The 144,179-nt window shown below is 39.5% G+C and overlaps 2 protein-coding genes, 1 long non-coding RNA gene and 1 pseudogene across 7 annotated transcripts; all 4 read right to left on the bottom strand.

The window, feature by feature from the left end:
• Positions 1-35,517: 35,517 nt before the first annotated feature.
• LOC122742901 (zinc finger protein 184-like) lies at positions 35,518-46,677 on the bottom strand. 5 transcript variants are annotated; one of them, XM_043987478.1, is made up of 5 exons: positions 44,533-44,632; positions 40,978-41,068; positions 40,509-40,635; positions 37,398-37,511; positions 35,518-36,828 (listed from the first exon to the last, which is right to left on the bottom strand). In XM_043987478.1, exons 2-5 carry the CDS (start codon positions 41,005-41,007, stop codon positions 35,840-35,842), a joined length of 1,260 nt encoding a protein of 419 aa, XP_043843413.1. In that variant the 5' UTR covers positions 41,008-41,068; positions 44,533-44,632; the 3' UTR covers positions 35,518-35,839. The 5 variants fall into 5 exon arrangements, with proteins under 5 accessions (XP_043843413.1, XP_043843416.1, XP_043843414.1 ...); XM_043987481.1 differs by lacking the exon at positions 37,398-37,511; XM_043987479.1 differs by lacking the exon at positions 40,978-41,068 and having other exon boundaries at positions 44,533-44,622.
• An 8,286-nt stretch (positions 46,678-54,963) lies between these two features.
• Positions 54,964-60,332, bottom strand: LOC122742908. Its single transcript, XR_006354959.1, has 3 exons — positions 60,033-60,332; positions 58,118-58,208; positions 54,964-57,774 (listed from the first exon to the last, which is right to left on the bottom strand). It is a non-coding gene; the product is annotated as an uncharacterized LOC122742908 (long non-coding RNA).
• A 14,206-nt stretch (positions 60,333-74,538) lies between these two features.
• On the bottom strand, positions 74,539-118,595 carry MIS18BP1 (MIS18 binding protein 1). Its single transcript, XM_043987472.1, has 17 exons — positions 118,516-118,595; positions 115,366-116,083; positions 110,772-110,921; positions 109,959-110,431; positions 105,501-105,574; positions 104,656-104,786; positions 104,012-104,099; positions 99,965-100,137; positions 97,030-97,190; positions 95,836-95,938; positions 87,767-88,649; positions 86,826-86,998; positions 85,537-85,697; positions 80,600-80,742; positions 79,645-79,732; positions 78,943-78,997; positions 74,539-76,763 (listed from the first exon to the last, which is right to left on the bottom strand). Exons 2-17 carry the CDS (start codon positions 115,949-115,951, stop codon positions 76,660-76,662), a joined length of 3,546 nt encoding a protein of 1,181 aa, XP_043843407.1. The 5' UTR covers positions 115,952-116,083; positions 118,516-118,595; the 3' UTR covers positions 74,539-76,659.
• A 5,907-nt stretch (positions 118,596-124,502) lies between these two features.
• LOC122739283 lies at positions 124,503-141,380 on the bottom strand (annotated as a pseudogene).
• Positions 141,381-144,179: the final 2,799 nt, after the last annotated feature.

Raw genomic sequence — 144,179 nt, 5'->3', positions numbered from 1 at the left:
ACACTTACTAGCTGTGTGACCCTGGTCAAGTCACTTAACCCTCACTGCCCCACCCCCCCAAAAAGAGTCAAGACTGAATATCTTTTATGAAGGGGCAGATATGTAGTAATATTAAGAGTTTTAGAGGAGTGTAGTAATATTAAGTTTTTTAGAGAATGTTTCAATTTTTTGTTTTTATTATATGTTTCATGTGTAACAACTAAGATTCTGAATTTCCTTAGACATGTTTTTAAGAACTCTCATTGTTTGATTTGATTATTGGCAAAGCTATTTAAAGTTGTGTTAAGCTCAAATTTGTAGGAAAATTTCCCAGCTGATTACCAGCATCTGAAACACCTGAAAGACTTCCATTCCACAACTACACTCAGAGGACATCCCAAGAATCATTTGAGAAAAGACTTCCAAAGACACGAATGGACATTTTCCTGTTTTCCTTTTCCACATTGTATACATTGTTTATAATGTCCACTTACTAAAGGGGAGTGCCCCCTTTAGTTTTTCTGTTTGTAATGTCTACCTGCTAAAAGGGGATTGCCCCCTTTAGCCTTTGTTATTGCATCTCTCAATTTCCTTTTTCTCTCTTTTCACCCCTTTACTTTGTTAGACATAAGTATCTATAATGTTATTGCTTCATGTGAGGAAATGATGTTTCTTCGAATGAAGCATGGGGGGGAGTGTGAGAACTGAAATGACACCCCCTGCTGGGAAGGACATTGTGAGCTCTGGCCTGAAAAGAAAACATGTGACTTTGGCATCCCTGCCTATGGGTCCTGTCAATTAGTATTATCAGCCAATTAGCTTGGAGCTGTGTGCGCGTGGACGGCCCTGTTTCCTGTTTCACAGGGGACTTCTGAGAGAAGCCCTGGAGAAGCGAGGTCTTTTTGGTTTCTGGATTTCTGCTTGGCAGCAAGAGAGGCAGAATAGGGAGAGTAGACAAATCTCATTCTTTATCCACGTGTTTCTTTTTATTAACCCCTAATATACTTTAATAAATACTTAATGCCCAAAGATTGTTGCTATATGTTTCTAATTTAAGGCGAACACTCATTAAATTTTAGACATCACAGCTAGAATTTTAGACTTTGCAGATATGTGGAAACTGAGGCTCATCAAGGCTACGTGACTTAGCCATGGTGGCATAGCTATTATCCAGAAACAGAACTGTCCCAGAAGTCACCAGTGTCATTTTGACACAGACACACTCATAGACACTCATTAACTCTTTACAATATCTTGGTCTTTCTATATACTCCTGAATGCTGTGAAATACTTTTGTGCTTACTGAAGGGGCAGCAGCACTCTAGCACCAGCAGGCACCCAGACTGTCCCATTGAAAACATGCCCCATGCTTTCATAAACCTCTTTTTAAAAAGTGTTTTTGCAAGTCTTTCTTACCTTCTCTGCCCTCCCCCCTCTGCCTTCCCCAATTAACAACAAACAAAAATGTAAAACCATCTTCCCAAATATGCCTAGCCAGCCAAACAAGCTCTCACACTGGCCACGTCCAAAACTGTAGGCCTCATTCTCTCACAGGGTGGGGGTGTGTGTGTTGGGGGCAGGGATGGCACGCTTCCTCCTCTCCTCTGGACTGTGGATTGATTCATCACTACATTGATCAGAGTTCTCAAGTTTTTCAAAGTTATCTTTCTTTACAATGTTGTCATTGTAAAAACTGTTCTACTGTGCCTTTCTTTGCTTTGAAACAGTTCATAGAGGTATTCTGTGGCCTCTGAAACAGTCCATTTTATCATTTTTATAGCACAATATTTCAATACATTTAAATTTCTTAATTTGTTTGGCCATTTCTCAACAGGTAAGCAAATTGATTCTAGTTTTTTGCTTCTACAAAAAAGAGCTGCTTTAAATATTTTTGAACATCTATGTCCTTTGCCTCTTTCTTGGATTTTCTGAGGTATAAGCACAGTAGTGGTAGAGCTGGATCAAAGGTTCATAGTTTCATAACATTGGGGGCACAGGTGACAGCACCACCATCTCCTGGTCCCTAGACTTACAACCTAGGTATCATTCTTCTTTCTGCAGGACAATGAGGGTTAAGTGACTTGTCCAGGGTCACACAGCTAGTGTCAAGTGTCTGAGGCTGGATTTGAACTCAGATCCTCCTGAATCCAGGACTGGTGCTTTATTCACTGTGACACCTAGCTGCCCCTAGGTATCATTCTTTACACACACACCTCTCTCTCTCTCTCTCTCTCTCTCTCTCTCTCTCTCTCCCCCTGCCCCCCCCCCCTCTCTCTCTCTCTCTCTCTCTCTCTCTCTCTCTCTCTCTCTCTCTCTCTCTCTCTCTCTCTCTCTCTCTCTCTCTCTCTCTCTCTCATTTGCCTTCCCTCTTCTCCCCCACTCTATTATCCCATCTAGTATCAGGTCCTGTCAATTCTATGTTTGTGAACATCTTGGACATGCCTCTTCTCCTCTGACACTATCACCACCCTGGTAGATCTCTTTGTCACCTCCTGCCTAGACCACTATAGCAGCTTTCTGGTTGGTCTCCCAGCCTCAAGCCTCTCACTACTCCTGTCCTTCTACCAAATGGAGCTTTTCAAAAGGCAAGTCTGACCATGTCACCCCTCCCTTTTATTAGTAATTCAATTTTATCTCATTTCCAGTTCCAAATTCTCTCCCTCCCTTTCCCAACCACTGAGAAGGTAAGATAAAAACAAAAAACCAAACCCTATTACAAACATGGATAGTCATGCAAAACAAATGCCCTCATTAGCCATGGCTGAAAAGAAAAAAGAATCTTGTGCTTCAGTGTGCACCCTCAGTCCCTCAGCTCTCTCTCTCTCTGGAGGTAGACACCGGCTCTCACTGGAGGCCTTTGGAATTGGGCTGGGTCCTCACACTGATGGGAGCTCCTAAGTCTTTGCCTACAGGCTGATGACTCATCTTTCCAATATTGCTGGGTCTGTGTACACTGTTCTCTTGCTTCTGCTCCCTCATTTGCTACTGTCCACTGAAGCTCCCTTTCCTCCTATGGTTTTGTTCTTCATTCTGTCAGGTTCAGCTTCCAGGTACTTTGATACTGAGTACCTAAAAGATCCTGAGAGTACTGGCCCATAACTGACTCAGGGAGTTTTCCTCTCCTAGCAAGCTCCATAATATCACTGCTGGGCTTGTGCTTCTATTACTTCCTTCCTTTCCTTTGGTCTAGTCACCTCCTTGTCACCAGTCCTAAGTCACACAACCTTTCAGTAGCACCCTCTCCTCCAATACAGGTTTTAGAATAAACAATTTCTCTTCTATTTAGGGCACATATCCAAAATACTAAAAACCAAAACACACACATAGTGCAGCCATCTCTATCACCTCTATCCCTGCTCCTACCCGGGACTTAGCAAATCCCACTTTGTTCTCCTCTGTCCGTTGTCCCATATTCTGTAGCACTGGCCTAGTGGCTTCACTGTACACCTCAATGCCTACAAGATGTTCTGTTCTCCCATCACTCTGAGCTACTCCAAAGAGCTCTGCCCCATGCCCTTGTTTTCCCACCCTGCCAGTTACTGACTCAACATGTGATCCCTCACCCCCACCCTTCTCAATCTAAGAGCTTCTTGTACCCCCTCCCTCCTCCTCTAATTTTTCTTATTCTGGAGACACTCAGATCTCTTAGAAAGGTCTCTAGCATCCAGCTTTTCCCTGGTCCCTGGGCAAACAGCAAGACTTCATTGTCACCCTCAGCTAGATCCCAGCACAGCAAGGTTTCAAAGTAGCTTCTCTAAGGATCTTTTTTATGTGACCACACTTCAGACATAATCACAGTGAAATATAAATAGCTCCAGGCACATCTCTGTACTCCCTCCCATTTAGCAGAGGAATGTTTTCTTAAGATGGGGTAGAGGATAGATCCCAGGATGGAAGCCCCTCTTACCCAATGAGATGAGATTTCTATAGTTCTTCAGCATCACGTCCCTGTACAGGTCCCTCTGAGCAGGGTTCAGTTGTCCCCACTCCTCCTGGCTAAAGTTCATGGCCACATCCTTGAATGTCACTGATTCCTAAAATGCAAATTCATTCTTGCTCAGCCATATAACCCCAGAAGAAGGGGTCAAATTAGAAACATTTGGAGAGACTGAGGGGAGGGAGAGGAAGTGGTCCTGGCAATGTTAGGGGCTCTGGGTACTATGAAGTAAGGGAAAAGTGGAGGCATGTGACCTAAGGGAGAAGGGCACCTTGACTCTGTGCCACTGTGCCTAGCACTGGGCCCTACTGAGGAAGAGCCTCATTACTGAGAGATATTCTTCACACCCATCTGGGTAGAGAAGATCCATGAAGAATGGAGGAAGTTGCCATATTTTGGAAATTGTAACAACACTTCAAGAGGGAGAGAAAAACCCCATTCACCTGGTACCTGACCGCCAGGAACATTGGCATTATTCCCTCCTCTTCTGTCCTTTTTCCTCTTACAAAAAGGCAGAGTCCTGAGAACTGGGGGCTGGGGAAGAAAAGAAAGAGGCATTGAGGGAGACTGCTCTTGCTTTATGGTAATTCCATAAACTACTTATGAAAATCATTTTTCATTATTTCTAAGTAAAACACCTCATCCATTATACTCTATCTATGACACATCACTGCTGGTGAAGTCCTATAAGATAAGAGATGGAAAAGTAGGAAAAACAGTAACATGTGACGACCTTTTTGTTGTTGTTGAGGCAATGAGGGTTAAGTGACTTGTCTAGGGTCCCACAGCTAGCAAGTGTCAAGTGTCTGAGGCCAGATTTGAACTCAGGTCCTCCCGAATCAGGGCTAGTCCTTTATCCACCGTGCCACCTAGCTACCCCCTATGACTGCATATTTTAACAGGCTTTGTTTTTCTTGCTTTCTCAATAGGTAGAGAAAGGAAAGAATTTGGAACTTAAAAAAAAACATGGCACTTTACATTTTTAAATAGTATTAGAGGGTATAATAAATGAGGCAATCTGCTAGGGAAAAACAGGATGCAATGGGATCACTTGTACATGTAGAGGAGTTTGCCGTGGAAGGAAGGGTTATCTTTTCATGTAAGATGGGTGGAGGGGATGGAAAGTGGCAAAATGAATAAAAGATGCAAGAGAAGGACAAGGAGAGAAGTTGCTCTCAGTTAATGGACTCAATTTTTCAGTGAAACATGAGGCATGGTTCTTACTTGACAGGGTAGAAGAAGGGGGAATCCATGGGAGGTTTGACGAACAATAAAAAAGTTTTGGGGGCAACTAGATGGCACAGTGGCTAGACCACCAGCCCTGGATTCAGGAGGACCTGAGTTCAAATCCGGCCTCAGACATTTGACCCTTACTAGCTGTGTGACCCTGAGCAAGTCACTTAACCCTCATTGCCCCACCAAAAACCAAAACAGAACAGTTTGGAAAAGCCACTGTGATGAGTGGAATAGTGAATAAGTTAGGAAGATGTAAAAGGATTGCCTAGCAGCAGTGAGGGCCCAGTTGAGATTATATAACACAAATCTGTGGTAGACTTTGTCAGCAGAGTCTTGTGATTTTCTTCAGCTTTGTTCAGTAGCACAACATAGGAGTGAAGGTAACTAATGATGTAAATAATCGAAGGATGAAGCTTGGCAGGGAATAATCAGTGACAGGATAAGGAGGAAGAGACAAGAGGACAGAATAGTTGAAATGGTTCACCAAGGGGTCAAGATTGGGAAGAGAGTTGATGCAAGAATGATGGCTTGGAGAAAGCTGGGAAACAATTTTTGCAGCCAGTGTTTCTAATAAAGGCCTCATAGCTAAAATTTATAGAGAACTGCATCAAATATATAAGAATACAAGTCATTCCCCAGTTGAGAAATTGTCAAAGACTATGAACAGGCAGTTTTCAGATGAAGAAATTAAAGCTATCTACAGTCATGTGGGAAAATGTTCTCAATCACTACTGATTAGAGAAATGTAAATTAAAACTACTCTGAGGTACCACCTCACACCTATCCAATTTTCTAATATGACAGAAAAGGAAAATGATAAATGTTGGAGGAGATGTGGGAAAATTGGAACACTAATGCACTGTTGGTGGGCCTGTGAACTGATCCAACCATTCTGGAAAGCAATATGGAACCATGCCTAAAAGGCTATAAAACTATGCATATCCTTTGATCCAGTAATGCCACTACTAGATCTATACCCCAAAGAGATAATAAAAAAGGGAAAAGGACCCACATGGACAAAAATATTTACAGCTGCTCTTTTTGTGGTGGCAAAGAATTGGAAATGATGGGGATGATGCTCATCAACTGGGGAATGACTAAACAAGTTGCGGTATATGAATGTCATGGAATATTACTGTTCTGTAAGAAATGATAAGAAGATGGATTTCAGAAAAACCTGGAAAGACTTACATGAAATGATGCTGACTGAAATGAGCAGAAGCAAAAGAACAGTGTACACAGTATCAACAACATTGTGTGATGATCAGCTGTAATAGACTTAACTCTTCTAAGCAATACAATGATCCAAGACCATGCCAAAAGACTCATGATGGAAAAATGATCTCCACATTCAGAAAAAGAACTATGGAGTCTGAATGCAGATTGAAGCATACTATTTTCACTTTTATTGTTGCTTTGTTGTGGTTGTTGTTTATTCTTTCTTGCATTTTTTTCCTTTTGTTCTGATTCTTCTCTTGCAACATGACTAATGTGGAAATATGTTTAGCATGATTGTAATGTAAAACTTATATCATATTGCTTCCTGGCTTTGGGAGGGGGAGGTGAGGGGTTAATTATAAAATCGGGAAGATCTTCCTTGTTCATGAGAATATAGACTTGCTGTGACTCTTGTTTTTGGAATCAATCAGGATGATTGATAGGTTTGGTTTCTTCCTCGAAAGCTTGGCCTGCTTCCTTGGAACAAAACAGAACCTTTGCAGTTCAAAAACAGATAAATGTATTCCAGTCAAAGCAGGATGTTCTTCCTATCTCATGAGCTTGGCCAGCCCTTTGAGGAAGGAAGTAAACATCTCTGCTGGTCAAACTAGTAGTTGAATTAATGTCATCTTTGTTTAACACTGTATATAAATCTTCACTGGGAAAGTGGTCTTTGGAATCTCACCTGTGGGTGGAGAGGATGCTCTGCCTACAACCTTTCCCAGTCAGGACTCTGGAAGCCATGAACTGGGATTCTCCTGCTAGAAATCCAGATGTTGGTGCTTCCCTGATTTGGTGATGTGTCTTTTATTACCGTATTTGTGACTGGAATTGTTATTGTGCCTTTGTTTCTCTATGTATATGCTTCTGAAACGTATTATCTTTGTCTAACTTGCTATCCTATAATTAATAGAGTTCTTGTAACTCTAGAAATACGAGTGTGCTTATTATATGTCGAAAATCTCAAAAACTTTACAATACAGGAGGGAAGGGAGGATGGGAGAAAAGTTTGGAACTCAAAATCTTACAAAAATGAATTTGAGGGGCAGCTAGGTGGTACAGTGGATAGAGTACCAGCCCTGGATTCAGGAGGACCTGAGTTCAAATCCAGCCTCAGACACTTAACACTTACTAGCTGTGGGACCCTAGGCAAGTCACTTAACCCCAATTGCCTCACCAAAAAAAAAAAAAGAATGTTGAAAAATATCTTTACATGTAATTGGAAAAAATTTTTAAATACATTAAAAAAAGAATGATGGGGGCAGCTGGGTGGCACAGTAGATAAAGTACCAGCCCTGCATTCAGGAGTACCTGAGTTCAAATCTGGGATCAGACACTTGACACTTACTGGCTGTGTGACCCTGGGCAAGTCATTTAACCCCAATTGCCTCTCCAAAAAAAAAAAAAAGAATGATGGCTTGGGAAAAAACTAAAGGGTAGAGGAATTGGATGTCACAGTGAAAACAAAGGGCTTAGGGGTCACAAAGCAGAGGAAGAGGTGGAATGACAACAGATTATAATTAAGGAAATTTCAGAATGAGCAAAATCCTTATATGACTCTATGTAGCTGAGGTGGGGTGTAGGAATAGGTCATGGGAAATGAGTAAATTGAGGAACCAGGAGATTAGAGTGTTTGAGGGACTATCAATATGTATATTGAAGTCTTTTGGTATTGAGGCAGGAGCTGGGGAAAGACTATGCCCTCTGCACTGAACTCACTGAGGAGAGGAATGTCCTGGAGCTCAGTAGATAATGACTACCAAAATCTTACTTGGGTGATATAGACTTGAGTAAACATCAAAGCAAGAGAGGTTACTGAGTGATGGTGGGAGAGGGAGAGAGCCTGGGAGTAGCAGTGGAGAGCATGGAGTACAACTCTCCCACTGGAGCAGTGGGTTTGGGTTTGAAGAAAATAAAACCAGGGAAAAGGTAGCCAGGAAATTGGTATCATTAGTAGGGAGCCAGGTTTCAGGGAGTTCAAGATCAAAGAAGTGAGAAAGAAAAAAGATTTAAAAAGAAAGACAGCTTGTTAGCTATGCAAAAACCATTACAGAGAATATAGTGGGAGGGGTGGGTTGCTTTAGAGTAGGATGTTGAAGGGGTTGGGTTGAGGAAGATGGGTACAGTCAGCACTCATGGGTGATGGAGAACAGGGTTTGAACATGACAAGAGAGAATCACTGTGGTGAGAAAGTATGAGAGGGTACAAGTATGTTCATAATTGAAGAATGAAAGCAAGTAGGCCACTACCCTCAGGGTGACAGTTTCCTCCAGAGTTGGACAGCAGTAAGGTGTAGCTGGAAACTTGGAAGTGGGGGTTGATGGGAGGGAGGCACAGGGGAGGCAAGAGGGTTGGTGGCACTGTAGGAGGCAGGAGATGGTGCTACTTTAGGTATCCTATCATTACATTTTCCTTCCTCAGTTTCTCAGAATGCACAATACTTATCATGTTGGAACTTTTCCTTTGCTTATTCATTCCTTTAAACAACAATTTTTTAGGCTTCCTGGTAGCACTATTACTTTTTTGGTTTCTGTTGATGTTTTTAGGTAAATACTGAGACTGACTCTCTTCCAACCTATTATTCTTCTATTGGTAGAAGAAGTTTCTTACCAGGAGCTCTGCTCACCAGTGAAGTCACAGGTCCAATAATATAAAACAAAACCCATTTTAGTATGTGTATCTTATAGATTAGGCCTTCACAAGGACATCAGCTGTCCAGATTTTTGTGGGAGTGGGAACTTAAAGCCATATTTATATCTGGAGTGTCTAAAGCCAGATTCATAACAATGTATAAACCACCTACCCAATGAATTTGCCAGTAAAAAACAAAGTAATTTAAAAATAGAGGCGGCTAGGTGGCACAGTGAATAGAGCACTAGACCTGGAATGAAGAAGACCTGAGTTAAAATTCAATCTTAGGGGCAGCTAGGTGGTGCAGTGGATAGAGCACCGGCCCTGGAGTCAGGAGTACCTGAGTTCAAATCCAGCCTCAGACACTTGACATTTACTAGCTGTGTGACCCTGGGCAAGTCACTTAACCCCAACTGCCTCACTTAAAAAAAAAAATTTCAATCTTAACTAGCTGTGTAATTCTGGGCAAGTCACGTAACCTCTATCAACCTCAGTTCCTCATCTATAAAGTGGGGATAATAATAAAATCTATGTTCCAAAGTTGCTGTGAGCATAAAATGAGATGGTTGTAAAGTGTTTTGTAAACCTTAAACACTTAACCCCCATTACCCTGCAAAAAAACCCCAACAACTTTATTAGTTCTTTTCCCACCTTGATTCCTTTTTTCAAGCAATGAGGGTTAAGTAACTTGGCTAGGGTCATACAGCTAGTAAGTGTCAAGTATCTGAGGCCAGATTTGAACTCAGGTCCTCCTAAATCCAGGGCCAGTGCTTTATATCCCCACCTTGATTCTTAGGTATTTAACAAAATGAGAAATGTCAATGAAGTATTCTCTGAATTTATTATATTACCCAGAATAATGTCTGACAGAACATCGCTGATGTTGAATGAGAGATGACTTGCTACTGTAAACTCTCCCACATAAACTGCAAATAAAAGGTTTCTCTTCAGCATGAATTAACAGATGTCTAATAAGATTACGTTTCAGAGTGAAGGCTTTTCCACATTCATCACATTCATAGGGTTTCTCTCCAGTATGAGTTCTTTCATGTTCAATAAGGGATGATTGTTTAGACAATGCTTTTCCACATTCACTACATTTATAACGTTTCTCTCTATGAGTTCTCTGATGTTGAGTGAGGGCTGATCTGTCAAAGAAGGCTTTCCCACATTCATTACATTCATAAGCCTTCTCTCCAGTATGTATTAGCTTGTGTCGAGTAAGACAATATTTCCACTTGAAGACTTTTCCACATTCATAACATTTGTAGGGAGCTTCCCCATTATGAATTGTCTGATGTACTGTAGCAGAAGAACAATCAGAGACTTTTTGACAATTATAGGACTTTTCTGCAGTGTGAATTATCTGATGTTGAATAAGAGATGAGTCATCAATGAAGGTTTTTCCACATTCATTACATACACAGCCTCTTTCCTGAGTAGGATTTTGTTGGGAGATAATTGACACTTGTTTGAAATCTTTCTCAGGGGAAAGAGATTTCTCCCATGTCTCTTCTTCAGAGTTTTCCCTCTTCTCCAACTGATTATGAAGTACATGGACTACTTCAAATGTTGGAATTGATTCCTGAATTTCAAGCCTACTTTCCCAATCTGAAACAAAGAAAAAACACAAATGTAATCTATTCTACTGGATGGATGAAAATAACATACTAAAGTGGAAAGAGGATAATGCAATAGAAAATAAAGATGACTAGGCATTCATGGTACTGTCACTTCTCAAAAAGTCCCCTTGTGGGGCAGCTAGGTAGCGCAGTGGATGAAGCACTGGCCCTGGAGTCAGGAGTACCTGAGTTCAAATCCAGTCTCAGACACTTGACACTTACTAGCTGTGTGACCCTGGGCAAGTCACTTAACCCCAATTTTCTCACTAAAAAAAAAAAGTCCCCTTGTGCTCTGGGGAGAGATTAGGAAAGAGGAGAAGAGAAGTGATCAGCACATAGAAATAGAAGGAGGGAGGCTAGGTAACTAAACAAGGTGAACAGAGGATATGCCATCCAGAAGTGTAGTAACCAGAACAACAGATTAAGTGAAGAGATGGTGATGACCAAGAATATTAAGAAATGATTAAGAAAAAGGCAATGGAATTTGATGAAGAACTGTGAATGACTTAACTATTCTCAGTAATACAATGATCCAAGACAATCCCAAAGGACTAATGGTGAAGCATACTATCCACTTCCAAAGAAAGAACTGATATTGATTGAATATAGACTGAAGCATGCTATTATTATTTCATTTTTTCCTTTCATTCAATTTTTCTTATATAAAATGACTAATTTGGTAATGTTTTACATAAATGCACATGTATAACCCATATCTGATTGCTTACCACCTCAGGGAGGTGAGAGGGGAAGAAGGAAAGGAGGGATAAAACCTAGAACTCAAAACTTTAAATAAAGGAATATTTACTGGAAAAAAATATTAATTTGGAACCCAAAAATATTAAAAAATAATGTTAGGGGCGGCTAGATAGCACAGTGGATAGAGCACTGGCCCTGGATTCAGGAGTACCTGAGTTCAAATCTGGCCTCGGACACTTGACACTTACTAGCTGTGTGACCTTGGGCAAGTCACTTAACCCCCATTGCCCCGCAAAAAAAAAAAAAAAAAAAAGAATGTTAAAAATTGTTTTTACATGTAATTGGGGGAAAATAAAATACCAAATTAAAAAAAGAAAAGAAAAAGGCTAGGGCTTAGGAAAATTAACTTTCAGTGAATAACAAAGAGTGGCCCCTAGAAGGAGAGAAGAACTGCCAGTTGGTAAAAAAATATTCAATCAAGAAAAGGTAAGAAAAGGAATCACAGTTAAGGAAAAGGTGATGCTCCAACCAAGAAAACAGCAAAGATAGCTTTTCTCCATGAGTCCATGCCAATAACAATCTCAGTAGGTCATTGGGTCCACTGGGCTTTCTCACTAAACTGATAGGCTGTAACTTCCAACAGATTCCATATTTCCAGTTTTCTCTCTCTTACCTGGAGAAATAATTTTTGGCACACATTTCTCTCCAGTTCTCTGTAGCTTATGTATCCATGGCTCTTTCCCTTGCTCCAACAGGAAGATCACATGAGGTTTGGAAATGGAAAGACCTGTTTATGAAGAAGGAAATAACAGCTGAGCCTTATATAGTCTTTAAAGGTTTGCCAAGTGCTTTACATCCATGGTGCTATCTAATGCCCACAATCTATGAAGTAAGCATTATAACCATCATAATGCCCACTTTATAAATGACAGACTTGAGAGTTAGTAAAGTTAAGTGATTTTCTTATGGTCACAGAGCTAAAGGGACACAGAAATGATATGGATCCATTCATACCCACTCATTTGCTCTTGATCACTTGCCAGGCTTCCACATCACACCCAAAGTCCTGCACACCATTGTTACAGCCCAATTAGACTGGTGGGAGCATTGTTCATACCAGGGAGAAAAATTCCCCAGACCATTATATTGAAAATATGGGCAAGGGGGCAGCTAGGTGGCACAGTGGATAAAGCACTGGCCCTGGATTCAGGAGGACCTGAGTTCAAATTCGACCTCAGACACTTGACACTTACTAGCTGAGTGACTCTGGGCAAGTCACTTAACCCTCAATGCCCCACCCAAAACAAAAAAAAAGAAAGAAAGAAAGAATGAAACTGTGGGCAGTGAGTACACATTAGCTCATATCTAATCCCTCCTGGGATGGAAGCTTTCACAACCATTGATTTCCCTAGCCTTCCATCTCTGATGGCAAGGCAATTCCGCCATACCACCAAAACCACACTGAATTCCAACATGACTCTCCCTCCCTATGCCCATTAAGCTAGAACCTTGTCTTGTATTTTACAGAAGAAATTGAGACCATTCACCATGAGGTCTCTCTTTTCCTTTTGTCCTCATTTCCTATGCCTCAGGTGCCTTCTGTCAGTATCTGATTCACACTCGTCCTATATGATAAGGTGGCCTTACTTCTTTCCAAGGCTAACCCCTCTACCTGTTCAAATGGTCTTATTCCATCCAATCTCCTCTAACACCTTCTCTGCCATCCTCACTCTGTCACTTATTTTCAATCTCTCCCTGTTTACTGGCTCCTTCCTTACTAGCTTACAAACATACCCATGTCTCCTCCATCCTGAAAAAGTCCTCACTTGATCCTTCTATCCCCACCATCATCCTACATCTCTTCTGCCCTTTGTAGCTAAACTCATCCCAAAGGCCTTCTATAATAAGGCCTCCACTTTCTCTCCTAAACCTCTTATAATCTGACTTCTTACCTTATCATCCAACCAAAAGTGCCCTTTCCAAAGTTACCAATAATCCCTTAATAGTCAAATCCAAAAGCTTCTTTTTAAATTCTCCTCACTACAGCATTTGACTTTGTTGATCACCCTCTCCTCCTCTCTTCTCTCCAGGTTTTTAGGACACCTCTTTCTCCTGGTTCTCCTCCTACCTGTCTGGTCATTCCTTCTCCATCCTTTGCTGGATTTTTATGCATTTTAATGACAGCTGTCCCTCAGAGTTCTATCCTGGGTCCTCTTTGCTTCTCTCTCTATTTTTACTTGATGATCTCACCAGCTCCCATGGAATTAATTATAATCTCTATCTCAAATCTACTTATATGGACCCAACCTCTCTGCTGATCTCTAATCTCCATCTGCCTTTCAGACATCTCAAACAGGATGTTCAGTAAACATCTTCAACTCAATATGCCCCAAACTGAACTCATTTTCTTTCTCTCTAAATGTCTGCCCCTCCCCCCATTATTGTAGGGGGCAAGACCATCCTTCCAGGCCCTTAGGCTCACAACCTAAGAGTCATCCTGGACTTCACTCTCTCTCTCACTCTCCACTTCCAATCTGTTGCTGAGTCCTATATATTTCACCTTTGCAATGTCCCTTGAATATATCCCTTTCTCCCCACTAACATTGCCACCACTCTAGTACAGGCCCTCTCTGTGAGAAAAAATTCATTTGGACCCTCTTCCAATCAGTATCATTCAGTTTGATATTTTACATAAAGGATAGAGGGATAATTAGATAAGATAGTTTCTTATAGAATGCCCTTATAATAGTGCTCAAATTTTAATGTAACGTTCACTACTTGTTAACTAGTTATGAAGTTCACTTGCACAACCACAAGGATGCTGACAATGATATCTCCCTCCTGTTTTGCTCAAATTCCCTGTCTAAACCTAGCATGGATGGATAGGATGCAGTGATGCTTTACAAAGTCCAGCAATTTATTTTGGTACCTCCAAACCATTCTCTCTCATCCAATATGAGCAGGTGACCATCTTCTGACCACTTAGTCAGAAGAGATGCCCCATGCTTCACCCAACCCTAAACTCCCCTACTAATGTGTCGTTTTGGGTCCCTAAGAGCAAGGTCTATCAACCAATGAGATTCTGCATTTTACCATGCCTCTTCTGCAAATTTGGGTATGAAACTTTATAAAAAACAAGGACCTGGAAGAAGGGGCCATCTCAGATTGGGAGGAAGATCTGAGGTCCACTTCATTAGAGGGGACTGTGGACCCCTTAATAAAGTGCTATTGGCTCAGTGGTTTTTCTTGCAGACTGGGCAATTATAATCCCCGCATCATGCCTGGATTACTGCAGTAATCTGGTGGTCTGCCTGCCTGCTTCAAGTCACTCCCCACTCCAATCCAATCTCAATTGAGTTGTCAAAGCCCTTTTCCCTAAAGCGTAGGTCAATTATGTCACCCTCCTACTTAATGAACTCAAGTGGCCTCCTATCATCTCCAGGGTCACATACAAAATTCTGTCATTCAAAGCCCTTCATGACCTACTCCTGCCTTTGTCCTCCACCTTTCCAACCTTCTTACACATTACTCCCTGATGTGACACATACTCTTGGATCCCGTGACATTGGCCTCCTGGCATTTTCTCTGGCTCTCCCCCATGCTTAGAATGCTTTCCTTCCTCATCTCTGCCTACTGCCTTCCATGACTCCCTTTAAGTCTTAATTAAATCAGACAAAGCAAAAGCAAAAATAGAACTAATTAAAAGAGAAAATCAGGAAAACTCCATCTTGCTAAAAGTTATCATAGACAAAGAGTAATATCAACATTCAAGAAATATGCAACAAATAATACAGCATCCAAATCCTTAAAGGAAAAGTTAAATGAGTTACAGGAGGAAAAAGACAGTAAAATTATACTACCAGTGGGGGACATCAGTTTGCCCCTCTCAGAATTATATAATCTAACTATAAAATAAATCAGAAAGAAGTTAAGGAGAAGAATAGAATTTTAGAGAAATTGGATATCACATACTTAAGAGAAGTGAATGAAAATAAAAAGGCGTAAACCTTTTGCTCAGCTATACATGGTACCTTCACAAAAAATGGCTATGTATTAAAGCATAAAAAACTCACAAACAAATACAGAAAAACAGAAATATTAAATGTAACATTTTCTGACCATAGTGAAATAAATATTACATTCAATAAAGGGCCCTGGAAGCATAGATTAAAGATTAGTTGGAAACTAAATCTAATCCTAAAGAATGAATGGGAGAAAGAACAAATCATAGAAACAATAATTTCATTAAAGATAATAACAACAATAAGACAACCTATCAAAATTTTCCAGATGCAGACATAGCATAGACTTAGGGGAAAATGCATATCTCTAAATATGTATATCAATAAAAGAGAGAAAGAACAGATTAATTGGGCATACAGGAAGAAAAAAAGAAAAAAAATTTTTGATTCCCAAATAAATGACAAAATAGAAATCCTGAAAATCAACGGAGAGATTAATAAAATTCAAAGTAAAGAAAACTCACTCAACTAATCAATAAAACTAGGAGCCAGGTTTTAAAAACAAAAACAATAAAATAGACAAATCATTGCTTAATTTGATTTAAAAAAATAAATACAAAAATTAAATTTCCAATATAAAAAATTAAAAGAGTGAATGTACCACCAATTAGTGATGAAATTAAAACAATTATTAGGAACTATTTTGCACAATTATATGGTAACATAACTGACAATCTAAGGGAAGTAGATGAATATTTGCCAAAATAGAAATTGAATAGATTAATAGGACAGGAAATAAAACACTTAAATAATTCTATCTTGGAAAAAGAAATTGAACAAGTCATAAATGAGCTCCCTAAGAAAAAAAATCCCCAGAACCAGATGAATTCACAAGTGAATTCTACCAAGTACTTAAGGAACCATTAATTCAATACTATATAAACTATTTGGGGAAAAAATGGGTTAAAGAAGGGGTCCTACCAAATTTCTTTTTTGACACAAATATAGTGAAGATATATAAACCAGGAAGAACAAAAACAGAGGAATAGAAAACTATGGACCAATTTCCCTAATTAATATTGATGCAAAAATTTTAAATAAAATACTAACAAGGATATTACAGCAATATATCACAAAGATCAGACAGTATGACCAGGTGGCATTTATACCAGGAATGCAGAACTGGTTCAATATTGGGAAAAATATAAGCATAATTAACAAAACCAAAAGAAATCATATGATTATCTCTATACATGTAGAAAAAGTGTTTGACAAAATACAAAACCCATTCCTATTAAAAACACTAGAAAACACAGGCATAAATGGAGCCTTTCTTAAAATGAAAAGTAGTATCAATTTAAAACCAAAAGCAAATATTATCTGTAGTGGGTACAAACTAGACACCTTCTCAATAAGCTCAAGGGTGAAGCAATGATGTCCATTATTATTGCTACTACTGACTATTGTCCTATAAGTGCTGGCTATAGCAATGAGTTAAGAGAAAGAAATTGAAGGCATAAGAATGGGCAACAAGGAAACAAAACTATCACTTTTATCAGATACACAATATCTTATCAGATGATCAGTTGTTACACCTAGAGAACTAGCAAATCAACTAAAAAACTAATTGAAACTATTAACAACTTTAGCAAAGTTACAGGTTTATAAAATAACACCATATAAATCATCAGCCTTTCTATATATTAACAACAAAGTCCAGCAGGAAGAGACAGAGAGAGAAATGTCACTTTAAAAAATTTTAAACAGTATAAAATACTTGGGAGTCTACCTGCCAAGACACAACCAGGAACTACATGAACACAATTACAAAACACTTTTCACACAAATAGAGACAAATCTAAACAACTAGAGAAATGTTAATTACTTATGCATAGGCTGAGACAATATAATAAAAATGACAACACTTTCTAAATTAATTTACTTATCCAGTGCCATTCTAATCAAACTACCAAAGAGTTATTTAATAGAGCTAGAAAAATTAATAACAAAATTCAGGCACAATCACTCTAAAAAACTACAAATAATGCCATAAGACAATTCCTGGAGCAGCAGAACCCACAAAAGAATGGGTTGAGATCATTTTCCAGACAAAGAAGGCTTAGAAGGTCAGCAGGAGGGGGCTGCTGTGCTGGTGTAAGAGTAGAGTCCAACCCCATGGTCACCAACACAGATTCAGCCCCAGATAGGCCACACCAGAGAAATTTACCCCTGGAGCCTCTGAATTGGCTGCAGCACCCTCATCTTCTGGAACTAACCTCATGGTCTGGTGAGAGGGTCGAGTGGTTGGCAGGGGAGAGATTATAGGGGTCTCTGGTGCAGCTGAGGCAAAATTTGGCTGTTCTACCTGTGAGAACCAGGGCGCCACCCCCTGCCAGGAAAGACATGAGGTGACCTTCCTAAGGTCATCACAGCGCCCAGAAGTTATATCACAATTCATGAACCACCTTCAAGTCATGTCAATCAATGGACTTGAATGCTACCAGCATTAACCTGGAGCTGTGCGTGGGGACCACACCTCTTCCAGTTCCACAGTGGGCATCCGGGAGAACTAGCTGGGACTCTGTCTCCTTTTGGAAGCATGAGTTGCTAGGTGAAGGCTGGTTTTTCTCTCTATCTATCCTCCATAGATCTGAGCTAGTTTTTTCCATTCTTTCAGGGACCTGTGCTTACTCTCTCTCTTCACTAACTTCTAATATACTTTAATAAATGCTTAAAAGCCTAAACTGTTGCCAAATTTGTCAGTAAATCTTAGCTAGTCACCCCACACACACAGTGGGTGGGCAGGTAAGACAAATACACAAAAGATTTTTTTTTTAGTGAGGCAGTTGGGGTTAAGTGACTTGCCCAGGGTCACACAGCTAGTAAGTGTCAAGTGCCTGAGGCCAGACCTGAACTCAGGTCCTCCTAACTCCAGGGCCAGTGCTCACACATTAGATTTTAAACATCACATACCCCAGCTGGGAACCAGGAAGTAATCTTGAGTGGCAGCCCAGGTAGGGGAGAGGCACAGGCTCACCAGGGCTATGACCCACAGCAAACAAAATTTTGTTGCCTAGCTAAATAGCAAGTAGGCTTGGGGTTGTTTATAGACCAGACCACAGGACAGGTGAGTAAAGAACTTGCCCTTTCTTGGACTCCCTGAAGCTTGGGACAGTGCATACTGGAAGCAGTGTCCCACTTTAAGAAGGAGTTAAAAGTCAAGATGCAGGCAGGCAAAATAAGAAGACAGAGAAAGATGAGGACCATAAAAAGTTTCTTTAGTGACAAGGAAGATCAAGGTGCATCCTCAGAAGAGGATAGCAACATCAGGGCTCCTACATCCAAAGCTTCCAAGAAAAATATGAATTGGTCTCAGGCCATAGAAGCACTTAAAAAGGACTTTGAAGATAAAGTAAGAGAGGTAGAGGAAAAAATGAGAGTGGTGCAGGAAAGTCATGAAAAAAACGTCAACAGCTTGACAGGTCAAATGGAAAAGATCTCTGAAGAAAATAATTGCCTAAGAATTAGGATTGAACAAATGGAAGCTAGTGACTTTATGAGAAACCAAGACACAATAAAGCAAATTTAAATGAATAAAAAAATAGATGGCAATGTGAAATACCTTCTTGGAAAAACAGCTGACCTGGAAAACAGATCTAAGAGAGGTAATTTGAAAATTATTGAACTACCTAAAAACCATGATCAAAAAAACAACTTAGACATAATCTTCCAAGAGACTGTCAGGGAAAATTGCCCTGATATTCTAGAAGCAGAAAGTAAAATAGAAATGGAAAGAATCCACCTATCACCTCCTGAAAGAGATCTCAAAATGAAAACTTCTAGGAATATTATAGCCAAATTCCAGAGCTCCCAGGTCATGGAGAAAATATTGCAAGCAGCAAGAAAGAAACAATTAAAGTACTGTGGAGCCACGGTAAGGATAACACAGGATCTAGCAGCTTCTACATTAAAGGACCAGAGGGCATGGAATATGATATTCCAGAGGACAAAGGAATTGGGATTACAACCAAAAATCACCTACCCAGCAAAACTGCCTATAATCTTTTTGGGGAAAAAAATGGGAATTCAATGAAAAAGAGGGTTTCTAGGTATTTGTGATGAAAAGACCTGAAATGAATAGAAAATTTGATTTTGAAATACAAGACCCTAGAGAAGCATAAAAAGGTAAACAAGAAAACAATCAGGAGGGATGTTAAAAGGTTAAACTGTTTACATTCCTACATGGGATGATGATGCATCTAACTCATAAGAACTTTCTCAATATTAGAGCACATGATAGGAATAAATTTAGAGAGGGTTCAGGTGCTAATTGATTATGAAAGGATGATAAAGCATTTATTTTTTACAAGGTTTTTGTGGGGGGGGGGTCAGGGTTGGGTGGCATGCTTGGGGTTGCAAAGTTGGTGAGTACCTTGTGTCTGAGGCAGGATTTGGACTTGGGTCCTCCTGGGTCCAGGGTGGGTGCTTTGTCCACTGTGTCACCTACTGCCCCATGATGACATCTTTAGGGTAAAATTGAGGGAGGAGAGGATTGCACTGGGGGAGAGGGAAGGGGAGAGGTAGAATGGGATGAAATCTCACATGAAAGAAGCAAGAAAGGGCTTATGGAGTGGAGGGAGAGATAGGGGAGGAGTGGGGCAGTGAATGAGCCTTACACTCATCATAATTGGCTCAAAGACCCTAATCTTATCAGAGATGGCTTAAGGAGGGAATAACATAAACACTCATGGTTGAAGTAATCTATCTAACCCTACAGGAAAGTAGGAGGGGAGAGGGATGAGGAGGGAGGGGTGAAAGAAGGGAGGACAGACTTGGGGAGGAGACAGTCAGAAGCAAAACACTTTTGAGGAGGGATAAGGTGAAAGAAGATAGAAAATAGAGTAAATATCATGGGGAGGAAATAGGATGGAGAAAAAGAGTTAACAATAGGAACTGTGAAAAAAAATTTCAGCAGAGGCAAGAGTAATGTAAGATGATGATTGATATATTGATGATGACTAGATGAAGGCTAGGATTGATTGAGGATGAGGAGGACTGATTAAGGAGGAGGACTGATGAATGATGACTGATGATTATGACAAAAAGTATGGTACTTACTTTGCTGGGCTATTGTGAAGAAAATTCTTTGTCAGGTATAAGGTACTATAAGAATGTTATCTATTACTGTTGTTGCAATAATCAACCTCATGGGTTTATTGTAAGGAAATCTCTCTTTAAAGTACTATATAAATGTAGTTTACTATAAAAAAAAAAAAAAGAAGAGCAGGATGCTATCAGAAAAATCTGGACCTACATAAGCTGATGCAAAGTGAAATGTACTTTATACATAATAACAGCAATATTGTAAGATGATATGCTGTGAATGACTTGGTTATTTTTAGCAATGCAGTGATCCAAGACAACTGTGAAGGTCTTATGAAAAATGCAATCCATCTATACAGAGAGAACTAATGGTATCTGGATACAGACTGAAGCATAATTTCTTTGTTAGTTCCTTTATCTGAAGTTTTGATTGTGTCTGTTTTCTTTCACAACCTGGCTAATGTGGAAATGTTTTGCATGACTGCTCATGGCTAGCTTATATTGAATTCTTTGAGCTCTTTGGAGTGCAGGGGTGGGGAGGGAAGGAGGGAGAGAATTTGGAACACAAAGTTTTAAAAAACTGATGTCAAAATTTGTATTTTACATGTAATTTGGGAAAATAAAATTCTAAATATTAATTAAAAATTTTTTTCATCTGTTTATTTGGGTTTTGAGTTTCAAATTCTATCCCACTCTCATTCCCTCCCTCCCTACCCTTCCCCTCTCCCCAAGGTTGCATGCAATCAGTATAGGTTATACACGTGCAATTATGTAAAACATTACCATATTAGTAATTTTTCATAAAAAAAGAGAAAGCACAAAATAATATGCTTCAGTCTGTGTTCAATCAATATCAATTATTTCTCTGGAGGTAGATAGTATGCTTCAGCATTAGTCCTTTGGGATTGTCCTGGATCATTGTATTGCTGAGTCTTTAAGTCATTCACAATTGCTCATAGAGATAAAATACTGTCACTATTGTAAAGAATTAATTGTTATTTGAGGTTTTTATGCCTCGGTGCGCACTGGCCTGGGGCTCCGCAAACCGCACAGTGCACCACCCACTGGTTGTAGCCCTTGCCATGGAACTGGCACCTCATGTCATCACCACTCCCCGATGCCTACATGGGCCTGGCAAAATTATAATGATTGGAAGGCTAGTGAGGGCAGTCATGTGACTGTCAGAGTGGCCAGCCAATTGGTTGCGGGCTGCTGGGGTTTGCTGGGAGGGGGAGGAGAATTAGCCATTCTAGCCGGAAGCTGGAAGGCGACAGGAGCGGTGCTGTGTATTCTCAGCTGATTCCTGGGCAGTGGTATTTTTTCAGGTTGTATAATTTCCCTTTCCCCATTTTATTTCCTTTTCCTTGATCCTACTGATCCTGTTTGTGGTTTTTTTTTAAAGTTCATTCTTGTTAAAATAAATCCTGTTCTAAGGGAGGCTACCAGTCTCCTTCCTTGCCCCAATATTGCAGTGAGCTGCTTAGCTAACACTCCCCAATTAAAAATTGGTCCCCACAGTTTTTGGCGAACCAGGTAGGAGTTGAATGGTGAAGACATGAGGTGCCAGCACCATGGCAATGGCTACAACCAGTGGGTGGTGCACTGTGCGGTTTGCGGAGCCCCAGGCCAGTGCACACCAAGGCATAAAAACCTCAAATAACAATTAATTCTTTACATTATGCACAATGTTCTCCTCACTACAGATTAAAGAAATTCAAATTAAAACAACTCTGAGGTATCACGTCAGACCTGTCAGATTGGCTAACAAGGCAAAAAAAGAAAAATGATAAATGCTGGAGGGGAAGCAGAAAGATAGGTACACTAATGCACCATTGATGGAGTTGTGAATTGGTCCAACCATTAAGAAAACCAAACCGATCATGGAAAGGGGAAAGGGACCCACATGTACAAAAATATTTATAGCTGCTCTTTACGTGGTGGCAAGGAATTGGAAGTTGAGGGGGTGCCCATCAATTGGGGAATGGCTGGACAAGTTGTGGTATATGAATACAATGGAATACTATTGTGCTGTAAGAAATGATGAGCAGGAGGAGTTCAGAGAAACCTGGAGGGTCTTACATGAGCTGATGATGAGTGAGATGAGCAGAACCAGAAGAACATTGTACACAGTAACATCAACATTGAGTGTTGACCTACTGTGATGGACTATATTCTTCTCACCAATGCAATGGTACAGAAGAGTTCCAGGGAACTCATGATAGAAGAGGATCTCCAAATCCAAGGAAAAAAAAAAAAAGAACTGTGGAGTATAGATGCTGATTGAACCATACTATTTCTTTTGTTTTGGGTGCTGTTTTTTTTTTTTTCTATTTTGAGGTTTTGCATTACTGCCCTGATTTTTTCTCTTATAACAGGATTAATGCAGAAATAGGATTAATGTTATTATGGATATATATATGTGTGTGTATATATCTATATATGTATATAGATATATATCTATATATGTATATATATAGATATAACCTATATCAGATTACCTGCTGTCTAGGGGAGGGGGGAGGGAGGGGAGGGAGGGAGAAAAATCTGAAATTGTAAAGCTTGTATAAACAAAAGTTGAGAACTATCTTTACATGTAACGAAAAAAATAAAATACCTTATATGTAAAAAAAAAAAAAAGAAAAAAGAAAACCAAACTGTGCGTTCCCTTTGACTCAGCAATACCATTATTAGGTCTGTATCCCAAAGAGATCAAAGAAAAAGGAAAATAACCTATATGTATAAATGTATTTACAGCACTGCTTTTTGTGGTGGAAAAGAATTGGAAATAGAGATGTCTATCAATTTGGAATGACTGAACAAGTTGTGGTATATGATTGTGACGGAATACTGTTGTGTTATAAGAAATGATGGGGAGGATGGTGTCAGAAAAACCTGAGAAGACTTATAAGAACTAATGCAAAGTGAAATGAGCATAACCAAGAGAACACTGTACACAGTAACAGTAATATTGAAAGATGATCAACTGCAAAAGACTGTATATGGATACAATGATCCATAACAATTCCAAAAGACTGAATTCATGATGAAAAATGCTATCCACCTCCAGCAAGGGATTTGATGAACTCTGATTGCATATCCTTGTTCACTTTCTTAAGTTTTGCTTTTTTTCCTTTTCTTTCTTGCAACATGGCTAACATAGAAATGTTTTGCAAGACTTCACATGTACAATGGAGATGTACTGCTCGCCGTCTCAATGGGTTGGGGAGGGGCTGGAGGGAAGATAAGGAATTTGGAACTCAAAATAAAAAAAAAAAAGAATGTTAAGATCTCACCCTTTATAATGAAGCCTTTCCTAACCTCTACTTCTAGTACCTTCCTTCTCAATTGTTTCCTATTTATCTTGTATACAGCTTGTATATATTTGTTTGCATGTTGTCTCCTCCATTAGAGTTGTGAGCTCCTTAAAGGAAGAGACTATCTTTCCCCCTTTTTGTATTCCCAGAATTCAGCACAGTGCCTGACACATAACAAGCACTTAATAAATGTTTACTGACTAATATCTCGTCCTTCTTTTGTGCACTTTTTAAACTCTCCACTTTCCAATCTTAATATCACCAATACACTAATCTTCATTCTTGCCTTCCACAAATAATAAGTGCTGCAAATACTAACTCCACACAGTAAGCACTGCACCAGCCATCACTGCCAGAGAAAAATCTTACTGCCCTTTTGTGGGCAGAAGTGAGGAGCTAGTTAGCTACTGTGGACAGATAACTTTACGTTTCTCTTTCCCTGAGCACCTGATTGCCTGACACCAGAATTCACAACACTAACACTTTTGCTCTGTAGAGGCTCACATGATATTAGAGTTAGAATGACCTTAGAGATCACCCATCCTCTTTATTTGACAGGTGAAGAATGCAAGGTCCAGGCCATGGAGGTGATGTGACTTGCCCATCATCATATGGCTGAGAGGTGGAAGAGTTGAGATGTGAACCTGGACTTCTTTATTCTTCAAATGACTACAGTAGATGAACAAATGACAAGAGAAACCAGAGAGACTTGGGTCAGATTAGATGACTTCTCTGGTTCTTTTTGGCTCTACATACATGATTCTGTGATCTTATGATCTTTTGTGGGCAGAGATGGATAGAAGATGATTCTTTCAGCAGAGAAAGACATGACATTAGTCTTTCTTTCATTTCCTCTGTCCAGCCCTCTGCTAGGAGCCAAAAAGCCTATATGGCCTCATATGAAGAATCTACCAAAAGGACTGCTGGTCAATCTGTTGGCGTTCCCCTCTAAAGCCATAATAGTGGTTCAGTTTTAGGAGTATTGTTATAGAGTTGGGAGCTACTCTTGCTTTCTGGACCCAGTGATTCTTTTTTTTTTTTTTAGTGAGGAAATTGGGGTTAAGTGACTTGCCCAGGGTCACACCCAGTGATTCTAAATTCAATATGTGACTCCTATACTTACCCCCTACTTCCCTTTCAGTGGTTTCCCTCTTTAACTAAATCCAAGATTTTTCTCTGCCCTTTACCTCTTCTATTTGCACTTATTCCTGAGATACTAAGATACCTTAACAGTTCTCATACTATCCAGGACTTCATCCTTTATTTGGTCCCATCCCTGGTGACCTTCACAGTGATATAGCAGTCACAGTATGAAACATGGGCATGTTTAATAACCATATTTAGTCACAATAAAACAGGTAACTCCATTCTCATTTGTGCACTCGCTCCCACTGAGTGAAGAGGAGCATTTTAATAAACTGTGGATAATGAATCACAGGGTGAAAGTCATTCTTACCCAGTGAAACGAGATTCCCATAGTTCTCCAGCATCACATCCCTGTAAAGGTCTCTCTGAAAAGGGTTCAGTTGCTCCCACTCCTCCTGGGTAAAATTCACAGCAACATCCTTGAATGTTACTGATTCCTGAAACACAAACACATTCTTACCAGGCCCCTTAATCCTGAAGGAAAAGGCACAATTTAAAACATCTTGAGTGGTCCTGGCAATATCAGACTTGGAGAATGGTGGGGTAGGAAATAAAGTGGAGATATGTGCCTATCCTTGGACCTCATTAAGTAAGAGTCCTCATCAACCAGAATTCTGTAAAATACATCCATTGGAATGGAGCCCATCTTCTGAAAGCAGTTTCCATTCTCTAAAACCATGACTGCATTTCAGAGAAGAGGAAAGCCCAAGTCACCTTGTATCTGAATGTCAGGCATACAGCTACTGTCCCCTCCTTTCTGTATTCCCTCCTTGAAGGCAGAGTCCTGAGAATACTGGGCCAGAAAAAAGGGAAATGAGTCTTCCAGACTCTCAAGGGTGGAAATCTCCATGTAATATCTGAGTATGCTCTCTCTCTCTCTCTCTCTCTAAATAACTTAAAAAAGGGAGGTCTGGGGCAGCTAGGTGGTGCAGTGGATAAAGCACTGACCTTGGATTCAGGAGGACCTGAGTTCAAATATGGCCTTGGACACTTGACACTAGCTGTGTAACCCTGGGCAAGTCACTTAATCCTCATTGCCCTGCAAAAAAAAAAAAAAAAGGGAGGTCTGGCATAAAAGCTCCGCTCTTTCCCAGGACCAAAGATAAAGGCCACTGTTATCTGACACTTGACTTTGCCCTTTGCTTCTAGAATGTTTCAGATTAGATCTGTATTTCCAATTCAGAAAGTATAACTTGAATATAACAACAATGTCTTCGTGTAATCTGGAATGTAATAGTTAAATCTCTCTGTGATTCATTTAATCTTTTCCTTTAATGAAGGAAAATATGCCTATTTTCTTCCACAACCCACCCGATATATATATAAAGAAATAGACTCTAACTTCCTTAAAGTGGCCTTATAATATAAGAGGTAATATGGTGTAGTATGAAGAACAAAAACCAGGAAATCAAGAAACTTGGGTTTATGGCTCTAGTTTTAGAATTAATTACCTGTATGACCAAAGGAAAATAACATAATGTCTCATTCACTATCCTTTTTTGGGGGCGGGGGGAGGGGAGAGGGAGGAAGCTGGAAGGAGGAGGGGGTGGGGCAGGGATCTGGTCCAAGTTTATGACTTAACTGGTGCAGGAACACAGATTGGCAACTTCTCTGCAAGTTATAGTCTTAGAGCATTATCTGCAGGACTGAGAGGTTGTGACCTGTCCAGGGTAACACTGGCATTATATGTCACAGGTTGGGACTTAAACCCAGTTTTTACTGAATTTGGTGGATTCTCTATCCACCATAGCTCTCCACCTCTCTATCTACTATCTATAAAATAGATGAGATTACATATTAATGAATCCATAAATCACTAATGAAGATCAGTTTCATTACTTCAAAGTAAATCATTTCACAATCTGCTTACTTCACAGCATTCTTGTTCTTTTAAGATCACATGAGATTAGAGATGGGAAAATAAGTAAAACATTAAGTGTGTCAGGCTTTGAATAGTAAAGAATTCTTACTACTGCTATACTATATATATACATGTATATATTTTTAGAAGGCTGTCTATTTGTTTGTAGCAAAAGGGGATGAAGACATCTGTGTTCTCAAGGGGGCTGAATGTTTTCTCCATCTTACACATAGTGAAAACTCCAGGATATGGTAGGAAAGCTTACGTTGAAGTGTAAATCATGCTCATTCAACAAGACTAGGGGCAACCCTAACCAGGTTATGACGATGTTCTTCTCCCAATTCTCAATTCTGGGCCCTTCTCACCTCTGTCTCCAAACCTTTGGAGCAAATTCTCCACCATGGTTGCTGCTTTCTTACAGCTCTCTGGTTGTTGTGTGCCCAACCAACTTCCTGGGGAGAACAGGAAGGAATTACAGTAGTATGGAAATGAACCGGACTTTCTCTGTGCAGAACTCTGGACTCAACCTTGGACTGCCAAGTTCCTGGAGTGGGTTCAGTGTCTGCTAGTCCCTCTTGGACTGAAATGACCTGAAGGTCCATTGAATGGGACTTCTAAGTTGGATTCCTTATCTTGAATGTAGTCCTTCCCTTGAACTCCAGATTCTCCCACAGACAAAGGACTTAAAGCATCTGAGGGACAGCAAAGGCGCGGATTCTCCAATGGGAACTTTTTTTGGTAAGCGAGGAGAGGCCACCCATCTGTATTCCTGGCAGAGAGACAACCTCCTTCTACTGCATCACTGTAAGGTTAATAGGGACAGAATAAAGAACAGATCAACACTAGGGATTCAGCAACCACAGCATCTTCTTTCAAACTCAAGATCCTATATTCAGGGAAAGCCAAGGACCCCAAAATGCAAATGATCCAGAATATGAGAACCAAGTACTAATGACACTATCATTTTATAAGTATAGAGTTCCCAATGATGGTTGAGATGCCATCACATGGACATACAGATACATGAAGATATTTGACATGTATGAAGACATGCTGACACATTCAGTCTCTACTTTTATCCCTAAGAAGCTACTATCCTCCCTACTCAAAGTCAAACTTCAAAATTTGGATGGATACAAAGGCACACATTTCTTTTTTAAATAAAGTTTTAGTGATGGCTTTTAACACTGACTAAAATTAGCCCTGGATACCTTTCTCTCCTCCATGAGAGATATACCATATAACAAATTATATTTTTAAGAATAAAAGAGAAAAAAGTTCATCAAAGCTGATCATACATTTAAAAATCTGATAATATATGTATGTTCCACATTTCCATGGATACTGCCCTTCCACCTCTCAAAGAAGCAGAGTAATGTATCTTCTCATATTTCTTCTTTGGGGCCAAGATCATTCTTTATCATTTCAAAATATTTATCTTCAGTTGTTTTGTGATTATTGTTCATTCTATTTAATTGTTGTTTATGTTATTTTCTTAGCTGTGATTACTTCAACTTACATCAGTTCATGTTAACCTTTCCATGATTCTCTGTATTCATCATGCTAGTTGTTCCTTATAGCACAATAATATTCCATCACATTAATGTGCCACAATTCCTTTAGCCATTTTCCAATCAATGAGCATCGATCTACTTAGTTTCTCATTCTTTGCTATAAAAAACAAAGAAATCCTGCAATATATGGGTGTACATGAAGCCTTTCTTTTTGACAATTACCTTGGTGGGGTATAGATACCTAGTAATGGAATCTCTGGGTAGAAGGTAATGGTTATTTTAGTCACTTTATTTGCAAAATTCCAAATTACTTTCCAAAATAATTGAACAAATTCTCAGCTCCACTAACCCTACATAAATGTGCCTGTTCTTCCACAACCTCCTCAATACTATTTTCATCATTTGTCTTCTCTGCCATTTTAATGATTATGAGATAAAACTTCAAGGTTGTTTGATTTACATTTCTCTTAGTATAAGTGATCTGAAACATTCTTTCATATGGTTGTCAATAGTTTGCAATTCTTTTGAGAACTATGTTCATATTGTTTGTTCACTCATCTATTGGGGAATGGCTTTTGGGCTTGTATGTTTCTTTTGACTATTTATCATTGGTGCTAAATCTTTATCCAGGGAATATGACACAGCAGGTTTTTTTTCTTCCCTTTTTATCCTGGATGCATTAATTCTGTTTATGCAATTTTTTCAATTTTTTGGAATTAAATTTTTAAATTTTTTATAGTTATTTCTATTCATTGCTTTGTAAAGAATTCTTCTGCACATGGTTATTATTAAAGGTATGTGATCTGCTTCTCTTCTAAATTTTTTGATATGGTTTTTAATGTTCAGATGATGTATCCATTTTGAATTTATTGTAGAATGTAATAAGATGTTAATTTAAACTTAATTTCTACCAGAATAATTGCCAGGTTTCCCCACTAGTTTTTATCAAATAGTGAGCTCTTTCCTAAGTAATTTATGTTTATGTTTTTGCCAAACACTAGATTGAGTCCTATCATTTTTCATTTTTGTTTAGTCAATCCCAGTATTATTTAATCCATACCAAATGGTTTTAATGATTACTGCCTTTCAAGAGTTTGAGGTCACACATTTACTTTAAGCCCTAAGTTCCTCCCCCAACCACAATTTCATTTTCAGTGGATGAACTAGTATCAAACTTTATGGGAAAAGAAATCAGTTCATTCAGTAGCAGTTCTTCATAGAATTCCACTTCTACCTATAGTCTTACTTATAGTCTTAGCCTTCCCTTCAACATCACAGGAAAAGGTGACCCTTTCTAACACCAAACACTGGGGGGCAGCAAGGTGGCACAGTGGATAAAGCACTGGCCCTGGATTCAGGAGGACCTGGGTTCAAAACTTAGTCACTTGACACTTAGTAGCTGTGTGACCCTGGGCAAGTCACTTAACCCTCATTGCCTAGGAAAAAAAGGAAAAAAACAACCACTGGATTCCACCCTCTCCTAATTCCTCTAGTATCCATGTTCCCAGATTTTCTCCTCCCTCCTTCAACATCTCCGTTTGGATAGGTTTACATTTGGATTCATGCAAATAAATCTGAATCTGCTTTACAGTACTATTATCCAGTATATATCTCCATCTTGTCCACAAGTACAGAATCACTGACTTGGTGGACTCCTCTGGCAAAATCTAGATAATCATTGTCAAAGCATCCCCTTAATGTGCATGCCTAGTAACCCTATCAAAAGAACAATGACATTAGTGTTGGACTCCATTCTATCTGGGGCAGTCAGAGAAGCCCCCAAAAGGAGACAACATGGAAGGACTTTTGTGATTCTCCTGACTCTCTGAAGAGTCTCTTTGGTTCTTTCCCATCTCTTCCCATTCCTAACAAGGCACTGCTGCCTTAGCCTTATCTTCCTCTTTACAGAGCTCTCATAACAAGGCCACCCACTGTCATTACCCAGTGGCCAATGAGACATTTCTAGGTTGATTCCAAAATCTCTATCCCCAGTTTTGAGCTCTCCTTGAATGAAGGATACTGAGATTCTATGACTCCCTTGAACTACTAACAAGAGACAAATCTCGAGTCCTTGAATATTACGACGTTTAGCTTCTCCTCTCTTAGTATTGTTAGAAAAAGGGATGGAGGATCACCAAATTGGCAAGAGGGCAGGGTAGTTGTACAAGTCAGAAACACACACTAACTCTCCAGTAATTAAAGCTGAATCAACAAGCTAACACAGGAACCCCATCCAAGGAAACCGTGTGATGGAAGCAACACTGGACGGCTGAAAGGCTCAGCCTTCACTCCCTTTACCAAGCCTCCCCAGACCACCCTGCATTTTGGGCACAGCCAGGGCAAGGCGCCTTCACAGACTTATGTCCCAGGGGATGATTAGAGTGGCCCCCAACCCAGTGGCAGTGACTTATAATCTCCTCCCACCACTCACTCCATAAAAGGCACGGGAAAAAAAACAAACCGACCTTGTCCAGCCATGGAAAGAAAAGGGTGTGAAACTTTTTTTTTAATTTAGGTGGGGGAGAGGAGGGTGCAGAAGAGACAGCAGCACGAACCAGAAAGAGAAAAGCAAGTTTTTGTGTTTGGACGAAGAGGACTAGGAATCTACCCGAAATCAGTCCTTTCTCCCATTGACTTAGTGTGGGCAGACATCTAGGTGAGCCCCTAATTGGAGGAGGCTGAGAACACCCAACCTGAGGAGACTGCGGAGAAGAAATCTTGCCACCGGTGGAAAGAGGAGGGGACGAACAGTGAAAGAAAATCCAGAGAAAAGCTACTGGGAATATAAGTAATAATAATAAAAAGAAAGCCCTGAAAGATTAAGCCTCCAAAAGAAAACGTCTAGGTATAATAAGACTGGCTCCATAGCAACATACAATTAATAAGGGGGAGGGGGGGGGGCGGGTGCTGTTCTGTCCTTGCACCTTGCACCAACAGTCTCGGGGGCTGGGCTTTTGTTGGGACGAGGGTGGCTTCGTCCCTCGGGGCAGAGAGAGCACCGGGAGTCTGAAGAACTCGGCGCGAATCTCTAACTCGGACACTCAGAGACCCCCTCCTCCCTGCTCTGGGTTTGCTGACCCGACCGCTTTCCTCAGGATATATGGACACATACGGACATACACAGACGTCAAGACACGCACTTACCTCTTTACCACCGTCCACCTAAGCCGCTCCACAAAAGTCCCGATCTCTAAATCCCAAGTCCAACCACGCCTGCGCACACTCTAATGCTCCGCGCGGACTCATTTCCCGGCAGTCTCATCAGGTTCCTAAAGGCTGTAAGAGCATTAAACTACTCGATGTCGAAACGTCTTCTGGGAAATTGAGTCCAAGTCCCCGTGCCAGGGACTCTAGTTCCTCTGGGAAATGTAGTCTTGGATTTCCGTCTGTACAGGGTCAGGGATCCTGGGCAGAGGCAGATGCAGAGGCAGAAGGACTGGACCGGGATTAGAGAGGGGATGGACAGGGGAGGCGGGAGCTAGGGGGGAGGGGAGAGACTCCGTCACCTTGGTAACTGCCACTTGCATGTGGAAAAGGCCGGTGTCTTCCGAGTTTGTTGCCGGAGCTGTCCTGCCGGAAAAGGGGCGGGCCTGTCCTGTCATCTGCTCCCCTCCTGGCATTTACGGATGGGGAAACTGAGGCCCAGAGATAGCTAGAGGGGAAGCGACTGGCAGAAGGACTGACAGTTCGTCAGGGGCAGAGTCCGGACCCGAAGCTAGGACTAGCCCCAGGCTGCCCAGAGAAGGGGAGAAGCCTGGAGTCTTTTGGGGTCATGACCCCTTCCACCCACGTGCACGTTGGATCCTTTAAATGAAGGAAGTCACCCAAATCAATCTGAATCTCAAGGTCCTGGGTTTTGCTCTGTGGTTCACAGTGCACACCGAGATCAATATCAAATGAATAACCAAACAGGTCATCACAGTAACCTTACACTGGCATTGCAAATTAAGAGAATTGGAATACATTTGAAAACAAAATGATTTCACAAAGTTTTAAGATTCATTGCATCCCATAGTCTTAGAGTAGGAAAGTACCTTAGAGGTCTTCTAGTCTGGTGCAGGATACCTTCTACAATATTAAAATATTTTTCTAAAAAATTAATGGATTTGAGGCTTATCCTAAAGAGGAGACATTGGATGCTCTGATAGAGAACCATGGAAATTATTAAGTGAAAGATCTTGGAAAAGGGTAGAGGAAGAAGAGTGGTAATAGTTGGTGATCCAGGGTACTGAGACAGCTATTGGTCACCCTGATAACAATAGGAAGCTCTGTTGCTTTCTACATATCCACAACATACCAGTAAACCTCCAAGACTTATCAAAATGAATGAGAACTCCCCACCTCCAGTGATTAACATGGACACAAATAGCACCTCCAGAAGAAACCTAAAAGAACATAGCCAACAATTATTAAGTCTTGGGCAAGAAACTGAAGATCATGGGCACAAGCTGTTTTCCTCACCATTGCCCATTGAAGACGAGTTAAAAAGAGAAAATTTAATTTGGGCAAAAAAGAGCTGGTTAAGAAGGTGGGGCTTCAGAAAGAGATTTTAATTTCTGCATCATGTCTTACAATGCAGGGTTGATAGAATCCCTGCCAGAGCTAGAAGTACCCCCTAACCAATGCTGATAAGAATGTATTTACCAGATACCTTTGAAATCAAAGGAATTTTATACTTAAAAGGATCGGTCCAGGGCAGCCAGGTGTCGCAGTGGATAGAGCACCAGCCCTGGAGTCAGGAGGACCTGAGTTAAAATCCAGCCTCAGACACTTAACATATACTAGCTGTGTGACCCTGGGCAAGTCACTTAACCCCAATTGCCTCACAAAAATAAAGAAAAGACTATCACAGATATGAATTACAAGAAAAATGGGAAGGTCATGTAGAAAGTACAAGGAATAAAAGATAAGCAATCTGCCTGCTGCATGGATGCTTACATATCAAGACCCTGAGGAAGCCTCCATCTTTTGGATTGGGCCTTGGGTAAAGCATTTATGAAAAAGACTTGAACATGAGTTAAAAAGGAATGTAAGGCACACAGGGGTAATGACTTGTAATGTTGGACAGAATACTCACATTAATGGGATAAGAGATTGAGAGAAAGACACTATTTGGACTCTTCTCAGAGTCCTAAAGACAGTGTGAGTCTAGTTTCAAGCCCTACCACTTTGTTGCCTCAGCTTCCCAGCAGGGGGCCACCTGACACACAAGGCTCTCAGGAGTCAAGGCCCCTGGGCCTTAGTCCCGAACAGGGTCTGGAACAGGGCCTGCACTTTGTGGGGGCTGAGCTAAGCTGGGAGTTCACCTTGAGGTGCCAGAGGTGATACACATGTGACTCTGGTGTTCAAACCCTGACTTAAGTTTTCTTTTTTTTTTTTTTGGACAATTATTATTATTATTGGTGAAGCAATTGTGGTTAAGTGACTTGCCCAAGGTCACACAGCCAGTAAGTGTTAAGTGTCTGAGGCTGGATTTGAACTCAAGTCCTCCTGACTCCGGGGCTGGTCCTCTATCCACTGCGACACCTAGCTGCCCCTTAAATCGTTTCTTGACAAGTTATGTATGGTTATGTATGTTAACATAGCACTGTTCTAGTGAGGAATGGGGACATTCTTGTCCAGATTATGGTTAAGGCCTACTGTCCCAATCTGATTGGTCAACTGATACAATCTGATTGGTCCTTACAGTTACCATATATGGGAGGTTAATACTATATGCTGTGTTTTGTAATCCTGTATGTAAATGAAAACTGTAATGTGATTGGTCGGGAGGGACCCTTGGTGGGTATAAATAACAGTGTGAGACCTCACTTCAGTGCACTCTCTGGCCCATTCAGAAGAGTGACCATCTTCGAAGATGCCTTCAACCACATTCTGCTGCTTACTTGGATTCTTTGAGCTGTGAGCTGGTAGTAGTAACACTTCAGCTGCTAACTCTTGAGCTGCTCAGCAAGACTATTTGAGCTGTTAGCTGTGTTTCTAAGAAGATCCACTGAAGTAATAAAATACTAACCTGTATAAATTTAATCAATAAAAGCATTTAAATAAAGAATATTTTTTAAAAAATAAGATTGCATGTGAAACTTTAAACTTACAGGTAGTTTAAAAAATAATTAAAATGTGTATGTTAACAAGATATCAAAATAATCTTGTTTCCATCCTGCCCCTTTTAATTTTTTATGGATTTTATTGTTTCTGTAATATACACAGCTTAGTCAGGATCTAAATAGTTTTGGTTCTTCTTTTCTACATAGCACTTTATGTCTTCTGATATTTCTTTGCATTCTTTATATTTGTCACTTTTGATACTGCAACAATAGTCCAATATGTTAATACACTACATTTCCCAATGTTTTATGAATAGTTTTATAGAGATAGGCCTTTCTTTTCATCCTCTCCTCTCTACTCCCCAACCCCACATATAACATTCTTGGGGTATAGTTCTGGTACTAGAATGACTTGATGAAGAGGTATAGTTTTGTAGGTATTATGTAATGCTTTCAAAAGGAAGCACCAATTCATGGCAAACTATCAGTAGTGTTACACTGTGCCTGTTTTTTCACAGCCTTTCCTCCTTTCCTATTCTAATTCCACCAATTCCCTTCTCTTCTCTTATTGCAAACACCAACATTTCTATTACAACATTAAATAATAGAGGTGGGGGCAGCTAGGTGGTACAGTGGATAAAGCACCAGCCCTGGATTCAGGAGTACCTGAGTTCAAATCCAGCTTCAGACACTTGACACTTACTAGCTGTGTGACCTTGGGCAAGTCACTTAACCCCCATTGCCCTGCAAAAAAAAAAAAAATAATAATAATAACAATAGAGGTGATAATGGACATCCCAGCTTCACCCTGATCCCATTGGGAATGCCTCTAACTCATCCCCATTACATATAATGTTTGCTAATGGTTTTAGGTAGATGCTACTCATCAATTCAAGGAAAGCCCCACCCATTCCCATGCTCGCTAGTGTCTTTAACAGGAATGAGTGCTGTATTTTGTCAAAAGCTTTCTCTGCATCTATTGAGATAATCATATGATTTTTGGTTAGTTTTGTTATTGATGTGCTTGATTATGTTGATAGCTTTCCTAATGTTGAACCAGCCCTGCATTCCTGGTATAAATCCCACCTAGTTATGGTGTATTATCCTGGTAATGAATTGCTGTAATCTCCTTGGTAACATTTTATTTAAGATTTTTGCATCGATATTCATTATGGAAATTGGTCTGTAATATTTTTTCTCTGTTTTGGCTCTGCCTGGTTTAGGTATCAACACCATATTTGTGTCATAAAAGGAATTTGGTAGAACTTCATCACCAATTTTTTCCAAATAATTTGTATAATATTAGAATGAATTGTTCTTTAAATGTTTGGTAGAATCCACTTGTAAACCCATCTGGCCCTGGAGATCTTTTCCTAGGGAGTCCATTGATGGCATGTTCACAGCCTTTCCAACACTGAATTTTATCCTTTTAAAACCATCATTGCCAATATTATTGACTATGGGAAAGCACGTATTAGGTAATACCAATCTTGTGATAACTTGACTCTTCGGTACTTAACAAGGAGATAAACCTAACTGAAGTTTTGTCTAAGACATCATATTCTCAGGGTTACTCTCTGGCATAACGTCGCTGATGTTGGATGATAGATGCCTTGCTACAAAATGTTTTCCCACACACACTGCATAAATAGGGTTTCTTTCCAGAATGGGTTTTTTGATGTCGAGTAAGTGATGAAAAGTCAAAGAAGGTTTTTCCACATTCATCACATCCATAGGGCTTCTCTTGAGTATGGGTCCTCTGATGTAGAGAAAGGGATGAATGCCTAGCAAAGGCTTTTCCACATTCATCACATTCATAGGGCTTTTCTCCAGTATGAATTCTTTCATGAACCATAAGGGATGAAGGGTTTAAGAATAGTTTCCCACATTCACCACATTTATAGGGACTGTCTCTCTTATGAATCATATGATGTCTCATAATGGCACTTCTATGTCTGAAAGCTTTTCCACATTCATTACATTTATAAGGCTTCTCTCCAGTATGAATTCGTTCATGTGCAGTAAGAGATGAATGGTTAGAAAAGGCTTTCCCACATTCGCCACATTGGTAGGGCTTCTCACCAGTATGAATTCGCTTATGAGAAGTAAGGTAGGAATGGTACAGGAAGGATTTTCCACATTCCTTACACTTATAAGGCTTTTTTCCAGTATGTGTTAGCAGATGTCGTGTAAGGTTGCATTTCCAGCTAAAGATTTTCCCACATTCATTACATTCATAGGGATTCTCTCCAGTATGACTTCTCTGATGTTCAGTAAGAGATGAGCAGTCAATAGTTTCCCCCCATTGATTATAATCATGGCCTGGCTCCTGGGTGGTATTTTTGGAGGGAATAATTAACAGTTGCCTAGAATCTCTCTCATGGGAAACTGTTTCCCTTTCAGAGTTTTCCTTCTTCCTGTTGATTGTGCCACTAGGTACATGAACTCCTCTCCATGCAGAGTTTATGGGAACCATTAATGTTCCTAATGATTCTACTTCTGAAATATCCTGCTTTGGAGATGACTTCTGGGTCTCATGAAGGCTCATCCAGTCTGAAACTAAGAGAAAACACAACTACAATCTGTTCTCTGTGCTGTAAAAAAAGAAAAAGTTCTGGTAGAAAGGATAATGAAACTGAGAATAATGCCCCCAAAACATCTAGACAGGCATAAGAGGAAGGAGGAACCCAAAATGGGTGTTGGGCACCTTGCTCATTAAGAAACTTTAGCAAAGCGACTGGCTCCCTAAGCAAAGTGAGCGGCAAACATGAAATCCAGGACTGTTGGAAAAGCCACCAGAGCAAAGTGTCATGTGGAGCAGAGTCTAATGAGGAAGGGAAAAGAAACCTGAAATTTCAGTCAGAAGGGAGGAGGTGCCCAGAAAAGGCAAATTGAGAGGAAGTGCTAGTAGATCATAAAGACCAAAGAAAAGGGAAGAAGAGGAATCATAATGGAGGCAAAGGTGATACTTCACCATGAGGGAAAAAAAGACACAGCTTTCCTGCCTGGGTTGCTCATGGCAATAACAACTGTAGCAGGCCTTGAGGCCACTGAAAGCAGCTCCTGCTCACCCAACTGCTAGGCTGTACTTCCAGGGACTTCTTTAATTTTGACTCTCAATCACTCACCCAAGGAAGAATCTGTTGGCAACACTCTTTCTTTAGCCTTTGGCAAATCAAGCAACCACGGCTCTTTGCCTTGCTCCAACTGGAAGATCACATGAGGTTTAGCTATGGGAAGTCCTATTGGTGGAAAGGAAATGTCAGTATCCGCCAACATTTATATAGATGGCACTGTTTGCAAATCCTTTACATACCCTGTTATCATAAACCCACGAAGTCAATATGACAGGCATTATTATCCCGACTTTAGAAATGTAGGAACTGAGGCTCATCAAGGCTACATGACTTAGGAATGGTGGCAGAGCTATTATCCAGAAACAGAACTGTCCCAGAAGTCACCAATGTCATTTTGACACAGACACACTCATAAACACTCATTAACTCTTTACAATATCTTGGTCTTTCTATTCACTCCTGAACGCTGTGAAATACTTTTGTGCTTACTGAAGGGGCAGCAGCACTCTAGCACCAGCAGGCACCCAGACTGTCCCATTGAAAACATGCCCCATGCTTTCATAAACCTCTTTTTAAAAAGTGTTTTTGCAAGTCTTTCTTACCTTCTCTGCCTTCCCCCCTCTGCCTTCCCCAATTAACAACAAACAAAAATGTAAAACCATCTTCCCAAATATGCCTAGCCAGCCAAACAAGCTCTCACACTGGCCACGTCCAAAACTGTAGGCCTCATTCTCTCACAGGGTGGGGGTGTGTGTGTTGGGGGCAGGGATGGCACGCTTCCTCCTCTCCTCTGGACTGTGGATTGATTCATCACTACATTGATCAGAGTTCTCAAGTTTTTCAAAGTTATCTTTCTTTACAATGTTGTCATTGTAAAAACTGTTCTACTGTGCCTTTCTTTGCTTTGAAACAGTTCATAGAGGTATTCTGTGGCCTCTGAAACAGTCCATTTTATCATTTTTATAGCACAATATTTCAATACATTTAAATTTCTTAATTTTTTTGGCCATTTCTCAACAGGTAAGCAAATTGATTCTAGTTTTTTGCTTCTACAAAAAAGAGCTGCTTTAAATATTTTTGAACATCTATGTCCTTTGCCTCTTTCTTGGATTTTCTGAGGTATAAGCACAGTAGTGGTAGAGCTGGATCAAAGGTTCATAGTTTCATAATTTTGGGGGCACAGGTGACGGCACCACCATCTCCTGGTCCCTAGGCTTACAACCTAGGTATCATTCTTCTTTCTGCAGGACAATGAGGGTTAAGTGACTTGTCCAGGGTCACACAGCTAGTGTCAAGTGTCTGAGGCCAGATTTGAACTCAGGTCCTCCTGAATCCAGGGCTGGTGCTTTATCTACTGTAACACCTAGCTGCCCCTAGGTATCATTCTTTACACACACACCTCTCTCTCTCTCTCTCTCTCTCCCCCTGCCCCCCTTTCTCTCTCTCATTTGCCTTCCCTCTTCTCCCCCACTCTATTATCCCATCTAGTATCAGGTCCTGTCAATTCTATGTTTGTGAACATCTTGGACATGCCTCTTCTCCTCTGACACTATCACCACCCTGGTAGATCTCTTTGTCACCTCCTGCCTAGACCACTATAGCAGCTTTCTGGTTGGTCTCCCAGCCTCAAGCCTCTCACTACTCCTGTCCTTCTACCAAATGGAGCTTTTCAAAAGGCAAGTCTGACCATGTCACCCCTCCCTTTTATTAGTAATTCAATTTTATCTCATTTCCAGTTCCAAATTCTCTCCCTCCCTTTCCCAACCACTGAGAAGGTAAGATAAAAACAAAAAACCAAACCCTATTACAAACATGGATAGTCATGCAAAACAAATGCCCTCATTAGCCATGGCTGAAAAGAAAAAAGAATCTTGTACTTCAGTGTGCACCCTCAGTCCCTCAGCTCTCTCTCTCTCTGGAGGTAGACACCGGCTCTCACTGGAGGCCTTTGGAATTGGGCTGGGTCCTCACACTGATGGGAGCTCCTAAGTCTTTGCCTACAGGCTGATGACTCATCTTTCCAATATTGCTGGGTCTGTGTACACTGTTCTCTTGCTTCTGCTCCCTTGTTTGCTACTGTCCACTGAAGCTCCCTTTCCTCCTATGGTTTTGTTCTTCATTCTGTCAGGTTCAGCTTCCAGGTACTTTGATACTGAGTACCTAAAAGATCCTGAGAGTACTGGCCCATAATTGACTCAGGGAGTTTTCCTTTCCTAGCAAGCTCCATAATATCACTGCTGGGCTTGTGCTTCTATTACTTCCTTCCTTTCCTTTGGTTTAGTCACCTCCTTGTCACCAGTCCTAAGTCACACAACCTTTCAGTAGCACCCTCTCCTCCAATACAGGTTTTAGAATAAACAATTTCTCTTCTATTTAGGGCACATATCCAAAATACTAAAAATCAAAACACACACATAGTGCAGCCATCTCTATCACCTCTATCCCTGCTCCTACCCGGGACTTAGCAAATCCCACTTTGTTCTCCTCTGTCCGTTGTCCCATATTCTGTAGCACTGGCCTAGTGGCTTCACTGTACACCTCAATGCCTACAAGATGTTCTGTTCTCCCATCACTCTGAGCTACTCCAAAGAGCTTTGCCCCATGCCCTTGTTTTCCCACCCTGCCAGTTACTGACTCAACATGTGATCCCTCACCCCCACCCTTCTCAATCCAAGAGCTTCTTGTACCCCCTCCCTCCTCCTCTAATTTTTCTTATTCTGGAGACACTCAGATCTCTTAGAAAGGTCTCTAGCACCCAGCTTTTTCTTGGTCCCTGGGCAAACAGCAAGACTTCGTTGTCACCCTCAGCTAGATCCCAGCACAGCAAGGTTTCAAAGTAGCTTCTGTAAGTATCTTTTTTATGTGACCACACTTCAGACACAATCACAGTGAAATATAAATATCTCCAGGCACATCTCTGTACTCCCTCCCATTTAGCAGAGGAATGTTTTCTTAAGATGGGGCAGAGAGGCAGCTAGGTGGCGCAGTGGATAGAGCACTGGCCCTGGTTTCAGGAGGACCTGAGTTCAAATCCAGCCTCAGACACTTGACAGGGACTAGCTGTGTGACCCTGGGCAAGTCACTTAACCCCAATTGCCTCACCATTAAAAAAAAGAAAAATATGGGACAGAGGCTAGATCCCAGGGTGGAAGCCCCTCTTACCCAGTGAGATGAGATTTCTATAGTTCTCCAGCATCACGTCCCTGTACAGGTCCCTCTGAGCAGGGTTCAGTTGTCCCCACTCCTCCTGGCTAAAGTTCACGGCCACATCCTTGAATGTCACTGATTCCTAAAATGCAAATTCATTCTTGCTCAGCCATATAACCCCAGAAGAAGGGGTCAAATTAGAAACATTTGGAGAGACTGAGGGGAGGGAGAGGAAGTGGTCCTGGCAATGTTCGGGACTCTAGGTACTGTGAAGTAAGGGAAAAGTGGAGGCCTGTGACCCAAGGGAGAAAGGCACCTTGACTATCCCTGTGCCTAGCACGGGGACCTACTGAGTAAGAGCCTCATTACTGAGAGATATTCTTCACACCCATCTGGGTAGAGAAGATCCATGAAGAATGGAGCAAGTTGCCATATTTTGGAAACTGTAACAACACTTCAAGAGGGAGAGAAAAACCCCATTCACCTGGTACCTGACCGCCAGGAAAATTGGCATTATTCCCTCCTCTTCTGTCCTTTTTCCTCTTACAAAAAGGCAGAGTCTTGAGAACTGGGGGCTGGGGAAGAAAATAAAGAGGCATTGAGGGAGACTGCTCTTGCTTTATGGTGATTCCATAAACTACTTATGAAAATAATTTTTCATTATTTCTAAGTAAAACACCTCATCCAGGTAAAAATATTTTAACTAACTGTGCCTAATCTGTGGACTTTTGACTGGCTTGCTGTCTGACTGCTATTAATTGCCTAAGCCAGTCTGTTAGGGCCTTTAAAAAATTCCCACAATTTCTTCTCCCAAACTGATAAGCAAACAGCTTCTTTCCATTTAACAGCAAAGGATTTATTTAGGTGAATAAACTTAGGGATAAAGGCAACAAAAGTAAAATACGACCTCTCAGTGTCTCTGTAGCATCCTCCTCCACCGTCTAACTGCAAGCTCCCTCTCTTTCTGTACAGTTTCTCTGGCGTCCTTTCCTGTGTCTCCTTAGTCCTCTGTACTGACCAACCTTCTTCTAGCGTTCCCCACCCCCACCCCTGTTTATAAAAGGCCTTTCTCCTTGGGAACCCCAGGACCAAGCCCTCACACACATCAAGCTAATTGGTTAGCCACCCTGGGGCTGCAGCCCGGGTCTTGAAGGGCCCTAGTATACTATGCCCAGAGCTGGAGGAGGCTGTGCCCCGCCCCCTGAAGCTAAGAAAAACCCTGAGGGCCTAAGGCTTTTTAATCTCAGCCCAAAGGCAGGGTCCCCAAATCACAATAAATTCCCACATCCATTATACTCTATCTTTGACACATCTCTCTTGGTGAAGTCCTATGAGATAAGAGATGGAAAAGTAGGAAAAACGTTAACATGTGACAGACTTTTTTTTTTTGGGGGGGTGAGGTAATGAGGGTTAAATGACTTGTCCAGGGTCACACAGGTAGGAAGTGCCAAGTGTCTGAGGTCACATTGGAACTCAGGTCCTCCTGAATCCAGGGCTAGTGCTTTATCTACTGTGCCACCTAGCTGCCCCCTGTTGTCATTTTAATGTAAAACCCTGGCTTGAGAGTAGGTAGTGCCTTTTGCCTTTCTTTGTATTCCCAACTCTGGATACAAAGTGCCTGGAATATAGATGGTGCTTAATAAAATGTTTATTGACTGACAATGGAATAAGGTAATTTATAAGGTAATAAGAACTTTCCAGCCCTTTCCATGATGACTTTTCACAAGAGTCTCTAACATCCAGACATGATCTCTGAGATTCTTTCAAGCTATAAATCTATGATCCTATGTTAAGATCCTACAAATAACTAAAATGTTAAATGGCGTAAACCAAGTGAAGATTCCCTGGGCTACTCTACGAGAGACCTCCTTCCAGGCTGAATTCTCATTATTCTTTGCACCTGTCCCTTTGATGAACACTAATATCATATCACAAAGTCCTTACTTATCCACCCTGTCCACAAGCATAGCACACAGAGAGCCTTTGCCAAAATCTAGATCTATATCTTCAAGATTCCTTTGATCTATCTGTCTAGATTAACTCAGTCAAAAAAAGAAAATGTGGTTAATATGGCATGAATTTATCTATCTAGGGGAATTAGGAGATGCTTCAAGGAGGCACCTAAGCTGGGGCTTGAAGGAAAGGCTTTCTTGGTGGTTGTTCTAAACTAGGAAGATTTTCCCCACTCTTGTTCCCTCTCCCACCTCTACCTGAGGATGTCCCTGAGGTTCTGTCTCTGCGTCCTACACTTTTCTCCATGTACAAATTCAATGGTTCTCTTATGGCTCTCATTATACTTTCCATGTTGAAGACTCCTAAATAATCTATATGCCCAACTCTCCAGGATAAAGAGAATTCTTCTAGGGGCCAGGATAGTAAGGAAGAAGCATGACTAAAGCATTTGGTTAGATACGCAGTTCAGGCAAGACTTCAGGGCAAGGTTAGGGCTACAGTGAGAGCTAAAGCCACCTCTATACCTGGACAAGATGATGAAGCAAGAGAGTATAAGATGAGGCTGAAGGCAGAATCCTCCAGAGGAGAATGGGAGGACAGGGACCATAGAAGTGATCAGAGGAAGGATATGAACCAGGACCGTGAATATCATGAAAGAAAACCAAGAGAGTAGAAAGTTTCTAGGAATGGGTGGTTACAAGTGTCACATGGTGAGAGACCTCAAGTAGAATGGGAAGTAAGAAAAGGCCACTGAACTTGGGAAATGGGAGCTGTTTTCCCCAGATTTACTGGTACAATTCTTTTCACTAATTTATTAGTAAATAAATTATTAATTGTTAACAAATAAGCAGGAGCACCTGGAGACAGCTGTGTCCATTTAAATATGCCTGGGGTAGCCATTTCAATAATACAACATCACTTATACTAGGACCACCTCTCAGGAGATGGCAGTGACCAAGCATGAGGTAGTGTTGACACTATCTAGATAGAAAACTTTAAAGCCATCATTAGGACTTATGGGCAATTTCTAAAACTGATTACTAGGAAACTGTCAAAGGTGGCCAGACTTTTGATAGGAAGCAGTGAGACAAAGAAGAAGGCAATGGGGGGGAGGGGAAGGTGAGTGGAAAAGCACTGGATTTTGAATCAAAAGCTTAATGATTTATTAGCTGTTTGATCATAGGCAAGTTAATTTTGCCTCTCTAGGCCTCAGGTTCCTCCTCTGTAAAAGTTTCTGGTTCAACTTATGGCACAATACAGTGGAAACACCACTTAATTTAGAGTTATAAGACCTGGTTCAATCCCCACCTTTGCACCTTACTGCCTGCTTAATATTGTTCAAGTCATTTAACCTGTCTAAACCCAGTTTCCTCATTTGTAATATTAAATGGCAGGCGCTTAATGTAAGAGCCTACGATTTCTAAAGTCCCTTCCAGATTTTATATAGTCCGTTACATTAATGAAAAATAGTTTGATAGATTTTGTTCTTCTGTCATCTGTCCTGACCGGTACTTCTCTCTTGCCTCATGTCCCAATCAGAAAGCTATGACTTATTACTTTTTCATAAGGTGATGTAAGTGATGCTTGGAAAAGTCACCGATCTGAACTGACCTCAAGCTCCAAAGAGGCTTTCGCGAAGAAGCGGAACGGGGTGGGGTGGGGGTGGGGGAATTCGGGAGGTGGGGGAGGGAACGGAGGAATTTTTTGTCCTTCTTGCACGCTCCCCCAACAGTATGAGTCTTCCGCTCCTCCCCACAGCTAACACTGGGGCTGGAGAATAACAGTCACAGGGGTGCGCTTTTCTTCGGAAAAGGAGAGGGAGTCTTCGACCCTTGGGGCAGAGAGTAATAGGAGTCTGAAGAGATGGACGCGAATCCAGCCGGATCTCGGATCCCTGAGGGCACCCCGCCCCTCAACCCCCATCTGCCCAGTGTCCGCTGACCCCACTTCCCTCAGGCTACCCACGGGGACACATAAGATACACGGACATACACATACAGACATATGAACAGACAATACGGATAACGCACGTATACACCCATACATACACACAAACACACACGTACGCGCGCGCATACGCGTTTACCTCCATTCCACTGAAGCCGGTCCACAGAAGTCCCAATCGCCAGGTCCCACACCGAACGACGCCTGCGCATACGCTAATGCCCCACGCGGACTCTACTTCCCGGCAGCCTCAGCAGGTTTCGCGCCCCAGATTCCAAAGGATTGTAAGGGCGTTGAACCACTAAATATCGAAAGATCTTCTGGGAAATTGAGTCCAAGTCCCCGTGCCCCGGGACTCTAGCTTCTCTGGGAAATGTAGTCTTGGATTTCCTTCTGTGCAGGCTCAGCGAGGGTCCTGGCCAGCGGCAGCTCCTCCGAGCCTGAGAAGGGTAAGAACTGCTTGGTGTCTGGGAGAAGGACAGGGATTGGAAGGGACGTGAAAAGCAGCGAGGGCTGGGGCTTGGTTCAGGGAGAGACTCGGTCACCATGGTAACTTCCACTTATGGCCAGTGTCCGAGTTTGTTGCTGGAGCTGTCCAGCTGCTAACTGCTGCTGTCCTGTCGTCTGATGGTCCACCCCTGGCATCTACAGATGGGGAAACTGAGTCCTGAAGATAGCTAGAGGGAAAGCGACTAGCAGAGGAATTTAGCCGCAGCTTGTGGACCTGAAGCCGGGACTGGCCCCAGGCTGTCCAGGGAAGGGGAGAAGCCTGGAGTCCCTTGGGGCCATGGATTCTTTAAAAAAAAATTTTTTTTTTTAACCACTTTTCCTTGACTTTGAAAATACACCAAATAAAACGAGCGTCTCCATATACATTGCAATAGAGATTATTGTGGAAGAAACTGAAACTATTATGTAGCCTCACTACTACTGTTTCTGAGCTTCCTCTCTCAGTACACAGGTTAAGACTGATCTGTGGTGACTGCTAAGATAAATAGCAGTATGCAAAGCAGACTGAACGGGAGAACTTTAAGACAGGAAGACAACTTATGAAGTTAAAGTAGGTTGGACAAGGAAACAGGAGACCTGATTTTGGATCTCACCTTAAATTCTAGAGTGTGTCTCTAGGTAGAGTATGTTACCTTTAAGAACTTGTTTCCTCACCTGTAAAAAGGGAAGCAGTGGTAATAATCCATGCACAAGCCACTTCATAGGGTTGTCGTAAGGGCATTTTAGGTGAATCTCAGTGTTATAAAAAGGTGAGCTACTATTTTTTGTTAATGCTGCAAAAGATCAGGCACGAGGTAATAAAGGCCTCAACTAGGGAGGTGCCACTAGAAAGAGAAAGGAAGAAATGAAGATGAGAGAAATTATTTTATTTATTTATTCATTTATTTATTTTGTGGGGTGGTGAGGGTCAAGTGACTTGCCCAGGGTCACATAGCTAGTAAGTGTCAAGCGTCTGAGGCTGGATTTGAACTCAGGTACTCCTGAATCCAGGGCCGGTGCTTTATCCACTGCACCACCTAGCTGCCCCTAGGAGATGAGAGAAATTAAAAGTAAAGGGGATTGGGCAGCCCACTGGTACTCCTGAATCTATTTAGGCCTCATTTAAGAAAAGTGATCGAGTCTCAATAATTGGAAATGAAATGATTGGCTCTTAGGAGTCATAACTTTGTATAGGTTCAAAAACAAAACAAAAAATGGAGTTGGCCTTAGCTGCTAGGTTCTGAAAGAGCAAAAAAGAAAGGACCTGTGCTTCCTTGCACTCTACCAACCCTAGGAATTGCTGATGGCTACTTTGGGGCAGAGGCAGTTGGTAATTCCATGTGACCTGAAAGGAAATTTACTAGACTTGAGATTCCTGGTTCAAACCTTAGAGACACATTGATATAAATTTTCAGTTCACAAGACAACAGCAGTGAACCATGTAGCCAAGTGGTAGTAATCCTAACTACTGAGAAAGCTGAAGCTGGTAGACCTTTTGAGCTGAGTTCTGAGCTGCACTGGGCTATGCTAATCAAGTGAATACACTATATCCAGAAACAACATGGTGAATTCTTTGGAGCATGGTTGCCTGAGGAGAAACAAATCAACCAAGACTGGAAACAAGGCAGGTCAAAACTCTTGGGCTGAGCAGTAGTAGGATTAGGCCAATGAGTGGCTCCTGCACATTGTAACGATTGGAATAACGCCACCTGCTGGATACTTACTGTAGAGGAGTTCTGCCCATGAAGGGAAGGTCTTTGAGGGCAAGACCAGGAGTCAGGAAGTGACGCGGGCTAGTGGGAGGAGGAAGGAAGAGACTGGCGCTCAGTCTCGGGCTCTTTCCTCTGGACTCTGGCGGAGAAGGGAGCTAGAAATGTGCTCTCCCTTTAATAGATAGGAATCTAGGCCTTTTTCTCTCTCTTTACCAAATTCTTATTCTCCTTAATAAATGCTTAAAAGTCTAACTCTTGCTAAAGCTTATAATTTATTGGCGACCACTCATTAGATATTTTAGACAGTTTAGCTAGAATTTTAGCCCTTAACAGATGGCTGACCACGAAGAGGAAAGCTAACCCTCAGTCTTCTTCTGATCTTCTGGTTGGGTAAGAAATTTCCCCTCCCTCTCCCTTTAACTGCTAAGTACTGGTGTACTGGCTGTGTTTTCCTTCAAATTTTTTCGAATGGACCTTTTAGACTCCCTAATTATCCTATTTTTGATTTTAGTCTGTTTAACCAGACAAATGGGAGATAAGATCATGTTAATGCTTTGTTTTTGTGGATTTTCTATTTTTCTTTTTATTTTTGTTAGAAGAGCCAGCAACATACTCACACAAGGAAATATCTCCCACTCTCCCAACCATGCTTTTTCAGAGAAACCTGAAGAGATTCCTGCAGCTTTTCCCAGTTCTAACACTAATTGTTGCTCTAATTTTGCATGCCTGGAGGCAATGACCCACCCTCTAGAAGCTTTTAATCCCCTAGCACCGGGAGGCAAAGTGGGGGAAGAGGAATCCAGGCCTGAGTTCAAAATCAAGTCTGATTCAAATTGCTCTGGTCCCTCCCCTCCTCTCCAGACCCCACCCTCTACTCCTCCCATGGCCAAGCCCATTGCTTCCCCGGCCTGGGAAGTCCAGAGATCTAATGCTCATGCGCAACTTTCTCTAACTACATTTGCAGCTTCAGGCTCAGCCCTTCCCCAGCCTGGCTGTGCTTCTGAGACAACTTTAGAAAACCCTTTAAATTCCAGATATGCTCGATTTGTTCATAATTTTGCTAACCTGCTTTTGTCTTTAATTAGTAATCTTATAAAGCATTTGTATGGTGAAAAGCCCGACAGACAATATAGAGGGGTTAAAGAAGAAAAACTTAAGCTGAATAAGAATGACAATCAACATAGTTCAAGACTCCGCTTCTTTTGCCATGGAAGGGTATATATTTTACAGAAATGTAGAAGTAAGCAGCAAGGTATTGATATGAGTATTGGGGATTTTAGATATCGGAATCAAAAGTGTTCTAAATTCACTCAGATTATTAATAGTATCAGTTCAGAGGTTACATAGGATTTCTATGCTATTACATATACATTTTTAAATTAATGGTATGGGTTTATTTTCATAGAGATTTTAATGCTTTTGAGATTGTGTCTTATACTTAGTTTCTAAAACAAGGAGAATATTTGTAAAAGCTTTTTATAGTCATGTGATCAAGTTTATATTTTATAATACTCTTATTGATATTAAGTTCATATTCATTTAGATTTCCTTAGTTTGAATTTCACTGTATTTTATTGTTCCATGTGTATTTTCTTCTATTCATTTGTCTATCTAATTTTGAAACATTGCAAGATGGTTTTGATTTTATTATACAATGTTAATTCTAGGAGTATTGTGCTCCCATATTCTGAGTTATTTGTTTTTGTTATTTTTTCTCAACTGATTATTTGATCAAACTCTTTAAAGCATTTCCCTAGCAAATTGTTTGCCATGGCAAGTGTAAATTGATTCTAGAAGTATTATTTTTGATAAGCATATTCCAAAAAAAAAAAAAAAGAGGGGAACATTTGTAAAAGTTGTCTTTGAGATTGTGTTGTGCTTTAACTTGTATTTAAATATGTTCAGATTTTTCAAAAAAGTAATTGTATGCTAAGTAAAAAAAAGGTATTATTTGAAATTGTTGCATAATTATATATTATATTCTGAGTCAAGATGTATTCACATTTTTTGCAATCATTTATTATCCTCAATTTTTAAATCCATATGAGACTTGGATTATGGGAACTTATCATTTAAGACATTAATTGCCTTTATTCTGAGTTATCAGATGCCAGTTGGCCAAGATGCCATCCAATCACAAGAGGAATACATGCAAGAGCAGACACTGAACTGTCACATGAGGGGAGACATGCATGAAGTCAAGGTATGGCCAAGGGAACGGCTTTTGACAAATGTTGAGGTTGGATTCTCTTGGTTTAATATTTTATTTTATTTTTCCCCACAATATCGTACAGATGGCTGGAAGTATTGATCCCACCCATCTCACTTCTACACCTGGCTTCTATGCTCCCTCCTATATGCCTGATGCCATGGACATCTCAATCCCATGCATCTGATTAAGTCTGACTCAGTTTCCTCCAATATGTTCGGTGGCATGGACATATATTCCATCCACCTATTTTAAGCCTGGCATACTGCATGGGCAGTACATATTGCTCAAGTGTGGGAATGCTCATATCCCATCATTTCTCTGTTCTTTTATGGTAACCCCCATAATTATCTCAGGTGTCATGATAAATACAGTGTTGAATTTGGCCTTGACACCTGTTACCAATTATATTAGATTTTCTAATTTCTCATAATGGCATGAGGATAATTAGGCAGATGATGCAAAAAGTGATGAAACAGATACAAATTATTTTTAATAATTAATATTGCAGCAATTGTCTTCTCAATTACCCTCCATAAGGGGGGGACTATAGTAATATTATAATTTTAAAGAATGTTTCAATTTTTGTTTTATTATATGTTTCATGTGTAACAACTAAGATTCTGAATTCCCTTAGACATGTTTTTGAGAACTTTCATTGTTTGATTTGATTATTGACAAAGCTATTTTAAAGTTGTGTTAAGCTCAATTTTGTAGGAATTTTCCTGGCTGATTACCAGCATCCACACATCAACCCCTGAAAAGACTTCCATTCCACGACTACACCTAGAGGACATCTGAGAAAAGACTTTCAGAGATTTTAAATGAACAGTTTTGATTTGTTGTTGTTATTGGTTTTTTCTCTTTCTGTTATAATATACACCATCTGTAACATGTATTCTCTGCAGAGGCCCTCCCTTTGCAAGACTAATGTCAAAGCGTCGGTTCATGAGGACAAAAAATCGCCCCTCTGGACAAAACTTTCCTCTCTTCCTTTTCTATATTGTCATTCACATATTAGTTAGCAATAGTTATTGTATTCTTTTTACTGTTCCGTCAAGGAAACATTTTGTTTCTTGAGGAACAACAGGGGGGACTGTAACGATTGGAATAACGCCACCTGCTGGATACTTACTGTAGAGGAGTTCTGCCCATGAAGGGAAGGTCTTTGAGGGCAAGACCAGGAGTCAGGAAGTGACGCGGGCTAGTGGGAGGAGGAAGGAAGAGACTGGCGCTCAGTCTCGGGCTCTTTCCTCTGGACTCTGGCGGAGAAGGGAGCTAGAAATGTGCTCTCCCTTTAATAGATAGGAATCTAGGCCTTTTTCTCTCTCTTTACCAAATTCTTATTCTCCTTAATAAATGCTTAAAAGTCTAACTCTTGCTAAAGCTTATAATTTATTGGCGACCACTCATTAGATATTTTAGACAGTTTAGCTAGAATTTTAACCCTTAACAACATCCAGCCTGGGTAAAAGGAGGATTACTCTTTAAAAAAACCAACAACCCAGAAACAGAGAATAGAATTGGTACTTCCTGAGTTGCACCTGCATTTGGGGTTGAAGACCATGAACATCTTTGACTACCAGCAGCAGTTGAATAAACAAGGGAATAAATCCATGACACAGAGAAGGGAAAAAAACCCAAACAAACAAAAAAGCATGGATTTTGCCACCTATTATTACAATGAATTTTCAGACAGTATAAAATAGATAAGGTTATCTTTTCTAATGCCAAGAACATGTACCCCAGAGAAGAGGCAAACACATAGAATTGTATCATAGAGCTAAAAGATCTTCATGAATTCCTTTGGCTAAAAAAAGTCAATACTAAATCATTAAAATGAAATTCAATGCCAATCCTATATTCAATGATTTTCAATTTTGACGTAAGAACTGCTAACACCTATACCTTAGCAACCTTAAAAAAAAAATCAGAGTAACCTACACACCAAAAAAAGGTAGCAGAGTAGTCATTATCATTTATTAAGTGCTTATCATGTGGCAGGCACTGTGTTAAACACTAGGGATGCAAAAGCAAAAAACCAGAACCTGCTCTCTAGGATTTCAAAGTCTAACGAGAATTTTGTTGGAGGATGCATTCTGTTTGGCCATTTCCATGTGTTGAACCTGTCAACTAACTTCTGTTGACATCTCAATTCTTTTGAGCAGCTATCGACCTGATATTTTCAATATTTAAGAGAAATTTTTTTGCAGGCTTTCATGAAATATAGTGAGCAGACTGAGAATCTATCTTTTTTCACAGGGTTTTCAAGTACCCAAGAGTTTTCAATTTGTTTCCATGATCTGTCCTCTTGATCCTTCATCTTTTCTGGCAAAGCTTCCAAAATTTTTCTAGTTGAATAATTCTGGGTTTGAGTTTTTTGTTTGGGTATTGTTTCAGCGCTTCTGTCCCAGATTAATCCTTTTTGTGAGGGACTACATTATTCTACTTATGTTTTTCATTGCTATTTCCAAGCTAGTCATCATTTCCTGGGAATATCTAGTAGCTTTTCATTCCTTCTTTAAGTAAATTTGTGTTTCTATTCCACTTTGATGTATCTTACAGTAATTTAAGCTTTGTTTCTGAGGCTACAGGCAGCATTATATAATTTTCTCTTTTCATTTGGGCTTCATCTCCTCTGAATGCATAACTTTTATTCAATTTGTTGAAACTTTATTTTTTAGAGTCTTCTTTTAAAACCTGCATCCTTTTCTGGGTTTCTGAACATCTATTATTGGTATTTCTATTGATGTTTTATAGGGAATATTGAGGAGATAGATTGCCTTTCAACTTTTAACTCCTCAATCTTCCTAGACATCCCCAACTCAAGTATTTGTGTATTCAATGTTGTGTATTAACAGACTTAAGCAGATATGTGAGGTAGGGTATCCTAAAAGTCACATTTTTGTATTGGAGTACCTGAGGTCAGATTCGTATAGTACACTTAGATGACATACCCATCAAGTTTGGCAACAGAAGAGAGAAAATAAGAATTAGCCAGAAGGGGAAGTAGATATGAGATTTTAAATAAAATCAATTTTAAACTTTTATGGGGTTCATTGTGCATACTCTGACTCTTTGGATTTAACAGATTGGATTTATATTCTCAGGATTTCTCTCTGGCATACCATCTTTGATGGTGCCACAAAAAGTTCTGCCCCTTCCCCACTTTATAAATAAGGTTTCTCTCTAGTTGAGGTCCCTTGATATAAAGGGATGAATGTCTAGACATCTTCCCACATTTACACGCTTTTTTCCCAGTACAAACTCATGAATAGTAAGTGATGAAGAATTTAAGAAGTGTTTTCAACATTTATTGTATTTTTAGAGACTTTCTGCTGTGTGAGTCATCCTATGCTTCATAATGCCAGTTCTATGTCAGAAAGCTTTCCCACATTCACTGCATTTATAAGATTTTTCTCCAGTATGAATTCTCTCATGTTCAGTGAACGTTTAGAGAAGGCTTTCTTACATTTATCACATTCATAGGGCTTCTCTTCAATATGAGTTCTCTGATGTAGAGAAAAGAGATGAATGTCTAGCAAAAGCTTTCTCACATTTAACACATTCAACACATTCATAGGGCTTCTCTCCAGTATGAGTTCTCTTATGAACACCAAGGGACGAAGGATTTAAGAACAGTTTCCCATATTCGCCACATTTATAGGGACTTTCTCCTGTGTTAATCAACTGATGTCTCATAAGGCCACTTTTATGTCGGAAAGCTTGTCCACATTCATTACATTCATAAGGCTTCTCTCCAGTATGAAATATCTCATGTTCAGTAAGAGATGAATGTTTACAGAAAGCTTTTCCACATTCACATTTGTATGGCTTTTCTCTAGTATGAATTCACCTGTGTATAGTAAGGTATTGTGTAAATTAAAATTCTAAATGTGGGTTCTAAATATGGGGGGAAACTGACTAAAATCACTGATAAATGAGTTTAGGTTTTTTAAGGGTTTATTGAAAGATAGTAAAAGAAAGAGAAAGATTGAGAACAGATTTCTTGCAATCCTAACCTTCCTAAACCTCCCACTTCTGAAGTCCTCTGCCACCACACCAATCTCTTGCACCAAAAGAGGAAGAAGTCTCTCGACAGCGTCAACTTCCTCCTTCATGTTCCCCTCCCAGAAATGGGAGGTTCTTCAAGCTGATTGGCTAGTGTCATTCAAATTCATTAAGTACCCTTAAGTACCAGCCAGATGTGCTTACAATCTAGTACAACAGTCAGCAGTCAGTCGCTCTTCTCCAATTCTATCACTTTAGATCAATCTCCAGATGAACCCCTGAGTTCCATTATCTTGACACAGTATGAATGGTTCAAGAAGGCTTTCCCACAATCCTTACATACATAAGGCTTTTCTCCAGTATGTGCTAGCTGGTGTCAAGTAAGATTACATTTCCAACTAAACAGTTTCCCACATTCATCACATTCAAAAGGACTCTCCCTAGTGTGACTTCTCTGATGTTGAGTAAGGCGTGAGCAGTCAAAGAAGGATTTCCCACATGTATTGCATTCACAGCTTCTATCTTTAGTGGGGTTTTGTTGGTAGGCAATTAACACTTGACTGGAATCTCTCTCATGGGAATGGGATGTTTCCCATGTCTTGCCTTTAGAGTTTTCTTTCTTTCTATCCAACATGCATTCAGGTACACAAACTCCACCAAACACAAGGTCTAGAGGAATGATTACTATCCCTGGTGATTCTATTTCTTAAGAAATGTTTGGCTTTGGAGCTGACTCCTGAGGCTCAGGTTGACTCTCCCAGGCTGAAAACAAGAAAAACACAAATAACAATTCTTTGTGTGGGAAGAAAGGAAAATACTGTTGTTGAAAGAGTATAATGAAATCAAAAGCAGTGACAATGAGGCACACAGGCAGTTCTAAAAACCACACATGTAATTTTTTTTTAAGGCAATTGGGGTTAAGTGACTTGCCCAGGGTCACAACCTTTTGTAAAAGCTAAGAATTTTGGAAGATGATAACCTTACTACCAGGGTAAAGATGAAACTCAGAAAGTGTTTTTCATGCCTGAAGTGAAGAGAAAAGTCTTTGATAGGACCTACATCATCTCTGAGGACAAGCACCATGGCATCTGGGCAAAAGAAATCATCATCAGAGAGGACTACTGACCTGGAGTCACCTGGACTCTAGACAGTGGGTATGTACAATTGAAGGAGTGATTACCCCTCAAGAAGGGGTTATTATTAAGAATGACATAGGGCGGGGCAGCTAGGTGGCGCAGTGGATAAAGCACCGGCCCTGGAGTCAGGAGTACCTGAGTTCAAATCCGGCCTCAGACACTTAACACTTACTAGCTGTGTGACCCTGGCAAGTCACTTAACCCCAATTGCCTTACCGGGAAAAAAAAAAAAAAAAGAATGACATAGGGGCAGCTAGGTGGCACAGTGGATAGAGCACTGGCCCTGGATTCAGGAGTACCTGAGTTCAAATCTGGCCTCAGACACTTACCACTTACTGGTAGTGTGACCCTGGGCAAGTCACTTAACCCCAACTGCCTCACTAAAAAAAAAAAGTGACATATTTGGGGCATTTGAGATCTCAGTCCTTTGGTTGTTTAGGAATTCTCCCTCTAGTTATAGCTTTGAAAAGTACCTGATGTGGCTGGGTCTCTCGTCATTTTTTTAATGATCTGATCACATGACCATTTTGAACTTATAGCCTATGTCGTAAGACATTGATCAAAGCCTAATTTCTGCCAAATTTCCAGTTTTTCTCAGCAGTTCTAGCCAAATGGGGAATAGAGAGTATTTATGGCAGCACTGTTTTTGTGATAGGACTAGAAATAATGGAGATGATAATCGATAAGAATAACTAACCAAATTGCAGTACATAAATGTAATGGAATATTACTGCACTCTAAGAAATGATGAGTATAAAGAATTGTAAGATTTAAAATTGGATATAAGAGCATTAAACTCCCCTTTAACCTTTCCCTTATATATCTCCCAGACCAGGAAGAGAAAGAAACCTCTGAGCTTTACTTAGAAATGGATTACTTAGCTTTTATTGTTTGGGAATTAATTAGCCAACAAACAAGGTGATACTGATTAGAGAAATAGGAAAGTAGAAATACAAATAAATAGTCTTAGATCTAAGCTTAGTCTATATTCCATACAGAACTCACCAAAACCCAAGGCCACCTCTGAGGCTGAGAACCACGTCAAGCACGTGCTATTACAGAGGACCAGGCCAATCACCAAGGACCACGCTGTCGAACCTGAGTCAGCGTGTGTGCGTGCAGAGCCAGCGAGCGGGTGAGGAGAGAAAAGGCACCACTTCCATTCTCTCCTTGCCTTTAATCGTACCCTGGAAGTGGAGTGCTTAGCAGATGTATGGCTGTTCGTCAAGGTCTCCTCCCCAAAAGGGTGGTCCTTCAAAAACTGGCGTCCTCGCTAATCTACTCTAAAAGCTTTCACTTTTTACCACAGAATAGAGAGAAGAACAAGAACTTATATAAATTGATGACATGTAAAGTAAATAGAACCAGGGTAACATACACAAAGAAAACAATGGAAATTCAAAAAACCAAAAACATCAGAACTGAAGGCTATACATAATTATAATGAACAAACTTGGCCCTGAAGATGAGATATGAAAATGTACCTCCTTCCCTTCTCTGAAGAGGTGACAGACTCCTGGAATGGAAGACTGAATTTACTTTCAGACTCAGTGCGCTGGTTAGTTTTGCTAAACTGCATTTTTCTCTTCTTTTTTATTCTTTGCTAAAAGGGATAACTCGATGGATGGGGAAGTGGGAGGGATATGTTGGGAAATGAAGGTGATATGAAAACAAAAGACTGCAAAACAATTAAAAATATTTTAAAGAAAGACAATAGAGTTCTGGCCATAAAGTCTAAAAAAAAGGAATTTTATTGTCATTATATAGGAGTGATATAGTGTGGAAGACTCAGTCAGAACAGAGGTAAATAGCTCAGCTTTCACACATCTATTCCAGCAAAAAGTTAAAAAACATACTAGACCAAATAATGGTGAAATAATCCAAAGAGACCAATCAATTAGGGAATGGTTAACACAAATTGCAGAACAGGAACATAATGAACAAAATATAACTGTTCCATAAGCAAAGAAAAAAGAGAAAGAATCCATTGATAACTTCTCCTGAAAGAAATACACAAAAGTAAAGTCCCAGGAATTTCATAACCAATATCAAGAGCTTCTACATCAAAGAAAAAATACTGTAAGCATCTGGAAGTACCAAGAAACCACAGTCAGGATCAGACAAAACCTAGACACTTCTACTATAAATGAAAAATCTTGGAAAATAATATTTCAAAAGGCAAAATATATAGATATATAACCAAGAGTAACTTAGTGTGAAAGGGTGAGTATAATCCTACAGGGGGAAAAAATTAACCTTTAATGTTGAAACAGAAGTTTTCAGCATTCCTGATAAAAAGAAGAGTTTAATGGTACTTTAAAATGCATACACAAGACAAGAGAAAGTAAATTAATTTGAGAAACTGGAAGGGGCTGTGTGATGATGAAGTGCTAACATTATAACAGGAAGAGAAGAAACAAATGTTCCTTCAGAACCTTTAGTTCTTCGAAAGGTATTAAGCAAGTTAATTATGAAAAACTGAGGACCTGGGGGCAGAGGAGGAGTAAAGTGGTACTTTTCTGAGGGTTTGAAGAAGAGAAACAAAAAAGAAGGGCAAAAGTAATACACTAGTAGAGAAAAGAGGAAGAAGGAAGGAGAATGTACCATTTCTTTTAATTGGGGGTTCATTCTATGAGTCATATTTCTGAGTTTTATACACTATTACTCTGTGTGTGCTTGATGATCCTTAAAAAGACACATAGCATGTTTTTTACCGAGTGAATAATTTCCCCTTGTAGTCCACGTACTTGGATAGCTCTACTAAATTTTTCTCTCTCAAACAAAATTATGCCTTTATATTGTGGGGTTCAGCTTCCAGGTCTTCTAATGTCCAATGCCTAGAAAATCCTGAGAGTACCTACTCCTTTAAGACTTGGAGTGTTAAAATATTTGATAAGAATGGAAGAGGCTCCCATAAGTTACCCTCTCCTCTAGTTGCCTCCATAACTCTATGCCTCCATTACATTGTTTCCTTGGATGCATTACTTATCCTTCCTTTCCTTAGTCCCATCTTTGTTACCAGTGGTGAGAAACACTACCTTTGTATATTTCATCCCAATCTGCATTTTAGAATAAAAGGTTTCTTCTCTATTTAAGGGTCAAGGTCCCCTTATAATTTAGCCTGCAAAATACAGAGACAATGTAGCCACCTGTTCGAGGTCCCCCTCCCTTTGAATTTAGGAAATTCCATTTTCCTTCTCTTGGGTTTTTTCCCATAGTTCATGGAATTGGCTTTACTTCTTCAATGCCTACTCGATGTTCTGTTCTCCCATCACTCTGAGCTATTCCAAGGAGCTCTGCCCCATGCCCTTGTTTTCCCACCCTGCCAGTTACTGACTCAACATGTGATCCCTCACCCCCACCCTTCTCAATCCAAGAGTTTCTTGTACCCCCTCCCTCCTCCTCTAATTTTTCTTATTCTGGGGACACTCAGATCTCTTAGAAAGGTCTCTAGCATCCAGCTTTTCCCTGGTCCCTGGGCAAACAGCAAGACTTCATTGTCACCCTCAGCTAGATCCCAGCACAGCAAGGTTTCAAAATAGCTTCTCTAAGGATCTTTTTTATGTGACCACACTTCAGACACAATCACAGTGAAATATAAATAGCTCCAGGCACTTCTCTGTACTCCCTTCCATTTAGCAAAGGAATGTTTTCTTAAGACGGGGCAGAGGCTAGAGCCCAGGGTGGAAGCCCCTCTTACCCAGTGAGATGAGATTTCTATAGTTCTCCAGCATCATGTCCCTGTACAGGTCCCTCTGAGCAGGGTTCAGTTGTCCCCACTCCTCCTGGCTAAAGTTCATGGCCACATCCTTGAATGTCGCTGATTCCTAAAATGCAAATTCATTCTTGCTCAGCCATATAACCCCAGAAGAAGAGGTCAAATTAGAAACATTTGGAGAGACTGAGGCGAGTGAGAGGAAGTGGTCCTGGCAATGTTAGGGGCTCTGGGTACTGTGAAGTAAGGGAAAAGTAGAGGCCTGTGACCTAAGGGAGAAGGGTACCTTGACTCTGTGTCACTGTGCCTAGCACGGGGCCCTACTGAGGAAGAGCCTCATTACTGAGAGATATTCTTCACACCCATCTGGGTAGAGATCCATGAAGAATGGAGGAAGTTGCCATATTTTGGAAATTGTGACAACACTTCAGGAGGGAGAGAAAAACCCCATTCACCTGGTACCTGACCGCCAGGAGCACTGGCATTATTCCCTCCTCTTCTGTCTTTTTTTCTCTTACAAAAAGGCAGAGTCCTGAGAACTGGGGGCTGGGGAAGAAAAGAAAGAGACATTGAGGGAGACTGGTCTTGTTCTAGAGCTCCCAGCATCACCAATCTGGTAATTTCTAATACTAGCTGGCATGATTTTCCTTACACCTACATACTCTACAAATGGGGAGTTTAAAGAGATGCTAGTGTACTCTTTCCTGGAGTAAAAGACAAGGGCCAAAGATTTATCTATTTTATTGTGTTTTTTTTTCATAAAACCAGCTCGTAGTTTTATTGATTAATTCTATAGTTTTCTTGCTTTCAATTTTATTAATTTCTTCTTTGATTTTCAGGATTTCTAACAGTGTTTAATTGAGGATTTTAAATTTGTTCTTTTTCTAGCTTTTTTAGTTGCATGCCCAATTCGTTGATCTCTTTTTATATTCATGTAAGCATTTAGAAATATAAAATTTCCCCTAAGCACTGCTTTGGCTGTATCCCATAGGTTTTGGTATGTTGTCTCCTTATTGCCATTCTCTTGAATGAAGTTACTGATTGTTTCTATGATTTGTTGTTTGACCCACTCATTCTTTAGCATGAGATTGTTCAGTTTCCAATTAATTTTCAGTCTACCTTTCCATGGCTCTTTATTACATGTAATTTTTATTGCATCATGATCTGAGAAGGATGCATTTGCTATTTCTGCCTTTCTGCATTTGACTATGAGGTTTTTGTGCCCTAATACATGGGCAATTTTTGAATATGTGCCATGTACTGCTGAGAAAAAAGGTATATTCCTTTCTATCCCCATTCAGTTTTCTTCAGATATCTATCATATCTAACTTTTCTAATATTCATTTCACCTCTTTAACATCTTTCTTATTTATTTTGTGGTTAGACTTATCTAATTCTGAGATCCCCCACTAGTATAGTTTTGCTATTTCCTCTTGTAACTCATTTAACTTCTCCCCTAAGAATTTGGATGCTATACCACTTGGTGCATACATATTTAGTATTGATATTACTTCATTATCTATCATACCTTTTAGCAAGAAGTAGTTTCCTTCTTTATCTCTTTTAATTAGATCTATTTTTGCTTTTTTTGGTCTGAGATAAGAATTGCTACCCCTGCTTTTTGTACTTCAGCTGAAGTATAATATATTCTGCTCCAACCTTTTACCTTTACTCTGTATGTATCTCTCTGCTTCAAATATGTTTCTTGTAAACAACATATTGTAGGAGTCTGATTTTTAATCCACTCAGCTGTTCACTTCTGTTTTATGGGAGAGTTCATCCCATTCACATTCACAGTTAAGAATATTAAGTATTTATTTCCCTTCATCCTCTTTTTCCCTTTGTTTGTACTCTTTTTTCCCTTTTTTTCACCCAATTCCTCTTGACCAATGTTTTGCTTCTTGACCGCTGCTTCCCTCAATTTGTCCTCCCTTTTCTTGCCCCCTCTTCTGCCCTCCCTTCTATTAATACCACCCTTTTCCCCTTCCCCTTTTGTTTCCTTAAAGAGTAAGCTAAGTTCCTTTATACAAATGGGAGTGTATTTTATTCCTTCCCTGAACCAAATCTGATGAGAGTAAGGTTGAAACAATGCTCACCCCTCCCTTCTTTCCCTCTATTGTAATGGGTTCTTTCTGTGCCTCCTCATATGATATAATTAACCCCATTCCACCTCCCCCTTCCTCTCCTCCCTGGTCTTCTTTTATTCTGTCCCTTAAGTTTCTTTATATCATCACATTAAAGTCAATTTAATAACAATACCTTAACAGAGATACAGATCCCAAGAGTTAAAAGTATTATCCTCCCTCATAGGGATGCAAGCAGTTTAACCTCATTGAACAACCTCCCCCCCCCCCCTTCCCGGCTGTTTACCTCTTTATATTTCTCTTGAGTCTTGTATTTGGAGATCAAATTTTCTGTTCAGTTCTGGTCTTTTTCTCAGGAAGCCTTGGAAGTACCCTATTTCATTGAATGTCCATCTTTTCCCCTGAAAGAGAATGATCAGTTTTGCTGGGTAGTTGATTATGGGTTGTAATTCAAGCTTCTTGGCCTTCATGAATATTCCAAGCCCTGTGATCCTTTAATGTTGAAGCTGCCAGGTCCTGTGCAATCCTGACTGTGGCTCCATGATATTTAAATGGTTTCTTTCTGTCTGCTTGGTGTATTTTCTCCTTCACCTGATAATTCTGGAGTTTGGCCATAATATTCCTTGAAGTTTTCTTTTTTGGGGTCTCTTTCAGGAGGTGATTTATGGATTCTTTCTTTTGTTGTTTTTTGTTTGTTTGTTTGTTTTTGTTTTTTGGTGAGGCAATTGGGGTTAAGTGACTTGCCCAGGGTCACACAGCTAGTAAGTGTTAAGTGTCTGAGGCCGGATTTGAACTCAGGTACTCCTGACTCCAGGGCCGGTGCTCTATCCACTGCGCCACCTAGCTGCCCCTATGGATTCTTTCAATGATGATTTTATCCTCTGATTCTATGATTTCGGGGCAGTGCTCCTTGATAATTTCCTGGAATATGGTGTCTAGATTCTTTTCTTGATCATGGCTTTCAGGTAGTCCAATAATTCTCAGATTATCTCTCCTAGATCTATTTTCCAAGTCAGTTGTTTTTCCAATGAGGTATTTTATATTTTCTTCTATTTTTTTCAGTCTTTTAACTCTGCTTGACAGATTCTTGGCATCTCATAGAGTTATTAGTCTCCACTGCCCAATTTTAATTTTTAAGGCATTATTTTCCTCAGTAAGCTTTTGCACCCCTTTTTCCATTTGGCCAATTTTTCTCCCATTTGGCCAATTTTTTCTCCTATTTCGCCATTTTTTTTTCTCATTTGGCCAATTGTATTTTTTAAGGAATTGTTTTCCTTAGTCACTTTTTGTGCTTCTTTTTTTCCAGTGTAACTAATTTCTCTGATTTATTTTTCCATTTTTTCTCCTACCTCTCTCATTTGTTTTTTTTTTTAATAGGTTTTTTTCTCTCTCTCTCTCTCTTTTTTTTTTTAGTGAGGCAATTGGGGTTAAGTGACTTGCCCAGGGTCACACAGCTAGTTAAGTATTAAGTGTCTGAGGCTGGATTTGAACTCAGGTATTCCTGACTCCAGGGCCGGTGCTCTATCCACTGTGCCACCTAGCTGCCCCTCTCATTTGGTTTTTCCACAGCCTTTTTTTTTGGGGGGGGGGGCAATGGGGGTTAAGTGACTTGCCCAGGGTCACACAGCTAGTAAGTGTCAAGTATTAAGTGTCTGAGGCCAGATTTGAACTCAGGTACTCCTGAATCCAGGGCTGGTGCTTTATCCACTGCGCCACCTAGCTGCTCATTTGGTTTTTAAAAGCCTTTTTGAGCTCTTCAAAGAAGGCTTTTTGGTTTTGAGACAAGATCATCTTCCCACTTGAGTCTTTACTTGTAGGCATTTTGACAAACTCATCTGAGTTTGAATTTTGGTCTTCCCTTTCACCAAAAAAGCTGTTAATAATAAGGGTCCTTTTTTGTTTCTTGCTCATGTTGTAGCCTATTTTTAAACTTATAAAGTAGAAGTCTGCTCCCGGACCACAGGAGTCGCTGTTGCAAGCTTCTTACTGTTTTCAGCTGCCCCACTCTCAGCTGTGTCAAGTTGCAGCATTGTTGAGCTGCCCACTGAGCAGACCTGTGCTGAGCCAAGCTTCCCGCTGAGCTGAGCTGAGCTGTGCTGAGCTGAGCCAAGCAGTGCTGAGCAGCCTTCCCCTTTTACCCCAGTGAGACAGACCTTTCCTGAAGTCTTCTAAATTATCTCAAATAGGATGATTGTGTCTCTCTGTATTTTTGTAGGTTCTGTAGTTCCAAAGTCTGTTTAGAGGCTTGATTTAATTTTGTTTTTGAGGGAAACACAGGAAAGCTCAGGCAACTTCCTGGCTTCTCTCTGCCATCTTCTGATAAAGGCCTCATTTCTAAAATATATCTGGAACAAAATCAAATTTATAAGAATTGAAGTCATTCTCCAATTGAGAAATGGTCAAAGGATATGAACAGGAAGTTTTCTGATGAAGAAGTCAAAGCTATCTATTGCCATATGAAAAAATGCTCTAAATCACTATTTTTTTTTTTTTTGCTGGGCAATGAGGGTCAAGTGACTTGCCCAGGGTCACACAGCTAGTAAGTGTCAAGTGTCTGAGGCCGGATTTGAACTCAGGTCCTCATGAATCCAGGGCCAGTTCTTTATCCACTACACCACCTAGCTGCCCCCCTCTAAATCACTATTGATCAGAGAAATGCAAATTAAAACAACTCTGAGGTACCACCTCATACCTATCAGATTGGCTAATATGGCAAAAAAGGAAAATAATAAATGTTGGAGAAGCTGTGAAAAAATTGGAACACTAATACATTGTTGGTGGAGCTATGAATTGATCCAATCATTCTGGAGAGCAATTTAGAACTATGCCCAAAGGGCTATGGGACTGTTCATACCCTTTGACCCAGTGGTACCACTGCTAGGTCTGTATCTCAAAGAGACCCCAGAAAAGGGAAAAGGACCCACACGTACAAAAATATTTATAGCAGCTCTCTTTGTGGTGGCAATGAATTGGAAATCAAAGGAATGCCCATCAATAGGAGAATGGCTAAACAAGTTGTGATATATGAATGTAATGGAATATTATTGTGCTGTAAGAAACGATGAGCAGGTGGAGTTCAGAGAAACCTAGAAGGACTTATATGAACTGATGCTGACTGAGAGGAGCAGAATCAGGAGAACATTGTACACAGTAACAGAACCATTGTGTGATGGACAATAGTGATAGACTTGGTTCTTCTCAGCAGTGCAACAATCCAAAACAGTTTCAAAGAACTCATGATAGAAAATGTTCTCAACATCCAGAAAAAAGAACTGTGAATTATGAATGCAGATTGAACCATATTGTTTCCACTTTTGGACTGGTTTTTTCCCTTCTTTTCTGAGGTTTTTCCCTTGTGCTCTGATTCTTCTTTCACTGTGATTGTACATATACAACCTATATCAGACTGCTTTCCATCTTGGGGAAGAGGGAGGGAAAGGAGGGTGGGAGAAAATTTTGGAACTAAAACTCTTATGAAAACAAATGTTGAAAACTATCTTTATATGTAACTGGAAAATAATAAAATACTTAAAAAAAAGACAAGGGCCACTGCTCCCTGACATTTCTTATAGAATACTGTAGGGATCTGATCCATTTCTGATTCAGAAAACATGACCTGAATCAACATTTATGTCTACAGGTGAATTGGAACAAAACAGTCCAGATCTCTGTGATTCATTTATCTGCTCCACATTTTGTTTTGGGTAGGACCTGTGATTTCATTGTTACAGAGATAGCAGTGAGGAATCCTTCCACCAACACAAAGGGGCACCTGTTTTGAAACTTAAAGCCTGAAAGACTTGTCTGGTCGGCACTAGGAAGATAAAGGACTTTCTCAGGGTCATACAGTCAGCATGAGTCAGATACAAGCCTTGCAGCCTTGTTTTCTGACTCTGGCCAGGTATCGCTCCACTCTATGATGCTGCCTCTCCTTATACACAGCCCCTTCAGCAAAGGAGCACATATAATGCTTGTCTTCCACACTCACTTGATAAGTAAAGAATCAATATCATAACCCCTTTAAAGTGACCTTAGGAGACATTAGTATCAGAGAGTAGCATGATGTGAAACAATGAACCTGGGTCGTGGCCATCTTCTTCTCTTCAACTCTCCATCTTGGATCATTCTCATCTCTGTCCTCAAGCCTCAGGTAAGATTCTCTATCATGGTTGCTACTTTCTCACTGTTCTTTCGATAGTGATTCCCACTGAACTCCTGGAGCATGATGTCAGGAATTTCTCTGGTATTGGAAGCAACATAACCTTCTCTGTGTAAATACCAAGTCTCAACCATGGTGAGACATGTTCCTGGAGTAGGTTCAATGTCTGTCAAGACCTTGTTCTCTCCTGGTACTGAAATTATCTGAAGATCTACTGAATCTATCTTCAATGATTCGGTTCCTGTCCTGGATGCAGTCCTTATCTTCTGGATCCACATTTTCCCACAGAGCCTGGTTTGAAGGCATCTGGGGAACAGCTAAGAAACAGGCTCTCTCTAACTTGGACTTTGGGGTAGGTAAGGAGAAGGGGATAGAGGAGTACAATTACCTCCCATCCTCATGGAAGGCCAATCTCCTTGGATCACACAGCAGCTGGATCACTGTACTTTCTGTCAAGTCCTGCTAGAAGTAAAAAGGGGGTGGGGGAATCAGCATTAGAGATATCCCTCAAAGTTGCTTAACCTATCCTCAAGGTTCTGCATGCTAAGAAAGCCAAGGGATCCTAAACACAGAAAAGAACCCAGTCTATGAGGATCTGACGGCAACATGGCACTGCTATTGGATAAGCATCGAGTTCCCAATTTTGCTTCCTACTATATCAAGAAATGTGCACATATATGACATATGCAGAGACCAAACACTGACACATTCAATCCCTACTTCCATTATAAAACTTTACATAAACCACAACATTTTCAATCAGAGCCAAACTCCTATATTTGGCTCAGATACAGAGATATAGATGCTCTTTCAACCCTCTATTCCTTCTTCTCTCACATCTTCGTTTTCTATAGATAACCTGATCTTGTACTTTTAGTGAGGAAAAAATGAGATCAGTCAGTAGCAGTTTTTCACATTCCCATTTTTACCTCAAAGACTCTGTGTTTATTCTCATTCTTTCCTTTGGTCTGTGGTGGGAGGAGAAGGGCAAGAGGAGACTAAAAATATGTCTTATTGAGTGAGGTCTTTTGCCTTTACGTCATAGTCTAGGAGGAAAAAATTCCACCCACTTACCCATCCAAAGGGTCCAACTTTTATGGATCCTGATGTCATCCAAAGTGCCAATTATCCCTGTTATCTCTGTTCCATCTGTAAATTTGGTAAACTCATTATTGTTGCTTTTATCCAAGTAATGAAGCATTGTAGTACAATGAGGAAAAACTCTCTGAATTTTGAGTCTGAGAACCTCAGTTCAAATTCTGATCCTTCTACTTACTACCTCTTTGACCTTGGGGAAAGCTTTCTAGTTCTCATCTCTAAGTTTCCTCATCTATAATAAGTTAAAGAGGTTGGACTGGATGACCTCTCAGGTCCTTTCTAGCTGTCAATCTATGATCCTATGTTAACGTTAACTGATTAAAACATTAAATAGGACAAAGTACAGATCCTTGAGAAACTTCTCTGGAGATTTCCTTCCAGGAAAACATGAAACCATTCATTTGTGAATCCACTTCAAAACTCTTTGCATCCAACCATTGACTAGTTTTGAACTCATCCAGGCCATAAATGTGCTAAAGTATAGCACATCAAAGACTTTGTCAAGTGCTTTGCTTTGTAGATAATCTATATTTGCATCATTCCTTTGATTTATGTATCTAGTTCCTCTAAGGTTAGTCTGGCATGACCTGATCTACCTGGGGGAATTAGGGAAAGGCTTCAAGGAAGAAGTGGCACCTAAGCTGGTCCTGAAGGAAGGACTTTCCTGGTGGTTGTTCTTAGCTCTCTGAAGAATCCATCTTTTCCTCTCCTTCCTCCTCCTACCCTTGTCTGTGGATGTCTCACAAGGCTCTGTTATCAGTCTGCTGAGAACACGTCTTTCTATATATATTTCTCCATGCAATACTGTAAGTTTGCCCATTTTCATGGCTTCAATTACACTTTCTACATTAATGAATCCAGAATAATCTTGATTTCTTCTTGGAAAGGAGAAATAACTCTAAACCCTTTGGCAAAACAAATTCTCTAAATTCTAAGCTCTTATAAAAGGATAAGGAGAAAGCTTTAAGGGGCCTGAATGGTAGAGAAAACTTCCTATTGGGGGGAGGGGTAAAGAATGACCAAGGCATGTGATTACAGATACTTTAAGAAAGACTTCTGAGCCAGAGGCACCATGATAGCCAAAGCTATGTGAATGGGTGAAATCTTGAAGGAAGAAAATATGAGAAAACTGAAGGCAGAACCTTGGAGCACATATTTTGGGGAGACAAAAGGAGGAAAGGGAGCCAGAGGAATGATCAGAGAGGTAAGAGGTAAGCCAGGATGGTGTAACATCACAAAATCAAGAGAGTAGAAAGTTTCTGGGAGTCAGTGGTGTCAAATGCTAAAGAGGGCTAAAGTAGAACAGAAAGTGAGAAAAGGCCACTTGGTCTGGGAAATGGGAGGCATTTTTCACACATTTATTAGCACAGTGAAGTTTTGTTTAGTGGTTAGTTTTATACTCTGACTTTTTTTTTTGGGGGGGGGAGTGGGAGTGGGGCAATGAAGGTTAAGTGACTTGCCCAATATCACACAGCTAGTGTCAAGTGTCTGAGGCCACATTTGAACTCAGGTCCTCCTGAATCCAGGGCTGGTGCTTTACCCACTGCACCACCTAGCTTAGTCTTGTACTCTGTTAACAAACTAGCAGTAGCACCTCATTTATGACCGATGAGTCCAGTTACACGTGCCTAAGGTAGCACTTAGCATTAATAATACCTAGAGCTACCTATCAGTTAATGGTATTGAGCAAGAATGAGGTGTTGCTGACATTTACTAGTCAGGTCATTAGAATTACCTGCAAAAGGGGGGCAGCTAGGTGGTGAAGTGGATAAAGCACTGGCCCTGGATTCAGGAGTACCTGAGTTCAAATCCGGCCTCAGACACTTGACACATACTAGCTGTGTGACCCTGGGCAAATCACTTAACTTCTATTGCCCTGGAAAAAAAAAGAATAAAAAAGAATTACCTGCAAAAGAAGAAAGGTAGTGTAAGGAATTAATTGTGATTTAGGGTTTCCATGACCCTATCTTTGCTTTATTATTGTCAGACTAAAAAGATGTAATCTTGAAAGGCCTAAAACAAGATGTGTGTGTACTTGAAGAGATAATAGAACAAACAAAAGGAACTTTGATTAGATTTGTCATGTATATTAGGTGGGACTGAATAACACAAAGAACATTTATTGAGTCAAAGTATCCAACAAAATACCTAAGCCCCACCTAGGAGCTCCCCCATGCCCACATGGGCCTGGCCAAATTATAATGGGGACACAGTGAGAGAGAGAGAGAGAATGAAAGAATGAGAATGAATTTGATCAATTACTTTCTAAAATGGTCCCAAGTCTGAGTGTTGCTGGGAAAAGTCATGGACCTGAACTGACCTCAGTGTACATCTTGTTGTCTGCTTCTAGTCGAGGCACCTTTATGTCCCTCTTGCACACTGCCTCCCCTCCTCCCCTTCCTTTCCTTCTCATCAGCCAGGATCTGGATTTCATCAGATTGAGACCAGGACACCTTCCTCCCTGCTCTCCCCTTCCTGTCCTCCCCTCCCCTTTCTCCTTGCCCTCCTAACAGAGGCTGGAGAACCACAGTAACTGGAGAAAAGGGCAGGGGAGGGAGGGAGTCTGCATCCCTTGAGGCACCAGAAGCCTTAAGATCCGGGTGCAAATCCTGATCTGCCGCTGGCTAGCTGTGTGACCCTGGGCAAGTCGCGTCCCCTCTCTGGGCCTCGTATCCTCAGTGAAACCCCTCCCCACCCCCTGCACCTGCTCAGGGTCTGCGGACCCCGCTCTCCGAAAGAGACACACACACCACACACCGCCCCCCCCCCCTTTACCTTCAGCCAACGCTTGTCCACATAAAGCCGACCGCCACCCCAAAGTTCCCATGCCAGGCTCTGTCTACATAAACATAACCCCAAATTTCTTTAGGATGCTTCGCTTCAGCTTCCAAAGGCCAGACTCTATTTCCCAGCAGCCTCTGCGTGGCTGCAGAACCCCGCCCTCCAGGTTTTCGAGGGCAGGTAGTCCCCTCTGGAAATGGATTCTGGGAAATCGATGCACTGTGCGCAAGAGCCGAGCTCTATGGCGTCTGGGAAATGTAGTCCTGGATTTCAGGCGCACAGCCTCACTTTCCTTGTATGTAAAACGGGATTATAAGAGCACCTATCCCATAGGATAGTTGTGAGGATCAAATAAGATATTACATGTGAAGCGTTTTTGAAATCTTAAAGCAGAACATAAAAATTGGCCGGCATCGTCGTCACATTGTCGCTAGTCCATTGAGATCCCGGGCAGCATGGGGAAGCTTGGATGGATGTTGGAGGGCAGGCAGCGTGTGAGCAGCACAGGTGCACTATAACGTAGATACAGACTTAAACATCAGACGCCACTGAGTCCCACCCCCTCATTTTATAGATTAACGAACTGAATAATACACTCAGGAAATACGCATCAGAGGCTGGGTTTGATGCCAGTTTGCTTTAAATTTGGGGACAGTGACTTTTCCCCTCTATCACACTTCTCTAAGTTGTACGAAGCACTTGTGTGAGGAAGGGGTCTACGGTAAGAGCATCCTCATAGTTTGCTCTTCAGGTGTTACCTTTACTCCCCCTGCTAGGGTTTGGAGGAGTGGGAGAGGATAGGACCAGGAATGTTCTTTCACCCTTTCGTTTCACAGATGGAGAAACTGAGCCTAAGGCTGGGGAAGGAGGAGGGGAGGCTATTTTGCCCACGTTTTGCGTGGTTAGTCAGTTATAGAATCACAGAATTTAGAGTTGGATGCTAAGTCAGCAGCCAACTCACGATACTAGATGACTTCCCTCTACAATATAGTTACCCAGCCTTCGCTTGAAGAACTACAATGAGATGGAACCTAATACCTGCAAGAAGCAATACGTTATGCGGCCAGATAACTCTAATTGTTAGAACGTTTTTTCTGCCATAAAACCTAAATTTTCTTAATTGCGGCTTTCACCTGTTGTTCCTGGTTCCGCCCTTCAGGTCCAAAGAGAACCAATCCAAATTATCAGATGGTTCTGTGATGGCATCAAGAAATTGTTCCCGCCAACAATGCAGATCATAACGCGTCTATCCCCGCTTATTCTTTCTTTCTTTCTTTTTGCTGTTGTTGTTTTTGGTGAGGCAATTGGGGTTAAGTGACTTGCCCAGGGTCACACAGCTAATAAGTGTCGAGTGTCTGAAGCTGGATTTGAACTCAGGTTCTCCTGAATCCAGGACCGGTGCTCTATCCACTGTGCCACCTATCTGCCCCCAATCCCCCCCCCTATTGTTTTTAACTCATGGCCACGTCCTCCCCTAAATTCAGGAAAGAGAGCAATGTACCGGACCCTGTCCTGGCTTACACTTGATATTGTGCTGTTACTAGTGGAGCTTATGGGACCATCAAGCATTTATCCCTTGCTCTCACCCTGTGACCAGCTCATCTTCCTTTTTTGGTATCCTTTACTGCATCCTTTCTTCATAGATCCTTATTTATTGTGTGTGGTAGCCTGCTCACTCCCACCAAGTGCCTCTCTATTGCTCTATGAATGATAACTTTAAAACATTTTTGGAGACTTCTGTGTTCTATGACTCATAACCAAATAGTATTAGTAGAATGTTACAACAGTTTGGGGTCAGTAGGGCAGCTAGGTGGTGCCCTCAGGTAAGTACTGAATGAAAATTTAAAAGGATATACATAATTCTCAGCTCTGCCTAGCACCTTTACAAAAATTTACATATAAACAAATGCAGAAAAGCAAGAATATTAAACTGTTCTTTTATTGACCACAATACAACACAGATTATAATCAAGAAAGGGATATTTGAAGATTTAATTCAAACTTTAATGGAGACTAAATAATATCCTAACAAATATGTTGCTCAAATAATACATAATAGAAACTAAATAATTTCATCAGAAAAAAATTATGAGAAAACATATCAAAACTTTTGGGATAAAGCTAAAGCAGCCAATATGGGGATTTTTATATCCCTAAATACTTTCATCAACAAAAAAGGAAAGAACAAATCAACAAATTGAGCATGCAATTTTTTTTTTGGTGGGGCAACAAGGGTTAAGTGATTTGCTCATGGTCACACAGCTAGTAAGTGTCAAGTGTCTGAGGTAGGATTTGAACTCAGTTCTTCCTGAATCCAGGGCCAGTGCTTTATCCACTGCACCACCTAGCTTCCTCCAGCATGCAATTTTTAAAAATGGAAAAGTAAAAAAATCCCAACTAAACAAAAAAATTTCTGAAAATAAAAAAAGAATTTAAATAGCCATTGAATTGGTCAACAAAACTGGAAGCCATCTAAAAGAACTGGTAAACTAGACCAACTTTCCAGTTGTTGAAACATACTGTTTCCCCATGGCTCTACTCACTATTCCTTATTAGCCAATGAGGTCTCGGTCCCTAAAATATGTGAAATATGTTCTGTTTGGTATCAGTCCATGTAAAGGTTTAGCGAGCCTACTTCCAGAAATTCATAATGATGAGTGATAATGGGACTCTCTTATAATTATTTCTTATTGGTTTACTACATGACTGTGTATATATAAAAGGCAAAGATGAATAGAAGAACCCTCTCCTTTTTGACAATGGGAAGAGACAAAACCTGCTATGAGTTATAAGCTTCAGAATGAGGACCTATCAAGTCTATTCTAGGAAGTAGCATAGCCGATGGGTGAGTAAATGCTTGTTAGAGGACACAGTACTCTCACTGAGCAAAGATCAGGAAAGAATTATCAGGGATCAAAGCAATAGAGGTGGCCATGGGTTCATAGCCATGTGGAGGTACAAGTGGGGGATATGAGGCAGCTGTCAGCAGTACCTGCAACCTCATTTCCCATTCTGAAGCTTATAGCAGTTTTTGCCTCACCACCAAAGATAAGACGGTTCTTCTGTTTATTTGAGCTTTTCTGTATGAACACTCAGTTCTGGCTCAGTAACTAATTATGCAGTAAGGGGACAACACTCAGTCATAGAATACCTGTGCAAGCATTCTATGAATGGGGGGGTAGGGATGAGGTGGGGAAGAGACCCTCCATCATATACCACCACACCATTCCAGAAGCAGGTTCACCAAGCCTCCATGTGAGTTGATACAAGGTAGAGCATATTGAGCATGTTTTAAAGAGAAAGCCCTCATTGGCCAGTCTCCCCATCACTCAAACAAAACACTTCTTCCTGGCCTCTGCTGGCCAGATAGAATATGGGTAGACTATAAGCTCCTTAAGGATGGGCTGTTTTCCCTTTTACCCCTTCCACCTCCAGCTATGTACTTTTTTCTGCCTAATCTCCAGCCTTTGAAGGGAAGAGGATTTGTGAAGCAAGGCCTCCCATCTGACCATCTGACTGCATGCTTCCCATCTCATATTGCATTTGCCTCTAAGCCCAATCTCCAACCTCGCTTAGGAAGAGGAAAGGTGCCTTCCATTCAGTGATGAACATTTCACATCCCAACATCCCCTTCACCTCCCAGTGACACTGAACACTTATCTAAACCTCATTTTCCACCCCCACCACCTCATTCTTCATTCCTACCCCTAGCCCCAGTTCAACCAAACACTCCCCAGCCTGTCTACTGTGCCCTCTGGAATGTCTCTTCTAGACAAAAGAAACATCTTTTCTTCTTAAACCTTTTCCTCTTCCACTTCTGCCTACTTGCTACTCTTATTGGAACCTGGCTTACCTCTGAGGACACCCCACCTACCCCCACCCCTTGGCCACCCTTTCAAGTATTGGCTGCACTTTTATTCATTCTCAACTTGGACTATCACTTAAGTAACCTCTTTTCCTTTGAGGTTAATGCTAATCTACCACCCAATCAAAATCCTGGTAGCTGTTGCCTACATTCCCTTTCCTCCTCAATCAGTTTGACATTTGGCTCACAATTTTTCTCTCCTCCCCAACTCTTGCCCTCATACTGGGGGACTTCAACATACATATTAACTCTCCCTCAAACACCCTAGTTACTCAGTTTCTCAACCTACTCACTCTTCATGACTTACTCTTCCACCCAATCTCAGACACACAAAGATGATCACACCCTTGATCTTGCCAGCACCCACAAATGTACTAACTCTATGTTCAAGAATTCTGAAATCCCCCTATTCAACTGTAACCTATTGGCTTTTCACTTCTCTCTCTTCCTTACCTCACAAAACCCTACTCTTCATCTACTCCATGACTTCCAATTTCTTGACCCTAAGTTCTCTCCCAGGCTATCTCCCCTCCTCACCACTCTCTCTTTTCCCTGTCTTGACCCCTTGGTGAATCAATTCAATTCTACACTGTCTTCTCTCTTGAACCCCTAGTCTCCTTATATCACTGACTAGGCCTAGCAAAGACTCAGGCTTGGATCAGTCTCACCATTTATCACCTTTGCTTGTGTACACGTGTGTGTAACTGAACAAAGGAAGACAAATCATGCAATTATTCTGATTGGGTCCACTACGATCTTAACTGAGCCCTTGATGCTGCTAGGTAATCCTACTGTACTTCCCTTATCAACTCATTCTCCCATTCCTCACACTGGCTCTTCCAAACCTTTTCATCCTCCTCAAACTTCCCACGTCTCCCATTTGCCCCACTCTCTCAGCTGAGAACCTGCTTCATATTGTATAGAAAAAATTGAGGCCATTTGTGGTGAATTCCCTCTTCCCTCCACTTCCTTATCTCCTGTCTTTCAGGTACCTTCTCCCACATCCTCCTCCTTCACTCCTGTCTCACATGATGTAGCCCTATTCCTTACCAAGGCCAACCCCTTTATTTGTTCAAGCAATCCCTTTCCATCCCATTTCCTCTGTCATCCCCTTTCACTTATTGTCCATCTCCTCCTGTTTACTGGCTCATTCCCTACTGTATATAAACATGCCCATGTCTCCCTCATCCTGAAAAAACTTTCACTTGATTCTTCCAACCCCACTATCACCCTATATCTCTTCTGACCTTTGTAGCTAAACTCCTTGAAAAGGCCTTTGCTTTTTCTCCTCTCTTCTTTACTTACCTCTTACAACTCAGCTTCCAACATCATCCCACTGAAACTTCTCTTTGAAGTTACCAATTATCTCTCATTCTCAACCTCTTTCCTTGACATTGTAGATCACTCTCTCCTCCTCGATACTCTCTTCTCTCTAGTTTATGGGACACCACCCTCTCCTGATTCTCCTATTTGACCACTCCTCAGTCTCCTTTGAGGGAATACTATTCCAGAGCATGCCTTCTAACTGTAGGTTAGACTCAGAGTCTTGTCCTGGGCTTTCTTCTCTTTCCCTTCTACACTGCTTCTCTTGATGATCTCATCAATTCCCATAGTTAATTATGCTGATTCTCAAACCTACCTATTCTGCCAGTCTCTTTCTGTTGACTTCCAGTCTCATAACACCAATTGCCTTTCAGATATCTCAGACTGGATGTCCAATAGATATCTTAAAACTCAGTATATTCAAAACAGAACTCATCTTTCCCCCTAAAACTTCTTCCTACCTTCCCTATTACGTTGAAGGCAACATAATCCTCCTAGTCCTTCAGACTCACAAGTCATCCTAAACAACTCACTCTTACCCCCCATATCCAATCTATTGCCAAAGCCTGTCAATTTCACCTTTACAACATCTCTCAAATATCCCCCCTTCTCTCCTGACACTGCCACCACTCTGGTGTAGGCTTTCATCATCTCACACCTGAACTATTGCAATAGCCTGCTGTTGGGTGTCTGCCTCTCTCCCCACTGCAATCCATCCTCCATTCAGCCACTAAAGTGATTTTCCTAAAATGCAGCTGACCATGTCATTCCCCTACTCAATAAATACCAGTGGCGGCTGCCTGTTGCTTCCAGGAGCTAATACAAAATGCTCTATTTGGCATTCAAAGCCTTTCATAAACTAGCCCCTTTCTAGTCTTCCTACATCTTACTGCCCGACATACTCTTCTGTCCAATGACACTGGCTTCCTGGCTGTTCCAATGAACACGAGCCTTCATCTCTCAGCTCTGGGCATTTTCTCTGGCTAACCCTCCATGCCTAGAATGCTCTCCTTCCTCAACTCTGCCTACTAACCTCCACGACCTCCTTTAAGTCTCAATGAAAATCCTTTTACAGGAAGCCTTCCCTGTTATTACCTATTTATCCTGTATATAGTTTGCTTTATATATATTTGTTTGCATTTTATCCCTCCAATTAGACTGTAAGCTCCTTAAGATTCTATGGTTAAGGGGGCAGCTGCAAACTATCATGGAGTTGAGATTACACTGGTATATACACATGGGAACCCTCTGGGGTGGAAACTCCTTCTAGCAATGCAAGCCAACACCTTCTCTGAAGAGTTGCCTAAAGCACCAAGAGGTTGGCTTCCCCAGGGTCACACAGCCAGTAGGTGTCTTAGGTGGGACTTGGATCAAGGTCTTCCTGGCTCTGAGGCCAGCTCTCTACCTGCTTTGTACTCTGCGTGCTATGTACTTGACAAAATTATTCATCAAAGATCTTCTGCTAAGCCAGTTCACATTTGTTAACTGGAGGAAAAGGTTAATAAAATATAGGAAGATAATATAGGAAAATAACTTTTTATTAAAATGTTTGAAGATTGTGCAAATAAGAGAAAATTCAGAAGATTTGGTAAGGAACTCAGGAAAAAAAGTAAAGAATATGCTACACAGTGAAGGGGGCGGGGTTAGGTCATTAGTTTGAAAACATAAAGCAGTATTTTAAAATTCTGTATAAAATCAAGCCATTTGTAGTCATCTTAAAGGGGCTTATTCCAAGGATCTTAGAACTTATTCTCATGTTTAACTTGATCCCAGAGCATGGTTTTAGAAGACACATTTGGAGGGCACTTTGTATACCATGAGTTGTTGCAAATTGTAATTCTGTGGACCAATCTTCACTGTGATCTTGATGTGTCTTTAACAAGCTGGTCCAGCTATGGTGGCCACAATGCATTTCATGTCTGGATACCTCTGCTAGCTAGCTGTGATAGCTCATTAGACCAGGTAAATTCTGTGCAAGGATCGATCTTTTAGGGGTGGTGACTAAATCACTACAAAACTATTCATTTAGAAAGTGCTGTTAATGTAGAGAATTTAGTCAATTCCCTCTTTCAAATTATTCCTTCAGAATCTAACATAACACTAATTCAGCATCAAAAATATTTTTGCAATTCCTGAATTTATTCAACTCACTTATTAAAATCATAGAGTCTATTTTGGGAGGTAGCATGGCACACTGAAAAGAGGCCTGAATTAACAATGATGAGTCCTAGGTTCCAAACCTTCCACTAATTTGGTTCGTGTGGTTTTGGCAAATCACAACACATCTGTTCCCAGGCCTCCAAGAGTGTCTTGTGAAGTGTGGTCAATTATCTGAAAGCTCCCTTTAGAGTTTTCTATAAAATTTTGATTCCACATAGTGCTTTCATTTTTTGATTCAAGATCTGTCTAGATTTCATTCAGTATCTTAATTTGTAGGTATTCCCATCATCCTATTTTAAGGGATAACAATACTATGGGATAGTTATCACGTCTATCTTATTCTTTCTCTTCTGGAGTGTCTATAAATTCCACAACCTTGCAACTCACTAAAACTTTTCTTGAAGATGATGGAGAGAAGGAACTTGCAAGGGGAAAAAGTCTTTTGGTTTTTTTCTAAAGCCAACAGAGGTTTTTTTGGTTGGTTTGAAACTGCATAGGAAAAAAAAGAAAAAGAAAAAAAAGAAACCGCATAGGAGAGGGAACTATTGGACCACCAAAAACTTCACACCTCAAATCCAAACTATCAAGCCTGTTGCCACCCATTGGTCAGGTCAAAGTAACACTGGGAAATATAAAAACACCAGAGATTTATTTGTAGAGCTAAGCTGATTGTGGACTAGAGGCAGGAGAATATGGACGGTAACTGAAGGTGATGGTCTCTATGCCAATTTCTAAAATGACAATAAATGAAAAAAATCTTGTTTCAAAAGAGCTAATTTGAGACTGTCATCAGTAGAAGGAAAAATACTCACTAGGATTTGAAATGAGTTCACGTAATAGAAAACCACAGCCCAAACTTAAAAACCTAGAATAAAACCGATGATGTTCTAACTGAATATAAATTTGCCCAAAGCCTTATGGGGTTATTTTTTATAATTTTATCTAGTCATCTATGGGCCCAAGTTAAAACTAGTAACTATAATCAATTTATTTTGGATTGTATGAATTGTATAAAATCCTCACTCTAGTTCAGCATAAAGTTGAAAAAAAAAATGAACTGAAGGTAAAAGAAAGTTATATCCCAGAAAGGCAAAAGCAGGTAGAACTTCCAATGTTAGTATAACATTATTGTACATACACAATACCTAAGGGTATGGATTTTTCTTAATATCTATTTGAAACATCTCATTCATAGAGTAAACACCAATGCTGCAGAAGAGTTGTCAACTATATATACATATATATTTTTAACATTAGATAAAACAACCACTTACAAAAAGTATTTACAAAGAAAAAAACTATTTTACACTTTTAGTAAGATTTGCATCTCTTTGAATACTAGCAAGGAAAGTAGAAAGAAATGCTTAATTTGTACACTAAACAGAGAAAAGTAAAAAATAAACATTTATGTAAAAACAATCTCACAGAGAAAATACTGGCATTTCAGATTAATACAAATGCACTGTACTTTATATACAAGTGTGTGTTATGGTGTTAAATAAACTCTGGAATTCATGTGTTCTGATTTTACTCTGCAGAATCAGAGTTGGAGAAATAATCATCTTGTTCTTCTTCATCAAAATTCAATTTTGTGGTATGACTGAACAGTTTTCCAATATCAGATTTCATTCCTATGATCAGAAGAGTTTAAAAAAAAAGGAAGAACACATTTTGTAAATGAAAGTAATTTAAATAAATAGGACAATACAAACATTTCTAAGAAATAAAATGATAAATCTGTCAAGTCAGGAGTAACAAATTATGGTTAATCCAAATACAGGATTATACTATAGATCTGTGCCATAAAACAGCAAAAAAAAAAAAAATCACAGAGTCAAAGAATTTCAGAATTAGAAGGGACCTCAGAAGTCATTCAGCCCAACCCATTGCTAAATAGAAACCCCCACAACAACTTACCTAACAAGAGCTCATCCAGCCTTTGCTCAAAGACCTTGTGTTTTCAGTGAGTCCATTCTACTTCTAAAGAGTTCTAATGAGATTGGATCCAAAGTTCTAGCCTGTCAAGATCTTTTTGGAACCTAATGCTATCAGCCAAAATGTTACCTACCCTTTCTTAGCTTTGTGTTAACTGCAAATTTAATAAGAATGCCATCTACATCTTCAATAGAAATGTTAATTAGTACAGGGATAAATACCGGTCCTTGGGAGGATTCCACATTGCTAGGAAACTATTTATTATTATAGTCTGGTCATTTAAACAATTCCTAATCCACCTAAGTGTATTTTACCATCTAATCCACATTTCTCTCACCAGCTTTTCCACAAGAATAATAATATGAGACTGTAAAATGCTTTACAGAAATCTAAGTAAACTACAAGATTCCCTCAATAGCCCAGAGCCTAGTAATAACTGTAAAAAAAAAAAAAAACCAACCCCAATAAAGTTACGCAAGCTCTTGGTGATTATCATTTCCTAGGCATATACCAATCATTCCCTTAGTAATGCAGTAAATCTAGAGTTTTGCCAGGAATCTAAGCCAAACTTACTGACTGATCTACAGTTTGTAGTCTCCATTCCCTTCCTTTTTTTTTTCCCCCTGATGAGGCGATTGGGGTTAAGTGACTTGTCCAGGGTCACACAGCTACTAAGTGGCAAGTGTCTTGAGGTTGGATTTGAACTCAGGTCCATGTGAATCCAGGGCTGATGCTCTATCCACTGCGCCACCTAGCTGCCTCCTAATTACCTTCCTTTTTTTTTTTTAACAGGGCAATGAGGGTTAAGTGACTTGCCCAGGGTCACGCAGCTAGTAAGTGCCAAGTGTCTGAGGCTGGATTTGAACTCAGATACTCCTGAATCCAGGGCCAGTGCTTTATCCACTGCACCACCTAGCTGCCTCCTTCCCTTCCTTTTTGAAAACGAGGATTTTTGCTCTTTTCAAATCCTGTTGCACCTCCATTTCTCCATCATCTTTCAAAGCTCCTTAACTAGTTCAGGAGTCACATTTTCAAGTTTTCCCACTATTTCAAGATATAATTTATCTGGGCTTGAAGACTTCAAGTCATAAAGGGTAACTAGACTCTCTCCTAACTTATTTTTTGTTTTTTTGGTGAGGCAATTGGGGTTAAATGACACAGATAGTAAGTGTCAAGTGTGTGAGGTCGAATTTGAACTCAGGTCCTCCTGAATCCAGGGCCGGTGCTCTATCCATTGTGCCACCTAGCTGCCCCCCAACTTATTTTAAATATCAACTCCCTATCATCCATTTTTCTCTCGTCCTTTTTAGTCATTCTCCTTGTCAGAGAAAAGAGAAGCAAAGTAAAAATTAAGTGGCTTTCTTCCATTATCATTATTCATTCCATCATCCCTGAGCAGTGGTCTTGTCTTTTTTTTTTTTTGATCCTCACTTTCTCCCAACATATGTAAAAAAACAAAACAAAAATTCCTTTCTATTTTTTGTTGTTGTTTGAGGTTTTTTTTGTTTTTGGCAGGGCAATGGGGGTTAAGTGACTTGCCCAGGGTCTTCAGCTAGTAATTGTCAAGTGTCTGAGGCTGGATTTGAACTCAGGTCCTCCTGAATCCAGCGCCAGTGCTCTATCCACTCTGCCACCTAGCTGCCCCCAATTCCTTTCTATTTTTAACCTTCCTTGTCAATTTGAACTTATTCTGAGCTCTAGCATGCTTGACATACACTTTTCACAAGGCCATTTCACAAACATGGTTCACAAAGTCTATGTGCCTTAAGCATATCTATTTTAAAGGATATTAAAACCTCTTCACTACTTATGAAGGGAACACTAAATGATAATATAATTCTTCTGTCATACCACACTGTATGAAATGTTACTGACCTTTGTTAAACTGAGTTCTTCTTCTAGATGTTGGAGTTGTAAAATCAGATCCAACCTAAAAAGAATCACAAAGGACTACTGAGGCCATTGAACCCAATTTATACCCAAACAGGAATGCTCTTTAACACCTACTGCTCCACTCCCCCAAGGTTTTTTGCATAAAGAACCTAGTATCTCCTAAGGCAGACTATTTAATTTTTTATTTTATTTTCAATACTTCCCTCTGTTAGGAATTGGTACATTAGTAAATTTGCTGTGATAAACAGATAATAGAAAGGTGATTATACTGGTACTCATACACTTATGGTAAAGCCAGGACTAAAACCCAGTCTTACTTAACTTCCATTTTAGTGTTTTCTCTACCATATATCACAGTGATTCTCAGCTTAAGTGAACAGTATTAAATGTGTGGTTTTTTTCCTTGTCAAAAAACAAATGAAAAGTTTTCATTTTTTATAGGAAAAAGTAAAAAGGGATTTTAGGAAAATCTGAGTTTTGTCTGCTTCTTAAGTATGTCTATAGCTTTCTTTTTGTGATATGCTAAAGAAGCTTGATCAATCTCAGATTGGCTTCAAAACCAACTATGCCAAAAGTGTCCTTCACGGTCACAAGAAAACTAGGCTCTTTGAATCCTGTAGCACATAAGACATGATAAATGAATGAAATTATAAAATTAATAATAATAATGACAATAAATGTTACCAGTTTCTTCTTGACATTGGCCCACACCATACCACCATGACTTTTATTCTTCCTTTGCATCTGAAACACATATTTATCACAGTCCTTCCTGTAAAAATACAAATAAGTATTTCAAGTGAACACAGATAATCCACGAAGTCTAATTAGTACAGAGCAATTGTTAAATCAATGTGAATTTTAAATTTGTTTTCAGTCTAGAGAAAATTTTTCTCCCAATTTATAAAAGCAAAGTATTAAGCCCACAGACCAAATGTTTTACTCAGATTCTTAAAAGCACCAACTTGCACACAGACTTGAAAAAGCAACTTTTAGGAAATGAAAATGTCCTTTGAACTCTCAAATGTTCTAATCAATCAACAAGCCTTTATCAAGTATATAGTATGTGCCAGACACCATGCCAAGTGCTGGGGGCATTAATGGGCTACAAGTTCAATGAAGTGCCAACATAACATGGCTACCAAAAGGTTAATGCAATCTTATACTCTTATTAATAAAAACATAACATCCAAAACGAGGGGTGAGATAGTCCCACTGTACTCTGTCAATCACTGGAATAGTGTGTTCAATTTTGGATGCTGGTTTCACATGGTACACTGAAAGACAGGAATCTGTTAAGGAAGACAACTCTAATGACTATAGGTCTTGACATTTTAAAAAAATTACTTTCCACTATGACCAGAAAATACACCTAAACAAATAACATAGGTACCTAGTAAAGCAAAACTGGTCAAAGAAACCTGGCATTACGACCAAAACTAAAGTACTCTAATGATTAGGTCAAATGTGGGAGACAGAAATCTTATTTCCTGACCTCTGTCTTGTCAAATAACCTGTGTCTCCATGTAGTTAAATTACTTAAACTGTCTATGGAATAAAGAGGAACCTTATTCTATTTTATTTTTCTTCAAAAGTTTTAAAAGACATATTTGTTACCCCTTACACAAACACATATTACCTGTTTACAGATTCCAGCATACCAGGGCTGACATGTTGACACTGGGGGGTTTTTGCCAAGGGATAAATAACTGAAGATGGAGTTGTTGGATCTCTGTCCATATGTGGGAAATCATCATCCTGAGTGACTTCAAAATTTGGTAACTAGAAAAGAAAATGATAATGGCTCATACATGCCTTTCTGGTTTTTTTTTTTTTTTTTTTAGTGAGGCAATTGGGGTTAAGTGACTTGCCTAGGGTCACACAGCTAGTAAGTGTTAAGTGTCTGAGGCCAGATTTGAACTCAGGTACTCCTGACTCCAGGGCTGGTGCTCTATCCACTGTGCCACCTAGCTACCCCGATACATACCTTTCTTATTACCTTAGTATATTTATAAGGAGCCAATGACAAGTATACATGTGACCAGAAAAGGTAGTGGGGCTTGGTCAGATAGTAAGAACAAGAGACAATGGAAGGATGGCCTCAAACAACTTTGGAAGACTTGAGAACTCTGATCAACCATGACCTCAAAGGACCAATGGTGAAAAACACTGCCCATGTCCTGATAGGGAGGCAATGCACTAATAATATGCAGAATCGGACATGAATTCTGTAACAACTGGAATGACGCCACCTGCTGGAGAGCTACTGTAGGAAAACTCCACCATGAGGAGAAGGCCTCTGAAGGCAAGCCATCTGGCTTTTCTTTGGTGTCAGGAAGTGATGTTTACTTGTGGGAGAAAGAAGGGGCAAGGCTGGCTCTGTCGCTCTCTTTCATTAGACCTCTGGTGGAGAGTGGAGTTAGAAACGTGCTCTCCCTTTAATAGATAGATGAATATAGGCCTTTCTCTTTCTTTTTGCCAAATTCTTATTCTCTTTAATAAATGCTTAAAAGTCTAACTCTTGTTAAAGCTTATAATTTATTGGCAACCACTCGTTAGATATTTTAGACAGACTAGCTAGAATTTTAGCCCCTTACATTTCCTGGATGTGGCCAATATGGACATTTGTTTTGCTTGACTACGTTTATCTGTGACAAAGATTACAAAGACTAGGAGAAAGAAAAAAATAAGTGCCTGATAATTAAAAAAAAATGTTGCCCTGGCATCTATGAAATATTAAAACACCTAGTAAGATGGTTCCCAATATGTAGGATGCATAACCTGGGGGGCTGGTAGGGAAATACTTATAAGGGGTATAAATCATTAAATGACATAATGTAATAAGTATGGAAAACAAATCTTCTAAAGACTGAATATAAATTATCTCTGTGTGTAAATGAGGATGAGCCTATAACTTCATTGGTATAGGACAGTCTCAATGAGGGTGCTCCCTCTACCATGCAAATGAGCACCTGGCACTGCCACTCAGTTTCAGAGGGCTCCCCAGGGTGACAGAAACATTAAATAAGTTGCCATGGGTCCCACATGAGTCAGAGGTAGGCTTGGTCCACACAATGGCTGGCCCTTTATGCACTGTGCCATGCTGCCTCTCATCTAATTATGTTATTTTTCAAATCTATGTAGATGCTATTTGTGATTATAAAATATAAACCATCTAAAAGTTACTGAATTCACAATAACTTTTTATTACATATTTTCAATTATCAGATGTTAATAGTACAACTATTATCATGTGGGGATTCCTGAAATTTTTTGATGTTCAAAGGGGTATCCCCACACTCAAAAACTGAGTGCCAACTGGGTTTCCAATATACTTGATGCACCCACTATGAATTTATGAAAAGCCATGAAGACAATATATAGTTTGGGATGAAAGAAGGCAGGGATGAATTATAAGCAGCAGAGGTAAAGAAAGTACCAACCAAACTACTGAAGTATAATGATTAATATTCATTTCTATTTTTAGCTTTCATGACAAAATATTTGATCTTATTCTCAATATTGAGTAAGTGCCAGTTAGAATGAATATTTACTTGTGTGAAATATTATTTAAATTTATTTCATACATACAATTAAAATTTTATTGATCACTTTTGATTGTGTATCATCTTTATTTTGTACCCCCCTCCCCAATCCTGTGGTTTATCCCTTGCAACAAAGAATATAAAATGAATCAATTAAAAATATTTATTAAGTGTCTATTATGTGCCAGTCACTGTGCTAAAGGATACCAAAAAAGGCAAAAGACAGTTCCTGCTCTCAAGAAACTTACAATCTAAAGAAACAACATGCAAATAAATATGTACAAATCAGCCTATACACAAGATAAACAGGAAATAATTAACAGAGGAAGGCACTAGGATTAAGAGGTGTTAGGGAAGACTTTTAGTAAAAGATGGGATTTTAGTTGGGAGTTAAAGGAAGCCAGAGAAGTCAATAGGCAGAGTTGAGGAGGGTGTGCCTTCTATGCATGAGGAATAGCGGCCAAAGAAAATGCCCAGAGCCAAGAGATGGAATGTCTTGTTCGTGAAACAGCCAGGAAGCCAGTGTCAGTGGACTGAAGAGTATGTGGCAGGGCATAAAGTGTAAGAATATTGAAAAGCTAGGAGGGACTAGGTCATGAAGGGCTGTGAATGCCAAAAAGAACATTTTTCTACTTGATCTTGCAGGCAAGGGGCAGCTAGGTGGCACAGTGGATAAAGCACTGGCCCTGGATTCAGGAGGTCCTGAATTAAAATCTGGCCTCTGACACTTGACACTTACTAGCTGTGTGACCTTGGGCAAGTCACTTAACCCTCACTGCCCAACCCCCCCCTCAAAAAGATCTTGCAGGCAATAGGGAGCCACTGGAGTTAATTGATTTTGGGGTTAGGGGGTTATGACATGATCTGATCTGCACTTTAGGAAAATCACTGGAGGGTAGATTGGAATGGGAAGAGACCTGAGGCAGATAGACCCACCAGCAGGCTATTATAATAGTCCAGGTATTAGATGATGAAGGCTTGCAATAGAGTGGTGGTAGAATCAAAGAAGAGAAGGGGGAGTATTCAAGAGGAGCTGCAAAGGTGAGATTGACAGATTTTGGCAATAGATTGGATATGGGGAAAGAGAGACAGTGAAGACTTGAACATGACTCCTACCTCATACCCCTGAGGGACTGCGAGGATAGTGTTGCCCTCAACAGTAGTAGAGAAGGTAGGGAGATAGGGGGAATGTTTAGGAGGAAAGATAACCAGTTCTGTTTTGGACGTGTTGAGTTTTAAGAAGTCTACTAGACATCCAAAGTTCAAGATGTCTTAAAGGTAGTTGGAGATGTGAGACTGAAGGTCAGCAGAGAGACTAGGGCAGAATGGGTAGATTTGAGTCCATCAGCATAATTATCTCCATGAGAGCTGATGAGATAACCAAAAGAAGTAGTACAGAGGAGAAGAGAAGAGGACCTAGGACAGAACCCTGAGGAATGCCTATGGTTACAGGGCCTGATCTGCATGAGGATCTAGCAAAGGAGATTAAGAAGGAATGGTCAGAAAGGTAGGAGAACCAGGAGAAGGAAAGAGTGGTGTCCTCAAAACCCAGAGAAGAGAATATCAAGGAGAAGAGGCTGATCAACACTGTCAAAGGCTGCAGAGAGGTCAAGGAGAATGATGATTGAGAAAAGTCTGTTGGATTTGGCAACTAAGAAATTATTAGTGACTTTGGGGAGAGCAGTTTTAGTGGAATGATAAGGCTGGAGGAGAGTAAGTGGAGGAACTTATTATAGACAGTCTTTTCAAGGAATTCAGCTACAAAGGACACAAGAGATATAGGACAGACAGTTATGGTGGATGAAAAGGGTGGGATGGAAAGCTGTTCTGCAAAACTAATCAATTCCTGAACTGAGGGTATATATACTGGTCCATACATAGAGTGGTATATATACTGGTCCATACATAGAGTGTCTCACCGCAAGCATGTAGTTCCAATGTATATAAATATATGCTGCCTGGAACTCTGGGATTTCTAGTAAAAAGAATATATTACATCCTGATTAAAAAGTGCTCAGGGAAAATTAGCAAATAAGCACAAGTGCTAGATTTATATTGAGAGAAATTATTATTAAGGAATCAATTACTTAGGTTAACTTTTCCAACCTATAGGTTTGTTCAAAAGAATGCACAAATTTCTATGAGTTAGACCAATATAAGGTTGAGGATTCTTAGGTCAAGAATTTGTTTTGGGACTAAGAGAAGTTATCTTTACGACAAAATCTAGCAAGAGAAAATGAGAGCTCCTTTTCTCTTCAAGTTTGAAAATTCCCCTTGGGTACATAGGAAATCATCAGGCTTGATGTCACTTTTAAATTTCGCTATCTTCTGCCTTTAATATTCAATCCTCTTGATAAGTCAAAACATATGTCAGGGAAAAAATGATTGGTAACAAAGGCATACACCAGAGGGTGCAACCAGAGGAAGCACAATATTGGAGGGGAGAGAACCATTAGTGTCTCTGGCTAGTCCCTCTAAAAACTGCCTCTAAGCCCAAGGTAGGGGTAAGAGAGAGCCAGAGAGCCAGAGCCAGAGCCAGAGAGAGTATGTGTGTATGTGTTTGCATTCTTGCACATGTAGATAAAGATTTACAGTTGCAGATGGCAGTAACATGAATCCTTTTATATAATTACTTTCAAATCCCAATTAGATGCATTCTCTGCAAAGGAACTGGTAAGCCATGGTAGAGCTGGCTTTCAGTAATCTGCTTTAGCTATGTTTGCTGCTTATTTCAAGCCTTAGTCCAGTGGTTGCAAACTGCAGACCAAATCTGACCGGCTGATTTTTTGTACAACTTGAGAGTTAAGAATGGTTTTTACATTTTAAAACAAAGTTTTGCTATACTTAAAAGTGTCAAAACCATTTTTAACTAGATGACCATACAGAAATGGGATGCTGGGCACATTTGGCCCTTGGGCATTAGTTTGTAACCCACTGCCCTTGTCTAAAGAGTGCCAAATATTAATTGTATACAAAAATGAAAGCTTAAAAAGTCATTAAAAATGCTACCTTCCCTGTTTGAAATTATTACCTGTATTCTTTGATTATGCAAAGGTGATCCACTGAACATATCATCATGATCATCCTTAGGCAGTTGTTCCAGGAAGTCTCTCATCTGCTGTTTTCTTTTCAGAGTTCCCACTCTAGCAGTTATCCTTACAGGTTGGTTTGTATCAGTATCGATTCCCGTGCCTTAGATTTCATGCAAAGATTTTGGTAAGAATTTGATCAGTCATGCTATTTAGTCTAGAAAGTTAGTAACTTTCATAAAACCTAAAGTCTGCATACACATATACTAAACTCATTTTCTGATGACGTGCCACTTCCTTAAATACACTATTCTCTGGATAAGGCCAGTATTCTACTAATGCTATGGCCTGTAATTCAGGAGTTAAAACGTAGAAAGAAGGACTATGTAGGACTTCAGTAAAGGAGCAGAAATCCGGAAGAAGGATGTAAAGTTCTTTATAAACTACAAAGCACTATAAATAACTACCACTGAATGTTATCATTATAGAAATGGAACAAAGATCAGTAGGATCCTTACACATATTATGAAAATGGATACATTCAGATTTATTCATTATTTGATAATTAGTTATTACCAGAAAACCACTGAGTAGATGTCTAAGCTACTGATTTCATTGTGGCATAAAATATTAAATTATGGTAGAGCCATGAAGTAAAGTTTGAGTATCATTAGACCCACCCAATAAATCAATATTTATTAAGTCCCTACTATGTGCTGGACACTGTACTAAGGTCTGGGGATACAAAGAGGGCAGTTCCTGACACCTCAAGTAGCTGACAATCTAATCTACTTCTATACATACTGCCTCTCCTTAGACATCCCCAAGAGCATTCCTAGGGAGAAGTGATTTTTCTTATCACTGGGACAAACTATTGGCTAAGCTCTAGTGATCCCAGACTGACTATAGCCACACTAAACAGTGGGCCAGATCTTCGGATGACTTGTGAACTACCATTTTACTGGGTTAGTATGTACAACTGAGGCTGATACTGTGTTACCCTGGGCAAGTCACTTAACCCCAATTGCCTCACTAAAAAAAAAAAAAGTGACACGGGTAGACTAGATGTTCTCTAAGGTCCCTACCAGTTATAAAATTCAAAGATTTCCAGAAAATGCTTTAGCTTCAGTGAGGGATAAGGAAAACAAGGGTTAAGTATCAAAAGAAGCAAAATATGCCTGTAGACAGTTGAGTTTCCAAATAACTCAAATTCACGGCTGTGTAATGGCGACCCTGTATAATCTGCCCTTTTGAGACCACGTAAAACTCTACTGCTGGACTGTAAAGTTACCATTTGCGACTTTGGGGTTGGGTACCATTTTCTTGATGGCACGATTCCGAGAACCTCTTCCACGGTGCTCTTGCATATGTTTCTTCTGGGATTCCTCAGAAGTCTGAGGACCCCTAGTTGTGGCTACATTTAACCAGAAACCGTGTTTTTGTTTTGGCACAGATGACAAAGCCCTGCAGAAGTCCAGAAACACAGATACTTTTTAAATCAAGAAGGTTAAAGTAGCCAAAATTCAAATAAGTGAAGATGAATGAGAACCATTAAAACTTGACAGGGGCATCCCTGGATTCAGGATGACCTGAGTTCAAATCCGGCCTCAGATACCTGACACTTACTGGCTGTGGGACCCTGAGCAAGTCACTTAACCCTCACTACCCTGAAAAACAAAACCAAAAAAACTTGAAGAAGAATTATGTAAGTTTTCTAAATCCTATTTATCTACTTATAAATTATACAAATAGCTGATTCTCTCTTTTGTAAAAATGCCTCAAGAAAGAGATTACACCCTCTTCCTTAACTAATTAATTACATTCTATTTAATCTTCCTTTTGTTTTTTCCTTAGTGGTAAAAGAGAACTAACTAGTCATGCTTACTTACAATAACCCTGTTCATACATGGAAACATTTATTAAACTTCCCTTTTTTTCTATCAGATATTTTAAGATTTTCCTCACAGATCAATTAACCAACACATTAAGCAGTTTTGTAGTCCGAGAGTTGTTTTTCTGACTAGAACAAGGCACAGTACTCTAAATAGATATCTATCTATTATTGTGTGGAGAGTTTGCTCTAGATTTTGATCCACTATAAATGAATTTTACTTTTACGCTTTCTTTCACTCTATCATTTTTTAAAAGAACCAACATTTTAGGAAAAAGGCTCAACAAAAATTTAGAGAAATGAAAAAAGAAAAAAAAAAGAAATCAAATCCAACTACTTACCCGTGAAACTTCTGTAACTCCTTTTCAGTGCAGTTATCCTCTTTAATTAAATCTGGAAAAGACTCCAAAGGCTGCTCCTTTGTTTTTCTGGATACCGTCACCTCTGCTGATGAAAACTTTCTCCTGTTACCAATCTTCTGAACAGTTTTGTTGGAAGGTTTTTTTGTCTTGGAGTGAAAATCTTTATCGCTCTCTTCACTCTCATGTTCTAATATCACTGGGCTTTTCCTGGTGTCTTTCCTTTTGCATTTTGATTGCTCAACTACAGTTTGCTTGGTATCTTTCTGCCTTGTTTTCATGCCATGTTGAGTCTTCTTTCTGGATTCCTCTTCTGTTTCACTTTCTTCACTAGAGAGCTCTATCACCTCAGTTTGAATTTTGTGGGACAAAATATTTCCAGAAGGTTCAATTCTCTTTAGTCTTAAGGACTTTCTTATCTTTCTCTCAGAGTCAGAAGTAGAACTTTGCTCCTTTGGAGGTGACGGCACTTTAATTTTCTGGTTGATGGTAACTGAAGCATATATGCCAGCATCTTCCTCATCCTCACTTTTGTATACTAAGCCACTTCCAAATGTCTTTTCTAAAGACCGCAACAATCTGTTGTTTTTATTTTTCCTCAAGTCAGCTTTGTTGCCACCATTATGCTTTGGCAAAGCAAGCTCTGAAACTTTTTTTATGGTACTAATGGACAAATTATGCTCTTTACATTTTTGCTCCAACATTTTTCTAGAATTCATTGGTGTTAACATGACTGTAAGTTTTTTTTCTATATTGTTCATACATTCCATTTGTTCTGTATCTGAAAGAAACTCTTCCCTTGAAGACTGTGTATCACTGGACTCAATCAACTCTTGGGTGGTGTCTTTAAGTACATTCTTTCTTACTTTAAAAAATAATAATAATTAATCATTCATAAACATCTATACAGGCAAATTTAAATAAAAAACACAAGTCAATGTATTTCATAGCTAATAAATAAAACACAAATCTTAAAAGAGGAAGTATACTGTCCACCACTTGAAAGTAATGCTATTAATTAAAAAAAAAAAAGAAGGGAAGTAATGCTATTCAAAACCACCTGTGATACTGAGCAATATGCTACAATAGCACTTAGAGATAATAGCTTCAAAAAAGGAAAACTTTTTTTCTAAAAAAATTAGATATCTAGTGAATCTTAAATCTACATTGAGCTGTACTAATGAATGAATAAAAAAGCACTTACTAATTGTGCTTACTGTATACAAAGCACTATACTAATCACTGGTGAAAGAAATTTAATATATCCAAAACAGAACTCTTTACATTTTCCTTCAAACCCTCCCCTCATCTAGACTTCCCTATTGCTATAAAGGGTACCACTGTCTTTCCAGTACTCAGGGTTGCAACTCTGATGTCAGTCTTGAAAATCCTCACTTCAACACTCACCCGATCTATCCAATCTGTTGCTAAACCTTGTTTCTATCTCCACATCTCTCCTGTATGCCCATCCCTTTCTCACCACTTTAAGTTCTAATCACCTCTTGCCGAACTACTGCAACAGGCTATTTAGTCCCCCCCAATCCAGTCCATTTTCTACACAGCTATCACAATGACTTTCCTGATGGACAAGTATGGCAACATCAACACTGCTTCCTCAACCACTCCAGCAGCTCCTAATTATATAACTTATAGAACCAAATCTAGACTCTTATAAGCATTTAAAGCTCTTCATCATTTGACCCCTTCCAAACCTTTCCAATCTTTCCACATTACTTTCCTCCACGTTCGCTATAGTATAGCATATTGACATACCTGGTATTCCTCACACAGTATACTCCATCTCTTGCCTTTATTCTGCCTGTTCCTCATATCTGGTATATACTCCTAACTCACCTCTGATTTGTGGAATCCCTGGTTCTCATCAAGATCCAGCTTAGGAACTACTTCCTATGTGAAACTTTTCTTGATTTTCCTAGCTGATGGTATCCTCCCATCTAAAACATACTTTCCATATATTCTGAAGATATTCTGTATATAATTATAGATGTATATATGTTATATCACCTAACTAGAAAGTAAATTCCTTGAGGGCAGGATCATTGATATAGAGGTAAAAAAAGGAACTCAAGTCACACCAAGTCCCAACCCCTCATCTTTTAGTTAAGGAAACTAAGTGCCAAGTAGGTTAGGTGATTTGCCCTATATCACAAGGGTGTCAAGAGAAGAGTTGAACCCAGGTGCTCTGCCTACAGAGCTAGTATTCTTTATATCATACCTCAGTGCCTCCTGCCTTACTCTTGTCCATTTCCTCAATGCTGGATTTGGAGTCAAAGGACATAGGTTCAAACCCTTGATCCCCTATTCACAACCTGTTATAACCTTGGGCAAATCACCCTATCAGTAAAGAGAGAGAGGCAGAGAAAAGTCCCAGAGCCAAGAGACAGGATATCTTCTTTGTGGAACAAATAGCAAGAAAGCCAGTGTCACTGGATTAAAGAATACATGGTGGGGAGTAATGTGTAAGAAGACTGGAAGGGTAGGAGGGGGCTAGGTTATAAGAGGCTTTGAAGGTCAAACAGAGCATATTTGTATTTGCATGGAGGCAATAGGGAGCCACTGAAGTTTATTGAGTAGGGGAGTGATTTGATCAGACCTGCACTTAAGTGGCTGAATTAGAGCATGGAGACTTGAGGCAGGCTGACCCAACAGCAGGCTACTGCAGTAATCCAGGAATGAGGAGGTGAGGCCTGCACCAGAGTGGTGATAGTATTAGAGGAGAGAAGGGAATATATTTGAGATATGTTGCAAAAAGTGAAATTGACAGGCCTTGGCAATAGATTGGATAAGGAGGGGTGAGAGATAGTGAGGAGTTAAGGATGACTCCTGGGTTCTGAGGAACAGGGAGCAAGGTTTTGCTCTTTATAGTAATAGAGAAGGTGGGAGTTGGAGGAGGGTTTTGGGGAAAGACAATACATTTTCTCTTCCTCTCCTCCCCCTAGAAAAAGAACATCCTCATAAAAATGTGAATAATCAAGCAAAACAGATTTCCATTTTGGCCACATCCAAAAAAAGGTCTCAAGGCACAGTGGATAAAGGACCAGTCTTGGATTCAGGAGGTCCTGAGTTCAAATCTGGCCTCAGACACGTGATACTTAACTAGCTGTGTGACCTTGGGCAAGTCACTTAACCCTCATTGCCACACAAAAAACCCCCAAAAAACCAACCAAACAAAAAAAAAAGGTTTCAATCTGTACCCTGAGTCCCTTCTCAGGAGGTGGGTAGCATATTTCATCACAATTCCTCTGGAACTGTGGGTGAGAACCATGCCACTTTGATATTCAGTCTCTATTACCTGCCCTTGTTTCCATATTCTGGACATGACTTTTAAAAAAAATCTAAGTTACTTCCCTGTGCATACATAGTGATCTCTACATAATTCTTCCCTTTTCCTGCTCATCAGTAACGGTTTCTTTTTGTGTCTTCAGAATGCCATTAGTTTCTCCTGTAAAACTAGTGATAGTGTTGGGGTGGGGGAGAGGAAGAGAGAGGAAGAGAGGGAGAGGGAGAAGAAAAGAGAGGGAGAGGACAGAGTTATTGAAGCATTTTTAAAAAATGCACACATGGGTCAGAAAGAAATACAGATAAGCAAATTGAAAGTAACACAATGGATTTATTATATATTTATTTTAAAAGCAAGGTGAACATAGTAGAGATTTGTGGCTTCTTTTTCTCTTCTATTTTGTATATAGAAATGATGTTCTTTTTATTATTACTTTTTATTTTGGTGCTTATTAAATTCAGAATAAAATAAAACTTCCTTCTGGGTTGACTTCCCCTATCAAAACTTAAGTCTATGTGGGAATCCTCTAACCATCTTTTCTCTAAATCCTGTGAAATCTGCTCTTTCAAATCAAGGATGTATATCCAGTTTGACTTTCCTCTACCATTAAGTAAAGGAAGGAGTGGTCATTTCTCCCCATAGTTACTGCCACTTATATGTCAATAAAACCAGTTTCTTCTTTTTGGTAAAAATGGGATACAGACTACCAGTTGTCTTTATTGGTTTCTACAATTTTGGAGAAATGAAATTATTATTAAGTAAAGTCAAGAAATGACTAGAGAACCCATCCAAATTCTCCTCCAAGCAACTTTAAAATAATGCTTCAAAATGAATTCTAGAGCAGCAAAACTCACAAAAGGACAAGGTGACACAATTTTCCAGCTCAAGACAACTCTGAAGGTCAGCAGGGAACAGTCTGTTGCAGTGGGGTCAGAGTTGAGTGCAGTCTAGAGTAGGTAATGCCAGAAACTTGGCAAACCAGCAGCAGGCCTTGGGGGCAACTAGATCTGGAGATCACAGATGGTAAGGGGATCAGACAACTGGCCAGGAGGAGATTACAGGGGGTCCCTTTCTTAGCCCTGGGGGCAGGGCTCTTTTGCATTACCCATTTGTGTCACAGTACTGGGAGGCAGTCCCAGGGAGAGGAGGAGCATTAGCACACCAGAGCTCGCAGCCACAAGGGTGCAGGGACCCTGATCACAATTTCAGGCCAGAAAAGAGTGCTTGGGGTCACTTACAGACCAGAGCACAGGCCAGGAGAGTGGTAAACACACCTCTCCTTAGATCATACCACCTTGGGAGAACTAAAAAGTTACAGACCCCCAGAACTAGCTCTGAAAACAACAGTACCAAAAACCTGAAGCTTGGGACAATGTCCCATCACCCCAGGAGCAAAGCCCAACTTTACCATCAAATTAAAAGTCAGGAAATCGGCTAGAAAAATGAGCAAACAACAACAACAAAAAATCCCTGACTATAGAAAGTTATTATAGTGACAGGTAAGATCAAAACACAAACTCAGAAAAAGACAACACAATCAAAACAGCTACATCCAAAGCCTCAAAGAAAAATGAATTCTCAGGTCTCCCAAAAAATTCCTGGAAGAGCTCAAAGAGGATTTAAAAAATCAAATAAGAGAGGTAGAGAAAAAAATTGGGAAAAGAAATGAGAATGATGCAAGAAAACCATGAAAAAGCCAACAGTTTGGTAAAGGAGGCACAAAATAATACTGAAGAAAATATCACCTTAAAAACAGAATAGGTCAAATGGTAAAAGAGGCACAAAAATCCACTGAAGAGAACTCCTTAAAAAGTAGAATTGGCCAAATGGGAAAAGGTATACAAGAATTCACTGAAGAAAAGAACTCCTTAAAATGCAGAATTAGCCAAAAAGTTCACTGAAGAAAATAATTACTTAAAAATTAAAATTGGGCAAGTGGAAAGGTAATGGCTTCATCAGACATCAAGAAATAATAAAACAAAATCAAAAGAATGAAAAAGAGAAGAAAATGTGAAATATCCCAGTGGAAAAACAATTGACCTGGAAAATAGATCAAGGCAAGACAATTTTTTATTTTGTATGTGTGTGTGTGTGTGGGGAGAGGGGGCAATGAGGGTTAAGTGACTTGCCCAGGGTCACACAGCTAGTAAGTGTCAAGTGTCTGAGTCTGGATTTGAAATCAGGTCCTCCTGAATCCAAAGCCGGTGCCTTATCCACTGTGCTACCTAGCTGCCCCTGAGGCAAGATAATTTAAAAATTATTGGACTATTTGAAAGCCATGATAAAAAAAAAAAAGAGCTTTGACATCATCTTTCAAGAAATTTCCAAAATCATGAAAATTTCACTGATATCTTATAACTAGAAGGTAGAAGAGAAATTGAATGACTCCACCCATAACCTCCTGAAAGAGATCCTAAAATGAAAACTCCCAGGAAAATTATAGCCAAATTCTGGAGCTTCTGGGTCGAGGAGAAAATATTGCAATCATCTAGAAAGAAACAATTCAACCATCATGGAGCTTAGTCAGGATGACACAAGATCTAGCAGCTTCTACATTAAAGGACTGGAGGGCATGGAATATGATATTCCAGAGGGCAAAGGAATTGGGATCACAACCAAGAATCACCTACCCAGCAAAACTGAGCATAATCTTTCAGAGGAAAAAATGGGACTTTAATGAAAAAGAGAACTTTCAGGTATTCCTGATGAAAAGACCTGAACTGAATGGCAAATCTGACTTTCAAATACAAGACCCTAGAGAACCATAAAAAATTGGAGTTGGGGGACATACCTGGGGTCATGCAGTGGGTGACTGTCTTGTGTCTGAGGCAGGGTTTTGGCTGGGATCCCCCTGGGTCCAGGGTGGATGCTTTGTCCACTGTGTCACCTAGCTGCCCCATGATGACATCTTTAGGGTTAAACTGAGGGGTGAGGGGAATGCACTGGGGGAGGGGGAAGGGCAGAGGTAGCATGAGGTGAAATCCTACATGTTTCTGAAAGAAACAAGGAAAGGGCTTATGGAGTGGGGGAAGAGATGGGGAAGGAGCAGGGTAGTAAATGAATTTTACACTCATCAGAAAAGGCTCAAAGACCATAAACTCATCAGAATTGCCTCAAGGGAGGAATTAACACACACACACACACCCAACTGGGTGGAGTAATCTATTTAATCTGGGCAATAAATGAGCCTAACACTCATCAGAATTGGCTCAAAGAGGGAATAACATACACACTCAATTGGGTGGAGTAATCTCTCTAACCCTGCAGGAAAATAGGAGGGGAAGGGGATAAAGAGAGAGGGGCAAAAGAAGGGAGGGCAGATTGGGGGAGGGGACAGACAGAAACAAATCCCTTTTGAAGAGGGATAGGATGAAAGAAAATGGATAACAGAATAAATACCATGGGGAAGGGAATAGGATGGAAGGGAAACAGTTAACAATAGTAATCATCAAAAAGAGAAAAGGGGTAAAAATTGTACAAAAATATTTATAGCAACTCTTTGTGGTGGCATAGAATTGAGAGTCAAGGGAATGTCCATCAATTGAGGAATGACTGAAGAAGCTGTATTATATGATTGTAGTGGAATGGTATTGTGCTATAGGAAATGACAAACAGGATGATCCCAGAAAAATCTGGAAAGACTCATGAACTGGTGTATAGTGAAGTGAGCAGAACTGGGAAGACATTGTGCATAGTGAGAGCAGTATTGTTCAATGAGCAATTGTGAATGACTTAACTAATCTCAGCAATACAATGATCCAAGACAATCCCAAGGGACTGATGATGAAGCATACTATCCACACCCATAGATAGAACTGATAAAAAGAGCACTTGTGGATTGTACATATATAACCTGTCTTGTGGAGGGGGGGAAGAAAAATTTGGAACTCTAAATCTTATGAAAATGAATGTTGAAAATTACCCTTACATGTAACTGGAAAAAATAAAATAAATGTTTGTTGCAAAATAAAATTTTTTTTTAAAAAATTAAATAAAAGAATCAATCAATAAAAAGAAAAAAAGAGAAATGACAACTATGAGGAATTCAGAGAAGCATGGAAAGATTTGTATGAACTGTTGCAGAGAGAAATAAGGCAAACCAAGAGAACAATATAACATTTTCCCCCCCTTGCAGGGCAATGAGGGTTAAATGACTTGCCCAGGGTCACACAGCTAGTAATGTCAAGTATCTAAGCCTGAATTTGAACTCAGGTCCTCCTGAATCCAGGGCTGGTGCTCTATCCACTGCGCCACCTAGCTGCCCCTGAACAATATAACATTTACAATAATGTAAACAACCACATCACACTAAAAGGAAATAAATTCTGAATAACAGAAAAACAACCAATCAACGTCCCAGAAAAAAACAATAATGTAATGTACCCACCTTCTTTCTCACAGCAGAGAGGTGGGGGACTACTAAGAAAAAAATACTTGTATACATTGTCAACAGTCACTGTTTAAGATGTTTTTGATTAAGTGTTTTAAGTTCAATTTGGAGGAGAAAGCTGAAATAGCTATGATGTAAAGAAAAGGCATCAATAAAATGCATTAAAAATAAAACAAAATGTTTTATACACTTAAAAACATCATTAATACAGAATAAGAAATGAGAATTCTTAAGGCATTTCAGTAATAATTTTGGTCTAGTCAATTTAAAAATGGGCATTTTCAAGACCTAGAAAACATTTTAAAATATATAGCAAGCAAAATACAAAGGTTCATTTCACAAATACTGGGGGCATTTTACCTCTCTTTAGACTTTTAAATATTTTTTCATTTGTTTTAGCTTCATGATTTTTGGTTTTCTTTGGAGAAGTGATCTGTTTACTTTCATTTTTTGCAGGTGATTCCTTAAAAACAAAATTGATGGAAATAACTTTCTATAATTAATAATCAAAATCCGCCCTAAAAAGCAAGCTCAGAGCACTTTAAAAATTATGTGTAAGGCATGGAAATTAGCAGATTTCTACAGTTTGATACCACATTGTCTCCATTCAGTATGTTCTTGGTGGAGTCAAACAATCACTTTCTAACCACTCCTGTCCCTTGGAATCTTCTATCTGAAACAGCTTCTCTTTCATCTCCTGCTTTGTAAGTAGCCTACTCTAAGTTGTCATCCTTTGCTATAGAAGCCATGAGGTGGAAGTAAAGACAGCTGATCACATGGCTCCTCAAATCCCCCAGGGCAGGGGTTCTTAACATGGGGTCCATGACCTTGCTCGCCGCACCCCCCACCCAGGGCAATGAGGGTTAAGTGACTTGCCCAAGGTCACACAGATAGTAAGTGTCAAGTGTCTGAGGCCACATTTGAACTCAAGTCCTCCTGAATCCAGGGCCAGTGATTTATTCACTGTGCTACCTAGCTGCCCCCCATGACCTTGTTTTAAAAAGTATTTTGAGAAGTGAATTTCAATATAATTTCTTTGCTTTGTTGCCCCATGTATTTTATTATATGCTTTTTAAAACACTCTGAGGAATCTTCCATAAATTTTACCAGATTGCCAAAGGGGTTCAGGACCCACAAAAGATTAAGAACTCCTGTCCTTGGGCTATGTACCAAAGCTACCTGTCACCTTAACCCAACTTCATTTTATTGGGTTAAAAGAAGTAGAAATAAACAGCCAGAAACTGCTAAGGTGGGTAAACACTATCATCTGAATCTTTGCTTTGTTTTTTAGGTGAGGTTATTTTAATAAAATACGAAAAAGTCTTTTTAATACATGTATTAACTGAGTTTCTCTGGATGAAGTTTAAAATATATTTTTAGATTATAACAAACTAACAAATAATACTACATGGAAAGTGCATAATATGCTTCATCCTGACAATCTCTTATTTTTAAATTCAAACAATGGACAAAAAGTACTAAATATTGAACTGAAGTCAGATACGTATTTTACTCACATGAAGATCAAACAATTGTATATGAAGAAAAAATTACCTCTTTACGTGGGCAGTTTTTTCCTCCAGTTTGGAAAGTAACATTCATTTGATGATTAAGTTCACCACACCGGAATTTTAAAGGCACTTTATGATGATGATCAGTATGACACATGTTTAATTCTGTAGCTCTAGGTAAAGCATCATACTCAATAGGTATTTCTATAAAGACAAAGATTAGTATTTTGTTAGTAATAAGATTTTTAATGTACAGTGCTTCCTAATAGAAGCCATGTCAAATTAATCATATTGTAAATCATTATTAAATAAAAGTAATCCACTGGAGTGGGACAGTATTGCTTGAGGAGACCTTTGCCAATGAAATGGAAGTTCATCTATTCCTAATAAATTATAAGACACCATGCTTTACCATTTCTTAAAGCTTTTAGATACAACTTATCTGATGGGGGTGGTTCTGTCTATATCATTCTCTTTTTTCAATACACCAAGGAAAAAGGGACTTCCATGAACTGAGAGTTATGAATTTTTAAACTCCCCCTGAAATAAATGATAGGGTATTCAAAGTGGAGGATGGAATCAATGTCCTCATCTTTAAAATGAGGACAATAATAACTGATCATCTTCCTCCCTGGGTTGTTATATCCAGGAACAAAGGGTAAAAAAAAAAGCACATTATAACCTAGAAAGTACTGCACAAATATTAAATATATCTGCAATAATTTAATAAAAAGCTAACAAATCTAACTCTATTTCCTCTATATTTCTATTTCTACATTGAACGCTTATGTTAAAATCTGTTCATCTTATTGTCTAGTAGAATAGTAAGTTGTCAACAAAATCAAAAAGAAATACTAAGTTTACTTAAACATAGACTTGTACTTACCTCTCATAATAATTATGAAAACCTAAATACTAAGAAACTGCTCAAAGAATCTGATTCAAGAGCTGGAGAGAATAAAACTGGAAAATGATAGGATGTTGGTCAAATGCTACAAAAATGTCTTAATAAACACTTTTAGAAGGCTAAAAACAGTATTTAAAGGACTCACTGTCAAACTACAGGTACAGTAAACTAGAGGCAATCAGTTACAAAGGAAAGTGATCAAGGAATCTGGAAAGGTAAAAAACATTCTCCCATTGTGAGTCATTAGGCTGGTAAGAAATCAAGATCCAGAGGAGAAATTTAAAATGTAATGTACAATCCCAAGTTTAGTTAAATTGCTATATTTGCCAAGACACTTAAAGTTTTCTTTTCTGTAAGGCATTAAATTTGTACTTCTCGTATTGTTACCCACCCCCTAATTCTGAGGATAGTGAGGGCATTTTTTTCTCCATGTCTTTTTTTTTTTTTTAATCTTGGTAGTGGGAGAGGGACACTGTATTTTCTCTTTCTTGAAAAGAGTAAACCATTAGATGGGAGGTAACATATCAAACCCCTATTTTCGGGGTTTTCTTTATCCCAGTCTTTGCGTAAGGATAAAGTTCAACCTGTTTCAGACCACCAAGGAAAATGAAAGATTAAAAGATAAAAAGGAATCTGTTCTCAGGTCTGAAACACAAAAAACTGCACCCAAAAATCATCAGCTGACTAGGTGGGAACTAAATATAATTATACGTTTCCTTTATACAAGTCCCTATGGAAAATAGCTCACATGGAAAAGTTCTCTTGCCGTATAAAAACTCCCTTCTCTTATGTGGCAACCAAAACTGCCTGCCTTGGCTTGTAACAGTGGACAAAATAAAGGTTTTAGTGCTATGATATCATGCAAAAATATTTCTTTTCAGCTTGATATTTTTAACAGGCTAGGGGGATATAAAGATGGATGACATGAGTATCTAAATCCTCAAAATTCCCTGTCACTATCTGTGACCTTCCCTAATATTTGAGATTTTCAGCTCCATTCACTGAAGAATGACAAATTCAGTAAGTGGCAAGACTATAATTCAAAATTTCTCCTTTCTTTCAGCTGTGTCTCAGGTTTCTTAGAAGAAATGATCTCTAAATGATAAACGAGAGTGAAGTTTTAGACCTAAAGAGGGCAAGATTTAGAGATGAGATTTGAAAGATGAGATTCCATTTTGAGGGCCGAATTCTTTCTGCTTAAGAGTGCTAGGACTAGATTGGTGCTATCATTACAGATTATCACTCCACTCTCATTAGAACATAGTAGTGTTCAGGCTCTGCCAAAAGCCTGTATCTCTAACAGAAATTAGGAGGGAGCCTGAGAGCAGATAAAGGCTTGAGAGACAACCAAGTGGATGTAAATTGATCCTTGCCTACCCTGTAAGGAATGAAGTACATTTGTCTTAGAGAAGCCTCTGCTTACATTATGACTGCTATTTCAAAAGAGGAAAATTAAGAGGGGTATAAAGAGGAAGAATTGTGCAGAGAAATTAACATCCTTTTTCATCCTATAAGTGATAATGGGGCATTTACCAAGAAATGCTATCATAGTCAACAGAAGCTGTTCTCAACCTTTAAAGGTTTGCTATGATTAATGATTGTGGTAGTTCTTTTTTAGACCAAACTAGGTCAAATTATGTTTTTATTACCATCTAAAAGAGACTGCGTTTTCTCTTTTTTAATAGGAATGAATCATTTCAATGTCTCTGATATGTCTAGACCAGCTTCTAGGGTTTAAGTGGCGAGAATACCTTTCTTTGCTCTAGGTGACATATTACATTTATATGCTCTGTCAGAATTAGTATTAGCTGACTTATCTACCAAGCTACCTGGTATTTATATCTAATAGAGGCCAGGAAAAAAATCACAAACCTGGCTGTAAAGGGTCCTAGTGCTTACTAGGTAGTTTCTTTGTCAGTAAAATGATTGTCAAAAACAGGATGAATTACCCAAGTAAATGCAATGTTTCAAAAACTTCCATACTATGTGCTTTAAGAAGAAAGTAATACAGATTAATCAACAGTGCATTATTCCTGTCAACTTAAACACATAAGAAAAAAACCAAGCATACCAGAGCAGTTTTCGGAAATGTCAAAAGTAGTATTTTTAGTTCTGGCACTTTTAGAGACCATTTCTGTTCCAGTTTCTTCTGAAGTATCACTTTTTTTCATCCTTGTTTCAAAGACAGGTTTAGCTGTTTCTTGTTGATCAGATTTGCATTTTTTTCCTTTCTTAGTAAGTGCCCTTTAAATAATTAAAAATGTATAAATTAAATACTTTTTGTAGTTAACATTCAAGTTCTTTCGCCATTATTGAGTTTTAAAAACTCAGCAAAAAACAAAACTCAGTTATGGCAATAAAACTATAAAAGGGATAATAAACTATCAAAGAACATAATAAGGAAGATGAAGTAGATTCTTATACAAGAAAACATATTCAACATTCTAGGCATCACTGAGACTTAACAGAATACAATTTATGACTGTGAAATTTATGGCTTATGGATATGAAAGAATATGCTTTGTTCAGAACAAAAATAGATCAAAGGAGAACACTATAGTAACATATACTCATTTGAGGACATGCAGGAACAAGAGGGGATATAAAGATAGTATAAAGAATTTGTGTGAATATCAGAGAGAAAAAAAGAAGGGATATTGTCCTATTAGCATACCAGAGACCACTGGGAAAGAAAGAGGAAATAGATAAATTAAAAAACCAGATTACAAACATGCCACAGGGTATAGCGTGCTGTTGTTTGTCCATTGTTTCCAAAGAATTCCATGACATTGGGGTGATGTCATGAATTGTACTGACTTTGATTTAAGTGAAGGAGGACTGTGCAAGGTCACTAACCTCACTCTCTCCTCAAGAGCCATCTGGGTCCAGTGGCAAGATATACATCAGGATGACTGGAGATGGCCCCAGATGTTTTAAGGCAATTGGGGTTAAGTGACTTGCCCAGGGTCACATAGCTAGTAAGTGTCTGAGGGAAGATTTGAACTCAGGTTCTCCCAACTTCCGGGTCAGTGCTCTATCCACTGTGCCACTTAGCTGCCCTGGCATGGGGCATGATGAGTAGTGAAGCTTTAAGTGTTTGAAAAATCTGCTACAGCTTTCTCTCTGTCAAAACTAGAGCAGCTAATACATTTCTTAACACATCTTAAGTATACTTTAATCCTTCCAGAAGTACGCAAATAGGGAAATTTAATTCTAACTAAAAAGAAGGAACTGATTGCTAAGAGAAAAAATGGGAACTGAAGGGAGAAGTTAATGACTCTTATTTTAGTACACAGGATCGGGTAGGTGAGAAAAGTCAGATGTCATTGGATCTGTATCTTCAATTTTAAAAAGCACAAAGACAAAAATAGGGTATGTTACAGAGTGGACATAAGTTGGACTAGATGGCTTCTCAGAGTCCATATATCTGTAATGGTATGGCTCTTTAGTGGGGAATCTCAAGCATTTTTCTTCATTCCTCTGCCATGTGAAATCACTATCAGTGGCTGAGATGAAGAGTAGAAATGGCAGGCTTATCAAATTTGGATATCTCCAAATCTCCACACTGGAGTTAGGAGTCAATGACATCTTGACAGGCTGCAAAACTGGGCCAAATCTAATAAGATTAATTTTAATACAGATAAATATAAAGTCCTATACTTGGGTTCAAAAAATTGATATCACGGGGGCAGCTAGTTGGTGCAGTGGATAAAGCACCGGCCTTGGATTCAGGAGGACCTGAGTTCAAATCTGACCTCAAACTCTTGACACTTACTAGCTGTGTGACCCTAGGCAAGTCACTTAACCCTCATTGCCCTGAAAAAAAAAATTGATATCACAAGAATAATAAGGGGAAGGCATGGCTAGACAAGTTTCTGTGAAATAAAACTTGGGGATGTTAGTGGACTCCAAGCTCAATATGAAGCAATGGTATGATATAGCAGTCTAAAAAAATCTGTTATCCTGGTCTGCATTAAGTGGCATGGTATCAAGATCAGAATGAGGGAGGTGATAGTTCTGCTATACTCTATCCTGACTGTAAGAATCAATTGCGATTCGGGACCCTATCTTTGGCTAAACTTAGAAAGATCTGGGGCATGCCCCGGCTTCCCCCACCCTGGGCAGGCAAGCCTCAGGTGCATCACACCCCAGGCTCCTCCAGCCAGCCAGGGGTATGCACAGAAGCCCCAAGCTCTGGCTCGCTCTGCCAAATGGAGGTTCTGTGCCCTAGCCAGCCTTGGGCACCTCCCCTGGGGGTGCCAGCAAATTAGCTTGGTGTGAGTGGGCAGTTGGCTCAAGGTCTCTTGAGAGGTTTTTTTATTCCAGACCAAGCTAGAGAGCAGGGGGGAAGACATAGAGCAGAGGAGAGGGCTCTACGGGGCAACCGGAGAAGGAGATTGGTGGAAACAAGAATGGAGCGACCCGGGGTAGAGCAGAGGGGAGTGAAGGTGGCGGCGGCTGCAGCGGCTAGCCACACCCACAGAGCACAGCTATGGGAGGAGGAGATGGGAAGATGCAGGGGATAGACAGGTTGTGTATTTTGCTTTTCTTTGTCCTTATTTCTAAGTTTATTCCACATCAATAAACCCTGGTTTTTGCTTTTATTGAAAGGAGGCTTTTAAATCTCGTTTCTTGTTGGTCTGGGAGAGGCAGGTGGGGAGGGGGCAGGCCCTTACGGATTGGCCCACATGGGGCTTAACAAACCTGGGGGATCTTGTTGAACCCCCTTACAGATTGCAAGCTACAGCTAATAGTTTACAGATTGGGAGGCAGATATGGCCTTTCAGATGCTGAGCCAGAGCAAAAAGCCTTTTGTAATTATTGGAATGTCGCCACCTACTGGAGACTTACTATAGGAAAGCTCCACCATGAGGAGAATGCCTCAGAGCAAGACCATTCGGCTTTTCCTTGGCATCAGGAAGTAACGTTTGCGCATGGGTACTGTCCACCAAGGCTACCAGCCAATCACCTTGAGGAGCCTCCCATTTTCTGGGAGGGGACAGAAAGGAGGAAGGAGGGCCTGCACGGAGAGGTCTGTCTCTATTTGGGTTCTTGACTTTATGGTGGTGGTGGTGGTGGTGGCGGCGGCAAAGGACTTCACAGGAGAATTGAGGAAAGATGGGATTGCCATGCTGTTGGAATTCTGTTCTCAATCTTTCTCTTTCTATCTTTCAATAAACCCTTAAGTTTTCCCCAAAACTGGGGGAACAGATTAGAGCCCACATTTAGAATCTTCAATTACACTTTCATGACTCAATCACTGTGCTTAGTTCTGGAAGGTGGAAGGAACAGAGAGGAGGAAGATAGGATGGAGAAGGATTAAAGTCCTTATACTGCAGAACTGGTTGAAAGAACAGGAGATGTTTGCCCTGGGGAAGAGAAAACCTGGGAGAGAAGAAGGCATGACAGTTGTCTGTAAGTACTGAATGGACTAACGTGTAGATGAGAGAATAGACATTCTCATTGGCTCTAGAATGCAAATCTAGGAGCAAAGGGTGAGAATGAAATATATAAAGAGATAGATGCTAGCTTGAGAAAAGGAAAACATTTTTAGCAAGAGTAGTCCCAAAGTGGAAAGTGCCTTGGGAGGTGGTTGGCACATCACTAGAGCTCTTCAAAGATCTGACAATTTCTTGAATGTCGTCAAAGGGATTCCTGTATGCTGATATGTACAGGAAAGGCCTCTGAAGGTCTTTCAAATATGATCTTGTGATTTTATAGCTTGGAAAAAGAGGTAAGTAGTTTAATGTACATCTTAAAATGGCCAAATTTTGTGAAATATTAACTTCAGCTTTATTTCTAGAGAGCACTGAAATTCTTATCAAGTCCTGCTGGCTTATGAAAGTATATTTAAGAATAAGGAGAATGGGGAGGAATAAAGGGAAATTTTAAGCAAGGTGGAAACAAGATAGCAATAAAAATTTATTTTTAAAAATACTGAGAAGAAAAAAGTTCAAAAAAGGACACTGTTCCTTCCACCTTCCAGAACTAAGCTTTATGGTGGTGGTGGTGGTGGCGGCGGCGGCAAAGGACTTCACAGGAGAATTGAGGAAAGAAATACAAAAATGAAAAAAAAAAATAAGCAGAGCTATATTTTACATTAAGAAAAACACTTTACCTTAATTCTTGTAACAAATCATCAACATATTGTTTCCAGTTTTTTGGAAATCCAAATATAAACTTCCTAGTAAAACTTGCTGGAAACCCTTTTTGAAACACAGAAATGGCAACACTAAAGTTAGTACTTTTTTCAAAGACATAAAATTTTGGAACCAATTACAAACAATAACTTGAATTTAATTGCAGTTTTCAATTTTCAGAGAAATATTTCACCAAAGTTTAATTATATTATTAACAAGCAATTTTTATTTTCAGCTTAATTAAATGATCTACTGGAAAAGAGATATTCTACTTCTGTTCCTACACTTTTCAATTAGATTTAATTTATTAAGCATTACTCAAGAATCTTTCATTCACATTTTACATAACTAGGCATAAAGGGTAAAATAAAAACACCCTTGGTTTGAAGGGGTTTATAATTTATCGGAGGAACTGGACATGTACACAACATAAATATAAAACAAAAGCAGGGACTTCAATCTTAATGTGCTAGGTTATTTTTCTATATCATTACTAAGTTCATAATTTTAACTGTTATAAAAAAATCATAAGTCATCAAAACTACAGGTAGAGAGTTAGTTTACTACTACTTTAAAAAATAAAAATAATGAAAAATAAATTTTGCAACTCTTAAGTTTTTACCTGCTTCCTTCATGGAAACTGTGTCTATTGTTCCTTTTAATATATAGATATTGCCTGATAGAGTCCTAAGTCTGTTGTAGTCAAGACGTTGAACAATTGCATTACTATGCCAGTATAAGTCAGGAGTATCTCTAGAGAAAAGAAGATTCCTTAATAAATATATCCTCAAATATTCAGTCAAAATTTACATGAAGTCATCATCTTCATCATTATCATTGCTAAAATTTATAAGGTGTTTTAATGTTTATAAAGAGCTTTGCATATATTTATATTTTATTTGATCCTCCCAACAACCTATACAGCAGGTACTATCACTAGAGATGGAAACAGGGCAACAGAGGTTAAGTGATTTATTTGCTAAGGGTTACAAGGATAGTAAATGTCTGAAGCAAGATTCAAATTTAGGATTTCCCAAGTGCAAATTCAGTGCTCTATCTACTATGTCGCCTGTTGTAAATAAGAATAAAGCAAAACTCCTGGTAATTTATACACAAATATGCAAGGATCTGTGATTTTTGGGCAGTGCTAAATTCCTAGTATGGGAACCTTCTAGGCTAACAAACCTATCTATGATTTTGGTAGCTAAGCCCTAAGAAGTTATCTGTAATTTATAATAAAATTTTTAAAAGAATAAACATCAAAATGAAGCTCAAAGTTGATTTCTACCCACCAGGAAATGCCCCTAATTCTGCTCTTATGGGCCCAAGTGGAACAAGCTGATCCCCTTTTCTAATTGATAGCCCTTCAAATATTTAAAGGAAAGCTATCATGTTGCCACTTAGCACTTCCTTCACTCAATTTGAATAAAATAATTTATTGATAACATATTGATATCGTATACTTACATCAATTTTCCTTCTACACACACAGCAGTATTATTATTCACGTTTCTAATCATCCATTTCTGGAGACAAATTTCCTAATAAAGTATAAAACAAAGTATGCATTCTTTCTATTAATTTTCTAATGTTCATGGAGAAAAAACAAACCTCTGATTATGTAACACTTAAGAAAACCTAACTACACTGTCAAGAGCCCAAGAAGAAACATTGCAAACTATTCAATTTTATTTTTAAAAAATGCCTGATTCTATGAACTTTATAATATGACAGGACAAGGGAATGGAATTTTCAATACACGCTTCTCTTTTTCTATCAAGTTTTTAAGATTTACAAAATGCTTTCCTAAATTTTTATTTTGTTTTTTAATTAAAAAGCACTTAGTATATCTCTCTCTCACTTCCCCAAGGGAAAAAAGGAAGGAAAAAAAGAACCCTTGTAACAAACATATATAGTAAAAAAAAAAAAATTCCATGTTCACAATGCTCAAAAATGTACGTCTCACTCTGTTATCTTGAATCCATTCTCTGGTACAAGTTGGGTAGCGTGCTTCTTGACTAGCGCTATAGCATTGTGGTTAGTCACTGCCTTGATCAGGGTTAAGTCTTTCAAAGTTGTTGTTTTACAATGTTGTTGTTGTTATTATATAAATTGTTTGACTGGTTTTGCTCACTTTGGTTTGCATCAGGGTCATATGTCTTCCCCGATTTTTCTAAGAAACCATCCCTTTTATCATTCATGTTACATTCATGTAACATAATTTAGCCATTTCCCAATTGGTGGGCAACACTTCTTAGTTTCCAGTTCTCTGTCACTATAAAAAGAGCTACTATAAATATTTTTGTATATATAGAGCCTTTTCTTCTTTCTCTGATCTCTTTGGGGATATAAATTTAGTAGTAATACACTACTATATCAAGAGGTATGTGCACATTTTAGAGACTTTTTGGACACAATCCCAAATTGCTTTCCAGAATGGTTGGGTCAATTCACACTTCCACCAATGCTTCTAACATTTGTTATTTTCCTTTTCTGTCATTTTTACCAATCTGGAGAACATCTGTGTGGAATTAAAGAATTATTTTAATTTGCATTTCTTCATTATTAACAGTCTGGGACATTTTTTTTCATGGAACAGTTTAGATTTATATGAAAACTACATGTGATTATCCTTTAGCCATTTATCACAAAATGCTTTCCTCACAGCACTGTGAGGCAGATAACACAAATACTAACCCAGTTTTGTAGATGAGGAGATTATGGCTCAGAGTTGGCCCACTAGAACTCAAACCCAGGTCTCTCCTGACAACAAGTACAGTCAGTGCTCTTTTCCCTACACCTCCCTGCTTTTCAAAAAGATTCAGGAATAAAAAAATAAAAAGACCAAGGAACGTGGAGAAGAATGTGATCAGGTATAATACATTCATATCACAACTATTTCTCCTACAAGATTAAGAACTTTTCTTTCCATTAATAATTCAGCAGAATGTATAGATTATTCTGCTTGGATGTATTTTCTTTTCATTGTGTATTTTATTTTTTAACTAGTGAGATGACCTGCAATCTCTAGGTTATCTGGACCTTTTTTTGAGTGAGATTACAGCTTCTACAGGAATCTCCCCCTCAAAGAATGCACAAGTTTCTTCAGATCCTTCCCAAATGGACACTGTGGAGCTGAGAAAAATAAGGGACAAGTCCTTCCTTCTACCTTTCAGATCAAATTTTCAAAAAATAAAAATCTCTAAAACCCTAGAAGCTTGGATGGCTTCTCTTACTTATGGAAAGCTCAATTGATTGTTACTCTTAGAATCCAAATTTTACTAAATCATGTCCAGAGGTAGTGGGCTTAGAGTTAGGAGGGCCTATATTTTAATCCATCTTTGGCCACCATGGGCAAGCTATATAAATTCTCTAAGTCTGTTTCTTCATCTATAAAACTCAGATAAACTCAGATAATAATACCTGTAGAACATACCTCAAAGTGTTATCATGAAAAATAAATTTTAAAATGGATTTAACAATTTCAAAGTTTTCAGATGTTATCTCTCATTATTTTATTGCAAAAACATAGTTCTCCCATGAAGTCCCAACTCCAGTGTTTTATTGCCGAGTGGTAAACTTGGAGTCTTAATGCTAGACTAGTAGAATACAAACTCTGGTATGTTCTATCAAGCTAGAAAGGCTCTAGATACAACATCCACAACAGACTAAATCTGTTTTCAAAGAGCAAGCCAGACAGTGAATTAGACCAGACTATGTTTGACTTTGGGGCAGCTAGGGTACAATGGATAGAGCACTAGGCCTGGAGTCAAGAAGATCTGAGTTAAAATCTGGCCTCAGATATTTTACTAGCTATGTGACCCTGGGCAAGTCACTTACCCTGTTTGTCTCAGTTCCTCATCTGTAAAATGGGGACACCTTCGAGAAGGAAATGGCAAACCACTGTAGTATCTCTACCAAGAAAACCCCACAGACTTTGTCATGTGGTTGGACAAAACTGAGCAACAACATTTGACCTTACTCCTCTTCATCTAGGCACAGCTAGCCAGTCATACCCTTGATCTTGTCACTGTCCACAAGTGTCCCATTTCCATACTTATGTACTCTGGAATTTTTTTTTAATCTGCCTGTAATCTTTTATGGGTCCATTTTTCCCTATGCTTCACACTTCATAACCCTATTCTCCATCTTCACGGTGACTGTCATTCTGTCCATTCTTTAATTCTACGTTAGGTTATCACCTCTGCAATGTCACTTTTTTCTCCTTTTCTTATTTCAACTCCCTGATGAACCAGTTCAAGACTATGCTATCCTTTACCTCCTGAATCCCTTGTCCTTTCACTGATCATACTATCCCAAACTACTATCCTGGAGTAGAGGCACCATCTGACTCCTTTATTCCAATTTACAAACTACTGAACTGAGCTGGAGAAAATCAAAACCATGCAGTTACAAATTACAAACCAAACCAAACTGATTTGCTCTACCTATGCACTTATGTTACATAACATCAACTAGGCTCTCACTGCAGCAGAGCAATGCTTTTATACATTCTTAAAATGATTTTCTATCCTATTCATCTTAGTGGTTATTCACAACTTTTTGGCCCATCTCCTCAAGCCTCCTATATAACAACACAATTTGGCCTTTACCTTCTTAGTTGTGGTTCATCTCATACTTAACTCGAAAAATTGAGGGTATTCTCCAATAGCTCCCTTTTTTCCCCTCCTCATCTTACATAATTTCGATGTCTTCTCCTACTATCTCCCTGTTTGTTCCCATCTATGATGACTACATCTCTGATAAGGATGAAGATGAAGATGGCCTTTCTCTTTGACACAGCAAATTCTTCTACATGCAAGCATTATCTGTAAAGGGGATAAACTAGAAGCCTTTCCAATAAAATCAGAGGAGAAGCAAGAATGTCTATTATCACCATTATTATTCAAGATTGTACTAAAATGCAAATGATAGCAATAAGACAAGAAATCAAAGGAATAAGACTAGGCAATGGGGAAACAAAACTATCACTTTTTGCAGATAAGATGGTTTACATAAAAAACTAGCCAAAACAATTAAAAACTTCAGCAAAGTTGCAGGATATAAAATAAACCCATGTAAATCATTAGTATTTCTTCATATTACCAAGAAAACCCAGCAGGAAGAGATACAAAGAGAAATTCAATTTAAAATCACTTGCAGGCAGTATAAAATACTTGGGATTCTACTTGCCAAGACATACCCAGGAACTATATGAACACAATTACAAAACACTCTTCATACAAATAAAGATCTAAACAACTGGAGAAATGTTAATGGCTCAAGGCAGGCTGAGCCAATATAATAAAAATAACAATACTACCTAAGTTAATTGACTTATTCACTTCCATGATGAAAAGAGAAAGTAGGTTCATCATATGATAAGAACAAATAATAATCAAAGGACAGCCAGCATTTTCTAATGGTATCTACCCAATGTCAAGCACCTAAAGAATTTATGGGAAGACACAAGCAAGAGCTTCACAAGATAGGCTGATATAGATAGGTTTATTATTTACATTACTGAAGGAAATATCCACATCAAAGAAAGGATTGACATTACAACACAAGGGAAGAAGTGAAGGCAGGTTATTATCTATCCTCATTTAACAGATAAGGAAATGGTTACAAAATGGATAAATGACACCTATAAGGTCACATTTAAATAGCTGAAGATCAAGGTCAAAAACAAATGATTCCTAGGTTTTTGCTCTAGTAGGCCACATTGTCTCAATAGTTAAGTTTGTTCTGCATCTTAAATTAGATAACCATTGGTTATTTAAGGTTGTCCTTCAAAGTACTCCAAGAAGCCCATCAAATCCAACCACTTGAAGAACAGCAGAAGGAAAAATATGAAGTATGTCTACTTCCTGTTTCCAATTAATATAACAATTAGAAAAACAAAAGCTTTAGAAAAGTTCCTACCTTTTTTTGGGCAGTAAATGCATTTTTATCGGTGTGTGATACACCTGTGGAAACCTTAGAGACTTTTTTCTCCGGTGCTACTATATGAGTTTTAGGAGCTGCAACCAAAACTTTACACATATGGGATGTAGAACCCTGTTGGCCAGTCTCAGAGATTTTTTCTTCATTTTCTTCACTCATTTCCTGTTCTAAAAATCCTTTTGGAGACACTTCACAGGCATATTTTGGTAATTGGCTGCCAGTGTTAATAGGTACACAGTCATTACAGATACCATTCATATTAGGACTTTGAGATCTTTCATCATCGGCATCAATGCTTTCCAAAATAAGGGTATCGTACAGGCTGAATTCAACACTCGTAACTCTGTTTTCATCATCCTGAATGAGCCTGGTAGATCTGGACATGGCTAATGCCTCACTCAGAATTACTGAAGTTGAAATGTTTTCATGTCTCTCTTTTGAAGTTGTAACATCTGCAGAAAACCATTCAAATTGTATTATATTCATAAGGAGTTATAAGGTTATAAAGTGTTAAGCAAAAAAAATGCTTAACGTTTTAAATACAAGCATCTGAAAGACCCAGGTTCTTTTTCTACCCAAATATTTCCTCTAATCCTTCCCACTTCTAAGACTCAAACTCTTCTACATAGCTTTTTTTTTTAAAGGTACAGGCATGAACACTTGCTTTTATACAGAGAAAGAGGAAGAAAGAAAATAATGATTTTCTGCATATTAGATGAAGCTTTAGTTCACACAAATACTGAACTAATAACACTATTCATCAATGAAATTGTATAAGAACAAAGGACTTACCACAAGTTAAAGTTTGATGACAGGTTTGGTTTTCTTGCTGATGTGGGATCTTTTGTTTTACTGGAAGAAAACATTTATTCTGGAAATTTATCAGGGAAGCCTCTTTAGCTAGGGAAGAAGCTTTTCTTCCTGAAGAAACAGAAAGTTCGCCTGTAGTAGGCAGTAAAGGTAAAGAAAACAAATTTATTCAGAAAACAAACATTTGATGATCAAATAGACTTCATTACAGCAATATAGAATATTTACTTGGGTATTTTCTAACAGGTATAACACTGCACTTATATCCTCTATCCCAATACCATTTGATTGTACCCCTCGCAACTTGAAGGTGAATTTTTTTTAAATCTACATATATGAAATTGGTACCACAGTACAATAGGACACTGGACTGGGATTCTGGAGACATGAGTTCTATTCTTACCTTTGTCACCAACAAAAAGGTAGACTCTTTGTCTGACATCAAAAAGTAAATCCATAGGTTGAGAGAGATTTCAAGTTCCACCTAATCTGGTTTAATATTTTATTTAAAGTTTTGAGTTCCAAATTCTATCCCTCTCTCATTCCCTCCCTCCCCTGAGTTAGTAAGCCAATATAGGTTATATATACATGTGCAATTATGTAAAACATTACCATAAGTCATTTTATATAAAAAGACTCAAGTAAAAAAAAACCCACCACAAAATAGCGTGTTTCAGTCTGTGTTCAGTTAATATCAGTTCTTTCTCTGGAGGTGGATAGTCGGCTTTATCATTAGTCCTTTTCTGGTTTAATATTTTTATTTAAGAATTTGAGTAAGTTCCACCTAATCCAATGTATACCTAAAAATAGTTTCTATAAAAAAGATCTGACAAATGGCTATCCAGCTTTTGCTTCAAGATCTTTGGTGATCAAAATCCACTACCACCTCCTAGGGACAGCAAGTTCTACTTTTAGATAGCTCTAATTATTCTGAAGTTTCTCCTTACATCAAGCCTCAATCTTACTCTATGTAACTTTTACCTACTGCACCTAATTCTGTTTTCTGGGGTAAAACAAAGTAAGCCTAATCTTTCCAAAGAACAGTCTTCTAAAGGCTTGAAGCACCCTGCCCCAACAAATCTCCACTTTTCTAAGATAAACATCCTCAGTCTCTGTTATTGAATGTATTGCAGACCATGAATCATGCCATCTACCTTCTTCTGGCTATATCAGTGTTATCAGTGTTCTTCCTAAACTGACAGGTAGAAATGAACCTAAACCACTAGACCTGGTCTGACCAGAGCAGAAAATACCAACACTCTCATATAGCCATCCATTTTTGACACTATGCCTCTCTTAAGGGGCAAGTGAGACTGCATTAGCATTTTTGGCTGCTGGACTACATTGCAGATTCTTATTGAGCTTGCAGTCCATTAAGACTCCCAGATCTTTTCCATTTGAACTTGCCTACCTCTTTCTCTATCTTGTTCCTGTGGCATCAACTCTTTAAATGTAGTCATATGAATTTACATTTCTATTTCATTTAGTTGTATTATGTCAGCTCTAGCACCACTTTGTGCTTTGTCTAGCACTTTAGAAATTTTGAATTCTGTCATTCAATATATTATTCTTTTCGATTTTATGTCATCTACAAATCTGACAAATAAGCCATTTATGCCCGATCCAAGCCACTAATAAAAATAAACAGCAGAGAGCCAGTAACAGATTGGAGGCCTTACATTAGAGACCATTCTTCAAGCCACCCATTTAGCCATTACTGACCATTCTAAATCTGACCGTTCAATCAACTCTGAATCTACCTACACTGTACTCTATCTTCCTTCAATACTGACTTCCATCTTAACCTCCAAGTATTTTTCTTCCTAACAAGCTTGCTATTCTTCATTCAAGGTTTCATTGCTTTGCAAACTTTTTTTTTTTTAGTGAGGCAATTGGGGTTAAGTGACTTGCCCAGGGTCACACAGCTAGTAAGTGTTAAGTGTCTGAGGCCGGATTTGAACCCAGGTACTTCTAACTCCAGGGCCAGTGCTCTATCCACTGCGCCACCTAGCTGCCCCACTTTGCAAACTTTTAAAGATAAAGTTCTTATTATCAAATACTACTCTTAAATGTCAGTTAAGATACCAAACTTCCACATCAGCAAAATGTTCCCAAGAAAAAATTATGTTAAGTTTTCCAAAATCCATGTAGACTACTCCTTATTCTCCTTCCTAGGATCTTATTTTCTTATGTTTTAAAGGAGAGCTTTAGATATTGAATAATCTAATAATTTTAAAAATCCTGTACAAGAAAAAAATACTTCTAGGGATTCCTTGAATAAACTGGTTATTAATCACACTATGTTATAAACCACACTATGGTTCAAACTTCCCAATTAGAAAAACCATTATAGTTGGGCTCCAAAATATATTTTTAAAAAATTTAACCATGCTTTAGGCCTTCATTTTTAAATTTAATATTTTATTTTTTCCCAATTACATGTAAAACAATGTTAACATTCTTTTTTCAAATTTCGAGTTCCAAATTCTCTTCCTCCCCCTCCCCCTCATTGAGAAGGCAAGCAATTTGACATAGGTTATACAGGTGTAGTTATGCAAAACACATTTCCATCTAAGTCTTGCTGTGAAAGAAAACACAAACAAAAAAAAAATCCCAAGAAAAATAAAATAAAGAAAAAGTATCTTCAATCTGCATTCAGGCTCTACTAGCTCTTTCTCTGGAGATGGACAGCACCTTCCACCATAAGTCCTTTGCAATTTCTTGGATAATTGTATTGCTGTGAATAGCTAAATGATTCACAATAGATCATTATACAATATTGCTGTTAGCATGTACAATGTTCTCCTGGTTCTGTTTATTTCATTTTTTTGCATCAGTTCATATATGTCTTTCCAATTTTTCTGAAATCTGCTTGCTTATCATTTCTCATTGCACAATATGCCACAGTTTGTTTAGCCATTCACCTATTGATAGGGCATTTCCTCAATTTCCAATTTTTTGCCAACACAAAAAGTTGCTATAAATATTTTTGTACATATAGCTCCTTTTCTTTTTTGTTTTTTACTTCTTTGGGATAAAGATCTAGCAGCAGTATTGCCTGGTCAAAGGGTGTGCCATGGTTTTATAGTCCTTTGGGCATAGTTCCAAATTGCTCTTCATCAATAGGACATTAGTGTTTTAATTTTCCCACATCCCCTCCCACATTTGTCATTTTCCTTTTCTGTCATATTAGCCAATCTGATAGGTGTGTGATAGCTCAGTTTTTAAAATTTACATTTTTCTAATCAATAGTGATTTAGAGCATTTCTTCATATGACTATAGATAGCATTTCTTTATCTGAAAGCTGCCTGTTCATATCCCTTGACCATTTATTAATTAAGGAACAGCTCTTATTTCTATAAATTTGACTCACTTCTCTATATACTTGAGAAATGAGATCTTTATCAGAGAAACTTTAGGCCTCTTGACACACACAAAACAAATACTTAGTACCACAGATGTTGAAATCCAATGTAACTAAGTCAAGAGCATTTACTCTACACTCTACCAAAATTTCGTTATATTGAATTTGTTGTTCTCAGTGGGTCCACTGACTGAGACTTAAGAAATGTAATACCAAAAAATTTTTGTAATGATATTTGTCATAAAGACAAATTTGTTTGTCTGTTCTCAGTTCCACTTAACTGGAAATGGGCAGGGAATGACAGGAAAGGCCAGCAACTAACTGAATCAGTTCTGCCACATTTTGAGTGTCTCTCTCTATATAGGTAACTGGTCCAATGGCCAATAGAGATGTCCATTAGTGTCTCTCCTCAGGCTACATGAATGGAAGGATGAGGAGAAAGGAAGAAGTAGTACATTCCAAAGTACTACTTAGTCTCTCAATTTTTAACTTCTCTTGGGAAGACTCCCCACCACCAAACCCAACTCAATAAACGCCAGTGGTTCCCTACTGCCTCTAGAATCAAATACAAAATTCTCTGATGTCCAAAGCTCTTCATAACCTACTCCTTCCCGCTACCGTTCCCCTACTTCCTCCACATGTCTTATTGAATTCAGAGACACTGACCTCCTTGCTATTCCTTGAACCAATTTCCCCCATTCTGGGCATTTTCTTTGGTTGTCCTCCACGCCCTCCCCATCTCGGCTTGCCGGCTTCCCAGGCTTCCTTCAAGGTTCAAATAAAAACTCACTTTCTATAGAAAGCTGTCCTTAATCCCTCTTAATTCTAGTGCCTTCCCTATGTTAATTATTTCCTACTTCTCCAGTATATAGCTTTTGAATACATATTTGTTTGCTGATTCTCTCTCCCATTAGACTACGAACCCCTTGAGGGCAAGGATTGTCTTTTGCCTCAGTGTATGTCTAGCATTCAGCAGTGTCTGACACATAGTAGGTGCTTATTGACTGACTAAAGAATTCCCTTTGAACCTTTCACGGTCTATCCAAAATCATATGCAATAATGAAGATTTGGGTTATTATTTCTAGGTCAGAATACATCATTGGCACAAAAAAGTTTCAATATGTATACAATCTTAACCTTTCACTGGTTGAGGAATTACCTAATTTCTCACTTTAAAGTAATTAGCATTAACTTACGTAATAAGACTAACCTGAAAATGAATGACCATCTGATGATACTTTATGAAAATCAGGAAAGCCAGAAATAAAAGTTTTATCCAGTGAAACAGGACTCAAGATCACATCTCTTTGACTTCTCTGTAACTCCAAAGCTGCACTGTCTCTGAATGACTGCTTTTGTGTAGCTTGTAGTGTCTTTGTTTTCATTCTTTGAAATATTTTTGCAGGAGAGTCATAGGTTACAATGTCAAAAGTTTTGTTCCTTTTGAAAACTTCCTCATTTAGAAAAAATGTCGTTTCTTTGTGTTCATTAGCTTTTTCATCAGAGCCATCCGAAAAATTGTCAGAGCCAAAATTACCAGCTATTATTGTTGACTGAAGTGAATTGATTTCACTCTTACAATGTTCCACTTCTGGGTTCAAGTGCTTCTCAAGGTCATTTGTATTGTTGTTGTCATTTAAATTGTTGTTTTTATATTTCACTAAATCCTTTAATGGTGTAAGAGTTTCTGAAGGTATATTTTTTGAAAGAACTGCATTAATGGGTGCATTTCCTTTTCGAAAAGAATTTAACGAAAACTTTGGTGTTTCTGGACTTTTTAGACATGATGAAATCATCTTGATAAGGCAGTCCAGAAAAAAAGTACTTTAACAGAAAATTTATTTAAAACTAATTGTTCACAGTGAAACTTCAAGGGAAAATGGAGAAAGCAGAATTCAAGAACACTTCAATTTTCTTCATGGTTTTATCTAAAAGAAAATTTAAAACTATTATTCACAGTATTAAGACTATTTTTCACTGATTAAAAGGATCTGTTGATTCACCATTTCTAATATAATCTATGCCAAACTTATTTGAACATCAGTATTCATATGGTTTTGTTTTGGGGGGAATCCAATTTTAATATCAGATTTTTAATAGCTAAACAAAGCCTACATAGATAGATATATTTAAAAAGTAAATATATTATCACATTTTCCACTCATCAGTACTTATTTCTGTTAAAATTTAGAACCAGAGGAAATATTCTACTAAACTACATGGCATCTTATCAGAGTATTTAAATATCAATTTGCATGTAATCTTATAACAGACATCATAATGAAAAGTTTTACAGATATGAACTCTACCTTTTAGCTACCTTCAGTTTAAGGTCTGAAGCTATACAATGACACATCTATATGAAAAATAGAAAAAAAACCAACCCAGTAAATGTTTTAGAATAGTAATTCCCAGTCCTAATTTTGTGACACTCCAACATACCACTAGTTATCAAAGCATGTGTACAAAATATTCAAAACAAGTTATTTTTATTATACATATGTATTTATGTATATGTGTGTATACACATCATGTCTTCCCCCTTGGGCAAGTATCTTTGATAGTGTACAGCAGTGGTGTCAGCCTGAAATAGAAATAGATCCCTGCAGCCCATATACTGATTTAGAAAACCACAAATTAACATTATGTATGTTGTGCTGTATTTTTATTTATTTTGTTAAAACATTTCCCCATTACATTTCCAGTAGCTTGTTACCATCAGGTCTCCAACTTGACGCCAGTCCTAAAGCATGGTAGGGAAGGGACAGGCTTAGCTGTCACAACCTCCAAGGCTCTAGTTTCTTAGAAAGATTTGGATTAGATAACAATAACAATGATAGCTAGCATTTATAGAATGCTTTAAGGCAGAGGTATCAAACTCATAGCCAAATCAAATCTGCAGCCAGCAAAACTGAACCATATTAAAATGATTTGGGGAAATGTTTAACATAAATAAAAAGAGAACATAACTAATGATAATTTATGGTTTTCTAAATGCAGATCCAACTTTGTCCATCCCCCAGTCAATAAACTCCAGTGGCTCCCTATTGTCACCAGGACCAAACACTCTCTTTGACGTTGAGAAACCTTCATAACCGACTCCTTCCCCCTGCCAGTTTTCTTGCACCTTATTCTCCTACACAACATGTACTCTTCCAATTCAGTCCTCCTCGATGTTCCATGCACAAGACACTTCATCTCTCAGGTGCAGGCATTTTCTCTGGCTGTTCCACATGTCTGGAATACCCTCCCCATTAATCTTTCCCTGCGGACTTCCTTGGCTATCTTTAAATCCTGAATAAATCACCTTTTCCTACAGGAAGCCTTTCCTATCCTTTATTTCCTGATGTCTGCCTTCTCTTAATTATTACCCATTTATCTTGTATATGGCTTGTATGTATTTGTTTGCCTAAAATAGAAACACTCAGACCTATGAGAAGGGAGGGAGGGTAGGGAGGCTGGCACCAGCAGAAGCAGGGAAAATAGGATAAGGCTTCATAGAACCATAAATTCTTCCCATTACCTTACTATTTTACAAATGAGGAAACTCAGGTTCAGAGAGTTAAGTGACTTGCCCAAGGTCACACAAATAGGTAGTAAGTTGCAGAATCCTTAAACGAGAAACCCAGCATTCTTCCCATTACCTTACAGTGACAGGACAAGTAGGAAGGCTCGCTCTGCTGAGGAAAATCAACTAACAATCAAATAAAAGGAACAAGTATTTATCGTGCCCACTATGTCCAGAGCATATATTCTACTCGGAGCTTGGAGCTGCTACACTAGAGAGGGGCAAATATCCAGGAGGGCGATGAAGGTCCCCCTGTGCCCGCCGCGTATCTAGTTCTAAGGTTCTAGACATGCCGGACTGTGTCCAGAAGGCAGCCAGAGGGGAGGCCTAAGGACGTAGCCCGGAAGAGGCTGCCCCAGAGGGAAGGGAGGCAGCCTGGGCCAGCCGAGAGAGGAGGCCGGAGCCCGAGGCTGTAGGATCAGGGGAGAGAGAGCGAAGGCAAAGGAAGAGAAAGGGAAGTGGGGAAGGCGGGAACCGCGCTCCATGCCAGACTTGGACCTCAGGGCCCCGGCTGCCCGCAGACACAAGCCCCGGCCTCCCCCTCCCCCTCCCCCTCCTCCAGCAGCTCCCCGGGGTTCCGAGAGCGCCCAGGCCCCGGGCCCCCAGGGGGCGGATGCGGAGCCGGGAGCCCCAGGCCCTCCTAGCTCTTGCTCTCCCCGCCGCAGAGGACCCAGCCCAGCGCAGCCCAGCCCCACGGCTCCCCTCGCTTAAGCTGGGGACGAGGGGGCGGAAAGGACCGCGCAGCCCGCCAAGGCGACCGCCCGAGCCCCCGCCGCGGGCGCGCACACTCACCCCACTCGGCTCGGGCTCCTCTCTTTGCCCGCTACCGAAAGGCACACCCGCGTTGAGTTCAAACGGCGGGCACACGCGCGTCCGCCACCACCAGGCCGTGTGCGATTGGTGCATCCCGACGTATCGTCGTCATTACGTCACGGCGCAGGCTTCTATAAAAGCTCCCTGGCCATTTCGTTGTGTGCACATCGGCTACTGTCCTGCAGCCGCATCTTCTTCTTCTTGACCCTGCTATTTTCTTTCCTCGGGCCCAGTTTCCTCTGTAAAATGAAGACGAGCTGGGCTGCTGACTCCCGCCTCGGTTTACAGTTGCGCTCATCAAAAAGCGTGCAGATGAGCAGCTAGGTGGCGCAGTGGATAAAGCACCAGCCTTGGATTCAGGAGTACCTGAGTTCAAATTCGGCCTCAGACACTTGACACTTACTAGCTGTGTGACCCTGGGCAAGTCACTTAACCCCCATTGCCCCGCCAAAAAAAAAAAAAAAAAGCGTGCAGAGCTTAAGCCAACCTTCCTCCAGCAAACCTTTGGAGCGTCTTTTTGCTTACATCTTGTAGTCCGCCCAGCCATACTGCCACTTTTTTTTTTTTTCCGTTAGAGGAGGCTTGCATAAGTAGAAACTGCAAACGAAGCTTCTCGGAGTGTTTGCCTCCCCATAGGATTTGTGGAGTAGAGGAAAAGCCCAAGAATTGCTCTGTGATCTCCCTTTTATTACATGCCAGGCTCCTTTGTGAGCAGGATTGTGTTCATTGTTCGTACCTGCATCCTCCGCTCCCAGCCCGAGTGCCTGGCTCATTGTGGACGCTTTAATACTTGTTGATTTGGGTGAAGGATGAAACAGGAATTGGAACAACAGTTGCTGGTAATGAAACTACACTCTTGCAGAAGCTGGAAAGGTTTTAGCTATGTTGTGGAAGCTTGGTATGAAGTTTGCTCCAAATTCTTGTTCTTACTACCGACTATAAGCTTCACTGCTGGTACAAAAGTAGCATACATTTGGGGAGCAGTGTGGAAAGAAATAAATAGTAAATGGGCGATCAGGATATTTAAGGGTTCTTCTCTCTTCCAGGTAAGCAATTCTAGATATCCTGGTGTTAAATGTAATGGTCTTTTAAAAAAATAATAATTTGACTTAGAGCATGGGACTTGTAGTCAAATTCCAACGCTGGGTTCAAACTTTGGCATTCACTTGAATTGTGACCCTGGGGTAAGTCTCTTTACCCTTAGGCCTTAGCTCCCTAATTGGTTAAATGGAATAGTAGCACTAACACCTCGACAATGTAGTGACGATCAAATGAAATAATGTGTGTAAAATCGCTTTGCAAAATAGGGATAAGGACTAACATTTAAGCATGATATCAGTGAAGAACATTTTTATCAACTGACATTAAGTGCCTAGTATGGCACGTGCTAGGTACTTAGTGTCCTGGGTCCTGTGGTACAACTACAGAAGTGGGGATTAGGCCCTGCTCTCATGGAGCTTACATTCTGTGGCAAATATACATACTTAGACATGTGTATGTACAAAATAAACACAAGGATGTAGGAATCAGGAAAGGATAAGTGTGGTGGCACTCAAGCTGGGCCCTGATAGTGGGGAGGGTCATTCTAGCTGGTAGAATCAAGGAGAGAGGGCAGCTAGGTTGCTCAGTGGATAGTGACTGGCCCTGAAGTCAGGAAGAACTGAGTTTGCTGTGTGACCTTGGGCAAGACTTACCTAACTCCAATTGCCTCTTGCTGAGCTGTCCTGATGTGTATCTTATCACTGGACCCAGATGGCTCTGGAAGAGAGAGTGAGGTTGGTGACCTTGCACAGCCCTCCTGCACTTAAATCTAAGTCAGTGCAAGTCATGACATCACCCCATGTCATGTTCCTCTTCTGAACCAAGGACAAACAACCACCACCAAGGACAAACAACCACCACCAAGGAGGTAAAACATTTCAGGGATAAGAGAGCAGAGAAAAGAAATGAAATGTAGGAAAGATAAAAGGATAGCAAGTAGGTCAATTTGTCTGGAATGTAAATGCACGAGGGTGAACATACATGTAAGAGAGAAAGATTGGCTGTGGCAAGACCGTAAAAAGCTCTTAAATAAATGCCAGAGTTTCTTTTTTTATTGAAGCTTCTTGTTCAGGGCAGTAACTATACACATATATATATGTATGTGCACATATATGTACATTGTGTGTGTTTTAGAAATGTCAATTCAGCAACTTTATTGGAGGATGGATTGGAATGGGGAGACAAATCCGATGCAGAGAGACCATTAGGAGCCTAACTCAGTAGTCCAGTCAAGGTGTGATAAGAGTGTCTGGTTGTGGTAGGAAAAGGGAACTGGAGATATGTTAAAAAGATAACAGGAGGGGGCAGATAGGTGGCGCAATGGATAAGGCACTAGCCTTGGATTCAGGAGGACCTGAGTTCAAACCCAGCCTCAGACACTTACTAGCTGTGTGACCCTGGGCAAGTCACTTAAACCCCATTGCCCTGCAAAAAAACAAAACAAAACAAACAAAAAAAAAAGATAACAGGAAACTACCTGAATCAGGGTGGGGAGTTGGGGGTGATAAATGAGAGTGAAGGATCTCAGAGAATGAGTCCTGTGTGAATACATGACAGAAAGAATGGTGTGTTCTCAACAGAAGAAATTTTCATTGTTCAGTCTTGTCCAACTGTTTGTGACCCCACTTTGGGGATTTCTTGGTAAAGATACTAGAGTGGTTTGTCATTTCCTTCTCCAGCTCATTTTACAGATGAGGAATTAAGGGAAACTGGGTTAAGTGACTTGTCCAAGGTAACACAGCTAGACAGTACATGAGGCCAAATTTGAACTCAGGAAAATGAGTCTTCCTCAATTCAGGCCCTACGCTCTATTCAGTGAGCCACCTAGCTGCCCCAACAAAAAGAAGTAGGGAAATTCAAAGACGAATGGGTTTAGGCAAAGACAATAAATTCTGTTTTAAACATGGTGTTTGAAATGTCCATGGAGGGGGCAGCTAGGTGGTGCAGTGGATAAAGCTCCTGGAGTCAGGAGGACCTGAGTTCAAATCCGGCCTCAGACACTTAACACTTACTAGCTGTGTGACCCTGGGCAAGTCCCTTAACCCCAATTGCCTCACCAAAACAAACAAACAAAAAACAAAACAACAACAACAACAAAAAGATCATATTCTTTTTTTTTTTTAACTTTTTTTTTTTTTTAAGTGAGGCAATTGGGGTTAAGTGACTTGCCCAGGGTCACACAGCCAGTAAGTGTTAAGTGTCCGAGGCCGGATTTGAACTCAGGTACTCCTGACTCCAGGGCCGGTGCTCTATCCACTGCGCCACCTAGCTGCCCCTAAAAAGATCATATTCTTAACACAGCATCATTTACTTAGATTTTGTTCTCTTTGTATATAATTTGTTTGATTTTAAATATTCCCTACCTTTGTGAAAGAAATATGTCTTGATTTGAAGACTGAAAATACTATACTGAATTACTCAAGCAAATTTATTTTGTGTTACAAACAACAAACACTAATATGAATGAAGACCAGAATTTTTATATTGGCTATTTCCCTCTAAGGTAGATATTTTATAACAATTTTCTGTTTTCTCCAAATTATTTAGATAGTGTGTATAAAATGTATAAAATATTAGGAAGTCAAATGTACATGTTGGTTATTTCTTGTTTTCTATATATTTTCCAACTCTATGTGTGTTATAATGACCATTCTAAATTTCAAGGGGAAATGTATGCAATAAATTACATATATGTTCTTTAAAAATTATAATAGCTACTAACATCATATAGGCTTTTACTTGCATCATCTCATTTGATTTTCACAACTTTGAGGCAGGTGCTATATCAATCTATATTTTCTATTGTCATTATTTCAGGTCAACAAGCATTTGTTAAGAGCCTTATTATGTATCTGACAAGTGTGCCAAGCAATGGAGATACAAAGAAAAGCCAAAGAAGTCTGTCCTTTTTCTTCAAGAAGCTTCTGTTCTAATGGGGGAAACAACCCACACTTACTCACACAACATAATATACAATATAAACGTTTTATATATAATATATACACATGTTACATATACATGTATACATTTGTCATGTTTATATATACATATAGAGGCAGAGACAGAGAAGAATAATAGATACAGGGTGTCTCAAAAATCAGTGCAACTTAAATCATTAACGCTTAAAACTGCACTAAGACTTTTGGGACATCCTTTAGCATCCACATAGAATAAATGTAAAATAGGTAGTCTCAGAAGATAATATCAGTTAGTTAAAAGTACAAATGCAAGTGGTTTTGTGGATTTATTTCCATCCTCAGGTAATTTATTATCTCAATTTTTTGTTGTTGTTGTTTGAGGATCTTGGATTTTTTTTTGGGGATAATCATGTCATTTTCAAATAAGACTTAACTGTAGTTGTTCTTTTGATATATTTGGATGTATGATAAAATAATGGGATTTAGCAGATACTCAAAGGCCCACCTGGAGATTAATCTAAACTGATTGAATTAAGTGAGAGTCATTGACTGCTGATTAGCCTACTTCAAGTTAACTAGATTGTAAGGACATCTGGCTGGCCCTTAAAGAGGTATTGTTCTCAGAAGCAAAAGACTTTGAACTTAACTCAAGACCACCTTTAAGTCCAGTGAACCAATGGATTTGGATGATGCCTACCAATCATCTTGAAGCAGTGTGTAAGGACTACCTCTGCTCTGGACCTATAAAAAGCTTCCACACTCAGTTTAAGGGGAGTTAGTGATTGAAGCCGGCTCATGGCTGAGGACTTGAGAAAGAACCCGATCAGGCTGGAACTCTAGGCTAGATAGGCCTTTTCTTAACTTTCTGAACTCCACGTGAATACCTGGTATGCTTTAATAAATGCTTAATGCCCAAAGACTGGTGCTAAAGCTTCTCATTTAAGGTGACCACACATTTAGATTTTAAACGTCACAGATGCCATAGTGCTCTAGCTAGCATTTCTAAAACTACATCAAATAAGAGCAGAAAAATTCAATACATATTATGTACTCACTGTGCACAAGGTGCCAGGAGTCCAAAGACAAAAACAATCACTGCTCACAAGGAGCTTACATTCTACCAGAAGAATATGACAATAAATAGAAAAATAAGTATGAAGACATTTGTAGAGGGGAAGAATACTAATAATCAAGGGGATCCTGAAAGACTTCCTACAGAATATGTTATCTTAAGGTTGAAACATGAAGAAAGCTAAGGTTTTGAAGGTGGAGTGGCCTGCAGGTGTATCAAATTGGGGAATGGCAAATAGTCCAGTTTGACTGGAAGGGAAAGTAAATGAAGAAGTAATGTAAAGTAAATCTGGAAACGTAGACTGCAGTCACATTGTCGAGGGCTTTAAACAACAAGTTGAGGACAATATTGCTTGGCATCTTTTGATGGTGGGAATACTTCTAAGGGATTCTTGACCTGGGATCTACAGACTGCCTACTCCCCCTCCCCAAGGGATCAATGAATAGATTTCAGAGGATCCATGAATTTAAATGGGAAAAAGGACATCTTTTTTTTTTCACTGACCTTAGGTTTCCTTTATAATTCTATATATTTTGTTTTATGCACCTAAGAACATTATTCTGAAAAGGGGTCCATAGGCTTCACCAAACTACCAAAGATGTCAGTCAATAAACATTAAGATGTGCCTACTATATGCCAAACACTGTGCTAAGTGATGGAGACGTCCATGACACTAAAAAGTGAAGAACCCCAGCTCTAACATAGGATGGGCTGAACACTTCTGTAATGTTCTCAAAAGACCATCATCAATCAATGCTGAAGCCATTGACTGTATACCTCAGGTTGAAGTCAATCCTTTTCTAGCCAAATTTCCAACTGAAGAAGAGGTTTCGAATGTCATTAGGCTTCTCTAGTGTGGCAAAGAGGCTGGTCAAATCTAATTTTATTCCAGGTGAGATTTATAAGACAGGGAGTCCACTGCTCAATACAAAAGGCTAACTGAAATTTTCTAGGTTATATGGCAAAAGAAGGTTATTCTCCAGGAGTTTAAGGATGTCTGTTTCTACAAAGGGAAAGGAAATAGGTTGTCCTGTGACAGTCAACGGGGGAGGAGGTCCTCTTAATCTTAGTCCTTGCTGGCAAGATTCTTGCCAGAGTCTTCTTCGATAGGCTGATCCTTCACCCAGAAGATGGTCATCTACCCAAGAGCAAGCATAGCTTCAGAAAGGGCAGAGGGATAGTTGATGTGGTGTTTGATGCCCAACAACTCCAGGAGAAATGCCAGGAGCAGAACAGGGGTCCATACACAACCTTTACTGATCTGACCAAGGCCTTGATGCTGTCAGTCGTGAGGGTTTTTGGAGGATCATGACACAATTTGGTTGCAGGAAGGACTTCTTCAGTATTGTACATCAGTTCTATGATGGCATGCTCACACAGGTTCTGGAGAAAGCATGATGTTCTTGAGCTTTCCTGGTCATCAATGGAGTGGAGCAGGGCTGTGTGCTTGCTCCCATGCTTTGTAGTATGTTTTCAGGCCTGTTGTCAGACGTCTTCATCAAGGACAAAAATGGCATCCAGATCAGCAATGACAATAAATTATCTAACTTGCAAAGGCTACAAGCCAAGAATAAAGTGGAGGGAGAATTACTGTCTGACTTTTTGTTTGCAGATGATTACATACTCAATACAGTCTCTGAGGCTGAGATGCAGCAACATATGGATAGATTCACCCCTACTTGTGCTAATTTGGGCCTGATAATCAACACTAAGAAAACACAGGTTGTCTACCAGCTAGCACCCCACCATCCATACCTGGAACCATCAGTTATAGCAAATGGATTTCGAATGCTATGGATAAGTTCACTTATCTTGTCAGTTTACTTTCCAAGAATGTACCTATAGATAATAAGAATGTCACACACACATTGTCATAGCTAGCTCAGTGTTTGGAAGGCTCCAAAGGAAAGTGTGGGAGAGAAGCGGTATTAGACTGTCTACCGAACTGCAGGCCTACAGAGCTGTTGTGCTGACCTCATTGTTCCATACCTGTGAAACCTGGAAACCAGCACCATGCCAGGAAACTGAATCACTTTCATTTAAATTATCTGAGGAATGGGGCGGCTAGGTGGCGCAGTGGATAGAGCACCGGCCCTGGAGTCAGGAGGACCTGAGTTCAAATCCGGCCTCAGACACTTAACACTTACTAGCTGTGTGACCCTGGGCAAGTCACTTAACCCCAATTGCCTCACTAAAAAAAAAAATTATCTGAGGAAGATTCTGAAGATCACCTGGCAAATAAGGTACAGGATACTGAGGTCCTTTCTTTAGAAGAGGACCAATGACATCACAGGGTAATGCTTGCCCATGAGTTGGATTTGAGGCAGAATTGCACAAAGTCCTCAGCCTCATTCTCTCTTCCACAGCTATTGAAGTCCAGTGGCAAGACAGAAATCAAGACAACTGTTGATGGCTTGGGATATAGCAGCTGATCCTGGCATCTTCAATATCTGACCAAGTACTAAGTGCTTGAGAGCACCTGCTTTAGCTGCCTTTGAAACATTGTTCTCATCTTCCATTCCACTGAAGGAAGTCTTCACATGCTTGGGGTAGATATCCCACTAACTCACTGATGGGTTTCAGGCCTGCCATATACCCTCAACCTGATTTAGCCATCTTCCTCATATATTTTTTTGTTTTTGTCTTTGTGGGGCGATGAGGGTTAAGTCACTTGCCCAGGGTCACACAACTAATAAGCATCAAGTGTCTGAGGCCGGATTTGAACTCAGGTCCTCCTGAATCCAGGGCCGGTGCTCTTTCCACTGTGCCACCTAGCTGCCCCCATCATCCATCTTCCAAGACAGTTTTACTGGGGTGTAACTGCTGCACATGCTACAACTTCTTGGAGTCACAGGTAAGAGTTGGGTGAATCAGGTGGGTGCCAAAGTTAGATAAGCAGCCCTAAAAAGGGTTCTGCAAACCCTCACACCAGAGGTGCTAGTTCTCCATGTCAGCCCCACCCTACCCCCCTCCAGGAGAGAATGAACAAAGCAATGCAGTAAGCCTTTGGAGTATAGTTGGCCTGGTTGAGAATTGGAGAGGAAGTATCTCAGAGATTCCTTACTACTTCTATAAACAGCCAAAACCAAAGAACTATTAATCCCTTGCCTTTATCATCAAGATGTAGCAGACATTTTTCATCTGATTTCCTTCTCGTCCCACCTCCTTTCTACCTGTATCTTAGGGATCAAAACTTTTTAATATAGGCTATATTTTACCATAGGTCTTTTCTGTAGCCATTGATATAATCAGATATAATCATAAGTTTCGTGATTTTCTTAAGATTCTGTCACATTTGTTATTTCTCTAAAATTTAACTATGCCTATATTCCTGTTATAAATGATTTTTAGTTATTAATGAATAACCTTTGGAATAACTTTTTTGATATGTCATGCTATATTTGATTTTAATATATTTTAAAGTAATGTTACATTCTAACTACATATGTACACACATGTATGTATATATGTATACTTGTATGTATGTATGTATACAAATAGATATATGTGTGTATACACATACACACAGAGGTCTAACTAATGGAGCACTGTGTTGGCATAGCCAAAATTCTCTGATTTCCAGAGATGGATGATGACTGTTAGGGTCTGTCAGAAATCACTCCAGTCCCTTGTCTTCAACTCAGGAAGTTTGCTTTGACCCCTGTGATTGGGCCACCTGACTTTGACTAACAAGCTTAACCCCTCTCACCCTATAGGACTGTGGCCAGCTAAAGCAGTTGGGGTTGGTGGGAAACAAAAGAGGGGCTGTAGTCACCCCTATAAGCAGTGGAGTTGCAGACTCCCATTCCCTTCTGGTCTCTGACCACTTACACAAACTTCGGCAGGCCTCAATCCCTTAGCATGGAAATGGACTGAGGGTAGCTTCTCCATCAGTGCCAGGCTAGACAAACACAGATTCAAGGCAAACTCCCACAGGACCTTGGGGACCTCCTAAGGCATCCATCTCCAATGACCAAATGTTCTTTGTCCAGCTAAGGCAGGTATACACTAAAAAGATCAGTATAATTTTCTTTTAAGTCTCTCTAAGACAGGTTTAGCTATAAAAAGCATATTTGCCTTGTAGAAAGAATTGTGTGGCATATTGTTTTTTTTTGCTTTCCTTAAATTTAGGAAAAATTCACCTGTAAATCTGTCTGGTCTTTTTGTGGATCAGTTCATTAATTATGAAACTGATTTCTCCATATGAAATAAATCTTCAGTTCATCTAATTTATTATTGTTAGTTTCAGCATCGTATAAGTATTATATATGTTTAGTTTCTGAGCACCTGGTATGAACTCTGGGGGAGGTGCATATACAATAAAAATTATATTTGTAATATAGTCACATACTAATATTTAAATATATATTTATATACTAATTATGTTAATACATTACTAATTATACAATACATAAATATGAGTGCATCAGAAGAGTGTAAAGTGCTGAGATCTGATAAAAGAGAAATTACTTCTTAGATGGAATAATCCAGTAAGACTTTAAGGAAGATGTAGCTTTTGAGATGGGGTGTGAAAATCGGGGTAAGGATAGCAACGGGGGAAGAGGGGTGGTGCATGGAGGAAAGCGGACTATTGCAAGCACAGGGAACATAATAAGATAAGCAGTATAGATGGTAAAGAACCTGAAGGAAACATTGATGGGACTGTTCAAGTGACTTAGTCCAATTTGCTTGGAGTACAGAGCACGTAATGATCTGTACCTTTAGTATTCAAGTAGAGGCTGGCTGGCTGGCTGCTGTGTGAGGGGGCACTGTAGAAGATCGGAAGATCTGGGATTGATAACGATTTTGCTGCTAATTTCCTCTCACAAGGCTCCTCGGTTTCCCCATCTCTAAAATAAGGGGTAGGGCTAGGTAACAGAAAAAAGGTTTCCACTCCCGCAGATTGAGGGAGGAAAGTGGCATCAACAACCTACAAGGGACGCCGCTCCTGTACTCGGTCTGTCTCTACAGAAGGAACGGTTAGCATAGTGACCTTACGCTTTTCATTCGCACTGTCCCCTGTTCTCTTCCTAAGAGATGTCGCTGGTCCCCCAGGGCCTGCACAGACAAGCCCTAGGACTACATTTCCCAGAAACCCCAGAAATGAACTTATATGTCTTGTCTTTGGACTACATTTCCCAGAATCCTCTGGTCCCTATGGCCAACCATTCTACAGGTTCCAGGGTAACGGAAACCACACTGAGGCTTCTGGAGAATAGAGTCGGTGGGCTCTAGAAACCAAGCCAATAGAATTTGGGGAAAGTTTTGTAGGCGTTCCTGCGCAGGCGTAGGAGTGCGGGGGGAGGGGAGAGGGGGAGGATAATGGGCATTGGGCTCAGACTTTGGTTGATGCCATGGTCGTGCAGGTGTACAGAATTTCTGTCTTCATCGCCTTTGTCCTTCCTGGTCCTGCCCTTTAGAAGATGCTCTCAAAGTCTCTAACTTTTCATTTCTACTCCCAAATCTACTGTCTCCTATCTGTCTAGGTAGTCTTTTTGCTTCCAATCTACATTCTACTTGGATACACACATGTGTGAGAGAGACACAGACACACTTATATGCTCTGTAGATATACATATGCCTGTATACACACACACACACACACACACACACACACACACACACACTAACATATAACATGACAGTCAATGATAAGACCCAAAAGAATGAGAATAGTACATTGAATAGGAACTGAGAAGACTGAGCAATCACTTCCAGGGTAGGGTGGCTAGGGAAAGTTTTATGTCGGATTTGAGGAGAATGAGGTAAAAGTCCATAGAGGAAGAGAGGAGAGTTTGAGCCAAAGCATAGAAGTGGTAAGGGGTGTGTCCGGCATAGAAGCCATCTTGCCTTTGTCTAGGACAGAGAGTTGGTAGAGAAGACTAATGAAAGAGAATTCAACACAACGCCCATGGTGCTCAAAACTGTGCTAGAAAATATTAGACTAGTTTGGGGCCACATTGAAGAGAGTATGCCAAAGTGCTGGAGTGTGTAAATAGTGAGGGATCACTGAAGCTAGAATTAGGAGGATGACCTGGTTATAATGCTATTTTAGGAGACTCAAGCAGTCAATAATGGAATTACTGAATGGAAGGAGGTTTTGAGAGACTTGTTAAGGACTTAGTAGTCCAGATAAGAAGTAATAAGTCTCTAAATGGAATAAGGGATGGATACAAAAGAGATTTTGAAGGAAGAGGGTAGATGTAGAAGAAAATGATGTAACAGTTTGGAATGACTGAGGTTTCCTGTTGACCAGAGTAGGAGAATACTAGTACTCTTGAGAGAAATAGGGATCTCAGGAGCGTCATTTAGTTATAGAAGGGACTATGAGTTCTGTTTTAGATACATTTAACTTGATGTCAGAATAACCAATAAAAGTGGCCACCAGGCAAAGGGAAATGGAGGACTAGGACTTAGAAGAAAGAACAGAACTGGACAAAGAGCTTTAGGAATCACTTGCGTAGAGGTGTGACATTTAAAGCGAACGATATCTGCTCAGGAAAAGAGTGTAGGGAGAATAGAATGCCCAGGACTGAACCTTAAAAAATTTACATTGTTTAGGAAGGAGGGAAAGAAACAAACAGGAATCAAGGTAGGTGGAGAATGAAGACAGAATCCAAAGGATAGTGAAAACTTTTTGAGGGGAAAACAAGGAACAGATTGTTGAATTTGGAGATTCATAATTAACTAGAGCCTTAAAATTTTTAATTCTTAAAATAATATGAAAAATAATATTTTCATATCCAAAGTAGAACAGAAAAATTATATGTGAACTGATGAATCTTACATATAGCTGTTTTTTTAAGGACATAATAAATTCAATACATTATTTTCAAAGCTGTCATTGTGTTTCCTTCTGAACTTCCTTCTGTCCTCTTTTGTGTATTTTATAAAATGTTTCAATGACTTTTTGTTCTTGCTGGGGTTTTTTTTTTTGGCAATACTTATCACCTTCTGCCCTGTCCCCCTCCCCAAAGAAAAAAAGATAGGCAATCCTTGTAACAAAGAAGAATAGTCAAGCAAAATAAACCCACACATTTGCCATGTCTGAAAATGTATGTAATTGGAGATTTTTGTGAGTATTGTTTCATTTGTATAGGAGGAATCCATTTAGAAGTCAGAAAACAGGTTGAGATGAGGGTGGAAAGTGATGAAGTAAAGGTAGCTTTAGTCCACTCAACAAGTTTGCCAGTTAAAGGAAAGAAATATAGGAGAGTAGCCAGATCACAGTTAAGTGAAGATTGTTTTGACATAGAGGACTGTTCCAGTGACCTCTTCTGGCCCTCATTACTTTCCTGCTTATCCATTTCATAGGTGCAGAGCACCCTAACATATGCATCATGGAAATGCACTAAATGGACAGAACCAAAAGCAATGGGTAGAAATTATAGAGAGGTAAATTTTAGGGCTGATGTCCTGAAAAACTTCTTAATGATTAGAGCTGTCCAAAAGTAGAATAAGCTACTTGAAAAGGTAGTAGATTCCTTCCCATTGGAAGTCTTCAAGAAGAGGTTGGGTTGTGTGACCATTTGTCAGATATGTTATCGGGGAAGGGGGGTTCCTTTTGGGTTTAAGTTGGATTAGTTCACCTTCTGAGTCCTTTCACACCTCTAAGATTCTGCAATTCTGTGGGAAAGCTTATAGTTTGTAAGAAATTAGAAAGGAGTCATGATCAGTAAAAACTAGTTTTACCTTCATCAATAATTTGTTTAGTCATTCAGTCATGTCTGAATCTCTATGACCCCATGGACCATGGCATTCCAGTACTATTCATAGGGTTTTCTTGCCAAAGATACTGGATTGGTTTGTCATTTCTTTCTCCAGTGGATTAAGGCAAACAGATCAAGTGACTTGCCCAGGGTCACACAACTAGTGTCTGAGGCCAGAATCGAATTCAGGTTTTCCTGATTCCAGGCCCAGTGCTCTATCCTAAAGTTTCTTAAACTGTGGGTCATGATCCCATAAGGGGTGGCATAACTGAATGTGGGGGTTGCGAAAAATTTGACAACAGTAAAATGTTATGTATACCTATTTTATATACCTATATACATGGGGTCATATAAAAATTTGTCAGATGAAAAGGGATTGCAAGTAGAAAAAGTTTAAGAAACCCTACTCTATCCACCTGTCTCATGAAGAATATATCATACTAACTAACCTCATTTATCTTTTTGACACTGTAGCATTGATAGATCAAGGTAGTACTTAAGATATAGCATACCTGGATTTCATCAAAAACAGTCATCGTCTCACACACCTCCTAAGGGAACCAAACTCATCAAACAAACTCTAGGTAACCTAAATCAAGTTGCAGATTAAACTACATTTAGAGGATTCACAAATAGACTGATTGAGGAGGAGGACTCATCTATCCAAGGAGTCAGAGACAGCTGAGATTCTTCCTCTGGTTTCTTATCTAAGGAATATTTAAGGCCTTAAATAAATGTTCACATCTCATGGGACAGGTTCTGGTCAGGTGAGGTTAATATTAACTAAAAGATATAGAAGGAATAAGAGGAAATTAAAAATTCCCATAACAATACAAAACATCATGAGGTGTGAGAGTGTAGTAGGGGGCTCTCAGATACAGAAAAGGATCAGGGCATACCTGTCTCATTTCGGAGTGGTGGTTAACGTTATTTAGGTCTCTGCAGAGATGAACAAAGTTGAGCTAGGAGTGGAGTTGTACTAATTCATTCCTTTGGTGAGCTTCACAATAGGCCCTCCCAAATGCTTACATCACAAAGGCTGAGTTTACTTTGTGTCTCTAGAGCAACTAGTGAAGGAGGAGGAGTAGGGCTAGAGGGAAGCAAAGCATATGACAAAATTTCTCATGCTGTTGTTGGGGGCAAGATGGATAAATGTAGTCTCTGTGTTAGTTCAGTTAAATAAATTTGACACTATTTAAATGACCGAATCCAAAGCACCTGTTGATAGGCCAATGTTATCAATGAAGGAGATTTCTAATGGATTATTCTGGGTCCTCTGCTGTTCAACATTTTTATTTTTAACTTGAATTACACACCTGTCCAAACTGATGCAGAATGAAGTGATCAGAATTAAGGAGTGGAGAACTCTATGATTTCAGAAGGCTAATGATAAACCTTGGCACTCCTCCTGATGGAAAGGTGATGGACCCAGAATGCAGAATGAGTCCTATATTTTCAGACACAAACAATGTGGGAAGTTGTGTTCCTTGACTATACTTGTTACAAGAACTTTGTTTTTCCTTTTTTTCCCATTGGGAAGGGTCAGAGGAGAAGGGAAGATAAGGATAGGGTTCCAAAAGAAAGAAAAGAAAGGGTCATTGAAGAGTTTTTCTAAAAAGTGGAAAGAAAAAAAAGGAAAGCCAGAAAGAAGTCCAGCTAAGTAGGTCAGCTTTGAAAATTACCAGTTGATCTAATTATGTACTTAAAAAGAAGAGCAAGCTGTATATAACAGAGACCTGCAGTTTCATGTATAATCCTTTATTTTCTGTTCTAAGGGTATGCAAATGCTCATTCTATTTGGTGTTTAAGTTCAGAATAAAAGCAAAGATTAGTATAAAAACTGTTAGTTACTAGTAATTTGAAGTTGTTTTATGAGTTATATTATAGACAGAGAAGTGGTGGGTGAAACAACAATGAAAAGCATGAATTGGGCTATAAAAACAAACAAACAAAAAGAACTATAGCTCCTGCCCTCAAGTAACATATTCTATTAAAGGGGATACCAAAAAAGTAATGAAACATTGAATTTATTATATACTTTTTAAAAAGTAGGCTATATGTGGATAAAGCACCAGCCCTGGATTCAGGAGTACCTGAGTTCAAATCCGGCCTCAGACAATTAACACTTACTAGTTGTGTGACCCTGGGCAAGTCACTTAACCCCAATTGCCTCACCAAAAAAAAAAAAAAAGAGCACTAATAAAAGTAGGCTATATGTAATAGATATTCACAGTATCACATATAATCTTTTTCTGTTTTTGTTTCTATAAATGTCCTTTGTTAGTGTTTGTTAAATTCAGAATAAAAGAACAAAAAATTTAAAAAAAAGATTTAAGAAACTGATTTATAGAATCATTCCCATTACTTTATAGTTATGTATATTATCACCATTTTCTAGAGAAAGTTAAGAGGTGAAGTAATTTGCCTAAGATCACATTGCTTCTTAATGGTCAAGCCAAAATGGCAACCCAGGTTTCCCAGCTACCAGTATTGTGCTCTTTCTACTACAGTATGCTTTCCCTCTGATAGTTAATATAATAGATTCATGAGACCATTTTGGAAAACTAGGTGCTGATTCTTCACATGTCATGAGAACCAGGGGAAAGATGGGAAATACTTTCTCTCATTCAAGGAGAAGGTGACTTTGGCATAGAGGGGTTGAGGTATGTTATAAATCACAACTAGTTGAGGCCTCCTTTTAATTTAAGCCATGTGTCTTGACTCGGCAACAACTCTGTCCCCTACAATGTGCAGTAAAGAACGAGTGCAAAGTGATGGTCCCAGCAGGATCCTTGATCCTTTTATCCCACACTGGAATATTGTTTTGGGTACCTACTATCCAAGTGCTTTCTGATCTCCTTCTTTGTAGGATATGAAGAAGGTTGGACAATGCACCAAGATGTTATGTAGAGATTTCCAACGTGGTGAGTCTAGGAGCAACAAGATGAGCAATCTCCCTTATGTCCTCTTTCTCCTTTCTCAGCCCTGAATTCTCAGCACTCTGCCTTATTCCAGGAAGAGGATACAGAAGAGGGGAAAAATGACTTCTGTATGGCTGATAGCCTTTCCTTCCCCTTTCCTGAAATCAGAAACAGTTTCCGGAGTATACATACTCTTTCTTCCCTTATCCTGGAACTTCTCTCTTCAGCTGTGTACCGTCTCTAGATGAGCCCTAGTTCTTCATCCCTAGGTATTTCCATCCATTTTGGCTTCCTGCTCTTGTGCTCTCTGTTAGTGATGGGCATGGTGACTTGAAAACAGGAAACTCTCTCTGGCTTCTTCTCCACTTCACAGTACATTGAACTCAGAGCACTCAATGACACTAGAACCACTTCCTATGCATCCCTTCTCTCTAAGTGCTTTCAGCTACTTTCCTTCCCTCTGGGATGAGGGCAATCACAGTTGTATTTGTTTCAGGAATCACTAACATTCAAGGATGTAGCTGTGAACTTCTCGCAGGAGGAATGGGGACAACTGAACTCTGCTTAGAGAGACTTGTACAGGGATGTGATGCTGGAGGACTATAGAAACCTGCTCTCATTGGGTAAGGATGGTGTTATTCTGTGATTTAGAGTATGCCTTTTATTAAGGCAATGTGCTTCTTTGCTAAATGGAAGTAATTTGGTTTAATTCAATAAATATTCATTAGGGCACAATTTTATTGGTATAGGGAGCTCCCAAGTATGGAAACTGACAATGCAAATTGGTGCCTTAAAGTTCATCATAAAGAGTTGCCTAGAACATTGAGAGGTCAAAGTACCTGCCTGGGATCAGTGTTAGTCTGTGTCTAAGGTAGGACATGAACCCATGTCCTTCTGGCTTCAGACCAGCTCTTCCACTTTGCCTTGCCACATATCTTCAGTATTTACTAAACTTCTGATAAGTATAAAGAATTTCACTAGGCACTGAGGATAACAAAGTGACATGAAAACCAGTCCCATGGAGTTTACTTTTTTTTGGTGGTGGGGAGCTATTATAACATGTACATAGAAAAAAACCAAAAGATAATTTGAGGCAGGAGGGAGCATTTGACAATTGGGGAGATCAGGAAGGACTTCAAGTAGTAGGTAGGCAGGTGTGTGACTGGAGTTGATTATATTTCACTGTGACTCTAAGTCTTAAGTGTGGTTTTATATTAGAATGATTTCAGTATTCCAGGAATCAGAGATTCTGTCTTCAAAAAATGCAAAGCACCAGCTCTCTACCACTTTGTAGATAATCTCTTTAGTCTCTGGGCCCAACAAATTCAGCACCCAGAAAACTGTTGATGAGGTTTTCTGAACTTAGCCAGCCTGGTTCTTGACACCAGGCATATAGTCTGTCAATAAGTCCCTCCTTGAAGCCTTTCCTTAGTCACTTAAAAATGTTTTATCAAGACCACTGGCATAGCTTTTGAGAGCCCAGGCTCACCCACCTCCATACAGTGATGAAGGATAATAAGACTGCAGTGGAGGACCTTAACAGATGCCTACAAGAAATGCTTTGAAGCTTCAGAGACTCTTGTTTAACTGTGAAGGTGATAATACAGTTGGCTGACTGCATAAGGACCAATTTATGAAGGAAGTCCTGAAAGAATAACCACAATGACTATTAAAGTGTAAATGGTAAGAACAAAAAACCCTGCAGCCTAAAAGGAGCTCTTGAACCTAAAGAAAAGATAAATTAGTGTCCTATTCTTAAAAGTAGGTGGGAAGCCCAAGGAAGTGCATAATGTGACTAGGATGGACTTGTGCCCATAAAGAAAAAACAAATGACCTGAAACAGAGTTAGTCAAGATACAGACCACAACAGTATGGAGGTAGGGGACAGAGGAAAGGGCCACCATTTTAATACATTTTGGAACACAGGTGGATCAAAGAGATGGTTATAGAGAATAGAATTGCTCAAATGAGTTTTGACTTGTGAGTTGAGCTGGAGATTTCTAATCTTTTTCGGACTCAGAGATAACAAGTATTTCTTTTCTCTGTTACAAGATAGAAGTTCTACAGTTCACAGAACTGAAAGTAAAATAGCTTCATTGTAATTTTCTGATGTATTTTTCCCCATCTTGTGGTTCCTGGAAGTACCAGCTGGAGCCTCCTTCAGAAATCTCTGTAAACTTCTTCTGGACTTGTCTACCAAGTCCTGTGTCAACATGGTAGAGTTAAAAGCAGAGTTGGGAGATTTAGGTTCATCCCAGTTCTACCACTTGATACAGACTTCCTCAATTGCAAACAAATTTGTTATCCAAACCTGGTAATGTTCTGGTTGCTATTTAATTTCTCTCTTTTGATGCCAAGTTTGTTTTTGTTTTTGTTTTTTTGGTGAGGCAATTGGGGTTAAGTGACTTGCCCAGGGTCACACAGCTAGTAAGTGTTAAGTGTCTGAGGCTGGATTTGAACTCAGGTCCTCCTGACTCCAGGGCCGGTGCTCTATCTACTGCACCACCTAGCTGCCCAAGTTTGTTTTTTAAAGAAAAAATACATGTTCTTTTCTTGTCACTTTTCACTGACTCCCTCCATCTCAATAGAACCTTCTCTTGTAATAATTAATACAGTAATTCTAAACAAATCAATATCTTGACAACTGTATGCTGCAATTTGTACTTCTAATCTACCACTTCCTTCTAATCTACCAGAGAGGTGGGAGATACACTCTCTATAAGTCTTCTGAAATAAGATTAAATGGATTTGATCACCTACCAAACTCTGAGCAAATAGTCTCCATGTTTTGTACCATGAATGTGTCATAAATACAAAAAGTAACTGTGAGAACTTCCACAAAACTGCTGTCTCAGTCCTTAAATTGTTGTTCAGTCATTTTTCAGTTGTGTTCAACTCTTTGTGACCCTATTTGGGATTTTCCTGGCAAAGATAATACAGTGATTCACCATTTCCTTCTCCAGCTCATTTTACAGATGAGGAAATTGACACAAACAGGATCACACAGATAACAAATATATGAGGTTGGATTTGAATTCAGATCTTCCTGATTCTTGGCCTGGTGCTTAAACCACTGTGCCACCTAGTTGTCCTTGTTTGGGACTGGCTTAAAGGGCACTTTGAAAGGCTATTGGTGATTTTCTTACAACCAGATCCAATGACCTTTTCTTTATCCTGGTCATCTTCAGCTTTTTAAAATATGATACTTTTGAATACATCCTCCTCCAAATTCACCTTGGTTTCTATATTTATATTCTTCTCTTGTCCATCTAAAGATGGCTCTTTTTCCTTCCTAAGTACAACTAGGGTTTCTCTAAGGCTTTGCCCTCAGATTTATCTCTTTTCGCTTCTTCCTTGGAAATGCCACTTTGCTCTCATGGTTTCAGTTGTCACATCTATACTAATCTTTCTGAAATCAACACTTGTGTCAGTGTCCTGCAGTAAAATTAAGGACTTAATCTGTCCAGGCAGCTGAACTCACCCCAGATACTAAATCTACATTTCCCTTCCCCATACTCCCATTTGAGACCTAGATTCTTGCCTTCCTCCTTGGAGTCTCTCTGTCCTCCATCCTTCTGTCCTGATACTCCTTTCTTTTCCCCTACTGTTTCCCAAGAACGCACGTCCAGGTTCCCTATTATCAGCACACTGATAATTCTATTGACATCTCTGTTGCAATCCTGCAACACGGTCTGTGATAAGAATCAGTTGCTTCCTCTACTTAAAGTGGTCCAAAATAATCTAGCAAGTCAAATCTGTTCTGCCTGTGACCTCTGCTCATGTGATGTCTGGGTCTGTGTCTGCTCCCGGCTTCACCTGGATCATTTTGTGCCCACTGATGTCATAATTTACAAATAACAGTATTTACATGGTAAAATTACAGTCTCCTCCACACTAACATCAGAACTATGTTATTCTTCTGCTATAAATGTTGATTAGATGCCAAACGCACACTGAATGCTTTTGAGAAAAGAATCACATAAGTGTATCATTAGCTGAATTGGACTGGGCCAGTATTTGGAAATGAGAAAGGATGTCCAGGATAGAAGCCATCACTAACCCTGAAGACACTAAAGCAGACCAATCAGAGAGGCCAGATCTGTAATATTGGTATATGGAACTCATAGGAAATTCCGTCTGCCAATGAGTCAGTGAGGTGGCACAGTGAATAGAATATTGGGCCTGGTGTCAGGAAATTCAGAATTCAAATGATGCCTCAGATACTTATTAGTTGTATGACTCTGGGCAAGTCATTTAACCTCTGCCTTAGTTTCCTCACCTATAAAATGATACTGGGGGCAGCTAGGTGGTGCAGTGGATAGAGCACTGGCCCTGGAGTCAGGAGGACCTGAGTTCAAATCCAGCCTCAGACACTTAACACTTACTAGCTGTGTGACCCTGGGCAAGTCACTTAACCCCAATTGCCTCACCAAAAAAACAAAAACAAAAACAAAACCCAAAAATGATGTTAATAGTAGCACCTACCTTACAGGGTTGTTTTGAGGATAAAAGGAGATATTATTTGTTAAGCACTTGGCAGACCTTAAAGTAATAAATGCTGTTGTTCACTTTTCTTTAGTTGTGTCCAACTCTTCATGACCTCATCTGGGCTTTTTTTTGGCAAAGATACTTAGAGGGGTTTGCCTTTTCCTTCTCTGGCTCATTTTACAGAAGAGGAAACTGAGGCAAACAGGGTGAAGTGATTTGCCTAGGGTCATACAGCTAGTAGTGTCCAAGGTGATATTTGAACCCAGGTCTTCCTGACTCTAAGCCCAGCGCTCTATCCACGGTGCCACCTAACTGCCATATTAGATGCTATATATATTATCTTTTATGATACATCTATTTCTGTTTCCTGTTATAATTTGAAAGTTATACAATTCATGGTCTTAAAAATAGGCAGCTTCTTTGTGTGTGCATTCCCTATCCTTTTTTCCTGAAATTCAGAGATTATTAACCAAAACTTGCGTACGGATAGGTGGAAGGTTATCAGTTAGAAAATAGGGGAAGAAATAAATGAACTAATTCAGATACACCTCATCAGTTACCTGAATGGTTGCTTTCTGGAAAAAAAGAAAATTCAAGCTTTCTTTAGGAAGTATATGTAATCTCCTTTAGACTTTCCTAGCATATCCCTTCTGAATAGGGGGAAATTTGATGTGGTAGAAAGAGTCAGGAGGTCCCAGTTCCACCCCCACCACTTAGTTGTGTAATCTTGGGCAAGTAAATTCCATCTGGGCCTGCTTCCTGGCCTGCAAAATGAGGCAAGTTGGACTAGATAACCTCTGTGACCCTTTCAGTTCTTTTTTTGTTTTTTTGTTTTTGTTTTGTGGGGCAATGGGGGTTAAGTGACTTGGCCGGGGTCACACAGCTAGTAAGTGTCAAGTGTCTGAGGCCGGATTTGAACTCAGGTACTCCTGAATCTAGGGCTGGTGCTTTATCCACTGTGCCACCTAGCCACCCCTGACTCTTTCAGTTCTAATACTAAATAAGACTATGTTTCCTTTCTCTTCCTTTCAGAACAAGGGGCTGGGATTAAATTCTGGGATATTTCTGTAACCTTCATTTCCCCTATAAACCTTGCTTCCCATTTCTAAACTTGATATGATCTTCTTACAAGGGCAAGAAGCATAGATGATGACTCTGAAGAGAGATACCAAGAAATACCTCTTTAGATGAATGAGATAGAACCAGGTAGATGGGATCCACTGCAAGAATCAGTTCATAGAAAGAGTTCTCAGTGACCTAGACTTACTGAGATTTGTTGCCATAGACTCAGGCAGGGAAACTCTCTTCCCTCTTTTTTTTTTTTTACTCCAAATAAAACTAATTTCTCTCTAATTGTAAAAAATAATTCATTGCGGGGCAGCTAGGTGGCGCAGTAGAAAGAGCACCGTCCCTGGATTTAGGAGTACCTGAGTTCAAATCCGGCCTCAGACACTTAACACTTACTAGCTGTGTGACCCTGGGCAAGTCACTTAACCCCAATTGCCTCACCAAAAACAAACAAACAAAAAATTCATTGCTTTGTGGGGTATACAAGTAAGCAGTGATGAAAGTGGTGCATCTGCAATACCAGCTGGTGCTAAAGATTTCAATGCATCTGAAAGATGTGGACTATAGAATTTAACCAGACATCTAAAGGGTTCTTCCCTTTCAGCCAAGATGCCATTTTTAGAGTCAGTTTTGAATTTGGTTTCAAGCTTATACTATGCAAACTCTATTCTTGGTTGGATACAATCCCCAAAGGTTCCCCATATCACTCTTTGGATTCTTTCCTTCTCTTATATATTTTCATAAATGATCCTTGGATCCACTATTTCAGTCTCAGCATTTCCTGCCTGTAAAGGTGTATGGTAGTAAGTTTGAAAATCCTGATTATGCTGTTTAAAAACAATTGCCTTGGGGGCAGCTAGGTGGTACAGTGGATAAACCACTGGCCCTGGATTCAGGAGGACCTGAGTTCAAATCCAGCCTCAGACTCTTCTAACACTTACTAGCTGTGTGACCCTGGGCAAGTCACTTAACCCTCATTGCCCTGCAACAAAAAACAAAAACAATAAAAACAATTGCCTTAAGAGAATCCAGATATATGCTTTGGAGTTCCATTTGTTGGATCTTATGGTATTTGCCAGCAGTCATCAGTGCCTGCCAGAGCTCTGGAATGTATTTCTTAATAGGGCCATGAGAGATGAAGACAAAAGGAGTTTGGGAATGATACACCACATACATAGTTTTGTACTGATTTGGTTTCATGTAAGGTGTTCCCCAGTCAATTGGAATCCACACTGCATTATCCTTACAGTCTCTGAAGCTGATATGCACATTTTTTAAGGCTCTTTGAAGAACTTTCTTAAAAGAATCTTTAAACTCTTCCATATCAGAAAGGTCAACCTCTTCACCTGGGGCTTTAGTCATTTTGTAAACAATCCAAATTTTCTTGGTTTGGTAAGTCTGATGATAAATTATGTCTAAAATTGCAGCTTCTTTCATACTTGCACCTTTCTTCTTACAAAGCTCAACCACGTCCTGAGAGATAGATATCTTCCTTGCATTGTTGAAGGTTTATGGTCTTCAGCTGATTTTCTGGGAGAAAGTTCCATATAGTCAGGATTTTCACTATTTCAGCAACTGGGATTTTCAGGACAGTCCTCCTGATAAACTCAGCAACAATCTCATCCATCCCTCTGATACTAGCGTAGAGAAGCTCCAGTCTCCTGAGCTGACATAACGTTCTCGGCTCTTCCCTCTTTTCTAGTCAGGTGGGAGTGGTGGTTACTTTTTCATACAAATTATTTCTTTATTTCCCCTTTCTTATGCATTCTTTGCCACTGACTGGTTTTTTGTTTGTTTTTTGTTTGCCTTTTCCTTATTCGCTAAGAATTCATTACCCCAGACTTCACCCTCTGTCTTAATCGTTCCTTGATAATCCTACTCATTCTGTCTTCTCTACGGCTACAATGGTCTCATTCTCTGATCATCTTACTTAATGGACTAGCCACATCCCTTCCTCTCTATCCCCTCCACATCTTTCCTCTCCAACTTCAGTCTTCTTGCCAGATTATAAATTAGTCTGTTTTTGAAACTGGCTAATACCATGGGTGCCTGGTAGGCATTCTTTTCTCTATCTTTATCTCAATTTCTCTTTACAGCATTTTCTTTTCTTTCAGAAAATAGATTGTGCTTTCCATTGGTTTCAGAAAGGGAGAGTAGAGTTGAAAGCAATCAACACCAAAGCAGAATATTTCTTAAGTAGAATCATCAGGGATGTCCTGAAAATCTAGAGAGAAAAGAGTATCAAGGAGAAAAAGGAGATCAACAATGTTTTCAAAGATCTCAGAGAGGTTTAGGAGAACGGGGATTGAGAAAAGGCCATAGGAGTTAATAATTAAGAGATAATTGATAACTGGAGCAAGCAGTTTCTATAACATGATACGGTTGGAAGCAAGATTATAACGGGTTAAAAAGAGAGTGAAAGGAACGTAGTGGAGGTACCTTTTCAAGGACTTTAGCCACAAAGTGTTAAACTATAAGGTAATAGCAAGGATGAAAGGATCTAGTGAGGGTTTGTTTGTTTGTTTGTTTTTTGGTGAGGCAATTGGGGTTAAGTGACTTGCCCAGGGTCACACAGCTAGTAAGTGTTAAGTGTCTGAGGCTGGATTTGAACTCAGGTCCTCCCAACTCCAGGACCTGTGCTCTATCCACTGCACCACCTAGCTGCCCATAGTGAGGATTTTTTGAAGATGTGGGAGACATGGGTGTGTTTGTAGGCCGTCAAGACTGAAGATAAGTGATGAAGCAGGGATGACAAAGGTGGCAATCTGTTGGAAGAGATAGGATGGAATGGGATCACTTGTGCAGATAGAGGGGTTAGCTTTGGTAAAGAGCAAGATCACTTCATGTCAGACAGGGTGAAGTGAAGTTATTGGCAGAAGGCATATAAGTGATGAATTTAGGAAGAGAGGAGGAGATGGAACTGATGGGAAAGAGTTGTGATTAGGCTAGTTTGGACATCTGGACAACATCTACCTGGGCACAAAAGTATATAATATTTTGGGGTTTTTTATTGTTTTTTAATATTAATATTTTTCCAATTACATGTAAATACAATCCTTTACATTCTTTTTAAAAAATTTAAGTTGCAAATTCTTTCCCTCCCTCTCCTCCCCCCTTGGGAAAGCAAGCAATTTGATATGTTATACATGTAGTCATATAAAACATATTTCCATTTTAGTCATGTTGTAAAAGATAACACAGACCAAAAAAACCATGAAAAAATAAAGTAAAAAAAATACTATGCTTTGATCTGCATTCAGACTCATCTGTTCTTTCTGTGGAGATAGCATTTTTCATCATAAATCCTTCAGAATTGTCTTGGATCTTTGTATTGGCGAGAATGACTAAGTCATTCACAGTTTATCATTGTACAATATTGCTGTTACTGTGTATGTACAATGTTCTCCTGGGTCTGCCCACTTCACTCGGTATTAATTGGTGCAAGTTTTTCCAGGTTTTTTTGAAACCCACCTGCTCATCATTTCTTTCTTTCTTTCTTTTTTTTTTTAAGTGAGGCAATTGGGGTTAAGTGACTTGCCCAGGGTCACACAGCTAGTAAAGTGTCAAGTGTCTGAGGTCAGATTTGAACTCAGGTACTCCTGAATCCAGGGCCCATGCTTTATCCACTGTGCCACCTAGCTGCCCCAATAGTATTCTATTACAATATAATACAACTTGTTCTGCCATTCCCCAATTGATAGGCATCCCCTCAATTTTCAGTTCTTTGCCACCACAAAAAGAGATTCAATAAGTATTCTTTTTTTTTTTTTAGTGAGGCAATTGGGTTTAAGTGACTTGCCCAGGGTCACACAGCCAGTAAGTGTTAAGTGTCTGAGGCCGGATTTGAACTCAGGTACTCCTAACTCCAGGGCCGGTGCTCTATCTACTGCACCACCTAGCTGCCCTCAATAAGTATTTTTGAAATGTAAGTCCTTTTCCTTTTTAAAAAATCTCTTTGGGATACAGATTTAATAATGGTATTTCTGAGTCAAATGGTATGCAGAGTTTTATAGCACATTGAGCATATAATTCCAAATTGCTCTCCAGAATGGTTGGATCAGTTTACAACCGCACCAAGAGTGTATCAGCGTCCCAGTTTTTCCACATCCCCTCCAACATTTGTCATTTTCCTTTTATTTCATATTAGCCAATCTGATAAGTGTGAGGGGATACCGCAGAGTTGTTTTAATTTGCATTTCTCTAATCAAGAGTGATTTAGAGCATTTTTCATATGACTGTGTATATACATACATATGTAAACAAATATGTATATATACATATGTAAATGAATATGTCTATATGTATCTATGTATCTATGTATCTATGTATCTATGTATCTATCTATCTATCTATCTACCTATCTGTCTATCTTTGATTTCATTATCTGAAAATTGCCTGTTTATGTCCTTTGACCATTTACCAATTG

Source organism: Dromiciops gliroides, chromosome 2, assembly GCF_019393635.1.
Source record: "Dromiciops gliroides isolate mDroGli1 chromosome 2, mDroGli1.pri, whole genome shotgun sequence".
NCBI classification, from domain to species: domain Eukaryota; kingdom Metazoa; phylum Chordata; class Mammalia; order Microbiotheria; family Microbiotheriidae; genus Dromiciops; species Dromiciops gliroides.
The sequence above is the reverse complement of the archived record's forward strand: the minus strand, read 5'-3'. Positions and strand labels throughout refer to the sequence as shown.

Coding starts and splice junctions, on each gene's coding strand:
- MIS18BP1 (XM_043987472.1), bottom strand. CDS start 115,951: ATGATTTCATCATGTCTAAAAAGTCCAGAAACACCAAAGTTTTCGTTA. Junction 104,100..104,655: donor AGTTTCCATGAAGGAAGCAG/GTAAAAACTTAA, acceptor TGTTTCAAAAAG/GGTTTCCAGCAAGTTTTACT. Junction 95,939..97,029: donor AAAACTGCCCACGTAAAGAG/GTAATTTTTTCT, acceptor TTTGTTTTTAAG/GAATCACCTGCAAAAAATGA.
- LOC122742901 (XM_043987478.1), bottom strand. CDS start 41,007: ATGCCAATTTTCCTGGCGGTCAGGTACCAG. Junction 40,636..40,977: donor TCCTGGCGGTCAGGTACCAG/GTGAATGGGGTT, acceptor TTTGCATTTTAG/GAATCAGTGACATTCAAGGA. Junction 37,512..40,508: donor TAGAAATCTCATCTCACTGG/GTAAGAGGGGCT, acceptor TTCCACCAATAG/GACTTCCCATAGCTAAACCT.